This window comes from Ictidomys tridecemlineatus, chromosome 5, assembly GCF_052094955.1.
Source record: "Ictidomys tridecemlineatus isolate mIctTri1 chromosome 5, mIctTri1.hap1, whole genome shotgun sequence".
NCBI classification, from domain to species: Eukaryota; Metazoa; Chordata; class Mammalia; order Rodentia; family Sciuridae; genus Ictidomys; species Ictidomys tridecemlineatus.
Window position 1 is genome coordinate 22,734,818 of NC_135481.1, and position 138,542 is coordinate 22,873,359.

Consider the following 138,542-nt stretch of genomic DNA (forward strand, 5'->3'; position numbering starts at 1 on the left):
TTTCATTTCAGCACTGAGGCAAAACCATAAGTGGCAGGCTTATAAACCAAACTTTTAAAGAACTCTCCATTTTCAAAATGGAGGCATTCTGAATGTCAATCAAGGCAAAGGCTGAGACTGAGATAGCTGTCTTCTTTTACTGCTTCTGTTTTCCAGAGTGCGTGTTGGGGAGGTAGATCAACAGATTCAGTGGTCAGATCGGAATTCTAAAGTAAATTTGTTGATTGTGAGCTCAGGACTCCGCAGACTATGTTTTGCAAAACTACAAACGGTAAATGTCAGTATCTATGAAAAATATTCAGATTCTCTATAGTAGCTTCCCTATTATATGAAATGATGGGTGGAATTATGTTTGTGTTTTAATTGTTACATTGTTTATGAAATTTTTTTTTTAAAAAGATGGACTACAAATGTGAAATTATCAGATGTTTGTACTTAAACATCTATATAACATTCAATGAACTCCTAAAACGTAAGGATATGAAGATCACAGCTTCAGACAAAATGCTAAATTAGGTAAAATGAATCAATGATATCTCATAAATTACTGATAAGGAAAAGGAAGTCAGGGGAAAGAAGTTAGGTAACTTGCCCAAGGCCACAGAGATTGTAGCAAAATAGCCAGCACATCTTCCATTTTAGCATAATGTGTATGTGTTAAGCCCTTCTATAAAATATAATTGCATTTAACATGGATCAGTATCATAAGCTAATTAAAGAAAAACTAACAATATAATTTCAGGCATTAGTTATATTATTGATTCAAATCTTTCCCCTTCCTCTCCATACTCCAAACTGCACACACACAAGGCATATTAGATACAATTTTTGTGAATGCTGCCTGGTAAGATCATTGTTAAATGAAACGGCATCTCACTCTATACATATATACCTATTAAAAGTATATGTATATGTTCTCTTATATTAATGGGTAGTCTGCTAAAGAGTAAGTGTTCCTTTCCAAAAAAAAAAAACACCTAAATTTTATAATTTAAAAGTCTTTTGAAAATTCATATGAACCTTCTGTCATTTCATCCGTTCCTATGACATGCATATCTGAAATTGCAAAGCTTTCTTCTTTTTTCTCATTATTCAGTGCTTTAGCAGTGTTTCCTCTTTCTTTACCACAAGGGCAAAGAAATGAAAATGAAAACTAATGTTACAATTTCAGTATTTTCTTTTCAGTTGTACTGAAAATTATTTGAAAAGAACACTAGTACATTTTATTTATTTACAGACGTCCCATGATTTAAAATACTAATAATCACTTAGATTCTCTCAATTGACTGAATTACTTTTAGAACAAAGAATATTTTGGGAATACATTTTTTATCCATTTCAATAGTGAACTAGATAATGTTGCCTTTGAGTTTTTATATTTGTGTTAAATAAAAATGCATTTGCCTTACAGAATGTCATGTTTTGCTTTGTTTTGTTAAATATAATAAAATTCCCAATTGACCTGGCAATCGCTTGTAAATTTTGAAATGCACTTGTTTTTTTTCAAAACAAGTAAGATTGTGCTTGAAGATGTGGAACAAATTATTAAGGCAGTGAATGACTAATTGCTGAATGAAAGTCTTGTATCTAACTCTATGCTATTCTGGATGAGGAGCCTATAATTGACTATAGAACTGGTCACTTCAGTTGATCAATTCTTACTTTTACTTAACCCAGCTCAGAAAGAATTTAAAAAGCCCTATCACTGGTAAAATCATCATTTCCACCCTCATCAATCAATCAATCAAACTTTGCTTTTTTCTAATTTGAAACTATTTCTAACCTATTTCTAAGCATAGTTGGTCACAGTGCTGCTAATATTCCATACCTTTAAGATCATGTGCTACTTTTCAAATTACTCTTTATTTTAATTATAAACCAATCATAGTGATAGCATGTCTCAATGCAGGAGCATTAGTTACTAAGTAAAATGATTTTTTTTTTTTTGTAGTGAGCCCTGTTTGAGACAGAAGATCTTATACACTATGCAGTATAGAGGATTTGTGTAGATAGTAACCATGTTAGCAACCAAATAGCTGATTTTTGATATTTTATAAAATAGTTTTAAACTCACATCTGTCATTTCTTTTATGACTCACAAAAACATTCTTACAGAGGACTTAAATATGGATTCCAAGATTTGTTCACACCATTGGTTTCAGCGAGTAATCTAAACTACTATTAGTCTTTCCTCACTTCTCTTAGATAAAAGGCATATCTCTCTTATCCTCAACAAAATGACTATTGCAGTCTGAACTCTCACTCTTGCATAAATTCAAACCATAATCTAGCTATTTTCCTGAGTCGAATCTTTAAAGTCCTGTGCACTAAAATCCTCTAACAAATAAGCTTAGTTTTCCCCTGTAATAGCTACAGAGGAAAACTAACTTTGCACAGGGAAATGTTTCTTAGAAATATGTGCTGTTTCTTCCCTCCAGTACTCTCTGGGATATGGAAGCATAACACAAGGGTGATGTGTAATATATGTGTGCAGTCCAATTTGACTTTCTGAAATAGGAAAGCACAAATTCTCTCTGGAACAATTTTTGACTAGTTCATTGTAGAAACTTGTTACCATGCTAAAGACAAAACTGCTGCTGGGTTTAGTTTTGAATTTTATAAAGTGAATAAGTGAAAAATATATACACATTCATTTCAGGCTCAAGTTATGAATAATTAAATGAATATATAATTGTATCCAGTTTTACCCTCGAGCTTAACTAGCAAAGACATCTTCACTCCATGTAAAAAGGATATGTGGTGCTTTTTCAAAAATTATTAGTGAGCTGCCAAACACTACTGAATTTATATGCTTGTAAGCAAGAATAATGGTGGGTAAATTCTTAGAGAGAAAGCAGCATGCAAGAGGTTTTACTTAATGCATCTTATGCCTTCTGAAATTTGAACTTACACAAGTGTTTTCTTAGTATTATCTCAAATGTCTTATTCTTCAGCATCTCTCATTTATCTCAGGTCAAGGATGAGAAGAAAGCTCTGTGAGCAATTATTAAGTACCATGTATGAATGTATCCAGAAACTGCATTTCATGTTCAGAACAAATCCTCAAAAAAATGCTTTATTAACAGAATAAAGGAGCTCTTTTGTAAAAGAATTACATTCAATTCCAAGATATTAGTGGACCAGTCTGTTTAAGTGATCAGGTTGTAAGCAGGTGAGCAGCATTCAACTGAAGAACCATTCCATTTCTCGAGCTGCATGTTCTGGAGCAAGGCTCTATCTGCCCTGAAGTAAAGACTATATTTTGAAAATTTATGCAAAGGTGTATATGTGAGAATTAGAAAAGGCAGCATTCAGATCACCAACCATGCCCCAAGGTGCTTCATCTAGACAGAAGGGACTCTGATGATTATTTTGCATAAAATTGTACCATAGGCTAGTAATAACCCTGATAAGAATTTTCTCCTCTTACTAGTTACCTTGATTGTGTCATCTGTCAGGCAGGACTTAAAGTAGAACACCAGACAAAGCCACGGAAGGAGATGCTCTTTTAATTATTTACCAAAACAATTTGTAGGAGTACAACATGGCCTCTTAGTACAGAATAGCACATCAAAATTTCTTAATGTTGAAGAGATGCAGGGAGACTGATTTGATGAAGGAGGAAGGATTAGCAATGGGAATAACAAAGCACAAAGAAGCAGAAAGAGCTATCCAAGAATCTGTGTGTTGCACAGAAGGTAGAACAAGATTCTCATACTTTCAAGGAAGAGTGGGCCTGGTGGAGAATGGAAATAGGTTATAAAATATATACCCAGTCCATGGCTTCCATGTGGAAAAGTTGCCAACACATCATCATCATCATCAAAAAAGAAAAGAAAATGTATGTAGTAATTAATACCTCCCAGGCTACCAGTGGTTCTTCCCTGTGGAAAACATGTATATAGGGCTGGGGTTATGGATCAGTGGTAGAGCACTCACCTAGCACATGTGAGGCACTGGGTTCGATCCTCAGCATCACATAAAAATGAAATAAAGATATTACGTGTCCACCTACAACTAAAAGATAAATTTTTTTTTAAAAAAAGAAAACATGTGTATAATAGCAGACAGTTTCCCAGAGAAATGACACTCCACCAGTCACCCTGAGACACTGTTGTCATTCTAACTTTTAAAAAGGTGGCAAAGGACCTATTCTCCCCAGAGTCTGATAACGTCATTCTCTGCTAGCATAGGTTATATGATACCTTTTACCATTTGTCACGTCCCATAATTCTTGGCACAGACTCAATACCTCTTTAAGTTGATGTTGGCTGAGTGCTTTTATTTCTATGTATGGAGTATGACAAGAAATCATGAACAATCTTAACACACATACTAGAGCACGTAGTCAAATGACTATTGCTCCCCTCAAAGCTGTTCTCTTAGGAGAACTATGTCATTACACAGAAACATCCTTCAATCTCTTCTTGCTGAGTGTAATTATACAGTAATGATTGATTGCTTTTGCATGTTGCTCACTATATTGGCTCTGAATTAAATCCTTACCATTAAAAATTTTCTTTTTAATTTGGTCTTTGACAACCCATTTTCATCATGGTCTATTCACAACTACTCACTCTCCCACTGCTTGTGCTATAACTGAACAATGTACAGTCTCTAGAAATCTCTGCATAGGCCATTCCTTCTGAAACGGGAATTTCTATTGTCACTAAGCTCAAGATCTCTTCCCTCAGAAAGGCTCACTTTACTCTTCTCTTCTCCTTCCCATCTGTTTAACTCCATTCATTTAGGTGTACCTTAGAAGTACCAAGGTCACCTCAGTCCACCAAGTGTTTATTATCTTCATTTGCTCCTCTTTCAAAGTAGTCTGTTGAGGTCTTTGAAGGTAGACACTGGGTCTTATTTTCCTGCATCCTGAGGGTCCAACAGCACTGACTTATAATATTGTTCAATAAAAATCTATCAAATGACTAGCTACTTTAAAGAAGTGAATAACCTAAAATGACATCTCAGAAAGTAAATATTCATTTGGCTGAATCCTAGTTGAGTTCAAGAATTATTGGATGCTTTGATAAATGTTGGTAGGCAAACCAGTCAGTTTAATAAAGTCAGATTCCATTTTTCATATTACAAGAATATTCATAAAATTCCAATTGAATTTAATATTCTTATGTAAAAAATAGAAACTATAATACCACCAGAAGAAAACAACAGTAACTATTTGTATAATTTTTGGGTGGGGAATGCCTATTTAAACATAAGACCAAAGCTAGAAACCACAAAGGAAAAGGTTGATGGCGGCTCTAAGCTAAGGTACCACTTTCTAAGTGATACCTTCTACCTAAGGTCTGGAAGCCATACTTTTTTTCCTGAATCTTTTTTTTTTCCCATTTTTTTAAGAATCTAGGGAGGGGAGGGAGGATAGTAGAGGATAGGAAAGGTAGTAGAATACAAAGTTACTAATAGGGCATTATGTAAAAATGTGGATGTGTAACCGATGTGATTCTGCAATCTGTATTTGGTGTAAAAATGGGAGTTCATAACCCACTTGAATCTAATGTATGAAATATGATATGTCAAGAGCTATGTAATGTTTTGAACAACCAATAAAAAAAAAGAAAAAAAAGAATCTAAATATTTAAGAAGGCATATAGAAACAATAAGTAATCTTAAAAATACATTCAACATTGTTCCAAAAGTCTAAAAATGCAGGGAAAATAGTATATTTTTAATAACTTTCTTTTTTTTTTCAGATGAACAACTGGATCCATTGCATTAGACTCTTGTAAGAAGTGGAAGAAAAGTATATTGAGCATATTATTTCAAAGTATAATTATTATTTGAATATAAGGTAATCCTATGTTTCCAACTTTTGGAACACACCAAGAAATGTTTTTTAACTGTAAAAAATTGTTCCATAAAAGATTGCTAATAAATAAGTTATAATAAATATTATGATGTTGAAATATAATTATTGACCTGAAAAGAAGTTAATGATATATTTTTATATGAAAAGGAAAATAGGTGAATTGGACATTACTTTCCTATGTTCATATATGAATATATCACCAGTGACACTCCACATTATGTACAACCACAAGAATGGGATCCTAATTAGAATAAGTTATACTTCATGTATGTATAATATGTCCAGATATACTCTACTGTCATGTATATCTAAAAAGAACAAATTAAAAAATTAAAAAGGAAAAAATATGGATAATGTACTAATATATGAAATATATTATTATGAAAGCATATGTAGTTTATAGTTATATGTATACAAAATGTGAAAAGATATATAAATGTATTAATAGTGATTATTATTTTGGTTTCCCTATGGTTTCTAATGTTTCAACAATACATGTGGATAATTCATCAAGATGGGGGAAAAGACAAATAGGATAATGGCTTACTCAAAACCAAACACTGATCAAAGCTTAAATGCTTAAGTTACTAAAATGAAGAAGAAACGAAAGATCACAAAAACAGGTAATTCTACATGGTTTCAAATAATTTTCTGCCACCCTGTGGGGAATTCTGCACATTACAAAACAAAGTAAAATTTGGAATTATGAAAAATCTGCAACAAAGAATGAAATTTCTTAAATGCCCAACTTGTTTAGTTAAAGCTCTGTTGATTAGTTTGTTTTCTCTACCAGCTATTTAGGGAAATTACTAGGAGGATGATAATGATGCCTAATGCTTATATGTGATTACAACATGCCAACCACTATTCTTACAAATCACTTTATCTCACAAAACCCTACGAAGTAGGCATTATTTCCCCCCATTTGTAGATGAAGCACAGAAGAGTTAATTAACTGCCAACAGCGAGTAAATGTTGCCAAAGCAACATGAATCTAGTCAACAACATTTTGAGTCAATTATTTGAATTTTTACTTTTCTATTCCTCTCAGGCCTTCTCATTTCCTAATAGAATTGCCCAAATAGTTGACCGCTGGACTTTTGTGTAGATTTAGTAGATGAAACTTCTGAGAGGGATTATGAAGTTCTCCAAAGTAATCTCATTTCCTTGAAACCATAAATCAGGCCAGCGTCCCAGCTGACATTTGATTCTGAGTGTGGTACACAGACCTCACCTCTTTTGAGAATTGTTCTTTATTGGTCCACAGGAAAAAAAAAAAAAAGTATAGAAATTGAGATCCTTTACGGCATTTTTACAAGTAACTTTATGTCCCGTGCTCTACTAATAAAATGTTTTTACTTGGATTTTGTGCAGGTCTTTTTTTTTTTTTTTTTTTTTTTTTTTACTTTTCTGTTCTGTTTTATCAAAATCTGATCCACAACTAACTAGGAAAAAAAAAAAAGATTAATCGCTCCCCACACGTAGGGGAGGTGGGGGTCCACCGTGATTGAACCCAGGGGCACTTAACCACTGAGCCACATTACCAGTCGCATTCTTCTTCTTCTTCTTCTTCTTCTTCTTCTTCTTCTTATTATTATTATTATTATTATTATTATTATTATTATTATATCATCATCATCTTTTTAGACATGGGGTTCTCGCTGAGTAGCTTAGGGCCTCGCTAAGTAGTTAAGGCTGGCTTCGCTCCCTACATTTTGGGAAGCACTGCTGTCAAGCGGTTCACACTGGGGAATATTACCAAACTCTAAGGATTCCTCTAATGTCCAGCTCTCCAAAATGAAGCATCGGAAATTTTTCCTCCCTTTATCCATTTTGTAATGCACAGTTATTGTGACGATCAATAGAGACAAGCAGAAAAAAAAAAATGCCTCGTCGCAACTGCAGGCCAGCATCCCAGCTAACAGCAAAAGCCGAGGAAGCACCGAGAGTCCAGTGGTGCGTCCTAGCCACCAGCCCCACCAGCTGGAACGCAGAGCGAGCGTGCGCGCACATGCTAATTTAAGCCTGCGACCGCCCAGGAGGCGGGGCGACGCCGTGGGTTTCAAAAATGACACCACGCCTCCGCTTCCGCCTGCTGCCGCGCCTAGAGAAGGCCAGGAGGTAGTCACTTCCGCTGGGGCATCTCACTGCGTCCGGGTCAGCTTCTGTCGCCTCTTCTACAGCTGCGGCCGGGAAACGGGGCTGGGTTTTCTACCGCTGACTGAGGGGAGCGGGCTCCGCTCTTTGCCGCCTTCTGCGACCTGGCCGTCAGCCCCACGTCGCCGGCCTGGAGGGGCGAAGAGGACGAGGGGGCCAAGGCTTCCTCCGGGGTTAGTGCGGCCTGGGAGGACCCGGCACTGCGAGTCCGGGCTGGGAACAAGCCTGGGGGCGGACGCCTGTGGGGCGTGTGCCCACCGCCCCCCGGGGAGGGGAAACCCAGTGGGGTGTGCGTTGTAGGGGGCGCCTCGGAACCTGCTCCGGAGGTGCTTTCCGGATCCCCGCCCAGCCTAGGTCCCCGCCCTGGGTTCTGCTCGCGCTGGCCAACACCCGCTCCCTGCCCCCACCCGCCTCCTGCTTTTCCGTTTAATGGTTGTCCCTGAGATGGAATCGTCCCTCTTCTCTACTCCCGCCCCCTCCGCCACCCCAGCCTTGGTGCGCTGACGGACAACTTTGGTTCCTTATTTATGACCAGCGTCAGCCCAGGTGCAGAACAAAGAAACTTGGACTTCTGGTGTGCCTCACACCCTCGGGGGATAGACACGGAAACAGCATAAGTAACCAGGGCTTTAATAGATCTTCTGGGAAGCTAAAACAAATATAGGTGTGTACATGAAAAGCTGAGTCCTGCGTGTTTTCACCACCCCTTTCTTGTTAAAATATCTAGGAAAAAATGGTTTGGATTTTCTCGAAGTATAATTACTAGACCAGGTCATATTAAGTCAGAAACATATTTGGGTCTTTATTAGGTTTCTTTGAAACTTCTTTTGTCTGTCCTGGCAACTCTGAGGGCACTGCTTTTGTAGTGCTCCATCAAGGTAGTCATGGTGCCTCCCATTAGTTGAATGAAGTGTGTCTTTGCATTTTAGTGTTGCTTTTTTCATCCTCAACTTTGTTTGAATTAGGCTCTCTTTTTCCAAATGTTTGATTTTGTATTTACAGTTAAATGTATCTTTCCAAATGTTTTATAAAAATTTCTGCAATTGTAAAAGAAATTATGTAATTTGTGAATGTGTAAGCTTTCGGAAGTCATAGCCAAAATCACCAATTAAGTTCCTGCAAACTAGTAGTTTTTTGGTTATATTGTACATTTTCTCCTTAGATCTTGTCATTTACATTCTCTCTTAACTCTTATTCTAGTCTTCATAATAGTTTCTAGTGCAGCCTAATATCTTGGGCATGTACAGGAACTATTACAGACCCACCCTCTGTACATGAAAGTTAAACTAGCTTATCACAAAACAAAAAAACTATTATGGTTGTTAGGCATTACAGGACTTTTGAAGCCAAGTGTAACCAAATCTGGCATTACAGATTTATTCTGTATAAAGTTGCCAGTGAACTGGAGACAGTGTACTATAATAGAAATAGTTCTGGTCCATATCTGGGAAGGAGGGTGTGTTGTCATTTGACTCATATAAATAAGATAAAATGAAAATGATAATACCAATGTTTTATACCTTACAAAGTTGTTGATTGAAACATATGAGATGAAAAAACAAAAGTGGTTAGTAAATGTGAAAAACACTCTTTGGGACAGTTGTTCTATCCATTGTATCCATTGTAGGCTGATGGAGTGATAAGGGGGGAAGGCATCCAGAAAGTAAGAGTGTGTGTGTGTGTATGTGTATACACACATGCGTACATCTGATAAATTCTCTTTGACAGGATAAAAAGGTATCTCATTAACCTTACATCTTATGAAGCAGAATAGTAATATTTCAAAATTATAGTTTTATATTATAACCAAAATTATAACTCTGTTACAGGTGTTAGATTTTAATGTTTTTAGAAGTATCAGAGCGTCTCTAGCATATTCTGCACACTGAAAATTTAGTAAATGTAGGTGGCATAACTATTCTGCACTTTATTTCCACACTTATATGAAATGTCAACACCACTCCACAGTTTTTCTTTAAATTTTGTGTTAACATTTCTGATAGAGATCTCATTGCATTCTTAGAAACCTACCTGATCCCAAGGGGAGCAATGGCAGGCATGTCTTAATGATCTTCATAAATATGCAGGCTGTTCATTAAAAAGTGAATACCAATATTTTAGAATGAAATATTTTCTTTTAAATGGGTAAGTAAAAGACTTATCTGGGTTTTCTTTCTGCAAGCTGTAATTGATTTCAGCAGAGATGGTCATTACTTGCACCTATTCTAGAAGCAGTGTTAAACTACGTAATAGTAAAGTTGCTGAGTACAATTATAAGTTATAGTCTATACAGTTCTAAATATGATCTTAATTTTTAATTTTTGCTTGTTCAGCTATGCGTGGAAATTCCCTTCTGAAGCTATTAGAAGGAAATCCATTCTCTCCTTGATTTTTAATCTCACTGATGTCAAAGACTGAAATTCATTATTATGACCTCCACAGATACCTATCATAAATAAGGATATGCTATCACTACCACCAATCTATTGAGAAATCAGATTATTTCTATTGTATTAGGTTATTTTCACAAGTAACATAGTAAAGTATTATTTCCCCATTCTCCTTTAAAAAAGAGAAATCTTTGAACAAAAAATGGGAAACAACCACAGTTAACTTGTGAGTCAGCAATATCCTGATTTCCTTCAAAGTGGTTGTGCTTACATTAACTCCTTTCTTGTTTGTTTCCTGCTCTTACAGCTGCTTGGTGATAAAGTGCTTCCAAGAACAGTTCTCTGAATTGTTGAAATTGTTTTTATCTACCTAATGTACTGTTCTCCTAAAGTTCTTGTTGAAAGGTGGAGTTAATCATGTTTCTCACTCTCATATTCTGTTGAATTAGCTTAATTAATTAACCATCAAACTAAATGTCCATAACAGCATAACTGAGATGTATTAACATTACATCATTCAATATTTTAGAGTAAAAGTTGAATACGTAGGTTGAAATAACTGAAAGACTTGGCTTTCTGTGTTTAAAGGAGCGTTTTGCAAGTGATAAGCTTGTTCAAGTGGTAAATTAGCTACAAGACTTGGTTTTTCTTCTAGATTTTCACAGTAGAAATATTTCTTCTTACAAATAAGGAGTAATTTTGCCAACAGAAATTTATATTGCACATATGTGGGTTCCTACAAAGTATTTTCACTACATTTTTGAAGGGTAAAACATAACAAGAATCTTATTTAACAAGCAAAATAATCCTAAGGCTGAACAACAGTTTTCTATCCAGTGTCATACCTTACAATTAAGTATTTTTCCCACTTAATATTTGTAGGCCTGAAATGTGCCAAGCAGTGTTCTAGGAGTTGGGAATATATTGATTGCAACTTTCAGTAATTGAGTTATTTTGTAAATATTAAATATTTTCTGATTATTTGAACTATTTGAGAAAGATAAACTAGCTTATCCTAATATTTTTTTCCAATTATAGAAAAGTGAGACAAGATAATGGGAAGCATCTCTGATTATATTGAATTTAGAGAAATATATTTGTTCACTGTAGAGCAAGTACCAAAGACTTGAGAAAACATTAAGAAATACAGCAAATTAACCATCTAGAAGAAACTAGTCTTTTTTTCAATTCATTATATAAACAGAAGGGGTTGTTTGGTAAGTCAGTTGTGTCCCCACTCCCATTGATTCTCATCCTCTTTACAGAATAAGATTATTGTCAGAACGAAATCTATAAAGTCATCATTGAAAATGGATGTTAATACAGTATAGATTATGTATTAGAAACAGAAACTGCTAAATAAATCAAGATCATTGTATTTTAAGTCTTTTTTTTTCCCCATTAATTTTTCCAAATTGCCTGGCTCATTGTTTTCTCAGAATTAAAAATTCCTTATTCCTGTACATAATAAACTAATTTTTCCAAGCAAATATTTTTGTGAGGAAAAGTCAGCATCTGCCATTTTTTTCTGTGCCAGTGAGTAGGTCTTCAAAAACGTAAAACCTTTTGAGAATGTTTGAAACCTTCCTCTGGATGTGTACTGGAAGACCCTCTCAGTCTTGACTGACAACAGAATTTAGTTTAACATGTGAAGTTTAAAACATTTAAGAAATCTCCATTGTAATTTTGTTGTCCTGGAACATATGCTGTTTTTGGTATGACTTACTATATTCTTTGAGTATTGTAATGACATAAGGTGAACATAAAACAAGACCGCATCTTTTAGAAGAACAACTGGTATAACTGGTATCATTTATTTTATTTGAAAAGTACTTTTTTAAATTATACCACATAGTTTTAAAAAAATCAAGTAGTGTAGAAAGGCTTATTATGAAAACAGTAAAGACCTGCTATGTTATGAATCTTTCTCCCCATACCACCCTCTTTCCTCTTCTGTTGGCATCAGCTACTTGTTAACTTTGTTTTTAGTACTTCTAGTCATGTTCCATGGGTCTTAAGAAATATGTTACTGCTGTTTTTTAAATAACTTCATCTACTGATTCACTTTAATGTAAATGAACTAAATACTTACATATACCTCATTGCCTGTATTTGTCACTGTTTTTGTTGCACTCTTTACCAGCCACTTTTCATGACTTCTATATCTATCAACTTACTCCATCAACCAAAGGGAGGATCTCTAGACTCACTGTAAAATGAGGATGGGTGGGGGGAGCATTCATGCCCTTTGTTAAAAAACTAAAATAAAAGTCTATAACACAAGTTAAAATATATAATTGCTTACAGTAAAATACCACTAAGTTCAGTCTGAAAAGTTACACTGTGTGAAAAAACATGGTATACATAGGAAGCAGATCAAAAGTTAGTCTAATTCTGTTTACTGGACAAGTTACTAAATAGACTGATTCAAGAATTGTGGCATCAAAACTATAAAGAAAATATAAATGGTAGCATACTACTTGACTCTGCTGAATCTTTTGAGTATAAATATTGTTTACTAGTGTTCAATTTCTAGAATCAAGCTCTATCTTCAATACTAGGGATTGAACCCAGGGCATACTAGACAAGTACTCTACCACTGAACTATACCCAGTCCTGTATTTAACTATAATTTCTTATCTTACCTCAATTTTTTAATGCAATTTAAATCACAGCTTGAGACACAATTTGCATATATGCAACTGAAAATTATATTAAGGTATTAGATTGCACCTTTACAGCCAATAAATATGTGAAGTGGAAATTAAGTTATTGTCAATTTTTTTTTCACAGGACATTGGCTCTCTGGATTATCAGGAGTCAATAGTTGACATTGAATCCAGGCTGAGAATGGAAGGTGTAGAACTGAAAGAAGAATGGCAAGATGAAGATTTTCCAATGTGAGCATTGCTTTTTGATGAAAACAAATGTAGAACAAAACTTCAGAATTTTTTTTTGAGATGTTACTTAATGAATATTAGGTTTTTTTTTTAAAAAAATAGTATTAACAAGGTGGTTATTAAATACTGGGAATTGAAAGTTCCTTTGCAGTAGTTGGGAATGATTCTCTTCTTCCATCTCAACATATATGTAATTTTTATTTTTCTTAACTGTTTTGATCATTTAAGTTTCAAAATATTTCTCTAATGAACAATATTTTAATGTGGGATTTTTAGAACTCGAATATGAGAGGCTTCTAGGAGAAGGGAGTTTTAAGTTGTTTGTAAGAAAAAAACTTAGTAAATAAATAAACAAGGATCTTCTGAATCATCTGACTAGCCCCTTTGACACTTTGCAAAGAAAGGCCTTCTATTTAAATGATGCTTTTTGTGCCATCATGATCAGAAAACATACTACCCAGTAAGGTACCTTAGCAATTGGCATATGGACATCAGGAGCAGGTGGGAGAACTGAGTCATTTTAGCACATGATGATGATAGTAATTTGGAAATGCCAAACTCGAACAAATTGTAGCCAGCATTACCATATTCTCATTGTGAATAAGCAAGTAGCTTTGTTATGTGATGATCATGCACCACATCATATTTATCCATTTGGATCGTTTTATGATTTCTTTAATAATTTTTATGTCTTATAATTGGATAAGAGCTGTTGAATAAAGAATTTATATATACTTTTATGTGTCACAGACATATAAGTAACCCCAACAGAATTTTCTAAAAAATTGATTTGTAAATTACCAAATCTTAAGAAACAGCATTGTTCTGTTTTCCATGTAATTGTTCCTATAAGCTTTATTTTTAACAGATCTTTAAGCTTCAAAAAATTTTAATTTCTGCATTAAAGAGTATGTTTGTGTCTTCCAGACCTTTACCAGAAGATGATAGTATTGAAGCAGATATACTAGATGTAACTGGACCAGAGAGCCAGCCTGGTAAGAATTTGATACCTGTACTGCCAATGGACTTGGTGTTATTTTTAACATATTTCTTTATCAACACAAAAACAAACAAACAAAAAAAACGCCACAATGAGCTTTTACTCCATCCTAAGGAGCCAAAGGATAAATTGAACATTGAGGAAAACACTTTTGAAGTGCATGGGGAATTTAACCCTCAAAAACATAATCCTCAGGGCTGGGGATGTGGCTCAAGCGGTAGCACGCTTACCTGGCGTGTGCGGGGTGCTGGGTTCGATCCTCAGCACCACATAAAAATAAAATAAAGATGTTGTGTCCATCGAAAACTAAAAAATAAATATTAAAAAATTTTTCTCTCAAAAAAAAAAAGACAATCCTCAGTTTTTAGAAGTTTTTGCAAGTAGGAGGAAATAGGTTTTTAGTGGTAAAGGTGACTGCGAAGTCTGTCTGTTACTTAAAAAGACATATATACCCCACTGTTTTCTTGCCAATGATATAAAAGCAATAGTGATGAAATTGGGTAGGTTGGCCCATGCCTGTTATCCCAGCTACTTGGGAAGCTGACGCCAAAATATTGCAAATTCCATAACAGACCAGACAACTTACTGAGACCCTTTCTCAAAAAATAAAAATAATCTCATTGGTAGAACACCCCTGAGTTCAATCCCTAGTACCACCAAAAATTCCAGGTTTGGGGCTGGGGTTGTAGCTCAGTGGTTAAAGCACTTGCCTATCACATGTGAGGCACTGGATTCAGAATTCTCAGCACAACATATAAATAAAAAATACATAAAGGTCCGTCGACAGTTTAAAAAAATTTTTTTCAAGTTTCATAAATCAGTGCTTGGGGATTTTGTTTAATATTGTTTTTCTCAAGAATAAAGTGGCTGAAGTGTTTCTCTTTTAACTTTATCATCTGAGCATTCCTTCTACTATTGTTGTGTGTGTGTGTTTTCCACTTTCAGGCTTACTAGAAGTTAATGGAAATAAAGTAAGAAAGAAACTAATGGCTCCAGAGATTAGCTTGACACTGGATCCCGGTGATGGCTCTGTGTTGTCAGATGATTTGGATGAAAGTGGGGAGATTGACTTGGATGGTTTAGACACACCATCAGAGAACAGTAACGAGTTTGAGTGGGAAGGTAATTGTTTTACTGCTTAGCTGATCTTTTTATTAATGAATGTTTATCTTTACATATATATAAGCACATAGACACACGTTTTTGCAGTTGTATTCTCTTTAGGAAATACTTGATAAGCCTTAAAATTTTGTTCATGAAGCCTACTAAAACCCATGTATTAGAGGATTTTGTTCAAAATATGTTATTCTTTTCAGTGTTTGTATATTTAAGTTAAAATTTCTGCAAACATCTGAATATTTTATAGTGTTTAAAACTCTTTGTAGTAGATTATATATGTAGCTGTATTTTCTTCATAATGCTCAATTTTTGTTTCTTTTTATCAGCATAAAAAAATATTGCTGGATAGTTAGGTCTTTTTCAGTTGACCAAGTAAGGAAAAAAATCCTTCCAAGAGACATAAAATAAGGAATGTGCTAAAAGTGTGGAGAGGAAGTTCTGAAGGGAGACTTAGGAGGGTGATTTTAAAGTAGGTTGCCTGGGTAGTGCTCTACTTTATGAAATTACCAACTTGAATTAATATATACTCTTAGCCCCCAAACCTGATATTTATCATTTTAATTATTTAGAATTCAAAGGAATTGGCATGTGTTTTGTTTTGCATGCTTTCTTGAGTTAAATAATTGTTTTTTTATTTATATATAACAGCGGAATACATTATAATTCTTATTACATATTTTTATATAGTTAATAATTTTTATATCTATTTATCTTTAAAGTGATTTTTTTTTCAAAGCAGTGTTTAGCAGTAGGTATTTTATCTGCAGTGAAGGTGATATGCTGTGTCTTTTGTTCTTCTTCCCTGTTTTACTGGTTCAATAAGCAGTCCAGTAACAAGCAATATTTTATAAGATACTGAAATAGTTTTCTGCCTATGTGTTTTGTCTCTTCTTTCTTTAATGCTGCTGTAGTCATTTCCTGGAAGGATATTTTCGTTAACAGCTTTGTCTTGGAAACAAACAACTAACATGCAGTAGGTTTCCCCTCCCCCCATCTTTTGGTAAGGACTATGATACTAAAATTTTGAAAATCATTATTTCATTAAAAATCAGCTACTGCAATCTTGAAATATAAATTACATCTAATCGTTGATGCTTATGCTTTTGCTAATGGTAATTTAAATAGACTTTTGCATGTATTCTTCTTAATATTATAAATACTTTTCTGCTTCATAAAACTGATCAAATGAGAAATGATTATTGAGTAGTTAACCACTTTCTATCTGGTATTACAATTTGGAGGAAATAATTTATGTGTTAAAAAAGAAATCAACTCTCAGTTACTTGAAGTAACCTGTGGTAGTAACTGTCTTGGACAGTGCTATCCGTAAGAGAGATCTGGAAATGCCTGAAGGGTCAATGTATTAAAGACTCATATGGCTCTATGAATTGTCTTTCCTGAACTTGTTGATAGACATTGCACTGTGATTAACTGTCCTTGTTGAATTGGGCAATAAAAAGTTTTATAAAACTGTGATTCCCAAAGGAATAAATGGCCTTAAATTAAAAGCAAGCCTTTTCCTGTATTATGGAAGGGATATTTCAAATTCCACAGACAGTGTAGCAAAAATTCTCTGCATGGTGGCATCCACCTTTAGTCCCAGTTGCCCAGGAGAGGATTATTTGAGCCCAGGAGTTTGAGGCCAGCCTGGACAATAAAGACCACATCTCAAAAGAAAAAAGAAATCTCTAACTAATCTAGATAGTGAAGTGGTTAACTTATAACTTGATTTTTATTATAGAAATAACAATTTGTGATTCAAAACCCTTTTATTTTGACAGATGATCTTCCAAAACCCAAAACAACAGAAGTAATTAGGAAAGGCTCAATCACTGAATATTCAGCAGCAGAAGAAAAAGAAGATGGACGACGCTGGCGTATGTTCAGGATTGGAGAACAGGACCACAGGGTTGATATGAAGGCAATTGAGCCCTATAAAAAAGTTATCAGTCATGGAGGTAAAAGTTACTGAAGTTTGTTCAGATTTTTTTAATGCAACATCAGAACTCTGTATGCTTTCAGAAAATATCCCCAGAGATCTTGCATAACTTTGAAAACATAATAAATATTTCTCATATTGTTTTAGGAACATAACAGGTTTGAAGTAAAAGGATAAAACCTACATTTAAAAATTGTTAACCAAAAAACCAAATGCCAAATGTTTTCTCTGATATAGGGAGGCTGAGTCATAGTGGGGTTGAGAGGGGGAGCATGGGAGAAATAGACAAATTCTAGAGAGGGCAGAGGGGTGGGAGGGAAAGAGAGGAGGCATGAGGGTAAAAAAGATGGTGGAATGAGATGGATATCATTACCCTAACTACATGTATGAAGACACAAATGGTGTGAATATATTTTATATGCAACCAGAGAGATAAAAAATTGTGCTCTATATGTGTAATATGAACTATAATTTATAGCATTATGCTGTCATGTGTAACAAAATGAATTAATTAATTTTTAAAAATTATTAATATATGCATATAGTAAGTTCAAAATACCAAAATAAGTGCAGTGAGAACTATTTCCCATCTGCCCCTATCTCTATACCACCTAAAACAGGGAGTTTATTAATTCTCCCCTTTGTATGCATTTATAATTTATATAGAATAAAATGCTGTGATCTTAAGTATATATGGTTCAATGAGTTTTGACAAATACTTACATAATCACATATGCCCACTCCTGAATATATAGAACATTTTCATTGCCCCATAAAATTCTCTTAATAACCCTTTCCAATGAATTCCCCCTCTCTGGTAACCACTACTCTAATGTCTACCCCTGTGATTAGTTTTGCCTATTCTAGAATTTTATGCAAAATCATAGTATGCATTCTTGTTTACCACTCTTCTTCAGCATGTTTTTAAGATTCCTTCATGTTCTTGCACACATCTTTTTTACCCCCACTGCCAGGTATTGAATACAGGGATGTTATACCACTGAATTACATCCCTAGCCCTTTTTATTTTTTATTTTGAGACACTCTTACAATTTCACTAAATTGCCCAGTATGGCCTGGAATTGAAATCCTCCTTTTCAGTCTTCCTCGTAGCTAAGAATACAGGCATTCACCACCATGCCTGGCTATAATTTATTCTTTTATATGGCCAAATACTAGCCCATTGCATAAATGAATTACATTTATTTATCCATTTTCATTTTGATAGTCATGTGTATCACTTCCAGTTTGGACTATGAATAAGACTACTTATGAATATGACTGTTGATGAACATTCTTATACAAATTTTTTCTTGGATATTAGTAAAACTTGGATTGATATTAGTAAACTGTAACTCTTAATTTACCTTAAAGCCCTTAACAAACCATTTAGCTTTACTGGAGAACTAGCTCATTCTATAATTTTGTAGAGCATCCATGTTGCATATTTATGGGGTATTCAAAAATAATAAAGTTTAGTTCCTTCCCTTAGGAAATTTTCTAGTCAAATGGGACAGCTAGGAAAGTACAAGATCCTGTCAGTCTGACTGTACCACATACAGAAGTTAACCTGGGTACTGTGTAAATAGTGCCAGAAAGTCAGAATGCAAATCATTCTATAGAGCACATCTTGTTTCTTTAAATCCTCCTAACACTGGACAGAGGCATACAAGCTGATTTTATTTTCTACATAGAATCATTTCTGCTTGATTTACTTTCTGCCAAATGCTTTCCCCTGCTTATTTCTACAGTCTTCATTCATCTGAAAGCAAATCACTTGAATATTTGCAGTAATATTCTTCTGCCTAATTTAATCTTATTCAGATGAAGGAAACAGGATAATCTGAATCAGGAAGTCCAACATGCATTAATTCAGCTCATTGGTAGAAATAAAGTTGTGAGACCTGCCTTATGATTTAAACCTAATATCTTTCAAAAATAGCACTTTATTTTTTATACAGAAAAATAATTATATTGGACAATTACACTTAATGTGTTTTGTAATTAAGGAATTAGGAAAGTTAGTGAAGATTCTAATGTTCTTGAAATGTTCAGTCTTTTCAGTTCATATTAAGAAACAATAGAAATGATGGTTAAAGCAAAAATATTGTTACTGAATACAGCTTAATATCTAAATATTGCAGTTGAAACACATTAGTACCTTTTTTTTCCACTGGGAATTATGTCAGAGATATAATTCTTTCTTGGTTCTGATCTCCTCAATTCTACAAAACATTAGGCATTGTTTTGTGTAAAGTGGGTGTTTTCTAAAACTCACTTTTAGAAAACACCCACTTTACCTGTTAAGTTGCATAAAATGTTTATTTCAGATGTTGTCTTTTGGGATTATATCATGTTATTTGCCTACTTGCTAAAATATGGCTCTTTAACTGTGCTAATTGATTATTTTCTATCAATCATACTGATGTCCTATAAAAAAAATCTTAAGAGTAAAATCATGCTAGTGATTTTGTCTTTGATTTCTTTTTCAGGATATTATGGAGATGGATTAAATGCCATTGTTGTGTTTGCTGTCTGTTTTATGCCTGAAAGTGGTCAACCTAACTATAGATACCTGATGGACAATCTCTTTAAGTAAGTATATCTTAAAATGTTTAGACAGAATTCTGACTCTTTTAAGTCATTGCTCTTTGGAATTATGAAACTATAGTTTTCCAACTCAACAAAAAGATTGGCATTTTTTAAATTAGAAGGTATATCTCATATCTCTTCCAACTTCTTTATATACATCTGAGGATAAATAAATATAAAAAAGTGACTTTCCTCTTAGAATCATATGGCTAAATTACATTTACCCATAGAAGCCTAATGTAATGAGCTGACTCACTTCTTACATTTCCAAAGAGTTGTTCTATTTCTGAGATTATTCTGGGTGCAGTTTTTAAAATGTATTTGTGAAAAATTTTAAATCATATACAGAAAAGTATATCAGATCTTCATATATAAGTCACCCACTTCAGCAATTACCAATTTAGACTTCATTCCTAATTCTTTCCCCACTGTTCAATTTTGAAACAAATCCCAAACATCATGTCATTTAATCTATAAATATTTCAATATTTATATCTAAAAAATAACTTGGTTTTAAGTAATTATAATGCCAGCTAATGCATCAAGTGGGAGAGAAGGGAATTGTATAATTTGTAGAACCTAGTTCAGTTTTACACAGTGATATTTAAGAGTTAAACTTAATTTATTTTTGCAGGTATGTTATTGGCACTTTGGAGCTATTAGTAGCAGAAAACTACATGATAGTTTATTTAAATGGTGCAACAACTCGAAGAAAAATGCCCAGTCTGGGATGGCTCAGAAAATGTTATCAGCAAATTGATAGAAGGTAACAAAAACTGAATAATTTTTACAGATGGCTTTTATTCAGTTAAGTTTTATATTTGATTCCCACTTAAAAATACTCTGTTTCTTGCTGGGTGCAGTGGCACATGCCTGTAATCCCAGCAGTTTAGAAGGCTGATGCAGGAGGATTACAAGTTCAAAGCTAGCCTCAGCAAACTTAGTGAGGTCCTGTCTCAAAATAAAAAAAATAAAAGTGGCTAGATGTGGCTCTGTGGTTAAGCACCTCTGGGTTCAATCCTTGGTATCAGAGTTTAAAAAAAAAAAAAAATACTATAGCCACTTATTAAGTGTTAATTTCATAATATGTCTCTATTTTCTAAAGACAGTATTTCCCAATGTCATGTAGTAAACTAATTTTGATCTGTGCCATAAAGAATAATTCTTTAAACAAACTGCTAAGATTGCACTTTATTATCCCTCATACCATTTAAAACACTTTACTACAATTTACGTCTTGGGAAAAGATGGAGAACCTAGTTCTTTTCCTTTTAAATTTTGAGTGTTTCCTTATTTATACTTCTTAGTATGTTTTATGTTCCTTAAAGGTACTAGTTTTGCTCTAATTTTTCTTTGGAACAAATTCCAAAATATACGTAGAGTATATTATCTCAGGAATTAGTTGTCTGTGCTAATGAAGGAACTTGAATCTTCCAATTGGTTTAACTTGCTATGGTTAATTCAACTCAGATCCATTAATAGGTACCTAAATTTGGCATTGGTTCACACTGGTAATTAAATAAATATATATGTATTTGATGATCACTTTGTGTGAAATATGCATGATAAATAAACATTTTTTTAATTAAATATTTATTTTTTTAGGTGTAGATGGACACAGTACAATGCCTTTATTTTTATGTGGGGCTGAGGATCAAACCTGGGTCCCACCTGTGCAAGGCGAGCACTCTACCACTGAGCCACAATCCCAGCCCGATAAATAAACATTTTTAATTTGGTTGTTTAAAGAGGTCTTGTATAATGTCTTTAATTTTTAGTCACAATAAGTATACACATTAGATGTGATTCGTGGTTCTCCTCCCACTTCTGCCTGCACAGAGTCTTTCATGGTATTGAAGAAATTAGTACCAATTTCTCCCTAGTCTTGAAAAAGAAAAATAGTTTGCTTTTTATGTTCTATATTAGTCTTTCCCTGTTTGACAAGTTCTGAAGACCAGTGAATGAATGCTAGGAGACACTTAATAACATTTTATAATATATATATATATATATACACACACACACACACACACACACACATATATTTGGCCAAATGAAATAATTTTTTTTTCATAGCAGTAGAAGGGAGCCATCATAGTTCAAGAATGTTTTGTCTTTAAAAGTATTAATACATAAATGAGAACTTTTGGGGTGATATTTTTCAGTTATTTTGTATAAACTGGCACATGTCTTTAAAAGCATTATAATTTGTAGAAAATTTATAATTTTTTTTTCCTTTTTTCTAGGTTACGGAAAAACCTAAAATCCCTAATTATTGTGCATCCCTCTTGGTTTATCAGAACACTCCTGGCTGTTACAAGACCATTTATTAGGTAGTTTTATTCATGTAGAAAAAAATTCCTTATTTAAATTTCTTGTCAGTACTCATAGTCAGAAATATTGAGGTAATTGTTTTTATTTTTTTTCATAGCTCGAAATTCAGCCAAAAAATTAGATACGTCTTTAATTTGGCAGAACTAGCGGAACTTGTTCCCATGGAATATGTTGGCATACCAGAATGCATAAAACAGTATGTTTTGTTTTATTCCTTTAATTGTATTGGATCTTTATATTTTGATGTGTAAGATAATATTTTTCAATATTTCTTACTACACATATTTTATAACAGCTTTTTAAAGACTGGTTACAATCTAAGAGATGATTTCCTGATAGGTTAGTACTAAAGAACATTCCCTGTACTTAAACATGTTGCTCTCCAAATTTGAGTAAACTCATCATAGCATTTGAAAAATCACATTGCTAAATAAAAAATAAATTATTAATTAAATCAGCCTAACCCTAATACTTATCAGTGAGTGGAATTTGTTCTGTTTACCAGATTCACTTATTTCCATCTAGCTTCTAAAAAGAATTGGTATAAGTCTAATCTGAGGTTTGGTCTTTTTAATATGTCTATGCCAGATTTATTAAGTTAATTTTTACCTACTACATAATATGTTCAGTTTTTTTGGTCTTTCCTAGAGACTTAATATGATTTCATTTTTAGTCTGTTTTGTTTGTTTAAGTTTTTGTTAATCTCATAATGTGTATTTACTGAAGTAACTCTTCCTTACTAAGGTATGAAGAAGAAAAGTTTAAAAAGAAACACAAAAGGTATATGCACACCTTGACTGGGTTGCATCTAGACTAGTCCATTTGCATTGCACAGACTAACTCTTCTTTATTGGTTGGTTAGCTTGTAGAGAAAGATAATAGCACTTGTAAATATAAATACATCCCAACATCCAAATATAGAAAATCCAGAGTCCTAAAATTGAATGATTGGATTCACCCTGTTTTAATACCAAATATAATGCCAGTTAGTAATTAAAGCCCTTCTTCTTTTGTTACTGATCTGAACACTATTGGTGAAACCACAGAAATTACTGAGAATGCTATTTAAAATAACCAATACTTTTAAGATTATCTGTTTCATTCCTTTCTTTAAATCTTAGTGCTTTGAAATATGTATGCAAACTTCCTTAAGTAATCAAATTTGTTTCTTGGGGTTGATTATATTTGCAATGCAAATACTCTTTAGCTAACCAACATTGATTTCCTTGTATGCTTAAATTAAATAGCCTGCTAACCAGTCAAATTGTACATGTGGTAAAGTACCTAAAAGTTCAATGTACCATTTAACAGTTAAACACTCTGCTTTCCATTTTAAATTAAATTTTGAATACTTTTGCTTTGAGCATAACAAACTGTTATCTGTTAATATCTTGGCATAGAAGATGAAAAGGCAAGGTATAAAATAGTTACCACTTTATAAAGTAGTTTAGAAAAGTAGATTTTGGATCTAATTTGTTAGATCTAATTAGATCTAATTTGGATCTAATTTGTTTATAGATTCTTAAAAAAATATTTACATTAGCAAAACATGGTTTAATAAATCTTCAGAATTAAGATGAAAGGTTATCATATATGTATTAATCATTTTGACAAGCTAAACTGGATCCACCTATAAGTAACGTACTGGAACATTCTTAATTTTGAATATATTTTCAATTCTTTTGTTGAGAATTCAGTTGACCATGTGATATAGGTTTATATTTCTCTATGACACTTTGCAAGAGTGTGGTCAGTGTTTATATATCATGCTGATTTCTCATTCCTTTCTTAAGCATTGCTTTGCATTTGCCGGACAAGTGGCTGGAATTTAAAATAAAATCTATAATCGTAGAATGTTTTGAAGCCAGCTACTTCCTGGATTTTAAAATGAATTGCTTTTGTTGAAGAAATGTGCTGTATGATATCTTTTTTAAAGTTTTTAGTGTTTAATCAACTATCACATAGTTTCAGTAGCAGAAAAAAAATGGGACTCATACTTTTTTATTTAAATGCATTATTTGAAATCTATTGCTATTATTTTGATTTTGTTTTTCACCTTTGTTTGTGTCTAACCTTAAATAATAATATTACATATATCTTAAGTAACTTAATTTTTATACAGAGTTTCTTTAGCCTTAAAAAATAATAAATCATTATCAGTTTGAGAATAATAAAATTCAATTTTAATACAGAAAATTGTTCTTAAAGTCAAAATAATGGCTAGGTATGAGACCTTATGTAAGACAATATCTCCATGTAAAGTATTGGTGTTTAAAAGGGTATTGAGTATTGTGAATATTGAAGTACAGCAGTTTTAAATGTCTCAGATGTTTCTTTCAAATAACTCCATGCCAGTGTGGCCAGGTAGCTAGGGATTGTAAAACTGTTTCAACAGCTTAAAAATAAAATAATTATGATTATCAGATCTTTCAAATATTTATAAAGAATATTTTTAAATGTTAATCCAGTTTTACAACAGACCACAGCTTTTTATTTGTTTGGTACTGGTACAGAGCTACACCCCCAGCCCATTTTTATTTCTGAGACAGGATCTGGCTAAGTTGCAGAGGCTGGCTTCAAACTTGGGATCCTCCTGCTTCAGACTCCCAAGTCTGTAAGTGTATAGGCATATACCACCAAACCCAGCCAGGCCAGAGCTTTTAGATCTGATTCACTAATATTCAGGTGATCATAGTAATGGTCCTAATGATCATAGTACTGGAAACAAGTATGATAATCTCTTCCTGCATCATACCAGATTATTTTAAATGTCCCCACATAAGTTATTCAAATTACTACATATATGAGAGTAATAGACTGTTGTATATTGTCTTTAAAGGGTTGTCTAAAATTATGCAATAATTATGTAATCCTTCAAATTTCCATGTGCCTAAATATTTATACTGCCTCTGTTCAACAACCACTCATCTCTAATTTAGAGATTTTTTTTAATGTACATTTAGGTATTTCTTGGTTTTAAATTCTTAACAGTTTCTTATTATCAACATAAGTGAAAGACATTCACAGTGTACCAATAAATTTTGGAGAATGATTAGGTTTCAATAAGCATGCATTTTTTGCTGAACTTAAGATCATATAATCATTTAATGATGATTTAGTGGCTTTAGTGACACTTTAATATTTCTTTGTGAATCCATGACGTCAGGCATGCTAGGCAAGCACTCTACCACTGAGCTAAACCCCCATCTCCCTTCATATTTCAGTAAATAAAATCTTTTTTGAGGGAGTTATTTTTCATGTTGCCAGTCTCTTAGCCCTTGAATCCCTGCTGCAGCCACACTATGTCATGAACTTTTAAGGAAGTTTATGAGTTTGTATGTAAAGTATTTTATAGTCTTTGAAGAAACTGTAGTCATGTTTCTTGCCAGTGTCCTGTCTTTTAAAAATTCTCTTTTCTGGTTGGGGAAATAATGTTTGGTAATCTTTTTCTGTGTCTGCTTCTTTGCACAGCTTTGTTGTTGTTGTTTTTTTAACAGAATAATATTCTATGTTAAAAGTAGTTACTGTTTTTAGAAAGGTTTGTTTAGTTACTGGTACCTCATTTTCTGTATATTTTGTTGAACAGAGTTGATCAAGAACTTAATGGAAAACAAGATGAACCGAAACGTGAACAGTAAGTTTGGCATCTAGTTCAAACAAGACTGAAGAATGTGCTGATGAAGCAATGCTCTCTTTTGCATTTATAATGCATTTATTGGCTTACATTTTTATGTAATCTGTTACAAAATTGACTTTTTCTTAATGGACTTTTGTACAAGGGGCTATTCACTGCTGTATTGGTTTGCAAATCTCTCGAATTTAGCTCTTTAATGGTTAATTATATTGTAATCATTTTGTATTTTATATTGCTAATTAGCAGAGAACTACACTTTATAAAGCAGTTTTTGCATTTGTTTATTGAGTGATGATGCATCTTTAGTAAAATATTTATGTACCTAAATGTCAAAGAAATAATATATATTTTTATGTTTTTGAGCAAAATTTTTTAATGTATACCTATCTTGTAGAAGAATAGGCAGGTAAATAAGATCATGATTTTATAAAGTACACTTTAGATGTTTTGATTTTGTAAATGGTTGAATACATTTCCTGGGTAACTTTAGAAAATTAAGTTGCTCTAAGGCAAGGGTCAGTTAAACTGATTCTCTCAAATATCCAAAGATCATGTACATAATTTAAGTAGATAGTACCATCCCAAGCTTTTTTTTTTTTTCCACTTAATGTATATTGTTCCTTAATTCAGAAGCACAAATACAAGTGCATTGTACACTTTTTCCTCTGAAAACAAGTCAAAAAGCCATTTTTAGAACTAATAGGTTAGAAGTTAGGGTTTGTACATATGTAAATATGGGATATTTTATCTTCTGGCCCAAAGTCAGAATTGTTATAAAAATTTTTGGATTTGTTCACTAATGTGAAATAAGCTGTGTGTCCAGGGTATCACTCCCCAGAATTCGTGTGAGTGCTTTGTAATATTGCAGAGAATGTGATGAGTAGTCACTGTCACAATTTCTGTAGAAACGGGCTGCTTTTTAAACTGCTCTCACTGTTGGCACTTTTCCAAAATACTTCCATATCAATTATTTGAACTCAGTAGTAGTTTGACCTAGTCAAGTATGATGTACTTTCAAGTTTCTGTTGAATCGAGTTTGACAATAATAGACAATAATACTGTAAGTTAAGTTAATTTTGTATGTCTTAGAGCATCATTATATTGCACTGTTTGGGATGAAATATTTGATAAGTATGTAAACTCCTTGTTTCATTTGGTAAGTACTATTATATTGAAATAAATTGTATTTGTGCCTCCAAACAGAGCTTAATTAACCACAGAATCATTCTAAAACAAGTTTGTCCAGAATTTTCATAAACTTGAGTGACATATACTTAGTAAATTTAATATTCTCCATATTTAAAGGTCATGCTGTCCACCATGTCCTGTAAGCTATTTTACAAAAAGAGAAGGGTAGAGTAGCAAAATTGAAGATTTGTGCTTAGCTTTTTAAGATTTATTCTCTTTTGTACTGATCATACAATCATGGCTTTACCATTGTCATTTTTTTAATATAAAGTTTCTGCTATAAAAGGGGATTTTCCTTTACTTTTTGTCCTCATCAGTCCTAAACTTGGCATGCTGACTTAAGTCCAGTTATGGGAGATGCTGGAGGATTCCTTGGATGAAGCATTCTTCAACAGCCTTTTGACTGGGATCCAGCAGCTCTAGACAGATCCTTTATTAATGTCATTACAATGAATTAAGCCAAAACATTATTCTTGCTGAAATCTTAGAAACACTTTGTATTGAAGAAATAAACTGACAATAATCTATTCAGGCATTCCTTCAGAATTTGGGGATTATGAATAAAGATGTTGGATTTAATTGTGGTTAGATAACACTTGTAGACAATTTTAAATAGTCTTTCATCTGTGTGTCTCAAAGTGGACTGGGCTTTTTAATAGATGGTTTTGCACCACATTAAATATTTGGCTCTTCAGTTTCAAAAATACATAATAATTTTCACTCAATTCTTTTATTGTGTTTATTAACTTATTTTTGCAGAAATTGTTCCTAAATATATATATTGTTGCAAAATGGTCTGTTTCAATTTTTTTTAACAACAGAAGTAGCCTATTTGCTGTCAGAATATTAAAATTCAGAAAGAACAATGACATTTTTCCATATTTGATTTTAATTTCCATTGCTGATTGATGTGAAAGTACTTATAATTTATTAACTTTCTGCCAAGGTCATGGAACTAACTTAACTGGTTTGAATATTCTGTCACTGGCTTTGGCTCTAAGTACACCTTTTTAACCAAAAGTTTCTCTTAAAAAAGTATGAGGTAATTTGATCCTCTATTCTGCTTTGATTATAGTACTAAGCAAGCACCAAGGAGAGACATGATACCAACCCTACATTTAAGCTTTTAATAGTCTAACTCAAGGGGTTAGGAGGAGAAATGAAATAGGATTCTAATGGAGACAACCAGTGTTATTGAAAAGAAGGGAAACCTTTATAAAGGAATAAAGATTTAGCTGTTATCGGAGATGCCATTGAATGTGTCTCTCCTAAGGAAAGTACTATATATATGGCAGCTGATTATTTGTATCCAGCAGAAAACCTATGAGCTATGCACAATGTATGAACAAGACTGGATTGAAGGAGGATAAAGCCGGTAAAACCTACAAATAGAATCCATATTTTCCTCTGCTTTTTCCTTTTCATATAGAAGCAAGTTTGAATCCTGGCTTAGTAAGTAGAGTGCTCAAATTAAAGTTTAGAACCATTATTTCTGGTTTTAAATTTGATAAACCTTAGTTTTCCATAAGGGACATCACACTGCACTGAATACTGAAATCTGATTAACAAATAAATATAGCTAGAATTTCATCGACTGCAATTCTAGAATTAAAAAAGGTAAAGAGTTTGTCTCTTAATAGACTTCTTTATTAAACAGTATTAGCTGTTTTTATGAGTGCTCAAGAGAATTTGGAAATGTGTTTGATTTAATGTAAAAGTGGCTTTTTAAATTTCTTCATTTGATAGTTAAATTAGCATTAGAACTTAACTAGTACAACAAGCCAGTTTCTTGATGAGGTTAGTAATATTGTACGTAAGATGACACAGTACCTTCAGCCTTCATTTTTCTGTATGCTAAATAGAAAATTGTTAACATTGCTCAATCAGATTGCAGGCCGAGATAGGATGACACTAGAGATTGGCTACACCATTCCATTTTGTTTTCATGCCTTTTTCCCCATGTACTTGAAAAATGGATTACAAATAAATCTCAGGAATGAAGTAAATGAATTAATGTACTTAAAAGGCCTGTTTTGCAGTAGGAGAGGTTTTTTTCCTAATTTTTTAAACTTTATTTCATTTATTTATCTATTTTACGTGGTGCTGAGGATCGAACCCGGTGCCTCAGACGTTAGGCAAACGCTCTACCCACTGAGCCACAGTTCTATCCCGGAAGAGTTTATCTTGTCATAGGGAATGGGAATGGTGCAGTTTGAGTTGCTAGGAGAAAGTGTGGAGAACTTAGTTGCATGAGAAGGCTAACTGGGGAGAAAAGTGAGGTACTATCTACTGGATATTCTAAATTAGTACAAAAGAATTACCTGGGGGAACTCCCCTTCCTGAGATTCTGAATGAATTTAAAATCAGATCACTGGGGAGGCCTAGTAATGTAACTTCTTTAAAGTCCTAAATGGTAATTGAAAATAGTTTGTTGAATAGTAAGGAGTGACTAAAATTTGAAAGGACAGCTTTGTTTCAATTATATATTTTTTTGAGAACTAAATGAAAAATGAACAACAAATTAAGCACCAGGTGAAAATCAAAAGAGTTAATTGCTTTCACATAACTAAAGTGTGACATGCCTTTATGCTTCAGATAACTATCTTACAAGACATTGTACAAATGATTAAAATGTTTGCATCAGTATTTTTCTACATTTTCACAGTTTGACAAAGAAGAAACTTGAAAAATAATTACCAGCTGCTACTCCACACTTTTTGAATATCAATGTAACAGTTGCTTAATTGTTTACATAAATTTAGCTAGTAAGTAATGGTGTTTCAGAGTCACTGATTGCAAAGTCCTTGGGGCACTCATTATATTCATTGGAATGATTCAGTTTGTTAGATACTAATTGACTTTTTGATATAGTTCAAAATATTTTTAATTACCACAAGTTCACAATTTAATGTGACCTTTTCACTATTAAGATCATGATCTCATTATCTTTTTTTTTTTTTTTTTTTTTTTTTGTGGTGGTGCTGGGGTTTGAACCCAGGGCTTGTGCATGCTGGAAGAGCACACTACCAATGAGCTTATCCCCAGCCCAGGATGATGTTGACTAGTTTAGTACTGTCATTTCACAGTGTGAGAAATTCAGTTCTGAGGTGTATGTGCAAATTGGTGATGTGTTTCAGGTGAGAAATAACTCAGTTGGTCGTGATTTGCTAAGAAGATGTAATATTTTTTTTTCCTTTGACTTGTTAGGAGTACAACAACTTGTGTCCTGATCTGTTGCACATATTTTTGCAACATGCATGAATTTAAATAAATTAATTAGAATGATTGCATTTGTTTTTCATTATGCTACCATTTTTTTTCACTTAAATATCTAATTTTCAGATACTCTTCTTTATGTAGTCTGGTACTTCCTATTCTTTTGGGAGTGAAAAATTCAACCAGCTTTAACATTTAAACTATAATTAAATTTTGCGTTTGATCATTTAGAATTACTTTAATTAATAGGGAATACAAAGATGAGACAGAACAGCTTTGTTCTGGGAATGAAAATGGCATAAATAAAAATAATAATAAACCTGTTCAGAGTTTCCAGTTTGTCGCGCTTGTTTTTGAACTTTATCTCCTTCATCAACTCAGCCACTTAGTGGCAATTTGCTGTGCACATAACTGCTAAGCTTAATGCAATTAGGATTTGATACGCCCTGATGGACACCTAAAGGAATTTGGTATTATTACGCGGACTTGAAATTTTGGAGTATTTGACATGCATATTAGTCACAAATTTTAAATAGTGTCTCCCAAATTAAAACTCTTAATCACAAACTAAAATCTTGCCGGTTTAGATTAATTGCCGCCCTATATTGAATGGTTAAAAGACGCCCTGATATAATCTTCAGAGTTAGTCTCCAACTTAGTATTTCAAAGTCTTTAACAGTATTACACTGAACATAACCCAGACATAAAATGGAAGTGCCCTACATTTTTTAAATATCGCATCTAATAGTGGAGATTCTTCTTTAAAAATTATCTTATGAACGAATTAGTACACCTGGTGAACTGCTCAAATGGTAGATTGACCGCCGCTGCAGGGTTTGAAAGCCCAGCCCTAATCTCAGTACTCCCATCATTTCACAAAGTTTGAGCGGCGCGCTGAGCCGGGGTGGGCGGTCCCTAGCGCCCGATGTCACTTCCGGTTCCGCGAACGCTTCCGGGTCGTCGGCCCAGCTCTGCGGTTTCTGCGGCGTCTGAAGAGGTGGTCAGCGCGGTGGGCACCTCCAGCCAGGCTTCTGGCGGCGCCGCTTCTGTGCGTTCCCCAGCTGGAAGCGCCTTGCCCGCAGGTAGTGGGTGGGCTGGGTTGGGTTAGCGCGGGAAGCCTGAGCCGCGCCCTCTGTCGCCCCCACAACAGGCTACGGTTGGTTGGGTGTTCTCCAAGGGTCACTTGGAGGGTTCGTGGTTCCCGGGGCCCGGAGAGGCTCCTTACTAACTCCGCGGCTGGTGCCAGAGAAGAGGGAGAGGCGGCGGCACGCCACCCCACCTTGATGCCAGCTAAACGGACCTGGGGTAGTGGTCAGCTCAGCACCCTGTTTTTAGCCGACTGAGTTAAGTCTTAAAGCCTCCAGGTCAGCGGCGTGTGGGTTTTGCCGAACTTCGAGAAGCATTCTTTAAGAGTCTCCTTACTGTGTTTCGTCGCGTGAGGTCTGCCTTCCAACTTTCCTCTTGCGAACTGTGACAAAGGAACCAATTTTAACTGGATGGTTTAGTCAAGAAGGTCTCAAACTGATTGCTCAAATTTGAAGACTTCTAATTTTCTAAACTACAAAATGAGAAGGGAGTACTAAATTTCTGTAGCTCATACCACATTTCAAGGATTTGAACACTAGGAATTTTTAGAATCTAAGATCATTAAAACAAATAATGTAACAAATGCTTAAACACGATAATTGTTTTCTAGTTAATTCTCAGCCATAAAATGGGGTGTGACACAAATTCTGTACTCATAGTTTGTAAATTTTTATCTCCTTTTGGGACTTTTTCCCTTCACACGTTATATTTACTGAAGTTTACTTTTTTTTATTTATTGAACATATATTTTATTTGGCTCCCATAATATGTGAGATACTGTTCAAGATGCCCAGTTTACTTCAGTGAACAAAACAATCTGTGCCCTGATGAAATTTACATACCGTTGGATGCAGAAAGTGAATATGCATTGAGTAATATTAATTTAAACTTTCAGAAGGTCATGAAAATTGAGCAAGAAAGGCCTGGGGGAAGTTCTAGAATGCCTGTGGGAATTAGTCTTTTAAGTATGATGGTCAGTTTCGGCCTTATTGAGTAGGTGCTTTTTGAGAAAAGTCAAGGGGTTTGGAGAGAATTGGCCAAGTGTCTATGTGGGGAAGAGTATTCTAGGCAGAAAGAACAGCCATCAAAGATGCTTTCAGGAACATACCTGTCATGCTCAAGGAATTGAAATGAAGCTATTGTTTGGAGAGGGATGAACAAGGTGAAGATGAATAGTTGATAAAGACAGGGAGATAATAGATAACCAAATTATTGTAAGGGCCCTTGGAAGCTGTGGGAGGTCTTTAATAGAAAAGAGACATTGTGGGGCTGGGGTTGTGGATCAGTGGTAGAGCACTTGCCTAGCATGTGTGAGGCCCTGGGTTCGAGTTTATTTATTTCACATATAAATAAAATAAAGGTCCATTTACAACTAAAATAAATATATATGTAAAAAAAAAAAAGAGACATTCTAACTGGTATTTTTAAAACATCACCTACCTATGAGTTAGGAATAGAGTGCAGGGAATCAGAGATCCAAATGACTATAATAGTGGCTCAGATCAGGGTGATAATAGTGGAGATGGTAAGAAATGGTTTGATTTTTTTTTTAATGCATTTTTAAGATAAAGCTTCGTGGATTTTTGAGGATTTGGATATGGAACATTTCACAGGTTTTGTCTAAGACCATAAAAGTAAGGAGTTATGAGATGGGAAAGACAAATAGATGTGTTGAGTATGCACCTAAATCCACTTGTGAGAAGTTTTTATGCTGGTAGGTATGTTTGGGAATGATCAGAAGTGGTATTTAAAACCATAAAAACAAAAGGTATTACTAAGGAATAGGTGTAGATAGTAAGCAGAAATGGAAAGTTGTGTCTTGTCACATTAAAAATTCAAAGAGAAGAGGATCAACCAACAAACAAGAAGGGTAAACCAGTGAGTTAACATGACAATCCATAAACTGGTGTCCCAGAAGCCAAACAAAGGTCCTTTAATATCAAGGAGGGAGTAATCAGCTGTGTCAAATGCTCTAATTCTGTGAGGATTGAGGATTAGCAATGCCAGTGATAACCTTCACCATCTGTTTCATTAGAGTGCCAGAGGCAAAAGCCTACTGGCTGTGAACTGAGGAGAAAAGGAGAATAAAAGAAATGGGAGTTAGTGAGTACAGACAACTCTAAGGAGTTTTCCAGTAAAGGGGAAGTAGAGAAATAGAGTAACTGGCAGGGGAAGTAAGTTAGGTTTGTTTGGTTGGGGTTTTTTTATTTTCCCCCAAGACAGTTTATTTGCTGATAGAAATGAACATAGAAAGAATGTTGGTGGTGAGGGAAACAAAGAACAACTGAATTATTAGAACAATATTCTCAAGTGTATTAAAAGGATAGGAACTGATGCAAAAGTAAAAGGGTTGAATTTAGGTAACTAATGACAGACCAGACAGGGACACAAAGAATATAAGTGCAGATGTTGGTAGATAGGAAGATGTGGATGTAAGAGTGTCAAAATTTTCACCGCTTTAGTTTCCTTAGTAGCATGTGTGAGGCCCTTAGATAAATTTCTGATATTTGATATTAGTACTTTGGATAAATTTCTGATATTTGATATTAGTACTTTGACATGCCACCATTATTCACTCAAATACTTTTTAGTACATACTAAATACATTGTTCTAAGTGGTAAATATATAAAGTCCCTACCTTCGTGGATCATCCAGTATACTAAATGGAGACAGAATAAGTGTATGTATGTCAGCTTCAGTTATTGACATTATTACAAATAAAGCAGCATAAGAAGGAAGGTAATTCCTTGATCACAGAAGGCCTTTCTAATTAGGTAACATTGGAACACCAATCTGAATAAGTTGTAGGAGTGAACTACATAGATATCTGGGAAGAAAATTCACAACCAAAAGAACAGCCAGGGCAAAGGCCTTCAAGCAAGAACTGCTTGCCTTGTCAAAGAACAGCAGGGACCAGTATGACCAGAGCAGAGTGAGAGGGGATGAGTAGAAAAAGATAAGGGCAGGAGGGTAGTGAAGGGGGCATATCACATAGACCATGCAAACTATAGGAAGGACATGATGGTTTTTACTGCTATTGGTGGTTTTGAATAGATGAGTGATTTAATTTGCCACGTTTTAAAGTTTCAGTGTGGCTGCTATGGACTTGATGATGATGCCATAGGCGGGGAGAGAAACAAAGAGACCACATATTGGACTATTGCATTAATTTTTTTTGACAGTATTGTGACTTAGGGTGATAGCATTAAAGATGATAAAAGAGAGAAAGAAGTTGACTGTAAGGTTTTTTAATTATCTTACTGGAAGACTAGGTTTACCAATTGCTGAGATGGGCAACACTACAAACAGCCAGTTTAGAAGGATAGTATTAGGGATTTGGTTTTTGGAAAATTTAATTTGAGCCATCTACTTGACTTTTTTATTCAATTTCAAGTAGATAGTTTTATATGTGAGTTCAAGAGGAGAAATTAGCTGGAGATAGAAATGTGGGGATCATCAACAAATAGATAAATTAAAAAGCATATAGAGAACCAAGGAGTCTAGGGCAGTTAAGTAGGTGGAATAGGGAGCTGAGGAATCTGCAAAAGGAAACAAGAATTGTAGTAACCAGTGAAGTGGGTAGGAGAAATGAACTCAGAGTGGTGTGCCAAAAGTCAAAGAATGTCTCAAGAAAACATAAATATCCATTATATCAAATGCTGAAAAAATATGTGACTGAAGGCTGACTATTAGTTTTGCTGAGTTTTATCTGATAACTCCTTGAATACATATCTCCTGTCCATTTGTAAACTGCAAGTGCTGTGAGGTCAGGGATCTTACACCTGACATTTAGTAGAAATTCAGTACTTATTGAGTCTGTACTACTGCCACCCTTTTTGAGTCCCCATCCCTCATCTGTTTCTAATCTCACCTTGAGCCAACTTATCTGATCTCTCCTACCTAAAATGCTTCTGGGATTCTCACTGCCTGTACCACTTTTGCAAAGAAAGTCCTTGTGCCCTCTGTTTTAGCCTCATCTCCTCCTACTTGATGTTCGTGTTTATGCACTAATAATATGGGAAGGTTTATAGTTCACCACAAACCTTACTGTTTTATACTTCTGTGGCTTTTCTGTCATCTCATTATATGATGATTTTCCTCCTTTGTTCTGCTAAAGTCTGGCTTGAAGGGGAAATTTCTGAGTCAACTCAGTCAACAGGCAACCTCCATAGTATGCTGTGTATATCTCTATCAGGGTTCTTATTTTATACTGGATTTAACCTTTTTGTATGCCTGTTACCCTCTCTAAGAGTGTTTGTTACCCTCTCTAGGGTTTAAGATTTGAGGAGTGGGAGTATGTCTTTATTCATCTTTCTGTCCCTGGTTTCTATCACAGTACCATTCTCTTGGTAGGCACTCTATAATTATTGAATTTTAAGAAAGCAGGAAAATAAAGAGGCAGGCATGCAAAGGTGCACTGAAGAATGTCTAGATCAATAACTTGATTACAAGTAGAATGGATGGTACATGAAAAAGTCTAGATTTAGAAGGCAAAGATTTGAACGAAACCATAAAGACACATTTTAATAAATGAATATATCAATACTGTATTCAAAGGATGTAAATGTCATTTCAAAATCATAGAAAAGTAACTAGGAAAAAAACTACTTAAAATTCTAAAATTATAATTTGTAATTATGAGTTCTGTGGTTTTATATTAGAATATATGAAGTAGACTATTGAATAAGTAATTTATAATGTTACAGTATGATCTTTTTAAGTGATTTTATATTAAACTTTTAGGACATCAATGCAAACCTGAAGAAAAAGCAGTTTCTTCTTCATAAGCCATGGCATATCAGTTATACAGAAATACCACTTTGGGAAACAGTCTTCAGGAGAGCCTAGATGAGCTCATACAGGTGGGAAACAGAAAAGTCAATTCAGTTTCATTTAGAGCTGTAATAATTTTTGTCATATCCCTTATCCCAGGCAAAGAAATATGAGGTAAAACTTGGACTATTTAGCATGTCACTGACAGATGAACAACCTTAAATTCCTGTTTGTTATACTGACAGTAGAACAGAAATACAGTGATGAAATGGTGTGGTTGAACATATTTCAGAATATTTTGTTAAAAATTAAAATTGATGATTTTACTCCTTTTTTATTTAGAATAAAGGCTTATTCTCTCTGGTTTTAATTTTTTATGTAATTATCTTTTGAGATTTAAATTGGAATTTTGAATTTATATTTCAATTTTAGAAGTTTTCTTATTTAAACAACCCAACTAAAAACATATCAAATATTTCCATTGTTTAGATATTAAATGGTCTTCAGTAAGATTTAATACAGATTAAATGTGTGTGTGTGTGTGTGTGTGTGTGTGTGTGTGTGTGTCACAGTTCTATTCTGGCTTTGTAAAATTACTGCATGTTTCCTTTTCAAAATTATTTTGTCAAGATAGTTTAAAAGGCTTTGCTTCTTCATTGTCAATTATGGTAAATGAGAATAAAGGATTCAGTTCAGAAGCTCTGGATAGCCTTAATTAAATTTTAGGTGATAATTTGTATGTTATTTTGTCTTTAATGTTCTTCCCTACAAGGATTTATGACCTTTATTTTCTCTCAGTCTCAACAGATCACCCCGCAACTTGCCCTTCAAGTTCTTCTTCAGTTTGATAAGGCTATAAATTCAGCATTGGCTCAGAGGGTCAGGAACAGAGTCAATTTCAGGGTAAGGATATTTTCCTAAATCTAGAAGCCTGATCAAGGGATATTTTGAGACCCCCTACATGATAATTAATCATAAGAGGAAGAGATGACTAATCAAGTTTTAGAACTTGTTTTGTTATAACTAAATTATTTTAAATCAGCTCTATACTAAGTTTATCCACTTAATGTAAGAGAGAGTTGTCTTTAGATTTTTTACCATTGTTGCACAAGTCAGCTGGATATTTGGTACCTGCCCTGAAGAATTACTGAGATTTCAAATGCCTACAAAAATTAAATTAAAAATGAAGGTAAGTAGTGTAATAATCCCTACGATTCAGTTGTTTCTCAAACTCTGGGCTTCACCTATTTTAGGAAATTGTACAGTTATTCCTAGTAACTTTGTGTTGCCTCCCACCTACTCTTAGATGACTCGGTTTATAAAAACCTGAAATAATGGTAGATAACCATTTATTCTGGTAGCTTGGTCTCATCATTTATACTTGCAAGAGTCATGCAAAGCAGAACAAATTCTCTATTTTGTGATGATTTTATAATAAAATCCTGCCCCATTGGAAGGCATGGTAGAACAGAAATAGTCTTACCACATTAGGATATTAGTGGAGTCCTAAAATATTATAATGTATAATGTTTGGTTGTTATCCTGTTAAAGTTAACATATGTATATGCTTGTATTGTGTTACAGGACATAATGCTAATATAGAATTAGAATATATGAAAAGAATTTACGGGCTACCTTACATTTAAGAGAACCCCAAAGATTTGGGGGTATTTTGTCTTTGTTGATGATAGAAAAAAAAATTTGAGTTCCGATCCAGGCATTGTTCTAGATACTGGTAATACAGAGATAAATAAGACAGACAAGACCCATTTAACTTAAATTTTGGTAAAGAGATGAAATCTGTATTTACTTTTCATCAATTTTACATGCCTAAAAACTAACTGGAATAAAAGACATATATAAAAGCATCTATGGGTCATTTTTATGTCTTTGAGACTATAAAATATATTTAACAGTAATAATTCTGGCAAAGTTAGTTTTTGTTTATAGAACCACATGTAGAAATCTGCCTAGTTTGCCATTTGAAACCTGACCCTGTATTTCTGAGTTGATCCATGTTAATCTATAAACTTTTGTCCATGTAGAAAATATGGTAGAAAACTTATCAGAGACCGTAGGATTCACAAGGACTAAATGGTTTTTTAGCTGCATTAGAGTAGATTTCTAGTTTAGATCTCTTTAGATAAATTTACAGGTATTATGATACTTATATTCCTCTTTCATGGAATTTTGTAAATTTCTCAATTTCTAAAAGATTTAACTATTCAGTCTTTATCAGGACTTAATTTTCCTTCCTGCCTGCCTTCCTTTCCTTCTCCCGCCCCCCCACTGCTACTGTTGTAACTCAAGTTTCATCATCCTACCCTTTACCCCTGCCTCCTTCCTCAGATACAACAGAATTAATCTCTTTTTTTAAGTCCAGAATATTCGCAAATAACATTCTGTTTAGCTTGGTGTAGTATATAACAAAGAGAATAGGGATAATGTATTAGTAATATCTAATTTTCAAAAACACATTGCTTGATTACATTTAAATTTTTTTATTTATGATTTTATTGCTAGCCCAGCAAGAAGATTAGGAACCGATTAAAAGAATAATCTTATGTAGCATGTTAATTTTTTTTGTTATAAATCCTGTATGAATTCCACATAAGTGAGATCACTGTGTAGGATGTTATAGGAAAAATAACCCTTGAATGTGTAGTAAAAACATCAAAATATATGAACTTGAATTGGATTATTCATAGAGAAAATTCACATTGATCTAGTATATATAACTAGGATTTTTAAAAAGTCATTGTGTGCATGTGAGGATTGTATGACCACAGATACAGGTAGTGGTCACTTAAACATAGTACTGAGCTTCAAACAGCAATGAAGAGCTGGGGATAGGACTTGGGAGGCCTGGGTTCAATCCCTCAGCACTGGAAGAAAAAAAATAATCAGCAATTATGCAAAATTAAAAGATTTAATGGTCAAGAAAAGTAATCTTTTAACACTGACAGTTTCCTTTTCCCTGTTTTTTGATGTTTCTCTAATGATAGGTAACTTTTAAAATGTTATTTTAATTTGTGTGTATGTGTGTGTGTGTGTGTGTGTGTGTCTGCGCTTGCGCATGTTTACATATGTAAAACATACACATTTGTGTATGCGTGTCTTTGTGGTTTTTAAAATGTATTTATTAGAGATGCATTGAGGGTACAATTTGGCTGAATGACTGCTAAAATTATTTGACCAAAGCCAAATATTATTTTATAGATGTAATATTTTTAATATAAAGAATGAATTTAATATTTTAGTTTTTATACTATACTTGAGATACTAAATAGATTGATTCTCAAAAACAATGAAAAAGAAAAATATTTAAAATTCTATACAGTAAAGGTTATTTCATGTTAGGGAATCTAGTTCACCAAATTATTCTTAAAAAAATTACATTTTGTTACCTAATCTTATGGGTTTGTTTTTTGTTGTTGTGTTTTTTTGTTTTGTTTTGTTTTGGCACTGGGGATTGAACACAGGAGGTGTTTAACCACTGAGCCACATCCTCAGTATTTTTTATTTTTTATTTTGAGACAAAGTCTCACTGAGTTACTGAAGGCCCTGCTGAGTTGCTGAAGATGGCTTGAACTTGGCAATCCTCCTGCCCCAGCTTTCTGAGTTGTTGGGATTACAGGCATGCATCACCATACCTGGCTTATGTTTTAAATTTTGGGGGCTTTTGTTTGGTTTGTTTTGGTTTTATTTGGTTGGTACCAATGATTGAACTTAGGGATGATTGATTAACCACTGAACTACATCCCAAGACCCTTTTTTATTTTTTGAGTCAGGGTCTCGCTAAGTTGCTTAGAGTCACTAAGTTGCTGAGGTAGGCTTTGAACTTATGATTCTTTTGCCTCAGTCTCCTGAGCTGCTGGGATTATAGCCATGCAGCACCACTCCTGGCTGTTGAAGTTTTCTAAAACAGTTATTGGTTCAAAGGTTATCTAGTTAATATGCTAGCTTAATTGTGTTATTTTAATCTAATTATAGGAGAGCACGTAATAAAATTGTTTCACCATCAAGTTTTATAACATTTTACTTTATTAAACCAAAGGAAGTATGTGTATTTATATTACAACTAATAGAAATTTCAACATATAATTATCTAAGTTTTTCATTCTACACTACATTTAAAATTCTGTTTATATTTGAAAATGAGTATTCATATATTAATTTTAAATCCTAGTAATATACTTTGTTCAAGTTATTGACACAGCCAACTTAGATATATTTTGTCACATTTACTTTTTTTTTTTTTTTTTGTACTGGGGATCAAACCCAGGGGCTCTTTACCACTGAGCTATATCCCCAGCCCTCCCTTTTATTTTTTATTTTGAGACAGGATCTCACTAAGTTGCTTAAGGCTAACCTGGAACTCACAATGCTCCTGTCTCAACCTCCTAAGTTGCTAGGATTATAGGTATGCACTGCCATACCCATCGATGACTTTTACCTTATATTATGTCATAAATGATTTTCCATCCATTTTTTACCACCCCACTGAAACTGCTCTTGATGAGTTTTTTTTCCCTAATTTTAATAACATACTTTGTGATAACCATTGATTATTTTGTTTTGTTTTTGTTTTTTTGAAACCTATACTTCCTAGAATTTTTACTTTCTTACACTTTCTTCTATTCCCTACCCTCTTTCTTTCAGATTTCTTTGTAGTTTTCTTCCGGTTGTCACAATAATAGGTATTCCTATTATACGACCTCCAAATACTGTCCTTGAATGATCTCATCTAGTCATGTGGTCTTAGTAAAATTGATATGCTCATGCTTCTTTACTGTCTCTTGCTGCCCCTTAATGTTCCCTTGCTGAACATCAATAAGTTAGTTTCAAACTCAGTAAGTTCCAAATTTAACTTTCCTACCAAACTGGCTTTTTTTGTGAAATTGCTCAAGGCAGAAACTCGGGAATTACCATAGATTTATGTCCCTCCATCATATCCATAGTTGTTGAGTTCTGTCAGTTCTACCTTTCAAAATTTCTCCATTTCTTTTGGTCCCACCTGATACTACTATAGTAATGCTACTTTTACCTCTCTGATTCAGCTGCCTCTAAGAGGCATTGGCTTCTAGTCTTCTGGCCTCCAGCTATATTCCCCTCAACCCATTCTTGTCATGGCCAGAAAGATTTAATCATATGATTCCTCTTCAAGTCCTTCATTGACCTCAAAGCAATGAGAAAGCAAAATTGGAATCAAGCAAAGGCTTTATTTAAGTGATCTTCATGGTCTCCTTTCCCTTAGTACCTCCTAAACTATTGTTTTCTGGAATCTCCCACCTTATTCCAAGTGTCAATCTTCTTTCCATTTCCCCACCTCTCCTCAGTAGCTCTTACTCATTCAAGATTCAACTTACCCTCTACTTTGTGAGAAACTTTATCCGCCCTGTGCCTTCCATACTCTTGAGCATCTCTGCTTTGCTCCCATCATACCCAGTAACTTACTCTTTCATAGCACTGTTACACTATATATTTGTTTTAATGCTCTCCCTGCTAAACTCACTGATGGCAGGGACCAATGCTTATCATTATAATCTCAGAGCTCCAGCAGAGTGTAGTAACAGTGATTATTCAGATTTATTTAATTTCTTAACTAGTTCACTCACAGCCATCACTGTTTCATTGACCATTTTCACTTCATACATAACATATTTTAAATTGAATCCAGCTATTAAAAATAATACCTCAAAGAACATTTTTTATGTTTAATACTTTTCCTGAACTAAAGATTTTAGGAATTTGTCTTGTTTCATACTAAATTTTAATGGGTGTGTATGTCTGTATACATCAGGGTTGGGTGGGGGTGATTTTTGTTTTGTTTTGTTTATGGTACTGAGCATTGAACTCAGGGGTACTTGACTACTGAACCATATCCCCAGCCTTGTTTTGTATTTTATTTAGAGACAGTTGATTAGCTTCTGGCCTTTGCTGAGGCTTGCTTTGAACTCATGATTCTCCTGCCTTAGCCTCCCTAGCTGCTGGGATTATAGGCATGTTTGATGTCTATTGCAGCTTGACCACACTCTATAAGAAATGTTTTTTTTTTTTGTTTGTTTGTTTTTTTTTAATATTCAGGTATACCTTTACGAGACAAAAAAACTTTGTAGAGTTATCAGTTGCATAAGACAATGTTGAATTAATAGTGGCTAATACAGTGATACATATATGAGCTAAGTCACAGGATTAAAATTTATTTAGTGTCTCTAAGAAATCCTTGCTTTTGTACAAATTAGAAGAATTAATATACACAGTAAAATAGGTTTTAAAAAATGTTTACCAAAAAATTCACATGGACTTTCATAATTTAGCCACATGAGGGCAGTAGAAATATAAATTTAGATTTTCATACCACTTATTTACTTTCAGGTAATTTGCAGACCTTTTTATAGTGCCAGAAATAGTCCAATTAAAATGATTTTTAACTCTTAGCAAATTTATCTAGGTTTTCCTTTCATTTACTTGTTTTTTAGATAGATAGGTTTAAAATTAAGGAAAATCTTAAGCAGCTAAGCATTAAACATATTATGTTCTTAGTAGCTAAGTTCTCTTAAATTGCTTTGGAGAAAAATATGAAGGGAAAAAAAATGACACTTCCCTGTGTGTTTTGTTTTAAAGGGCTCTCTAAATACATACAGATTCTGCGATAATGTGTGGACTTTTGTATTGAATGATGTTGAATTCAGAGAGGTGACAGAACTTATTAAAGTGGATAAAGTGAAAATTGTAGCCTGTGATGGTAAAAGTAAGTGTTTAACTAATTGCTATTTGAAATCTTTTTTTTATGAGTCTTTAGACAATCTTCATATACTCAAAAAGTTTATAAGGGAAAACAGCAAACTAATCAACTCCCAGTTAAAAGACCTGGCTTCTGTCTCAGTTAGGTTCTGGATTCCAAATCTCAGTCCTCTTACTGATTTTAGGTGTGTGTATACATTTCACATGACACAAGACTACTTACACAGATTAAGGAAAAAGAAATTATTAAGTTTTTCTTCTTCACTTCAGTTGCAAGTTTTAAGTAATTATCAGGTTTTCAAAACCACCTTTCTCTTTAAGGATGTGTTATTTAATGTTGACAATTTGTCCTAGGGTTTCTATGTTGCTAGATACCCATACACTTTGTATTTTAGAAGTTCGTTATTTAAAGCACATTAAGAACCTTGCGGCTATAATGATAAATCCATTCCTCTTATCTGTTTGTCTATGCAAGTAAATGTTCCACTGCAGACCTATATTCTTGTTCTGATTCTTAAATATTTCAGAAGCTGTATATCTCTGCTCTCTGTTCTATGATTACATATTTCCTTTTTGCTAATTGTATTTTAAATATGTACATACTTATAATCATTTGTGTTTAAAGCACTTAGCTGCTCAATGTATATATGTCAAGATATACTACTGTCATGTATATCTAAAAAGAACAAATTTTAAAAATGAAAAAAAATTGCATAAACAAGTATGCAAATTTTTAGAAGAATAATGTTTACATAATCAAGGTAGGGTGTAGACTGACTAGTAAATTATATTGTCTTCAATGAATTCTCAGTCTATCAAGGAAAACTTTTGTCCATGAAATGGACATACATTTTATGATGTTTGTTAACATGTGCTTAATGTTAATCAAAAATAGGTTTTGGGGTTTTTTTGGTAATATTTTTTGTTATGTCAGTGCCCCCCAACAATTAATAAATCTCAACACTCAAAAAATAAAAAATAAAGCAACTAACTGTTCCTGAAATTAAATAGAAAAGACTAGCACTCTCCAAAAATGGGGGCGTTTTTATTTTTTTTATATATGTATTTGTTTTTATTTTGGTACTAGGGATATAACCCAGGAGTTTTTAACCACTGATTCACATACCCAACCCTTTTTATTTTTTTGAGACAGGGTCTTGCTCAATTGCTTAGAGCCTCACTAAGTTGCTGAGACTAGACTCAAACTTGGAATCCTCATGTCTCAGCCTCCCAAGTCACTGGTATTATAGGCATGTGCCACCACACTCAGTACAAGACAGGTAGTTGAGAAGCAAAAAACCAGAAATGTAGAAAGTAATAGCCTTATTTCTTGGGTTATGGGTTGGGATTTTCATTTTACATACTTTAGATTTCAAAAGAAGTACCTAATCACTGAAAAGAATTATAGAGAATCCACATAAGCACATCAAAGAAAAACATCAATAACATCACCTCCTTTTATAATTCATGTATGCACTATAGATACATTTGTAAATTTAACATTTTCCACACACGTTTAACTGTTCTCTTCAACCCGATATCTGATGGCTGCATAAAATTATACCTTCAGCCCTGTTTTTTAAAAATAGCCTCTGGATGTCAGGAAATCTCTGAAACTAGCAATGTTACATTGACTTGTACTGTTCAGGTTAACTAGGAATAATCATTCTAAGAACGAAGGACGTAGTTGACCTCTTAATACAGTCATTAGATAATTAACATCTTTTGTTTTGAGGAGCAGTGTTATTGTATATTTGATATTATATATTTTATTTTTTTTATTTTTCTGGTTTATTATCTTCTGGATCACAAGATAAATATGTTTCTACATTTCAGATAATGTGTATTTTTTCATATTTTACTTGACTATGGAATTTGGCAATTAATTTTGTAATCCTAGGCCTTTGTCAAAAGGAGTTGATGTACACCAGCACTGCTCAGTAGAACTAATGATGAAGATGTTCTATGTCTCCATTTTCTAATAGCCCCGCTTGGCTGTTGAGCATTTAAAATGTAATTGGCACAAATAAGCAGCTTCATATTTTAATTTTATTAGCTAACTTGAGTTAATTTACATGTAAATAGTCATATATAGCTAGCCAGTGGCTATCCTATTGAACAACATGAAGGTAGACTTATAGAGTAACAACATAGTAAGTAATACCATAGCTTAGAACCAAAAAAGTAAAAAAGGCATCTGAGAAGAATTAATATCAAAGAATCCATGTATATAGGTATGTGTTTTGTTCACAGGCATTTCTGTCTGGTGGTCCTAAGAATGTGTTAGTCTTGCTTAAAAATGCAAGATTATTTGTTTCTCCAAACTTCAATGGATAAAAAGTAGCAAATCGCCCTCATTTTATCACAGTGACTTCTGAGGAGCTTCCCTCACAGCAAAGTGTAGTAATTATCTTCAACAACAATAAAAAAGAGAGCACTTATGAGAAGCTTAGATTGTATTCCCTTTGCTGTATATCAGCAGAAAAGAAATATTTTTTTTTACCCAAATTAAAATATAGTTTGGCATTTACAGGTAACTCTGTACATTTAAATAATTAAGAAAATGCTGTTCTTCAGTAATGCCAGATAAATAAGGTGCTACTATAAAGTAAGTCCATTTTATTCTTAAAGTTAGCTTTCTGAAATAAAGTTGAGTTTCTAATACAGAAACAGAGGAAAAAAAAATAGCTAGTTTTTGATCTGCTGCTCACTGGGAAGACAGAGGACCTGAAAAACATGTGGTTATGTAACAGCTATGTGAACCAAATATAGTACAGCTTGCCTTTCTCTCTAGCATAAACATGGAGAGCAAAGTGTTGTCTTTTTCTCTGTCTTAAAAGAAAATTGTTGACATTTTCAAGGCACTTCCGTTGTCAGCTTCCCTCTTCAGCTTAGCCTCCTTCTCTTTGCCCCCAAAGTACCACCACCATTAGTTCTCTTTTTTTTTTAAATCAGTATTCTTAAAATATTTAGATTTAAAAGTAAGTTCTTTCTTGAATTTACTCTTTCTCTCTGTTTCCTAGATACTGGCTCCAATACTACAGAATGAATAGAAAAAAAAATGACTTTTTCAGGCCATCTTCTGTTATTATTCATCACTTTTTGAAGAGAAGCAAAGAAGAGACTTTTTTTAATTTATTCTAGCATTGCATAAATGACTACACTGTACTGTACTATCAGAGAATTCCAGCAAAAAGAAGCTTATAACTATATTCTCTTACATTACCTTTATTATACAGCATGAAGAAACGTACCTTTTTTTTAATGACAAATCAAAAATTGTTGCCTTCTTAAGAACATTCTTTAATAAACTCATTTTAAAACTCAATGTGAATAATTAGTGGTGGAGCTGTTTCAAATAGACATTGTGAAGTTATTAGACAAACATTTTTAAAAAGCACCATATTCCTTACAAATAACTTAGAAAATATAGTCATTTCAATAAAGTCATATTAGTTTTGCAGTTGTAACTTTATCTGATGCATCAGCGGGGCAAAACTAAAATCTGAATGGAATTTTACTAAGAAAATCCCCTTTTTTTTTTGTCTTTTCCTTTTGGTACTTGGGATTGAATCCAGGGGTATCTACCACTGATAGCTTTTCTTTTTTAGTTTGAGACAGGGTCTCACTAAGTTGCTCAATGCCTCACCAAGTTGCTGAGTTGGCCTCAAATCTGAGTTTCTCCTTTCTCATCCACCTGAGTTGCAGGGATTACAGATGTGCATCATGGCACCCAGCCGAAACTTCCTTTTTTTTCTTTTTTCTTTTTTTTAAAATATTTTTTAGTTGTACATGGACACAATACCTTTATTTTGTTTATTTTTATGTGGTACTGAGGATCGAACCCAGTACCTCACCCATGGAAGGCAAGCACTCTACTACTAAAGCCACGTCCCCAGCCTGAAACTTCCCTTTTTTAAAAGTATAAAACTAATCATTGATGAGAGAAACTTAAATACAATTAGATTTGGAAAAGTTAAATGATCTCAAAAACCTATTCCAAACAACATAAATTAGTTTCTAAATTATTTCTTGGAACTGGCCAAATTGATCAAGTTTCATACATTTTTAAATGAACTACATCTGACCAACTATTAGACTTCAAATAAAAAGTCCTACTAAAATGTGTGGCATTTTTTTTTTTTTATATATCTTTGTTTATGTGAAGGAACGAAGTTTCCCTTGTTAGTCAAAGTAGGAAAATACAATGAAGAATGAGGTATTTATTTCTTAAAAAATCAGGCTCCAGGTAATTGAGTGACTAGAATTTAGCAGCTGACTATAGATGAATCGAGACCAATTATTTTAAATTTTAAAAGAGTTGGCTCTCTATTATTTTGTAAGAATAGGATTTTGATGTTCTCTATTCTGTGGTTGACCCCATTTCATCTGTAATTAAACATTTGTTTAACCAACTGCAAAGGAATGAAAAGTCACCTTTTGAGAAGAGTTGGTAGTAATATTTGGCAAAATAGTTTCTTTTACCTATTTAAATGTTAAACAGTTCTTTATTCTACACATAGTTCCCTTTTTTCAGATGGGGGGAAAAGTAGGTTATTTATAATGTCATTCTTAAATACCCAAAGCTAACATTTGGCTGCACAGAAATGGGACTTCTTTATAAAATAATAGCCAGCATTACTGTTCTATAAGAGACTAAGTGCTATATGTATTTCATATATTCTTCTGAGTAGTCTTGACTATTACTTTGGAAAAAAGTTTGTTCCATTTTTACAGATAAAGAATAAAGTTATCCTCTCATGACCCCAGTGATGTGGAAGACAGGAGGATCATTCAAGGCCAGCCTCAGCAATTTAGCAAGACCCTATTGCCAAAAAAAAGGAATGGGCATGTAGCTCCTTGATAAGTGCCCTGTGTTCAGTCCTCAGTACCAAAACCAAAAGACAGGTAAAAGACACTTTTAATTACAGAAACAAAGATAATGGATCTTACAGACTTGTTAAAAATTACACAGCCCGGGACAATAACACCATCTTTAATAAGAGTTTTTACCTCCACCTCACTCCCATTACGATAGCTACTATCAAAAAAGAAGAAAAGTAAAAATGCTGGTGAGAATGTAGAGCAGTAGAACTCTTGTTCACTATTTCAGGTGATGTAAAATGCAACTTCCACCACAGAAGGGGCACCTTGGGTGCTGGTGCTGTTCTCTAGGGGACTGGTTACGCTGCTGTGTTCATAAAACATTGTGCCATACGTTTGGGATTTTGTACTTTTTTACATGTATATTTATATCAGATAACATGTTAATTGAAAAAGGTGGGCATAGTGGCATGCACACACCTGTAATCCCAGGGACAGGGACTGGGATGTGGGGGCTGAGGCAGGTAGATCACAAGTTCAAAGTCAATCTCAGCAACTTGTTCAAAATCAAAGCAACTTAGGCTCTATCTCAAAAAGTAGTGGGATGTGGCTCAATTCAAACCCTAGTACCAAAAAAGTTCCTTTAGTAAAAAAGCAAAAGAACTAAATTTCACTGCCACATCCACACCACCACATACAACTGATCTCATTCACTCTGCTTTCCATCCTATTAATGTGGGCCAACTCTGTGCTTCCATCGAAGAAAAGGCTTTCTTCCTGTGCATTGATCATCCCTGTCTTCTTTATAAAGGTGTTAACATGGCAAGCCTCTCATCTCATCCCCCATCTTTTCCTCCAACTATATCTTTCCCATCAACATACAGACATGTTACCGCTTTTCTAATTGTCAAGACAACTTTTGTCTTAACCTTCTGTTATGGTACTTTTTTTTTTTCTCTTTTTCTTCCCTGAAAGTAATACTCCTCAAATGATTTATCTGTACTCACTGAATCCAGTTTTATTCCAACATTCTCTTTGACTCACCTCCAATCAGGTGATGTTATCAAGGTCACCTCCACATTGTTCAAAATAATAATCGTTTCATCCTTACCTTAAGTGATTCCCAGCATGTTCTGTTTTTAGTCATCACTCCCTTTTCTCTGAAATGCTGTCTCCTCTTAACCCAGAATGCCACCCTCAATAGATTTCCATATAACACACTAGCTGGTCCTTTTCAACTTTCTTTTGTTGGTTTCTCATCTCTCTGACCTCTGCATTTTGGAAAGTGCCAGAATTCATCTGAGGGCCTCTTCTATGTTGACTCCTTTGTGGCTCAGCTATGGTTTGGATACAGTTTGAGTGTGTCCTCTAAGTGTTCGCATGTTGGAAGCTTGATCCCTATTGCGGTGGGTGGTAGAATCTTTAAGAAGTGGAGCATAATGGGAGGTCACTGGGCACTCCCCCCAGAATTAATGTGGTTCTTGTGACACCCTCTGTTAGTTCCTACTAGAGGGTTGTTTTAAAAGTATAAGATTAGGCCCTCCCCTCTCTGGCCTTCCTGTCTTACTGTGTGACCTCTCATTCTCACTTGTGTTCCCAGCATGATGCCATCCACGATGATGTGATATAGCCAAGGGGACCCTCATCAGAGGCTGCATTTATGGGGCCATCTAATTTTGTTCTTTATAACTCTAAAACTGTGAGCTAAATTAACCCCTTTATAAAGTATCCAGTCTCAGATATTTTATTATAGCAATAGAGAATGGACTAATACAGGCACTCATCCAGTTTCATGACTTCATGTGATCTGTAAGCTGATAAATATCACATAAGCACTACAAACCAGACTTTCCTGAATTGATATTCCTCTATACATCTCTACTTGAATGTCTGATGGACATCTCCAATTTCACATGTTCAAAATCAAAATCCTTATCTTCCCCTAAAAAGCTACTCTTTCTTCACAAAATTCTCGTCTTAGTTAATGGCAACTTGAAACAAGACAAAACCCTTTGAGTTATTTTTGACTCCTCCATCTCTCATAAACAAACTCAATCTGCCAGCAAATCCTCAAACTAAATCTTCAAAAATATTTTCAAAATCTGACCGCTTCCATAATTTCTGCTACTACTTTGGTCTAGGACACTTGTATAATTCCTGTATTATGGCCACAAACTCCAGATTGTCTCCTTGCTTCCACTCTTCACTCCCAACCAGATTATTAGTGCAGCAGCTAGTCAGTCATCCCCTTAAAATGTTAATTAGATCCTCTGATCAAAACCCTCCATTGGGTCCTGTTTCACTTGGAGAAGATAAAAAGTCCACATGATTTACAGAGGCCTTCACAGTGTCCCTCCACTGTATCACCCTCTTAACTCTTCCTTCACTCTGTTCCATTTACATTAGCTTTCTTGCTGTTCCTGAAACATGGCAGGTCTGTTCCTGCTTTAGGGCCTTATAAATCTTTCCTCTTGGCCAAGAGTGCTCTTCCCTCCTTTATCCTCACGGATCATTCCTTTCATCTCTTTCAGAACTTTGCTCGAATGTCACTTTTTTATTGAGGTCCCCTTTAACCACCTTATTTAAAATTTTAAGCATCCTTTCTCCCCACCTCAACTTCCCAAAGTCCCTAACACTTCTTTAATTTCTCTCTACACTTCTCTTCTAATAATTATTTATACTCGGTTTACTGCTCATATGTGAATAACATGAGTGTGGGAATTTTCATGTTTTGTTGACTGCTGTATCCCCTGTGTCAAAAACTAGGTGTGGTATATAGTAAGAGTTCAATTCATATCTGTGGAAAGAATGTATGAATAAATTATTTCATTGCTTGTCAGTACACTAAGCTTCATAAAGGCAAAACCCGTATCTTATTCATCTTCATGGTAAATGACTGCCTAAATGGAAGAATAAGAATAGATCTTTGGGTCAATTAAGATAAGTGGGCAAGGTGTTTATTATTCTCTCCATTTTTAATCAAAATGGTTTGACTTCTCCAACTATGTCTTGTGGCCCAAAGTTATCAACTGTCTTTTCTTCCTGTTAAAAATTTTTTACTTCACAAAGAGAGCAAAGATTACAATGATCAGTGTGTGCAACAAAAATAAGAGTTATTAAAAGAAGACTTTAGTTATTAAAACTAGATGTGGTGGCACACACTTGTAACCCCAGTAACTTAGAGGCTGAGGCAGGAGAATTCTACATTTCAGTCCAGCCTAGGCTACTTAGCAAGACCCTGTCTCAAAATAAAAAAGGACTGGGGATGTGGCAAAGTGTTAAAATGCCGCCTGGGTTTAATCCCCAGTCTCTAGTACCAACAAAAAAAAAAAGGAAAGGAAGAAAGGTATAAATCAATTTAAACCTTTAACGATGATACAAACCCACTTGCTCAATTCATTACAATATTTGTCCTTTCAGAGAAAGATTGAAAGAAGCAGGTATGATTCCACAGGAAGGAAAAAAAATCAACATATGTGCTGGTTTAACTGTAGGAATTCCAAAATACACTAAGCAAACAGAGAAATGTAAGTCTTATGATATGAAGAACTTATATTATTAAATGAAGAGCACTTTCTATTCACCTGAATATATTTTTAGAGAAAATTTCAGTGCTTGGAAAATTGCTGCAACTCCCTGTATCCTGCGTACCCCCTCCCCGCCCCACCACACACACACACACAATCCAAATGACAAGTTCACATGTTGATTTTTTAAATTTATTTATATGAGGAATTATAACATTTCACATGAAAGTTTTAAGTTGACTATGTGGCCAAAGACCTGAGTTCTTTTTCTCAGAATAAGTGTACTTAAGGATGCTTTTCTGTCCACTTCCCACAGTGGTACTTCCATCCACCTCAGAGGAGAGCTGAGGAACATCATACACGTCAGTAGTTACCACTGCTGGCAACAGACCTCACAGGGCACAAACACTGCACTTGTAACTATCCTTCAGCATCTCCACAGTGGGACTGGGAACAGGTAAAGAGGACTCAGTATTGCAAAGCAGGTAAGTTGGGGATGATGATGCCCACTACCAATGGAGAAACCACCTTACAAAAAGGAATCATTAACATACATCAAAATTTCAGAGTCACACACAGGAACTACGTGAGAGGTACATGGGCTACAGACGAAGCTGACTGCTGATTAAGAGAAACCTTATTTAAATCACAATCAGAAGTGTAGAAACACATTGATGACGTTATGACATATTAATGGGAGTATTCAAATTACACAAATTAACTTGAATATAAAAAGCCTTTTTGGAACATACTATATGCAGATCAGCTGTGCTATCTTCAAAGGCCACTGTCTTTTTTATAGTATCACTATATTTTTGTAGTACCCCTTGCCCATTACAATGACACATAGCCAGCAATTATCTCCAGAGTTTCAGAAAGGAAACTGTTTCCCTAAGTAACATTTTCACACATCATTGTTATCTCCCCACAATAAAATATATATATACACACTCTGCAATATCACAAAAAGAACACTTCCATTCACATAGTTAAAAAAAGGGAGTTTTGACTGAAGAGGCTTACACGTGGAATAGTCAGATATCCTTGTTTAGCTTGATTGTCCTTATTTATTTTTGCTTCCCATTATAATTAACAGCACAGTGCCCTCCCTACTAAAAATGTGTAACAATATATTATATGCAACTTTATCTAAATGACTATTACCTGTTATGAAACATTCTTTGACTGTGAAGCTGGCAAAATTAGTGCCATGATTTTCTCATAAGGACATGAGTGGTCAAACCATTTAAAAATTGCCCCACCTTTTCCCTGGTAGAGAAGTTATGAATTTGGTAATGTAAACAAAACAAGTGGTCTCAATAATGAAAGAATAGCTCTGTTCCTCTATTTTTTTTCTTTCTCCACATTATTTTGAATATGCTATTCAAACAGCTTGTTGCCAAGACCGTTTTGGGATAATTAATGGAGGCTCTCTTGCCAGCCACTACAAATTTTAAATGACACCAACAGTTATGAGAAAATTCTTACACATTTTATCTATTTACATTACTTCTGGCTTCTTAGACAAAAAATAGAGGAAATTCTCTGAATCAGGAGCTATTCATTTTTAAATTAACAGTACTAAAGGGAAAGTTATCTTTCCATTAACACCCCCCAAGCCTAGACTTATTAGGAACAGCCTTTCCTTAAAGTTCAAAACCTGACACCAGGTATTCAGCTGAAATCCACAGTCCCCTGACACACTCCTCCTTTATCTCCAAATAACACTGGTTCTTATCCTCCCTGTGTTAGAATCAGTATAGGAACTGTTGGAGAAGAGTCAGCTTTCGCCTAAGGCAGCAATTTGCAAGGGAACAGGTCTACATACCCACACTCTAACAGTAGTCCCCTTATCCTAAGGGATGCCATAGATTCCCAAGCCCTGGACTCCCACCCTTCATTGTCCCAGCAATTATAGCATGTTTGCACATGTTCCAGCCTCACAGGTAGCACAACAGTGTATCTTACAGTTCCGTCCCATAAATGGCCTTAAAACGTAGATATTCTTCTAAACACTGAAGAGCATTATCGTCTACCTTTGGGTCAAACTTGTTGGCCAACAGGTGATGGTTTTGAAGCATCCAATGCAGATCCCCAGCACCATAAATACAGATAGTCCGCTGGTGGATTCCAGAGCAAGGTTCATAAGATGCCCCCTTATTGATATCTCCCTCATGTGCCTGCCACTTGATTAGCCTGGCAATGGAAATCATGTCAGAAATGTCATACTTGTGGTTTAAGGGAACAGAGCCAGGCATCCATGAGGCCCGCTGAAGGGTAGCCCAGAGGTGTTCATCAGGGCTATAGGTGTCTTTTACCCATTCGATCAGTTGTTGGGATTTAGGGTTCGTTAAGACATGCTGAATGAAGTCTCTAGAAGCCACAATATAAGCATTCCCAGTGAACATGGTTAAATTATTAGGGGGAGGATCCTTTTTCTCATTAGTTATATACAATATGTCTTTCACCACATAGTGATATTTCCAGCGTCTTTTTTTAAACTCAGTAGGTATCTCTGACTCCATACTGTTCTTCCCATTCAACATCTTGAGGGCCTGGACCATCTCAGCATTGGTCTTTATAGGAAAGTCTGTCCCACATGTATTTAGGAAGTATTTCCATGGCACTGGGCTCTGGAGCAAATCTTCCATACAGTTCAGGTCAGCCTGAACCCTGGACCATGAGGCATAAACCACCCGAACCAGCTTACTGGCTACAAAGACATTTGGGAAGCATGAAGTAATCGCATGGATTGCCTCTTTGAACGTTTCTGGGGACTTCTGATCCACATGGACACAGTATATATTCTGAGGGGCATACACAGCCCGCAGCAGCCTTTCAAAGTTTTCAATCTTCTCATGAACTACCATAGAGTATGCAATAGGGAAATCTAACTCTTCTTTGCTCAGTGGGAACTGTATGAACTTCCTTGTAGCCTTAAAGTGCTCACAGTCTCTGGTCAGGCGAAGGTAGTCAATATCATTGAAAGGCTCCCGTTTCTTCTTGATCTCCAGATTATTCAGAATGGCCTGGATCACTGCTTCCCGGTCCCCTCGGGTGATCCCAGAACAGTTGATGGACCTCCTTGCTGGGAGCTTTAGGGACTTGTACAACTTATCCCTACAGTATTGGCTTTGAAATTCTTTGGAGTCCAGATCACACTTCAATCTGAAAGAAAGTCTCAGAGCAACAACGGCCAGCAGCATATAACCACCAAGGGCCCATAAGTGATAATGCCGGAAGAGTTTCCTCCATGAAATCATTTTCACAGGATGAGAGACAGAGTTTGTGTACAATGGAGGAGGAGGTGGAGGAGAGAGGACTCCTTGGACAAAACAAAATGTCTCCAATTATAAATGAATCATGAACATGTTCCCAGCAATGTCAAGTGCAACTCCAAACTGATGGCAAAAATATATTTCTTCTCTGGTCAAATATCCTCATTACACACATGCCTAGGAGCCTCTTACAGCTGGCTTCTTGTGGAGACCTATATCCTGATCCCACAACTAGCTGACCACACCAGGATCAGGATCCAGCTCCACCTCCACTTCAGGAGAGAGAAAAGGAAAGAGAACTAAGCATTCTATGACATAAAGGTATAATTAGTAGGAGGAAGTCCCATCTTTCATTCCTTATTCTTCCTCCCACCCCTGACTACCCTAGAATGTACCTCTTATCTGAGGTCTAGAATTTCCAGTAAGTCTGGAGACAAAAATCCATGAAATTCAGACTCATAGCCTGCCCCAGTTCTAGATATCTAAAAGTCCTCTTAAAAGTAAAAACTACATTTCTTGTTTCTATTTGGCAATTTGTATATTAAGATACTTTTCACCATATGTACTTCATTGGCCACATATTGAACCTAGGCAACCTTTTTAAAAATGTGCTTAAAGTAATACAATTTGATATTATCCCAAAAATGGTATGTAATCTTTCAGGTAATCCATCAAATTTAAAATATATCTATACACAGGGACAAACAGCTGTGTATATACAATATTTAATGAATGTCCTCAATGAACCAGAAATCTCTTTACATTGTCCTATTTAATCTTCACAACTAACCTGAAAATGTAATATTAATAGGCCTCTTTTTAAATGGAAAAACAGAAAATAAATAGCATACATGCTATAAGAAGCAAATATGGGACTTCCTTAGTATTTTTTGCTGCAAGTCTAATATTTTCTCAACCAAATCACAGCTACCTTTTTAATATAATATAGGGCACTGAGTACCACTAAAGAAAACCAGATATTGCAGGGGGAAAATCTCTAAAAGGACAGAAACAAAATGTAATGCAATCTTTTTTCTTTGTTGCATCTCTAAGCACAAGATTTTACCCTGTTTAGAAGTAACTTTTATGGGAAGCTAAAGAAAGGAAAAATTAAAAGAAAAGCTCACCTTTAATAGCTTCTTTCCTGCTTAAGGAAGGATGTGATCCTGTTTTCAAGTGAAGACAGGTTGGATTCCATGGAAGCAAATGTAGACACCATATTCCCTGGTCTTTTTCTAACCTCCAAAATATGTTTTCTGATATTCACAAGATGTCCAAGACTGATGCAAATTCTTCTAGGATCTCTGCAAAGTAGAGCAGCAGGTGACTCTATCACTCACCTTTTGGCTTCCTACTCTCAGATAAGGAAAGAAGCTTACATAAATCAGTCAAGAGCAAATTCTCAATCAGGAGTCATCTAGGCATGTGAGTAAGGCAGGAAAAATATGTTAGTAATATCTGAGAAAGCAGATGTTTGATCAGAACAACCCAGTTTTTACCTGTGCTCTCCTGTCATGAAACTATTCCAAAGAACCTATCACTGCTCATACAAGAACTTAAAAGCATTTCCCTCCTCACCCAACAAGGAACCATAGAAACACACAGGTGTGCCCCAGCCTTCTTTTGTTAGGGAGTGTCACTCCTCATGTTAGGAGTGCATGATTGAGACACTAAAAAAAAAAAAAAAAACCTTCAAGGACTTTTTTCTATTGTTATTTTACTAAAAATTTTTTTAAAAATCAATGAAAACCAGAGTCCTTCAAAATTGCTTCATTAAGAAAAAAATCCCATTTACCTAAGATGACTATTAATAATCTGCATGTTGTAGACATACCTACAGAGTCCAGAATGTGCTTCTCCCTCACTAATTTCTGAGGTCTGGGGGCCTGAGGTTCTTGGCCATTTAAAGAATGGATTACACTATGGGTTGCTGGATTCAGTGAGAACCCTATGGGGCAGTTTTGGCAACAGATGTGGAAAATACTTTCTTCAAAGCTGTTGATATTGTTCCCCCACCACCACCTGCCCCATTTCCCCCAACTACCACTCCACAAAAGCTGCATCCTTGGCCAAGATATTTGAATTGAAGAAGTTAAAGAACCTGACCAGGTATAAAGTAGATAACTGCAAAAGTAGGAAGAGGTGACAACATTCAATTATTTGGGCAATAGCAACTGTTGGAAGCAGCTACCACTCAGATTGGAATTAGGGACAAGTTGGAAATTACCAAATTTAAAATTTGAGGAGGGTCCCCAAAAGCAGAAACTCAGACATCTGAGGAAAATACTCTGCTCAACTAGTGCTGAGGGCCCCTGAACTGAGATCCAGGCCTCTGGGAGGTCGCTGGTGTCGTTACTATAAACCGACTTTGGAGCAGATACAAACTAAACAAGAGCACCGTTGACAAGGCTGCTCAGAGACACCGGAAGTAGCTGGGGCCGGAAGTCCCTCCTCCAGCCTGGCAGTCTCCCTCGCAGCGCCCCCTGTAGACTGACTTGTTAAGGCGCCATTGGCAAAGTTTTCAGGTTCTCCTGGAAATAGAACCCAGAGAGACACGCTTCAGCGCTTCGTCTGAAGACAAGACTGCAGTAATGGAGGTGAGAATTCCTTCTTCCTAAGTGACTTGTTCACACCACCCCTGGAACTCTCCAAGTAGGAACCTCCGTTGGTCTGTTTTGTTTTGTGTCCTTTGCCCGTTCCTAATTGTAGATGAACCACGGCGAGGACAAGGGAGTCATGTAGGGTCATGGACGCCTCTATTCTTCATTGGCTCCAGCCAGCAGCCAATATTCAGATCCTCCGTCACTCTCCATGACTGAACCACAAAATCCCTGGGCAAGCTTGATTAAAGGTAAGAACCGTCTCCAGAATTCAGGTCTAGGAAGATCCCTCCAGTATCTTTGGATCTGACTTTTCTTTGATGGTCCCCTCTAATTCCACCTTCTTTCCTATAAAAACTGCACCACAGAGTCCTTCAATAAAAAGAGAATGCTCTTTGATTATTTTATTTTTAAGATAACCAAAATAGGAATTCACTCTTATTTGTAAAATACATGGTAGTATAACTAACAATTTGTGGGAATATTTTTTAAAACTAAACTAAAACCAAATGTTAGTAACACCAGGTGCATGTTAGTAGAGATAAGTGTGGGTTTGGCAGAATAAAGGTGGATCTGAATCCTGGCTCTGTGTTTTTTTGTTTTTCCTAAATGTGTGATCTTGAGCATATTCTTAGGTCAATCTGTGACTAAATCACGAGCTAATAATTAGGAGCTAAACTAATACCTATTCTGGAGTATTGTTATGAAGAGTAAAGAAGATAATACATAGGAGGGACTTGGCAGATGTTCTGGGAAGACTAGAATTCTAGTGCCTATGACTGTATGTGCTGAGAGGGAACAAGGATAAAGAACACGACCTGGAAGCTGACCTCACAAAGTTAAAGACTATATAACAAAATAAGTAAAAAGGTACATTTAGTAAATTCAGCTTAAAATGATTAGATCTTTGCTGCCTGGCTCCTCCTCTGACCCTTTTGGGACTATTGGGTCCTCTGAATCTCTTAAGGTTGACACCAGCTTCATGCTGGCTTCCCTTGGATTCATCCTGATGACCCCGGCTTGGTTTCTCTTTTCCTTACAATTGAAACTCGTAGACCTGCCCTCAGATGTACACAGATATATAATTTAAAGTTATCTGCCCAACAGATAGGCAGAACCCAGGACCAGTAGACAAGGACTTAGAAGTCTGGGCAGGAAGAATTTGCTATTGCCAAACCAGCATCATAGTAGAAGACATTGTGAGAAGACTCGCTTCCTTACACTCCCTGTCTGGTTTCATGTTGCCTTTACTTTGGACAATTGAGGGAGGCGAATGCTGTCATCTTTTCAGTGCTTGGGCATTTAAATATCTTCATGTAGTTCCTGAACTCTTGGGGAAGTTTGCCTCCAGATTCATCTAGCTCTGCCTTTGGTCCTCAGCAGGGATAAAGGAACTGGAACAAAAAAGAACTGCTTGTGGGTCAGGTCATGGTTATCAAGGGTCATGCGTAACAAAGGCAGTAACCATTAGAGAAGAGACCATGACTCAGAGGCAGTAAGTGAGAATAAATAAGCAGGAAAACCAAGTTAATGTATTGCTGGTTAAGCCGGAACTGAGCTTGGGAGAGACTGAAGGTACTAAGGGAGATGAGGGAGGAGGTATTTTGAACTTTGCCCTTACTTAATTTTCTAAAATAGGGCTCTTGGCAAAGATGGAACTGTTAACTTTGGACACAGTGATTAACAGACCCAAGATGATCAACTTCGTTCCTAAGCTTGGTTATAAAATGAAGAGTATGGTCTATTCCTATTTACTAAAAAACAGGGGTCCTCCGTAGTTCTTCCTTAGAGTTCTACCTGCTTCTATGCATCCAAAGCTCCCCTCATCCCATCCTGGACACACTCTACCAGAAAGGAAAAAAGAAAAGAAAAAATTCTACAGAACTCAATAGTTTCTGTTGTTATTGTTGCTTGGTACCAGGAAACCAGGGATTGAACCCAAGGATGCTTAACCACAGCCATAGCCCCATCCCTTTTCATTTTTTATTTTGAGGCAAGGTCTTACCAGGTTGCTTACAGCCTCACTAAATTACTGAGGCTGCCTTTGAACTTTTGATCCTCCTACCTCAGCCTCCCAAGTGATGAGGATAATAGGCGTGAACCATCATGCTCAGCACTCAATAGATTCTTATTCACGAGTGCTGAGGAAACTTGTGAAGATAAGAAAGAAGATGATCTCTAATAACACAATCCAACTTACTCTCTCTGCTCACCTTCCCAAGCAAGATCAGTCATTTGCCGACTCGTAAAGGGAGCCTTATTCCTCTCACTCCGCACCATCATGGATGGTGCTCCACTTTCTGCCAAGGCTGGCTGCCAGAGTCTCAGCTTCCCCTGCTGCTCCTGGGTGCCACAATCAAGCAGGCAGCCAGGTCATGCCATTTCCATCTTCCTACCCCCACACTCATCAAAATAGACTCCTCCTTATGGTGGTGCCATGGGCTCCCTGAGGGTGGGATCTGTGTCTGGCCTGCCTTTGCCTTATCCAGTGATCAAGCAAAAGAAAATGCAGGTGGCAGATCCACCATGAACAGTTCCTGAATGAGCAGCCACCTCAGTGGCCCTGTGAGGGTCCTCTAAGCACTGGAGTCTTGGAAATATGGTTTGTAGTTAGTCATAGAAAGAGGCTTTCTGAAGTAAACTACACACAAAAAAAATGTGATCCACAGAGCTGAAGCTAATTAAAATCCAAATAGCATTAAAAGGATTAATTTTGCTTAACAAACATTCTAGGAAGTAGCCTGAGATGGAATTTGGAGGTAATGATAAGATTAAAGTGCATCCTATTGTATTACTGGGAAGGAAACTTCTAAATGGAAGGAATAGCCAGGCATGATGGTGCATGCCCATAATCCCAGTGACTTGGGAGGCTATGGTAGGAGAACAGCAAATTCAAGGCCAGCCTGGGCAAACTAGTGAGACCCTAAGCAATTTATCAAGACTCTGTCCCAAAATAAAAAGGGCTGTGGATGTAGTTCAGTGGTAGAGCAACCCTGTATTCAATCCCAGTATGAGGGTGAGAGGACCTACATGGAAGGAATAACAGGGGGCTAGGCTTTATTCACTTCTTCATCCAAGGGCTATGGAGGAAGCTGCAAAACTGTGCTAGAGATACAAAGTTGATAGGCAGCCCCCAATCTCAAGGTGAGATGTGGATTTAGGATAAGGAGAGAGAAATGCACAATCTTAAGGGAAACACCCTCAAGCCATTGAGATGCAGAGAACACAGCTGTAAACCTTGGCCCATACCCTTGTAAAATGAGGTAAATACACAAGTGCAGGGAAAACTGGCTCATACTGCAGCTCCACCCTGGATCCACCTCCAGTCTGGCCCCTGATACAGCCCTTCAATAAATACTGGACCCTCAGCCCAAGTCAGGACTGCTTCTACCACTCAAGACAGCCCACATTCTACCCTAAAGGTATATCTACCTTCCTAAATACACCTCCGTCTATGCCTTTGTCTGGTTTGTGCTAAAATTCTTTTCTGTCACAAATGCCAGGGACCTTGCTTGTCTTGAGTTGAGTTTTCCTTCTCCTCTGGGAACTCTTTGGACCCTTCTCTGTGTTTTCTAGGGAAGAGTCCCAGCTAGTGGCTGTAAGAGGTTAAAAACATTCCCCTAGGGCAGTCACTTGGAAAAACAAGTTTAGACTCCTCCCTCATGCTATAGGCATGAGTAAGAAAAGATAATTCTAAATTTTCCAGAAGATATATGAAAATATTTTTATAATACCTAGTTGGTAAGATTTATTTAATATCGTACCTAGATCAGAAAGTAATAAACAAAAAGAGGTTTGACTAGTTAAAAACTATAAAGCAAAAATATAACTAAAAGTGTAAATGGGACTTCTGGGAAGGGTCCTTAAAAGAGAGAGGCTAAGCCATTTCCTTGCTTCTTTGTCATGACTGCAGATGAAATGGCCTGGAGCTCCAGGAGCTACATAGGACCCATGAGGTAACATTATGAATGGAAGCCATGAGCTAAAAGATAGTGATACCATGGAGCCACTTCACAAATACAGGACTGCCTAATTCTAGACTTCATTTATATAGAGAAAAATCATTTGTATCATTACTTTTTCAGATATCTGACATGAGCAATAGTCCTAACTCATATGGAAGTTATTTCCTAATGCAGGGAAATTTAGAACAATAGATATGAAAAAAGTATATCTTTCAGAGGAGTAAAGAAACTAGTGTGAAGCCTGCAGAACACCATACAGAGGCATTAATTCCCATTCTCTCTATGCCACAACCATCATCTTTTCTTCTCTACAAACACATTTCAGGGAAGAGTGTTCAAAGAAACATGTCAAATCATTAATCACCATCCTCTGGGTCGAGTGGTTACTGCTAGCTTCCAGTTTCCTCTTTTTGTTTCATCAGTTTTTAACGTATCTACAATGCACATTATTTTCTAAAAGTTCACTTAAAATCAAAAGGGACAAAACAGTTCTTTTTATTCGTTCTAATTAGTTATACATGAAGGTAGAATACATTTTGACACATCATACAGAAGAGAAGTATAACCTCTTATTCTTTGGGTACGTGATGTAGAATCACACCAGTTGTGTAATCATATATGTATATGGAGTAATAATGTCTGATTCATTTTACTATCCTACTTACCTCCCTACCTCCTCCCCTACCTTCAGTCCCCTCTGCCTAATTCAAAGTACCTCTGATTTTCCCTAGTTTCCCGCCTTATTGTGAATTAGCAACTGCATATCAAAAACATCTGGCCTTTAATTTTCTGGGATTGACTTTTTTCACTTAGCATGATATTCTCTAGTTCCATCCGTTTACCTGCAAATGCCATAATTTCATTCCTTTGTGTATATATACCAAATTTTTTAAGCCATTCATCTGTTGAAGGGCATCCAGGTTGGTTCCATAGTTTAGCTGTTGTTAATTGAGCTGCTGTAAACATTGATGTGGTTGTGTCCCATAGTATGCTGATTTTGAATCCTTTGGATATAAACTGAGGAGTGGGATAGCTGAATCAAATGGTGGTTCTATTCCAAGTTTTCTGAGGAATCTCCATACTGCTTTCCAGAGTGGTTGCATCAATTTGCAGTCCCACACATGTATGGGACTTTTCCCTTTTCTCTCACATCCTTGTCAACATTTATTATTGTAGTATTCTTGATAATTGCCATTCTGATTCAAGTGAGATGAAATCGCAGAGTAGTGATTTTAGAAAGAAATTAAAGAAGACCTTAGAAGATGAAAGGATCTCCCATGCCTTTGGATGGGTAGAATTAATATTGTCAAAATGGCCATACTATCAAAAGTGTTATATAGATTTAATGCAATTCCTATTAAAATACCAATTTTCTATTCCTACATAGAAATAGAAAAATCAATCATGAAATTCATTTGGGAAAATAAGAAACAGAATAAACAAAGCAATCCTTAGCAAGAAAATTAAGCAGGAGGCATCACAATACCAGGATTTTATTGAGAATTTTTGCATCTATGTTCATCAGGGATAATGGTCTGAAGTTTTCTTTCCTTGATGTATTTTTGTCTGGTTTTAAAATCAGGGTGATACTAGTCTCATAGAATGAATTTGGAATCTTTCTCTTCTTTTCTAGTTCATGGAATAATTTGAGGAATATTGATGATAGTTCTTCTTTGAAGGTCTTGAAGAACTTGGCGGAGAATATCTTGGTTGATGCACTGCCTTCATGGTATCCCAGAGATTTTGATATGTTGTATCAGTGTTCTCATTTACCTCTAAGTATTTTTTATTTCATCTCTCATTTCTTTTGTTATCCATTCTTCATTCAATAGCATATTATTTACTCTCCAGTTGTTGGAGTAGCTTCTATTTTTATTTTATTATTGATTTTATTAATGGAATTTTATTCCATTATGATCTGATAGAATGCAGGGTAGTTTCTCTATTATTTTGTATTTGCTAAGAGTTGCTTTGTGGTATAAGATGCCATCTATTTTAGAGAAGGATCTCATGTGTTGCTGAGAAGAAAGCGTATTCACTCATTGTGGATGAAATATTCTATGTATGTCCATTAAGTCCAAATTATTGATTGTATTATTTAGTTCTATGGTTTGTTTAGTTTTTGTTTGTAAGATCTATCCAATAGTAAGAAACATGAGTTAAAGTCACCTAATATTATTGTGTTGTGGTCTATTTGATTCTTGAAATTGAGAAGGGTATGTTTGATGTACATAGATGCTCCATCATTTGGGGCATAAATATTTATGATTGTTATTGTATAATTCCCTTAAGCAGTGTGTAATGTTCTTCATTGTCCCTTCTAACTGACTTGGGCTTAAAGTCCACTTATCTGATATGAGGATGGAAACCCCTGTTTGTTTATACAGTCCATGTGAGTGATATGTTTTTTTTCCCACCCTTTCATCTTCAGTCTGTGGATGTCCTTGCCTATTACTTGAGTCTCTTAGAGACAGCATATTGTTGTTGGGTTTTGTTCTTTAATCCAAAATGCCAATCTGTGTCTTTTGATTGATTCATTTAGGCTATCAACATTCAGGGATATTATTGAGATATGATTTATATCCCCATTCATTTTAATTTATTTCTGGATTGTAATTTAAGTTAGTTTCTCCTTTGATTGTCTTTTCCTTTGGTTTAGTTCCTTCCTTTGCTGTTTTTCACTTTTTTTTTCATTTCTTCATGGAATATTTTGCTAAGAATGTTCTATAGTACAGGCTTTCTAGTTGAGATTTTTTTTAACTTTTATTTATCATGGAGAGTTTTTATTTTATCTTCGAATCTGAAGATTAATTTTGCTGAATATAAAATTCTTGGTTGGCATCATTTTTTTTCAGAGATTGGTATGTGTTTTTCAGGACCTCCTGGTGTTGAAGGTCTTAGTTGAGAAATCAGCTGAAATCCAAATTATTTCCCCCAATATGTAATACAATACTTTTCTCTTGCAGTCTTCAAAATTCTGTCCTTATTCTGTATGTTGGGCATTTTCATAATGATGTGCCTTGGTGCGGGTCTGTTCTAATTTTGTACATTTGGGGTTCTATAAGCCTCTTGTATTTGATTTTCCATTACATTCTTCAGGTTTGGGGAATCTTATGATATTATTTCATTGGAAAGATTGTGCATTTCTTTGTATCTCTGTGCCATTTTCTATCCCAGCAAATCTTAAATTTGGTCTTTTCATGTTATCCAATAATTCATGGAAGTTCTGTTCATGGTTTCTTACCATCTTCTCTGTGTGGTCAACTTTATTTTTAAGATTATGTATTTTGTCTTTATTGCGTAAGGTTCTGTTTTCCAAGTGGTCTAATCTGTTGGTGATGCTTTCCGTTGATTTTTAATTTGGTTTATTATTTCTTCATTTTGAAGATTTCTGCTTGATTTCATAATCTCTATCTCTTTATTGAAGTGATCTTTCACCTACTGAAATATATCTGATTTCACTTTTTATGTAGTCCTTTATGTTGTGGATCAGTCATCCTGAACTCCTTCCCTGACACTTCTTCTACTGTGTTGTCAATGGATTCTATTACTGGAGCATCTTGATTGGTTTAGGGGGCTTTGTTCTCTTGTTTTTTCATGTTGTTCATGTGTCCTGCCATCTAGCAGTGTGGATCTGAGGCAGTACAGTTTCTACCCTATAGATATACAATGTCTGAAGGTTTCCTATACCTGACATTTAAGGGGGAAAATCGATATTGTTTTTTAGTTGTCAATGCACCTTTATCTTATTTATTTATAATGTGGTACTGAGAAGCAAACCCAGTGCCTCACACATGCTAGGCAGGTGCTTCTTCCACTGAGCCACCATCCCAGCCCTGGGGAGATCAATATTATCAGCACCAAATACAAACAATATACAGCCTTAACCTAGTAACTCCTATTAAGACATCAGGCACTACTCTCCCAGATGGTCCTAAAGGCCGAGCGCTGGGACCTTTGCACCTGTCATGGAGACTGTTCTGTATTGGGAGGATCAGGCCACATAGCTGTGAACGCTGGGCCAGGTTGGTGTCTAGGGAGGGGTTGGGAGACTGGGGATTAGAGAGCCAGAGGACCCTGTTGGGTGCCATACTGATGCCGAACCTGGGGAAAGGTGGATGCCAGACTGAGTCAGAGACCCGGCTGGTACCAGGACCCAGCAAGTCCCAGCCTGAGTGAGCCCTAGGAACCCAGTGAGTACCAGACTAGGTGACTGGGTTAACTGAGAGCAAGATGCCCTCACACCCTCCTCCAACCTTCTAACCCGCTGTAAACAGCCCCATCCATCCCCACATGCTTCAGGACTTACAGAGCTAGGGAGAGCCCAGCTCTCTCCCACCTCTGCAGCAAGATGGTGGCCACCAGCATACCCAGCAGGAAGACCTTAGGTGTAACCCAAACCTCAGGCACCTTGATAATGAACTTCCAGGCCCTGGCCAGTGTCCCTAGTTGGAGGCAACCGCATTAGGAGACAGAGCAGTGGCCAAAATAGTTCTCTTTTGACTGCAGAAGTCAATGGTTTTGTTTTTTTTTTCCTTATTTTGCCTCTTTGCAGGCCTGTGTGAACAGACCTAGTCTTTGTTTTATGGGGAGGAGGAAAGAATGTGTGTACGTGTGTACATTTAGGTGTAACCAGATACTAGTAGAAATACGCCTTTTTAAGCATGTACTATTGAATGTTTTTGAAGTGATAAAAACTTAAGTTTCATATTCCAAACATTTGCATCATTTAACATGAAGAAACTGCCACTTCACTTACGTATATTGCCTCTTTAAAAGAATATAATATTTTTTAAAGGAAAATGACCACCATGCCATCTGTTATATGGAAAGATAAAAATGCATTCAATGAAACTCTATACACAATATACTTTAGTTCTATTTTCTTGACTTTAAAATACCAAACCAAAAAAACAAAAACACAAACAATAAAAAGCATGCTGGCTGTCCATGCCATCCTTTTTGGTAGCAAATGAGGAAAGTATTTCTAGCACCTTCTCTACGCATCCTAGCCTGTAAGGTGCCGTCAGCTGTATACTCAAATCCCTAGGAGTCTGTGCATTCCTGGGTGAGGAACAGAAGGCGAGGTAATGAGGTGAGTGCAGACCTGTAGGAGCCAGGAGTGAGCCTCTGACTCCTCTGCCACACACATCCATGGGTCAGGGAGGTGCAGGTGGAGGCCTGCACAGGTGGAGGTGCAACAGACAGATCTTGGTGCTCATTGCCTTCCAGCCCATGACAGCTGCAGCCACAGCTCATGGGAGATGAGCTCTGTCTGGTCCAGAATTGCAGCTGTCATGTAGGTTTCTGGGAAGTAAAGCCTGTATTGGAATGATTGTGGGAAAGCCTGGCTCCCTGTGCCCTCGGGAATCTCCAGGATCCTCTCCCTGCCTCTGTTGTCTTACCTATAAGTGGGACATACTAATTGATGTATGTTGTTAAACTGTCATGCAGCTATGACTGCAGCAGTTCAGTGTCAAGGAGGAAGAGCCACAAACAAATAATAATGAGATATTGCCAAGACACTAATGGCTCCTGCGGCAAGTAGGCCTAACATGCTGGGACAGGTGGGATCCTCAAAGACATCCTGGAGGAAGCAGCATTGAAGAATTACCTGATGGGCAACATCCTGCAGGAAGTGGCATTTAGGTAATGCCTGATCAGCCAGGCAATTGGTAGGGAAAGAAGGAGCTGCCAGCCTGGGGGCCCAGCACCAGCCTCATCCTCAAGACCCTGACACCTGTCCTTACCCCAGGACGTGCTTGGGCATCCCTACTGCCTTTCTCTGATTATTTCCTGGAAATGACTAGTCTTTCTCATCTCTTCACTTGGACTTCAGCTGTTCCCTTTATCCAGAGGGAAGGCCCACTCCTGATTCCTCTAGGTCTCAGCAAGGCTGTGGCTTCCTCTAGGCAGCCTCCCCTGCCCCTGTCCTGGGTTAGAGGCTCCCTTCCTTCCTCCCATAATGTCCTTGATGTTTCCTCTTTAGTCTTTTCCACACTCTATTCTGCACTATGTTGTGAACAAAGACAACTCTAGGACCAAGACTGTGTGTTCTTGTCTACTTTTGCATCCCAGTGCCTGGGAATGAGCATAACTAAATCATACCAAGGCTTATTGTGTGCCAGGCACTGGTCTAAGCACTTTGCTTTAATCCTCACGAGTCCTATAAGGCACAGTGACATTGAATGACAACTGGTAGGTAGCAGGGCCAGAATTTGCACCCTGGCAGTCTGGTCCTAGGCCTACCACCTCATCTACACCCTGCTGTTCTAGCTGCCCATATAACTAGTATTCCTCCTGGTTGGGCCAGTCACTTCTAGTATGTTTTCTAGATGAAGCTGTGCTACTCTCTAGAAACCCCCAGGCCTTCTCTTCCCTGGGCCTCCAGTTCTCTACCCACAAAGGGAGACAGAATGGGTTAAGTAAGGAAAGAAAATAACTTGCCCAAGATAACAAAACTCCATGTGATGGGTTCACCTCAGGCAAACACTCACCCTGATCACCCAGTGCTGGGGATGGAACCCAGGACCTCACGCATGCTAGGCAAGCTCTCTATACCTGACCCAGACCCTGAACCCACAATCCACCTTCCAAGTCAATTTAACTAGCCCCACTCATTGCTTCAGGTGCTTGAGTGTGTGTTGAATGTGTAAATGGTTAAGCGAATGAGACACTTTGTGGTTTTCTTTAATATTTTTTTAGTTTTGAAGGACCTTTATTTTATTCATTTATTTGTGTTATTGGATTCTTTCTTCAGTATAACACTTGATATATAGAAGTTTCCATTTATTTTAGGTACTTTTCTTTTGGCTTTTGAGGTTCATTTGATGATTTGAAAGCCCATTTCTACTCCAGTCATTCAAAAACTCATTTTCTTCTAACAATTTCTATGGTATTTTGACACTGAAATTTTAGATCATCTGGAATATATTCTGAAATATGAAATGAAGTAGGAAAGGCAATGATTATGCTAAGATCAGACAATTACATGCTGGAATAAAGCTTCTGACCTTTGCAATTCTGAAAAATGTTAATACCAGGGTATGGGGAGAGGAGGTTGGAAGCCCAAGGAAGTAGAGCTGCCTTAAGGTCTTACTAAGTTCCAAAATGTATTTAATTTGGGGGTAGGTAAACAATACTCATGCTTTTGAAAACTACATGCTGTCAGTGATTTTGTGAAAGAAAATAATAATCCAATTCATAAAAAAGAAAGCAAATACATCAATCTTAATTGGCTAAACAAATAGGACTTTATTACCACTCTTAGGAAGCATCTAACTTTGGCCACATTTGAATAGGACTTTATGTGCTATTTAAATAAGATACTTTTGTGGATTCTAATCAAGTTCCTGCTCACGAACAAGCCAATACAATACTTATTGTTGTCTGTGCAATCAGACAAAAATAAATGGCATCACACCAAGCTGATCTAACTATTCAAGTGGGGTGAACTTTTTAATTTTGGACCTAACTCACTTGTTGGTTTTCTGTGGGAAAACAAGCAACAGCAACAACAAAAAAGAAGTTAGAAGATAGTGTTCGCCAAGAAAGGCGGAAACACAACTGGGAGACTGGAACCCTGAAAGAAACAGAAGCACACAGTGAAAAGCAAACAGAATTAGTTATGGGAGTATCAGGAAAAACCGACTATAGGATCAAATGAGTGGCAGAACAAGGAAGTCAGACCTTTCTGGGGTCATAGCAAGCAGGATTGCTCTGGAGGGTGTGGATTGAAGCCAGGAAAGCCTGAATTTGTTGGTGCCCCAGTTTCCACACCTATTATTTCCTGCAAATGAGAATAACTAATTTATATTTTCTGGCCTGTACTTTGCAATGAAAATGAACAGGGAACCGAATAATAGCTGGGATTTGTGCCCAAAGTCACTTTCCAGGGGCCTATCTAAGGCACATTCAGTCTGATTATGAACCTCTCTGAAACTATTCCCATCCCTCACTATGTGATTTAAATAAGCTACTTGGATTTTCTTATTTATTTATTTTTCCTTTTTTATTTTTTGAGACAGGGTCTCATTAAGTTGCTTAGAGCCTCACCTAAATTGCTGAGACTGGCCTCACATTTGCAATCCTCCCACCTCAGCTTCCCAAGCTGCTGGAATACAGGCATGCACCACTGCACCTGGCTTTTCTGGTTCTCAGTTTCCTCAGTGTGTAGCAACCGCAACCTTAATTCTGAATCTAAAAGACCAGAAGTGTCAGTTTAGATGTTCGATGGTCCTGTACCTGCCTCTTGGTCCAGAATCAACATGTTAGAACCATAGATCAAGAGTCCTTACTTATTTGGCAGCAGAGTTCACCAGGGATGGAAGGAAGAAGCCAAAGACTGGCAGCAAGGAAGCAGCTGCAAGACACTGCCCTGGTCCATGTGGAGATGCTGGAGCCAAATAAATCAATGATGCTGGGGATAAGAAGAGGAAGAGCTGTGAGAGATGAGAAAGATGTAAAAACAGCACAGAGAGAGATCTAGGAAGACTTGGAAGCCAAATGTGAAAGCTAAAAGGCTTCTCTCCCAGAGTTCACATTGGTGACCCTTCAGTCATATCAGACTAGAAAGGAAAAGTCACTGGAGCTAAACTGTAACTTTCCCCAAAATTAGAAACATGACTCCGCAAATACCATGTCAAAAATTTACTCAACTCACTAATTAATGAGAGAGGCAGTAAGATGGTAAGGCCGGTTCAAAGACCATGCTGAGAAACTAAATAATTATAGATATTTATAAAGGAATGTTAGAATAAAGTTCCTGGGTCAGGTACAAAACTGTTTAATGCCCTTTGGGGTGATACAAAACCATAAGGTTTGTGGATCTCTCTTCTACTGGACAGAAATTATTTGCATCTCTACCAAATGAGATCTGCAAGTTAACAAGCAACTTGATTGCATATGAGCTCTTTATTATTAAAGAGCCAACAGGGAAGTCCAACAGGTACACACTTCTAGAGTGGTGTTTCTCAGCCAGGGGTGATTTGGCCTCTCTGAAGTACTCTGGTATTGTATGGACATATGTTAGGTCACAAAATGAGATTGGAGGGGCATCTACTGGCACATAGGGGATGTAGGCCCTGAGTGCTGTTAAACATCTTGTGATACCCAGGACAGTCCCATGACAAAGAATTATCTGGCCCAACTGTCACCAGTAAGGAGGTTGAGAAGCTCTGTCGGCCCTAAACAGTTGAGTGACCCTTAAGTGGCTGTTAAAGAATGTCCTCTTATGGTACTACACATGCTGCCCACTGTTTTTATTATTTCTTTTAGGTAATTTTTCTTAATAGACACACACATACATATGTATCATACTTTAAATATGTGCAGTTTACTAAATAACAATTATACTTCATTAAAGATATTTTTAAAAAAAGAATTATGAGTCATTAACAGAACTGGAGAAAGAAAAAGTGGTATACAATGGGACAGAATTCAGCCTTAAAAAGGAAGGAAATTCTGAAACATGCTGCAACACACATGGGTCGTGAGGGATTATATTAGATGAAATTAATCAGTGATAAAGGACAAATATTGTGTGATTCCACTCTGGAAATCTAAATAGTGAAGTTCATAGAGAAAGTGGAATGGTGGCTACCAGGATGAGAGGGAAGAAAGAACAGGGGTTAGTTACTGTTTAAAGACATAGAGATCTAGTTTGAGAGAATGGCAAAGTGTGGAGATGGATAGAGGTGACAGTCACCTAACAGTGCAAATGTATTTAAATGTTTGTACTGAACTATACACTTAAAATGGTTAAAATGGTAAATTTATTCAACTGTATAGGTCTGATCCCTAAAATGCATGTGACTCAGTTGATGGGATAATCTGAACAGTGATGTTGTCCATGGTCACAGTATAGATAAGCAGTAATGGCTGCATCAGGACAGCAGCAAGGACTATGGGGATCACCAGATGCCATCGGTGCTAAGAGGCCTCAAACTGGATAGATGTGCATCTTAGAACCATCATTTGTGATTCTTTTTTTTTTAAAAGAGAGAGTGAGAGAGGAGAGAGAGAGAGAGAGAGAGAGAGAGAGAGAGAGATTTTTTTAATTTTTATTTTTTTAGTTCTTGGCGGACACAACATCTTTGTTGGTATATGGTGCTGAGGATTGAACCCGGGCCGCACGCATGCCAGGTGAGCGCGCTACCGCTGAGCCACATCCCCAGCCCCCATTTGTGATTCTTAAAGGTGTAATGGCTGATATATCTGGTTTGAAAGGACAGTTGACCTCCAACTACTTCAAGTCCTCCTTCAGGACCTGGACCAGCCTTTTGCATTTAGTCTGTATTTAATTCATTTGGGACAAATAAATAATTAAAACCTGTTCACATTGTCAGAATAAAATCTTATGCTAAGAGTTTCTTTTTACCTGAAATGTTGAACAGTTTCCCAGTTCAGTACCACAACCAGTTATTGGCAACTTCAGGACATACAAAAAAGGTCACATGCTTCTGCCCTTGATGCTGATGATTAGCACTAGAAAAGTATGATGTATATTCTATTGCTTTTCCACAAAGATCCCAAATTAATAAAGATAATTCTTTGTTGTTTTCTTGCTACTCACACTTATGCTTGTCTAGGAACCATAGAAATATAAGGAGATGTTGGAGCTGCTACCAGGGAGGAAGAAACCAGACCTTCTAAATTTGCATAGTTGTTAGAGTCCTTAAGAGTAGTGAGTAGTGCGAAAGATGTCAGAATCAAAATGGAATTGCCTATGTCACTTCTAATAAAACAACGTCAAGAGATGATGAAAGAAGAGTTCTTAATGCATGATTGCCTGGTAGTAACTGTTTCAAAAGTTGGAACCACAACCTTGCACAAAGGTCACTGCAACCTTGTCCAAAAGTGCTTCTAGGAGGATGACAACCTAAGACTGCCATCACCCTTACTATTAATCTTTATAACCAAAGATTGTTGTTTCAAGATATCTTGTACAATGTCTCTCATTTTTGCCTTTAAAAATTTCCCTTTGCCTTAATCTCTTTTACTACTACACCTACGGTTTACATAGCATGTGCATTCTTATCATCATGTTCTGTGTTCCAATTGCAATGTGATTCCCAAATGAAATTCAGTTCTGCTTTGATTTTAACCTCTGTGTTTCTTTCCATGGACAGCAAGTAGAAGAAGCAATACAAACTCTTTTGAGCATAATAGATCTTCAATGATTTGGCTTAATGATCGATCCTTAATTGTTTGGTTAGCCCTGGAATCTTTCAAATTCATGTTGATTGTTTTTTTTTTCAAAGAGTTCTTCTGAAGATTACCAATTTAGAATTACAGCATTCACCTTTCTCTTCCTGACTATATGACAATGTCATTTGCCTCACCTTAAATGCCATGAAGAAAATTCTTTGCTGACTGAATTTTAGAAAATAACTTAGATCATAATGATGAATAAAATAAGTGCTATAATTTTGATATGGTAAGAAACTGATCTATGGTGGTTGCCCAACTATCCAGTCCTGCCATGCCATTTTTTCTGTGATACAATTCTTATCATTTTAGAATACTATAACATCCTAAATCCAGGGTCTTTTTCTCCTCATGCAAAGCCTGGTGCACACAGAACTAGTTTTTGTCATCTCATAATTGTGCAGAGTAATAGCCAATTGTTCCTTCCTTTCACTCAGAACAGCTCATGTGGCTTATGTGGCATTTCTCACATAACAGCATTACTGGAGCTGGGGTTGTGGCTCAGTGGTAGAGCGCTTGCCTAGCGCATGCGAAGCCCTGGTTTCGATCCTCAACACCACATATAAATAAAATAAAGGTATTGTTCCAACTACAGCTAAAAAATAAATTTTTTTAAAAAAGAGCATTACTGATGTCCTTCAGACTAGGTTCTCTTCTTTACTGTAAATATGAGAAAATCAACATCCTTCTTGTATCATTCAGGAGCAGCTTACTTGTGTTTCCTCAGCTCTCTCTTGTAAAAGAAACCTAAAGAGACTATCTTTGCTAAAAGTAGTTAAAACAAGTCGGCCTGCAGAGGCCCAGTGGATAACTGAAAGCAGGATAAAGCCTGGCATCTCTGCTTTCATTTTGTATCTGTCTCCTTTATTACCTTAAGAGCAATCATTTAATGAAAGTTCATCTAAAAACTAGTAATACAAGACTTACCAGCCCTAAATTGACCTAACTTATTTTATCCCCCTTTAAGACAGATATTTTCAGAGACTTTCAATTGTCAGTTTTTACAACATTCCTGACTTCTTTCAGAGCTCAGACTAGCAACTAAAAATCTTCTTTGTCTTACGCCTTCTAGGAAATCAACCTATGATGAGACTGTTCCCTAAGCAGGAATTTTCCCTTTCCAGGATCACAGGTCTGAATAGCAAAAAGAAATTGCCCCTCCCTCAAGCAATAAGAACTTCTCCTAAGCCACCTCTCAGAAACAGAACCGAGAGAATGGTCTGCCAGACCACAGTTTGACCAAGGCTGCTTAATTCTGTATAGCTCTTGGCCCCTCCACCCCAATTCCCCCTGTATTTAAAACTAAAACTCCTGTTAGCATCCTAAGACAGGGCTGAGATGCTGGATCTCACTTTGCCTTCCCAATATAGCCATATTGGTTAGTTTCCTTTTCTACTTTTCATCATTAACTTTTCTGTTTAGACCAGTATAAAGCCAGAAGGGTGCACAAGATCAGGAGCCATGGAACAAGAATGAGGCACCAAAAGGTGGTTAATTGGGGGCCTCCTGGGTGAGGTTCACCCGTGTCGGTGAAAGCGTGAGGGCCGGGAAGTAAGGGGCAGAAAAGGCGAGAACAATACTAATGAAGGAAGCTGGAGGTAGGAGGGCCCAGGCCATCTAAATTGCAGCTACCGACAGCAGGTTGGCTGAGCTGAATTTAGGGGTATTCTGTGGGTCGGTCACAGGTTGGTCAGGGCTGATGTGAGTTGACAGGCCAATGACTTCAGCTGGCAGGACCCCGTGGTGGTTGGGATCCTTTGTCATGTCAGCTTCTGATTGGCCATTCGGGTCTCAATCAGGTGGAAATTCCCCGCCCACAGCTCTTTGAAAGAGGTGGGGGAAGGGAAGCCTGCTGACCCAATAACCAGTTATCGTTTTTCAGACCCCTAGAGTCAAGTAGTAACACTCCCAGCTCTGCTGCTGGCATCCCTCCTTCTGCATTCGCCATTGCCTACCACTCGGCTTCCTGTGAGAAGTTGGCACTTACTCTCCTGGGTGTTAGGGGGAAGGTTGATCTTCTTGTCCTCTAAGAAAGTACCCCATAACATTGTCTACATGTGTCAGACTTTATTGAAGGGGTTAGGGGAATCCCAAGGGAATTTAATATAGAGAGGATAGAACTAAGACTGTGTGAAGAAATTCAGCCCCTCACAAATGCCCCCTGATAACTTGCCTGATTCTCCCACCCACCTTATATTCCCTCTGCCCTGTCTCCAAAATACCCAGGCCCCTACCCATAGGGACTGATCTGGCCTCAGTATGTCTTGCCCTCTGGTTGAGAGCCACAGCCCAAGGGGCCCCAGCAAACTTTCAGACTGCCAGCTGATGATTGGCTCACAGCGCCCCAGCAACTTCTAGCTGATTGGCTCCTGAGGTGATGTTCATTGGGCTGTCCGTGCCCTTTCAGACCACGAAGCTGCTCATTGGGGGACTTTTTGGCTCCGCCCACATGACCCAGCCAATCAGCCTCAAGAGCAGGAGGAGTGGGGGAGGTAGAGAGGCTTGTGGGAAGCCGGTGGTGGCAGTTGGGCTCTGAAGGTTTTCCTAAGGAGCTGTTTTGTTTAGCCTGTGTGGTTCTAAAAATAAAGTTCATTTCTTTTGACAGGTGGCTCCTGAATTGTGCCCAGCCAGACTGCTGCACCCTCTGCTTGCTGATTTTCCGGGATCAGAATCTGGAACCCCCAACTCAGTGTGTGTGAGGAGGAGAATGCAGGAGGCATGGCTGAGCAGGACTTTGAGTGATACCCATCACTATCCCCAGTCCTTCACTGTGGACTCCACAGCTAGGATTTTCAGATACTCTGATCTTAATGGTCCGACACCAAATAGTTGAACCAGCATACACACAGACACACACACACACACACACATATGCACATTAATATTTCTCAAGGGAAAATACTAGTTCTCAGAGATAACATATCATAAATCCCAAAGGAGGAAGAGAATCAGTCTCCCAGTTGTCTCATACATCCCCTTCATGGTATAGACAACAGGAGCTTAGTTTTTTATTTTGTTTCATGCTTTCAAAAAAGAGCACAGTTCAAATAAGATAATGTCCTAGCTCTTGCAAATACAGAGTGAAAATTTTTAGCCTCAAGAATGTGATTACAATTTTAACCCAGTATCTTTATTCACTATATTTTTCCCTGGGTGAGTTTTGGAGAAGGGGTTTAAAAAGACCATTTTATTATTAATGTTATTGCACTTTTAATTTAAAATGTACATACTATTTGTTAGTCAAGGTACCAGTACTTTTTAAAAATGCCTGAGATAAGCAACTTTTAAAAAGGAAAGGTTTGTTTTGGCTCACAATTTTGGAGGTTTCAGTCATTGCTTTGAGCCTGTGGCAGCACATCATGACAGATGTGGCAGGGGAGGCCGGTTCACATCAATGCCAGATGTGAAAGAGAGAAAGACAGACAGGTGTCCACAATCCCCTTTGAGATCACACCCACAAGGCCTAAAACCTCCCACAAGGCCCCACCTCTTAAAGTTTAACCACCTCCCAAAAGCACCAAGCTTAGGACCAAGCCTTGGCCAAAAAATGGACCTTTAGGGAACATTCCAGTTCTAAACTATAACATTGCCCTGTTAAAATGTGAACAGAGAAAAGAGAAGTTTGTAAAACTTCTATAAATATATTCTATACTGTATAGTTACAGGATATATATTTTCTATGCAACATGTAAATTACACATATATGAATCACATGTACACATTTACATATATAGTAGTACTATACAATATCTAATGTATATATGTATGTGTGTATATGTTTGTGTGTGTGTATACTTGTGTATATATAATTGTGTAGCTGCTCAAGAATGTAAGTCTTTTGTGAAGCTGGAGCCCAGGCCAGCAGGGCCAGTGTGACATGGAGTCGCCCTACCAACAAACATAAAAAACAAAATCCAAGCAAGCGTAGATCAGACATGCAGCCATTTAGAATAGCTGGAGTTTTTTTCCAGCAAGAAACTCCCTAACAAAAGACAGAATGCCAAACATCAAGTCAACCAGTTAAAGTATAATGTCCATCACCTGCAGAATGCTCTCAGAAACTTCCAACATGGGCACTATGCTAGGGAGCAGCAGAAAAGACAGAGGAGTCTATCTCGAACACACCTTTACAACTAATGACTCTGACACCACCATACCAATGGACAGATCCCTGCAGTTTAACTCCTCCCTCCACACGTTCACCCCAGCATGGATGACTTCATTGGAGGTGGGCACAGGATTCTAGAGGGACCAAGGACCAAAAACTGACCTTGAAGGACTCATAGAAATCCTTGACATCGCCAACATGCGGGGCTTATCTACACAGTGACCCCACAGCTCCTTGAGAAGAAGGCTTTCCAAGACAAGTACTTCATGATGCATGGGATGCTGCTCACCTGGGGGTCATGGTCCTCGTGGTGTCATACTTGACACAAGCCAGCCACACCCAGTGGATGGACAGTGTTCCCATGGCACCAAAGTGTGCGTGTGTGTGTGTGTGTGTGTGTGTGTGTGTGTGTGTGTGCAGTGAAACGGATGGGACTAGAGGCCTCCTTTTGAAACATATGCCTGCCTTAACTGTGAAGACCACTTGGGAGTCATTGTGATCAAACCTGCTCTGCTTTCTGTGACACCTTGGAGGGGAAACTAGTACCATGAGGCATAGTACTTAGGAAAAGAAAGAAGTCCTGGTTCTCTTACCCTCCCTCTCTCTGGGGGAGGGAAGGGATGGCTTTAGTGGCTTTGTCCACATGGCTGGTACACTACTAGAGAAGGCTTCTGCAATGAGCCTCGCACACAGAGCTGTCCACACTGTTCACACCTTGTCATCAGTGGCCTTTGCAGCTCCTGATGGATAGGCTGGGGCAAAAATAGAAAGAGAGGGAAGAGGTTTTTCCTGTCCCCATTGTACCAATTCAGGTCAATTCATATGCTCTTACTCCTGCCCTCCCCCCAACAAATTACAAGTAGATGATCAACTGCTCACATTCCTCATCTTTTCCTGGAAGCAGCTACCTAGGAAAGCAGAGATGCTAAAGCTGTTGCTGATAAGGGTAAGCTTAAGGTAGGTAAGCTTAAGCTTAAGGGTACGGGTTGCTGAGCATTTGTCCTTACTGAAGTTAGGCCAGTATTTTTCCTGAAAGTGTTCAATCTGGAGACTAGAGACCCAAATCACCAATTTTTTCAAGGTATTTATAGAATGATTAGCTCTTTAAAATTCAGAGACACATCTGGACACCTATGCCCAGGTTTGGGTGGACCTTTGCCCTTAAGAAGGTAGCAGTGAGCAAAGGTTAATGATTTGTTAGTTACAGTTTCATATCTGGTTCTGACATCTCTTAATTCTTTGGCTTCTTCACTTCATTGCAATCTGTTGGCAACCACGTAATCAGGGTATTCACCCTGGAAATGTTCCTGATATATAAATCCTTGTGAGACTTCAGGAACCAGAAACTGTCTTCTCTTCCCAGTCCTGGATGAAGAATGTACCAACACCTAGAGTGCTGTGGAATTTATTATAAAGCCAGTCTGTCTTGAAGTCCATCTAATGGGATTAATTGCTGAAAGTACCAGAAAGACGTGGTTAGCAAAATTGTTCATCTGTTGCAGGCTCTGCCTGCCCTACCAACTCTAGGTTTCGTAGCCTCATGGCAAGACAACATAGCACTCAGAATTCCCCAGAAAAACTAGAAACCTGGTAAATATTAACCCCACCTTTGCTTGTCCCACTTATCTTCCAATCTTTGTTCCTTGTGGCTTGAATTATCTTCTGTCTTATTTCCCCTCTACTGAATGTGTTCTGTTCCCCTCCCTTACCTCTTCAGGCACAGGTATGGCACAACTTCCCCTTTGGAGAATTTTCTTAGTTGTCACAGACTTTTTTTTTAGCTCTGGGCATTGAACCCAGGAGTGCTTAACCGCTGAGCCACATCCTCAATCCCGCCCTTCCCCCCCCCCTTTTTTTTTTTTTTGAGACAAGGTCTCACTAAGTTGCTGAGGCTGGCCTTGAACTCAACGATCCTCCTCCTTCAGCCTCCTGAGTGACACGGATCACAGGTACACACCACCATGCCTGGCTTTAACATGAATTTTAATTTCATACTTTTGGTCAGATGAGATATCTGTTGCTCCTACTCCTCTGGGCTAAACAGGGTCCCTAGATTTCCAGGAAGGAGTAATCTGTGACCTCTTCTTAAGTACATGTGATAGATGGGGTTGTGGCATCTTCAGACTTTGACTTTCCTTTAGGGAGGCACAGTTTGAAATCTTTACCATACTCAACACAGAGCTTTTGGCAGGCCATAAAATGGATTATTAGGCTTCACAGATCTGGCCATCCTGTCTCCTGGGAATCTGAGGACCCTGTCAGACAATAGTTTGGAGGAAGCAGCTGAGCCATTTAGACTTGAACTCTGGGAGGCAGAATTCCATCCCCCACCGCCAGCCCTTAGCCCTCTATTGACTGGAAGGGCATCTTTGTGTAGTGTATACCAGAGTGTTTCCATATTTGCCTTTATAGTGATCTCTGGCCTTGACAAACCTTTATGGAACACACACACACACACAAAGTACATAAGCCCTTTGTAAATCAAATATCAATGTGGAGTAAACTCCTAAAACTGTTGATTGCACTGATTCCTGAAAGAATAATGTGTGAACCCTAATTTCTAGGAAACCAAACTTCTCTGACAATAGCAGGAGGCTTCTGCTCATTAAGTCTCCTCAGATAAGATTTCCATGAATAGTGCTACATGATGTCTTGGTTTGCAGTTTCAGTGTGAGCGAGCAGTGTGCTCACTCTGGAATGCTAACCCATCTGTGCTTATCTAAACGGTAGGTTCTAATGATCAGTGTGGAGTCTGATGGCATCAGCCCATTTAATAAATTGCTTCTTTTAATTGTATATACACTCTGTTGGTTTTGTTCCTCTGGAGAACCCCAATATGGAAATTTACAAGCACTTGCCTACTCCCCATCAATACCCCCTCTTCCTTTTTGGTTTCTCCTACTTATTCCTGGGACTTTTCACTGCCACAGCTACGCAAAAATGGTAGCCTTTTATAGCAACAGCAAAACATGAAAATAACCTACATATGTGTATCAGAGGAAGAGCTTAATAAAGCAGGCTACATCATTATTAAATAGTTAAACAACTTAGAATAAGCATTGTGGAAACTAACTGCATTCAAAGGGGAGTACATTAAATTAGAAAATAAACACCAACTATAGAGAAAAAACATTCTACAAAATTGTGCACAGAGTAGGATGATGAACATGTAAATTGCATACAGCTGGGCAAGGTCTGGAGGGATTTATGAATATTTACAAATGTGCCAGGCCCTATTCTGAGGGCTTAATCCTCATAAGAACTTTGTAAGGTCAATATTATTGTTTTCCCTGTTTTGTGGTTGAGAGTCATTGAAGGCTGCACAGTGCTTAGTGGTAGAACCAGGGTGGGACCCTTGGAATCCAGTTTAAGATTTCATGTCCTTTTGTTACCATAGTTCATCTATTAAGCTAAGGAACAACACATAATTACCTCTTTTTATTTTGTTTTTCCTAGCTAGTATCTTTATTCTTTATCATCTAAATACTTAAAACAAATAAAAAATTAAAGTCAGTATGACCATTTTTTATTAGGTTGCATATATATATATATATATATATATATATATATATAGTTTTACTGCCAGACCTGCCAATTAGTGTATTTTTGCTAGAAAATGTTTTCTAGTGATTATGAAAGAGCAATATTTTCATGTCCTAAAAAGCTAGACATTTATCTTTGAGAAAACTTACTCAGCATGTGATTATTGACAAGACAATTTCAATAGATTTAGCCTGAACTGTGATTCAAGTGAGAACTCACTCTTACGTATCCTGATTTCAGAAGACATTTACAGATAAAATGACTTGATGCCTGTGAATGCTTCACATAACTGGTACATGCAGATGTGGATGGGGTAGGATTGGCAATGGGCTGATAATTATAGAAGCTGTGTAATGGGCTCATGGAGGTTCTACTATTTTGTTCACTTTTATGCATGCTCAAAATCTTTCATGGTGAAATTTTCTAAAATATATTTATGATGAAAAATGGTAACATCCAATGTTATTGATGCAATATTAACATGATTGCAATCTCAAAGACTATTTCTTGGGAACCTATAATTTCACGCACCATCAAAGAGACTAGTAATAGACAAAGCTGATTATTTTGTATGGTTGCATTTTTCAAAACCTGAAATATAACTTATTCCAAGTGAAATTTTAATAATACAGGTTTAAACTATCAAAATATAAATTTCAAAAAGTTTAAAACCTGACACATAAGATCACAGTGAACATTGATCAAAGGTATATTTAATTCATTAATAAGGGAACCACCATCAGGATATGAAAGCTGATTTCAAAGAAGATGGAAGAGGTTGATAAATATATAGTTTTTTTTAAAGACTGCTAAATAAAACTGCTGGCTAATGGTATAATGGTAAATAAACTAAGATTTCAAGTTATTTTTTTAACAGAAATCATTTACATCTATTTGGTACAAAAAATTCTCCAGTTAACATTAGCTTTGTGGAGTCTGGAACCTAATCAATCATAAATAGTAAGTTAAATAAAATTATATTTCTTAGAATCAAATGACTTAGCAAGTATATTGAACAATATTTTTATGCCTAAAACGGTTTTTGAAGTGGCACATAGCAATTTATAGCTTGCTTCCCAAGATTTGTATGCTTTTTTCTTAGCAGAGACTTGCTCCCCAACAACCATGAAACACGAGGGGTTTTTTTTGTATTTTAAGTCTCAACCAAAATATTATATGTTGAATCCTATGTTTTAATAGGTACAATTGGCAAGGATCTATCAAATGCTTCTTTGTACACTGGGTTCTAGGTTACAAGAATACAGAAAGCATTTCCCTGACCAGCCTGAAGGCCAGAACACAGACACATCCCACCTGCAGAGTTCCAGCATGCAGGCCAGTTGATGTCTTTAGCATTGGTTTCTTCATCTATAATGTGAGGATAATTTCTATCTTTCCTTCCTTGTAGGTTTGTTCTCTTGCTCATTTAAGTCAAAATGCATGAAAACACTTTGAAACAACACTGACATATTAGTAAAAATTCATGTCATTACTACCATCATTCAATATCAGTATGGCCTAGAGTCTAGTCAGTCTAGATTTATCCCCATAGCAAATATCAAGATTGGACTTAGGGTTCCCTTTTTCCAAAAAGTCTTACTTCAGTTGCAGAATTTGGTGGAGAGGTTTTTTATTGTTACCTTCACTTCTCATATGTAACCTGTTTCTGAGGCTGTACAATTCATAAAGTAAAAACGAAGTCATAGTAACAGAATACTTTAGAAATCTACCTCTGACTCCAGTCCCCACATACATGTGGAGCAGGACCTACCTCTCTCTGTCCTGTAAAGCTATCCTATAAGTTTCTCCTGGGTTCCCTGAGGTACCTTATTCTCTTGACCTCAATGGCTCTTTTTACCTCTTCACTGGCTGAAGAGCTACCTAAGATAATCTTCCAGCTACTATGGTGACTGGTATCTGCCCTTGAGGACACTGATGCTCAATGCCAAGACCCTGTTGCCCACTGCTTCTAGAGCTACTTGTGCCCATTAAATCCATAGATGCCTGGTGGTGAGCTGGGATTCTGCTTCACTAACATTGCTCAGGCCTCCAGGTGACCCTGTGGTGATGTCTGGAGCTTAAAGACTCCAGTGTTCCACCAAGATAGTTCATTTTAGGAACTATGGGCAAATGGAGTAAAAACATTGCTGGCACCATTTCTTAAGGACTAGCTACTTAATTTGGAAGGTTCAGTATAAAGTGAAAACATGATGTCCCTTTTCTAAAAGTTGTAAAGAATTTCAAGATGGTGGTAGCAGAGCTTAAAGCAAGCACAGGACCCTCCTGAGTATGAGGCCTGGCACAATTACACCAGTTACCTGCCCACAAAGCTGGTTTCATTGATGCTCTGAGTCTATCTTGAATATATTTCCCAGAGGACAGAGTCCTTCCTTTACTTTTGTGTCCCATGCTGTTAGGCTGGGTGTAACACATGGCCAACCTCTTAGAGATGGCATCTCTAACCAAGAAAGTAGCTCTTTTGACTTGGTTCTTGTCACTGCTGCTGCTAATGTTGCTGTTTATGTCCATCCTCATCTCTGCTGGACCCAGGTTCAATGTCTCAGTGGTGTTGGACTCAGAATTCATAGCCTCAACTCCATATCCTAATCTGGGCATGGCCCTGCCCTGAACTTCTCTTTCCTTGAAATGAGTTCTTATCAGGGAAGTCTCTCAGCCTTGTGCAATTGGACTGTGACTGCCTCCAACTCCTCCAAATAGACTTCCAGGGTGCCCACACAATGATTGATGCACCTAGTAATTCTGAAAGCTTGACAATTAGAAGCTGGGGAAACCACTCTGTCAAAATTGCTGAAAGTTTTGTGTTTAAAGAAGCAGTATTCAACTTTGGTGTTAAAGATCATCTTCTATTTTAGAATACTTTATGGCCGTTTGGGAGTTGAAAAGAAAGGGTCAGATCCTGTCCTGTGGTGGGAAGGTTGAGTCTGAAGGGGTGTCTTTCCTGGGAGGGGGCTATATGAGGGGAGGGGAGATTTCTTCCTTCAGAGGCAAAGGAGAGGTGAGAAACCCGACCAAAGGAAGCAGGACAGGTAGTAGAAACAAGGCAGAGTGTGAGCCTTCAGGTGACCCTCCCATTAACCCCAAGACTTTATTAGGAAAAGAGAATGTACCCTCATGTGAGACAGGGTTGGCAACCACTTGGGAAGGCCAAAATAATGGCCACTAAAGCAACCTTCCCTTGTATATCTGTAGCAAGAAGGCTCGCAGAGGTCAGCACAGTCAGGATAGGCAAGAGAAGCAGGTCTACACTATCTGGGCAGTCTCTGAAATACCCAGGGAAAACTCAGCATACTCTGTATTTGCCGTATACAGTCACAGGTAACTGGGTAAAAAAGGAAGAATGATCCCTGCCAGCTGGAGAAGCTGGGGACATTGAGTGGCATGCCTTTTAGCCATTTTTGATCCATTTTTTGCCTGTCTTTTCAGGTTGTACCAAGAACCCATCCCAAGATTTCTGGCCCTGGTGCCCTGCAATTCCCATTACATGATGTCTGCCCATCAGAGTTAGGAGAGATCACCATAGAAATGGTAAGTGAGTGAAAGTTTCAGATGACTCTTCTTTCAATTTCCTTTTAAATTTTTCATGTATGTTTTCTAAGATGAAAAAAAATCTGCCCACAGCACTTGAAAGTAATGAAAAAGGAGTAACACATGTCACTGAATCTGGTCAGAGTTTGTGCAAGGGTTCAGCTTGAGAGAGCAGGATTGAGGTAGCACCAATAGCTGATCTGAGCTCGGAGTGGGAAACAACAATAAAACTGTGTTTGCCCTCCCTCTGCTACTCTTTTTAAAAAGAAATGGCATATTTAGGAGCATTATCAATAACTAGTTATTTCTGCTAAGTCTACTAAGGAACATATAGCCAAACATTGAATATTCAACCCTAAAGGACTATCCAGCACTATAATCAATGAAGACACTATTCTGCAAACCAGTTATATTTTAGATACTTGACTGAGGACAAGGATGGCAGTGGGAAGGGTAGAGAGTAAAGTTGGGCCCTAACTCTGGATGCTTCTCCTGCCTTCTCTAAGAACTATCTGCAGTGCTTCTAGATGCCAGTCTGAACCTTGGTGAGTGCTGGCCAACCCCTAGGAGGATGGATGAGGCCTACGCTTTGTGTGTTAGCAGATCCATGCTGTCTTTATTCTCTGCAATGGCCAGAGGTATTGCCAATGCTGCCTGTGTGCCTTGCCTTGCCCTGTCCACCAATGCCTAATTCAGGTACTGAACACCAGCTGCCAGACACATGGTTCTGGGATACCCAAACAAACAGAATGGCATGGTCCGCATTCCAGTTCATGGCCTTGGTATATAGTTAGCTGCTCTGGTTTAGTTTCTTCCTGCCCGACTTCCATCAGCTAATCTATTGGACACAATATCTAGGGAAGGAGACAGGAATCTGCAACAGAGGAGCAGATCTGTACCTATGCTTGGAAGGGCTAGATGAGGCCAGTCCTGAAACCAAGGTGAGTGTGGGCTCGAGAAACTGACCAAAGAAAGAGCCATCCCCAAGCTATCTGAGTTCCAGCCCCAGATTTGACCAGCTGGCTGGCTAGTGAATGGACCTTCAGTAGTACTACTTAAACGAGTGCCAGTGTCTATCTAGAAGGAAGCCTCAGTCAGCCTTCCACAAGACAGCATGTCCACAAGGAGTGTCCAGTTAATCACAGAGAAATAGCATGGTCCCACTAAGAAGTTTTATTGGAGAAGAAAAAAAACAAAGGAAGTATAAAAGTCAAAACTATTCCTAAAGTAGCTCTCCTCCCAGGACATACCGGCTCTGTCTTTACCTTACAGGTGAAACATGGACTGGGGATGAGAAAATGGTATTTTCCAGAACAGACAAGGAATTTTGCCCAGTTGGTAGGCAAACTAGTTTTTGTTTAGAAGAATAGTGGTTAGGAGAGGGGAGGTCTGGGAATTCTTCCCAGGGGAAGTGTCCTAAACTGAGACCTAAAGGAGTCTTTGGCCAGGTAAAGGCAGAAAGGCATTGACAAGCAAAGGAGAGATGAAGATACCTCTGGACAGAGGGATAGCACATGGAAAGCTTTGCAGGGAAAGGAGAGAGGGGAGTTTAAATAGGACGGACAGCAGGAAACTGAAGACTTCAAGTTGTGACAAGAGCAAGGGATAAGTATAGCTTATGAAGAACCTTTTTTTATATGTTCTTTTCAGATATACATAACAGTAGATTATGTATATAATTATAATTAGTAGTACCTAATTCGGGTACTTAGCACCAGCTGCCAGACACATGGTTCTGGGATACCCAGACAAACAGAAAGGCATGGTCCACATTCCAGCTCAAGGCCTTGATATATAGTTAGCTGCTCTGGTTTAGGGTCTCCCTGCCCGACTTCCATCAACTAATCTATTGGACACAATATCTACATAACAATAGAGTGTATTTTGACATATCGTACATACATACATAGAATATAACTTCCCATTCTTGCAGTTGTACATGTTGTGGAGTTACACTGATTATGTATTTATATATGAACATAGGAAAGTTATGTCCAACTCATTTCACTGTCTTTCGTATTCCCATCCCCTCTCCCTTCCCTTCATTTTCCCTTTGTCTAATCCAATGAACTTCTATTCTTCCCTCCCCTACCCTTATGTGTTATCATCCACATAGCAGAGTGAACGTTCAGTCTTTGGTTTGGAGGGATTGGCTTATTTCACTTAGCATGATAGTCTCAAGTTCCATCCATTTACCAGCAAAATGAAGAACCTTAATAAGCCAAGGAGTTTGGACCCGAGTATAATTAGCAGGGAAGGGCCCAATACAAGCTTTAGAACTATCTTCTGGTTTGCCAGGTGGAGAATAGATTTGGGTAAGACGAGAAACAGAGAGACCAGGCAGAGTGTCTTGGACATCTTATGTGAAATGAAAGCACCTGTGGCAGCAACACCCCCAGGAACCCTTGCAGAGGTGAGCACAGTCCTAAGTACCCTGCATGTACTCATCACTCCCGCTCAGGACAGCCTACAGGAAGGTACCATCACAGTTTACATTTGAGGCAGACAGGAACTGAACAATTTGCCAAAGGCCACAGCCTTGTGGCCAGGACAGATCCATATCTGTGCTCTTAACCATTATATGTCCTCTCCCAAAGGGCATGAACCACAGATTCTGGAGACAGTTTGGAAGCAAAATCAATAGGACTTTGTGACTGGATATGAGAGAGGGAAGAGTAAAAAATGCCTGCTGAATGTTTCTCCTGGTACATGGAATGGGTGGCCTTGCCTTTCATAGAGCAAAGCTGCATGGAGGATGGTGAGCAGTTTTGGACATGCTGACATTGGATGACTGTGGGAAATCCAAGTGGAGATGTTCAGCCAAGCACTGGACAAATCATTTTGGAGTCCAGGAGACAGACCTGGAAAGGGTTGTAGAAGTAAGAACCAATTGATGAGATTACCCAGGGAGAGGGTAAGTACAAAGAAAGCAGCATTAGATGGACCCTAAGTCAAAACAACACTTGAGGAAAAACAAGAGAAAGAAGACTCCAAAAAGATCACTAGAAGTTTGTGAAGACTATGATGTCATGGAAGCCCAGAGAAGGCATTTCAAGAAGGTGGGATAGTTGAGAGTAGCCATTGCTGCTGAAAGGTCAGAGGAAAAAAACCTAAATTTAAGAGTTATGGTGTGGGTCATTTACCTAGCATGTATGAAGCTCTGGACATGATTCCCTGCATCACAAAAAAAAATAAAATAAAGCTAAATTTGATCACTCAAGGATTACAACTTCTTTATCTATTCTATTTCTAGGTCCTGAAACAATAATTATAAACAAGTCCTTATAAACCATGGACTTGGCCTGGTCTGAGTTTCATTCAGACTAAGTGTTGCACTTCATAGCCTTAAACAACTACTTCATATACTTCAATAGGTTTCATGGTCTCCTGTTGATCAACAGGGAAGAAGAATAAGACAGAGAGGGCATCTCCGGTCAAATGATGAATTATAAAAACACCCACTTGGTTACCACCTCAAGTGTGGCAGGTATTCTTCCTCATTCCTGTCACAGATAAAAAGACACATTGTGTCACCCTGAATCACTCGGCTGGTGATCTGAGCACCAGGCCTTGGACATGCCAGCTGCCTTCCTCTCCTGCTGCCTCCCACACCACACCCTTCAAGTCCAGTGTGAGACACTTCCAGTACAATCTCCCCAGTCAAAAATTCTTTTTTATTTTATCAACTGCTGTGGAATGATTTATTAGACCTTTAACATCTTAATTTGTAAAGCGGGAAGAAGATTTAGTCATTTGGTTATAGGGATCTCTAAAATAATGCAAGAAGGTTTAGATAAAGCCATTGAGTCAATAAGAAGCCATTCCTCCTTACCTAAATGGGGTTCTGGAGTGACTAAACCCAATAACAAAGGAAGCCCCTTGAGTATTTCAGAGTCTTGGTCACAAGGGGACACTGCAGGGCATACTCTGTTTGCTCAGTACAGGCACAGGTGCAGAGGCCAGGGACTGGGCTCAGATCCCAATCTTGCAACTGCTAAGTAGTAGAACTTCATTGGATGAGTTACTGAACTTCTCTGTGCCTTGGTTTACTCAACAAGAATGAGTTTCCACCTCCCAGAGTTGTAAAATCAAAATCAATGTTTAGAGCTGTATAACCAATACCTGGATAAAAGCAAAGCCCTATAAATGTTTATTACTATTAATTAGTAATAGCTAATAAACAGAATCTGCTATTCTAGCTAACTAAACCTACTGCATATTTTATATGTGCTAGATATTACTGCTAAGTGTTTTTCTCATTTAGTTCCATAGCAATCCTGTGAAGTTTTTGCTGTTTTTATTTTTATTCCCATTTTACAGATGTGACAACAGTCATATTTTAGTGTATATGTAATGTACACATAATAAATAAATTCTATTTAGATTATTAAACAATTTAATAAGTTAATTCTACTTAAATTCCTTTAGTAATAACTGAGACTTGCAGGGTGCTTCATATACATGCTGTGCTTGACCTGAACTATAGGCCTTACCATCCCCATTTCTGCTATATCTCCAACGATACTCTTCCTCATTCTGCTCTTCACTTATTAGTCTCCTTGCTATTTGTGTTAGTCCATTTTGTGCTATTATAACAAAATGCCTGAGACTTGGGAATTAATAAAGAAAAGAGGTTGATTTTGGCTACTGGGAAGCTGAAAAGTCCAAGTCTGGGAGGCCACATCTGGCGAGGGTCTCATGCTGCATCATAACATGGAGTGTTGCAAGTGGTGCATGGAGAAGAGATGAGGAATCTCCACTTTAGGGGGGAGGGGGGAGCTGGTTGATTGCGTTGTGCTGTGGGTAGTTAGCAGCTGAGTGACCTGCATGGGAGCAGAGCAAAGTCTTGGCGATCTGCAGATGTATTGAAAGGTGATTCTGCTAAGGCGGTCCTCAAGTCTTGCGTGGGGTAGAACTTTGGGCACTGGGTCCTGCACCAATGACAGGTGTTGGACTCTAATGCCGAGGCCTGGAGTTCCTCGGGGTCACAGCACTGGTGATTTCTGTGGAGAGCAGCTGTGTAGGGGTCCTCTAACACTCTCAGAGATGGAGTAATCCAACTAGGTGAGATCTAGGGGACGGCGGCCCAGGGCACTGGCTGGCTCACTCCCTTCCCACCACCATGTTTTTCCAAGGTATCTCCACTTTACAACAACATACTGTCCAGATAATTTATCCAATGTTGAGAGACATAACCCATTCCCATGAGACAGACATCCCTTCTGAGAATGGTGACCGCATGACCTCATTACCTCTCACTAGACCCACCTCTTAAAAGACTCCACCACCTTTCCAAACCATTCCATTGGGGACAAAGCTTCCAGTACAGGAACCTATGGAGGACAAACCACTTTCAAACCATAGCACTGTGCTTCAAACGCTGCATCTCCTGCCTCCAGAGCTTTTCGCATGCAGCATGCTCTTGCCCCCACCCACACGCTCAAGTTTGATCCTTATTGTTCCTCAAATTTCCCCTCCTCAGTCAGGCTTTTCTGAACAAAGGGCAAGAACTCTGTTTTGCCTCTGTTGTGTCTCCAGTACTCAGAGCTGTACTATGCCAGTAATAAGAACACAAATAAAAATCTGTTGAATCATAGAATTAACACATTACACCTTATTTAACTTGATCTTCACAATAAAAAGACCTGACCATCCAGAATGTTTTCATTTTTCAGATTGGATGCAATACACCCCTTGCTGTATTTTCTTATATCCCCCCAGCTCAGCATATCTACCTCCCTGAAGCATTTAAATGTTCATCCTGGGGATGGGGATATAGTTGAGTACCAAACAGAGTGCATGGTCCTGGGTTCAATCTAGCAACAAAAATGAGAAATAAATAAATGTTCATCCTTCTCCAGTGTGCTAATGTGAATTATTCTCACCACAGAGATTCATCTGCCTAAATAGCCCTCTGGGCTAGGGATGTAGCTCAGTGGTACAGTGTTTCCCTGAGTTAAATTCCCAGACAAGGGGGAAAAAAGAAAGAATAAATAGCCCTTGTGAAGTGAACACCTGCAAGTAATACTACTAATATAATATAACTCATTCAACTTTCCTTGTTGAGGATGAAAAGTAGTCAGTATAGAAACCAATTAGCAATTTTAGCAACTTGAAAATTGTTAGCAAGTCACTTCTTGGCATTCCTGTCCTTTGATGTCCTGTGGTGATTCTAGCTTAAAATGGCATTTCACTGCAGTTTTCTGCAATAATTTCCACCAAAATATAGATCTGTCCTGCTCCACTCCCTGTGCCTCCTTTTGTCTCACAATGGGCAGGTCTCAAGACAAATCTCAGCAGATTCCAGCAGGGCACAGTAACTTCTGGTTATTTTACACCAGGGCCCCACACTCAGGGGTTGGTGCTTCATGAATAAATATAAATGCTATTCCCATGATCTAGTCTGGGGTGGGGGTAGAGAAAATATACAAAATTGATAAACATCCTTGTAGTCAAGAAGTTAAAAGATAATAAAGTATTCCGGTCCTGAATCCAGGTTATTATAATGCTACAGTTTGAATCTGGAATGTCCCCCAGAGGCTGTGTGTTAAAGCTTGGTTTGCAGGGTGGCACTATTAGGAGGTGGAAACTTCAAGAATACATTTAAGGTCATTGGTCTTGGAGGAGATGTGGAGCTTAGGTCTCTTCCTCTCTCCTTTGTTTCTTTTCTCCCTAGCCATAAGGTAAATAGCTTTGATCCACCACATACTCTCCACCATGATTTGGTGCCTTGCCACAGGCCCCAAAACAAGGAGGTTACTCAATCACAGACTAAAACCTCTTAAAACTCTAAGACAAAATAAACCTCTTCTCTTTTTTTAATATTTATTTTTTAGTTGTAGTTGGATTACAGTTTCTTTATTCCGTTCATTTATTTTTATGTGGTATTGAGGATCAAACCCAGGGCCCCATGTGTGCCAGGTGAGTGTTCTACTGCTGAGCCACAATCCCAGCCCTAAACCCCTTCTCTTTATGGATTTATCTATCTCAGTATTTATTAAAATAACAGAAAACTGACTGACACAAATGTTAGAATAAAATAGATAGTAAATTGAAGTCCATACAATGTGCTATGGAAAGGCACATGAGAAGAAAAGAGAAGTTTTGTTTATTTATGCTTAAAGATAGTGATGCTTAGGTTAAATTTTGGTATAGCTAAAGATATGGGGTGGAATTTAATGTGTGGCAGAAAAGAAATTATTATTGGTAACAAGGATCATGGCAAGTGCTTGGGTAGACAGGATAGCCTTGGGCAAGAGGAAAGATTTTTTTCTCCTTTGAGATACAAAGGCAATTGAAGAAAATGTATTACAAGGATGCTGTAACATCTTATTGTAAGACAGGAAAGTTTATGCCACAATCTTCTCAGGAAGTAGAAAGTTGGGTCACTAAACAAGAGTACTAGAAAGAGGAAGAATTGGGTTAGAATACGATTTTTTAAATGAAGATGAAAATGAAAATGATTCCAACAGTTGAGGAGAATAATGTAGAGAGTAACAAGGTACAAATTAAAGAAGCATGTAGGTATATCAGGCAGCATGTAGAATCCAACCAAAGGGTGATCACAATGACCTTTAGGCTCTGTGGCTGCACATACACAAGACATTTGCAGTTAAGTTTACCTGAGGGTGGATACTGACTAGGCTCCTGAAAAGAAATCAAGAGTGAGAGAATAAGAAAAAATATATGAGAATAGAGAAATGGCTGGATATGAGGTCCAGGTGGGACAGATAAACAGATGCTCTCCACCATGATTTGGTGCCTTGCCATAGGCCCCTTTTCTTCTCTGTCCCCACCAGAGAGACTGAGCCCTGAGGAGAATAAGGATGGGTTAGAACCAGAGCATGAGATACTATTGTTACAGAAGCACAAGAGGAAGGGGGAGTAGAAGAGGTCATTGCTGGAGAGAGGAACCTCATGTTTATAATTTCAGATTCTGCACAGGGACCTCTGTAAGCCAAATACTCAAGTGGAGGGGAAGTTATTGACTGAGTCCCTCTCCAGTCACTGGAGATGCCCAGGTAACCACTAGGGCATAAGTGCTGGGCAAGCCTGAGACCCAGGGTCTAAGGTTCTTAGGGCATCTGGAAGAAGTCTGGAGGTGGTGGCAACAAGTGCAGAGAGTGGGCGATATGCCTGGCTGGTGGAGACGAGATGATCAAATCATCATCAGAAGCAGAAACGTGTACACAGAGGGTGCTGTCCTCCAGGCTCCAGCATGTAGGGTCTATGAGCATGTAGGAAAGGAGAGGAGAGGGGAGGGGAGGGGACAGGAGGGAAAGAAGAGAAAAAGAAAACACTGAGTCTACAGAGGACGGTGGAGATGATGACAATAGTGAGGGCTTCCTGGTACAGAGGAGGGTGATATACCTAGCCTAGTTCTCTCATTAGATCAGAAGCCAGCTTGTCACAAGTTATGAAGGATTCATTTTCGTTTTCTGTAAAAATATTAGGATGTCTGTAGGGCCTGGCCATTAGTTGATGTGGTAAAGCTGATTGGAATGCCTGTCCGTGCCCTGAACTCACCCTTGTCCGGTTTTCCCTGACCAGATAACAACCCTTTCCTAAACCTTGGTGACGCCTCATAAATTCTGGCCTTCCCTGGCCGGATAACGACCCTCTCTGAGTCTCTAAGATCTCCATAAATTCTGATGCTGGGGCCAGCAAAAATGTAAACTTGTGTTATTCTCCTCAGAATGTTGTTATCTGTAACTCCCCTTTGTGTAACTTTTTGGACTATAAAATTGGGCTGCAAAGAAGCCTCACCACTGTCCTTGGCTCCCACGATTTTGATGGGCAGGGCAGCCCAGGTGGTCGAAATAATAAGCTTGCTTTAATTTGATTTTAATTGGAGTCAGTGGTCTTTTCTTGCATCGTGGTCTAACAGAGGGTCAAGTTGGGAGAGGCAGCCAGGCCACTTCAGAGAAGGCCCTTGTCCTCAACACCTCCAGGCCTCACAGCACCTCCCTGCCCCACACCAGCCCTCAGCTAGTCACGGAAACCTTGGCTGTTTGTGGAATTTCTTCCTCAAGTTTTCCTCAAGTTAGGGGCTTTGGGAAATGCCATTATGCTCTTTGCCCAAAGATCCTCCAGTACTCAATTTCTGGGCCAAAATAACAGATTTGGACTCCAAAAGAAGTACAGACTTTCCAATAATAGCAGCTGTTACGAAGGAATAGACTTCCTCCTAAGTAATAATCAGAGGTATTTGGGTTGCTATGTGGACCAGCAGCTTCTCTGTTGGACAAAACTTCTTTATATATTAACCATAAAGAAAATAAAATAATCAGAACCATGAACAAGGAAATTGTTGATAGGGAAACACTAGGCAGGAGAGAATCCAGGAACCAGCCATCCTAGAGACCCAGATCATTATCCTTCCTTTTGCTTCCCCTTTTCTTCTCTGTCCCCACCCTGTCCTTCCATGCCCCTATAACCAAGGGCTAGTGTCTCTTGTGGTTAGGGTGCTAACACACCACAGGGGACCATGTGGAATAGGGTATTAATCTTTATTTGGGTGTTTGTTGGGTAGTATTTACAAGCACCAGATTTGATCTCAGACACAATTGTGCTCTGGCCCTGTCCCCACCACTCCCCAGCTCTTGAACAAATTATATGGTTTCCAGAGCTTCAGTATCTGTACCTGTACAATGGGATGATGACACCATTCACCTCCTAGAGGGGTTTTGTGACTATTAAGTGAGGAGCAGGTCCACAGCCTGGCGGAAATTAAGTGTTCAATATGTGTTACGCATCGTTACTGGAACTAACCCATGCTAACATTGTTATTGTTAATACCTTACTCATGTTAATGTGTATGAATCTATTATTCATATATCTGTATATGTTTACAAATACAGTATATATATATATCATATAGCAGATCCCCAGGGAATGTCTGTTGAATGTGCAAGTGAGTGAATGAATGAATACCCATGCACATCTCCAAGGATACATGAATCTGGTTATAGACATTACAGACACCAAGAAATTTGGTTTCGTCTTTGTGGCATATGAAAATTAAAAGGTACTATATCTGTAGACACTGTATTTCTGCAATGGATGGAAGAGTCAAATAGATCACCCCTATTTGCCTTCATAATTGAGATTTAGGAGTCTACCACAGTACCTGGTGTCTGATTTCATGGCCTTTAAACAAGCCACTATTCAGCTTATCCTCCAGACAGAATATGGACTTCTTCTGAAAGGGCAGTGGTCTTGAATATTTCTCTCCTCATGTTTCCCCTTCATTTAGGCTTCATAGCCCTCTGGCCATATCTATTCTTTCTTTCTTCACCAAACTTAATTTCATGTTTTCTGCATTCATTGTCTCCTTTCCTCCACCTTGCCTTCCTTCTGGACTTCATGAAATCTGGCGCCTAAGTCCACCCGTTTTATCAGCATTGTTCCTTTTCACAGGAGCCGTGATTAATGAAGCTATTTCTGGAGCTGGACTTCCAATAGCACTGATCTCGGGCCTTCCTATTCCGTTCCTCTTGGGATCACTTGCTGCTAGAGTACAGCTATCATCAATATGGCTCTCATACACTTTTTCCTGCAGCCAATGTGTGTTTAGGTGACAAAGGAATAAACTGAGAACCTACTTTAGTGATCCATTTCTATAAAACAACCCCAACACTTAATGGCTTGAAACAATAATTATTATCTCTCAGTTTTTCTGAGTCAGAAATTCAGAGAGGTTTGTTACTTATCTTTGTTCCATGAGGACTAGATCCTTAATTGGAAGACTTAAGGCTGAGGAACTGGAATTATCTAAAGGCTCATTCACTCATGTACTTAGTAATTGTTGCTGGTATCAACAGAAGCTCTAGGATAATTGGTCACATATGTCCTCTCTTTGCAGCCTGATTTTTACCCCAGGGGGGCTGGATTTCAAGAAGTGTCCCAAGACAGACAAAGGGAGAGAAACTGGTTGAAGTCCTATTTCCTTTTATAACTTAGCTTTGGAAATCACATAGCACCACTCACAACAACTTCTGCAGATTGAGGTATTTACAGAGTTCTGCTCAAGTTCAAGTGGAAGGAATATAGACCCAGCTATTAATAGAAAGGTGTCAATTTCCCTTGGTAATAGGGCATGTGAAATTGATTGAACACACACTGGTGCATGGGGTACCAACCTCCAAAATGGTCCCAATGATCCTTCCTTTCTGATATTCCTTCCCTTCCAAAGTACCCTCCACTGCTGCCCTGATTGGTAGATTCTGATGGAAGTGACAGTGTATGCCTTCTGAGGATGGGTCTCAAAAGAATTGCAGCTGCCTTACTCTCTAGGATCACTCTCTCTGGAGGATGCAAAGCAGCTCTGTGGAGAGGCCCATGTGATGAGGATGAAGGCCCTACCTCAGCCCACTCAGCACCAACTCACGGACCTGAGACCAAACCACCTTGGAAGTGGCTCCTCTGATCCCCATCAAGACTTAAGATGGAGCAACTCCAGACTCTGTGACTTCAATGCCATGAAAATCTCTGATAGGAGTTTTATACAGTGAAGAGAAGAAAAAGGCATGTCTTTCCTGCTCTACTGCCTCCAGGACCATAGGCCACCATAGATCTGCTTTTTATCACTACATGTTAGTTTGCATTTTCTAGAATTTTATGAAAATGGAATCATACAGCACATATTCTTTCTTGCCTGGCTTTTATCCTCTAGCATCATTATTCGTAAATTCATCTGCATTGTATCAACAGTCCATTCCTTTTTATTGCTAAGTGGCATTCCATTGTATGGCTGTGCCCCTTTTAAACAAAATGCCCAAATATTTTTTAAAGTGGTCATACCAGCAGTGTATGAAATTTTTAGTTGCTTCAAATCCTTATCAATGTTTGCTATGATTCATCTAATTTTATATTAACATTCAAATCGGGCTGGGGATGTGGCTCAAGCGGTAGCGCGCTCGCCTAGCATGCGTGCGGCCCGGGTTCGATCCTCAGCAGCACCACATACCAACAAAGATGTTGTGTCCGCCGAGAACTAAGAAAAAATAAATAAATGTTAAAATTCTCTCTCTCTCTCTGTCCCCCTCTCTCTCTCACTCTCTCTTTAAAAAAAAAAAAAAAAAAAAAAAAAAAAAAAAAAAACATTCAAATAGCTGTGTGTATGATCTCATAGTGCTTCTAATTTGCATTTTCTTAGTGACTAATATTGAGCATTTTTGAATGTGTCAATTAGTCATCTCTATATATTCTTCACTGAAACTAAAGTCTATTTGTTTTGTTCATTTTTGGTTCTTTTTAGTTATACATAACAGTAGGATTCATTTTGACATAATTATAAAAGCATGGAGTCGAGCACAGTGGCTCATGCCTGTAATCCCAGCAGTTTAGGAGACTGAGCAGGAGGATTACAAGTTCAAAGCCAGCCTCAGCAATTTAGTGAAGTCCTAAGCAACTCAGTGAGAACCTGTCTCTAAATAAAATATTAAAAAGCTGGGGATGTAGCTCAGTGATTAAGCACCCATAGTTTCAATCCCTGATAGCAAATATATATATATAAAATCATGGAATATAATTTGCTCTAATTAAGAAAGATCTACAGAACTGATCTGCTATTATACTTTTTAAAAATATTTCTTGTCTTCTGGATGGATATACATAATGGTAAAATTTTCTGTGACATATTTATATATGTACACAGGAAAGTCAGGTCAGATTCATTCAACTGTTCTTTCCTTAACCCATCCCTCTTCCCTCCTCCTTGATCCCTTTCATCTAGTCCAAGGATTTTTCTCCTATTTTAATGGAATATGCTCCCGTTTTTCCTTCCCTCATTTACTATCTTATTTTTTATTAGCTTCCACATATCAGAGAAAACATTCATCTTTTGTCCATTTTTAAGGGTTTTTCATACTATTGATTTTTGAGATCTTTAAAAATATATATTCTGGATACACCTCAGTTATGTAAATATTACATGTGTGACTGCACATACGGTGTGACTCTACATGGTGTACAACCAGATAAATGAAAAGTTGTGCTCCATTTGTGTACAATGAATCCAAATGCATTCTGCTGTCATGTAGAACTAATTAGAACAAAAAAAAAAAAAAAAGAGCAGTTCTTAGACGGGCATCGTGGCCCATGCCTGTTAAGTAATCCCAAGAGGCAGGAGGATCGAGAGTTCAAATCTAGCCTCAAATTTAGGGAGGCCCTAAGCAACTCAGTGAGACCCTGTCTCTAAATAAAATACAAAAAAAGAGCTGGAGATATGGCTCAGTGCTTGAGTGCTCCTGGGTCCAATCCCTGGTATCAAAAAACAAAACAAGCAAAAACAAAAACAAACCACAGTTCTTAAATTTAGTGAGGTTCAACTTATCAATCTTTTGTGAATTGCATTTTTGGGACAGCACCTAAGAAATCTTTGCCTAACCAGAGGCACAAAGACTTTCCATTATGTGTTCTCTAGAAGATTTATAGCTTCAGGTTTTGCATTTATATCTATGGATTTTGAATGAATATTAGCATGTAGTACAAAAATAATAGGTTGAGACTCTTTTTCTGGTAATCACCATTCTACTTTCTTTCTCTGAATTTGACTGCTCTATAAGTGCCTCCTATAAATGAAATCATACAAGTGGTGCTGAGTCAATTGTTCTAGTACCATTTGTTAAAAAAAAAAATCCTTTCTCCACTAAATTGCCTTCTTTTTGTGAAAAATCAGTTAACCATGTATGCAGGGGTCTATGCTGTTCCATTATTCTATTTGTTCTATTTGTCTGTCTTTATGCCAGTAGAGCATTGTTATCCTTTTGTTCTTCTTTTTCATAGTGGTTTCAGCTACTCTTAAGTCCTTTGTAGTTTCAGATGAATTTTAGATGCAACTTGCCAATTTGCAAATAAAGATATTTTTCTTTTGATTGAAATGCTTTCTATTTCATTTTCATGCTTTAGTTACAATGGCTTACATTTTTAGCCATACTAGTAGATACTCTTTTTCCTAACCTTAGAAGAAAGCATTCAATCTTTCATTATTGAGTAAGATGTTAGCTATAGGTTTTTGGGTGCTAGGACTATAGATGTGTCACCACCCTGAGCCAAATTAGATTGTTTATTTTTCTGCCACTAAAACAGAAAAAAAAAAAAAGCTATTTTTTGTTTTTAGTCAGTGCTAAGATTTAAACCTCATGTATTTTTTGTTTGTAGGCTGTGGGAAGCCATTCTAACACGTGATTGGGTGACTCCCGTTAAGGGCCTGAGGCGCTTTGGTAGTGTCGAAGCTTTCCCAACCCTTTCTTGATGAGAGAGCCCATCCGAGTGGGGGTGTGCCTGACCACTGACCCCGGAGACCCAATCACTGACCCTGACCTTGGAGTGCAGCCCCCCCTCAACCTTCATTGGATGGAATTCTCCCCTGAATCTCTTGTTCCCCAATAAAAGGCTGGTCCCCGGCGTGTTCTCTCTCTCTCTCCTGCTAGCCCTGAGTAATCCCTGCTGCCCTGCTGGGCAGCTAGAGGAGCGAACCAGAGAGGGGAGCCATCTCGGACCTGGCAATAGAAATAAGGTAACTGAGTCTGTGTATTTTATTTTGATCTCTTCTAACTAACTTTATGCCTAGAACCTCATTAATGCAACCATTGCGCAGGCCGCGTGGTAGAGTAGGCAGTGCTGAGATTTAAACCTCATGCATGCTAGGCAAGCACTCTACCTCTGAGCACTATACTCCCAGCCCTGGATTAGGTTTTTCATCCATTCTGCCAACCTGTCTTTTCATGAGGGAGTTTAGTCTATTTACACTTAAAGAAATTACTGATAAGAACTTTTGCAATTTGTTAATTGTTTTCAATATACCTTAAAGTTTTTCACTGTTGTTGTTCTTCATTTCCTGTACTAGAGCCTTCTTTTGTGTTTAGTTGACTTTTTGTAGTGAGACATTTAAATTTTTTTTCTCATTTCCTTTTATATGTTCTATGGATATTTTCTATGTGGTTACCATAGGTATTACATTTGTCATACTAAAGTTATAACACTCTATCTTAAATTTATGCCAGCTTATCTTTAGTAATCTATAACACTCTACTTCTTTTTTTAATATTTTATTTATTTTTCGGCGGACACAACATCTTTGTTTGTATGTGATGGTGAGGATCGAACCCAGGCCACACGCATGCTAGGCAAGCGCACTACCAATTGAGCCACATCCCCAACCCAACACTCTACTTCTTTAAAAGCTCCATCCACACCCTTTTAGTTGCTGATATCACAAAATTATATCTTTATACATAAGCTATTCATTCTTTGAAATGCACTAGACTCTTACATTATGTTGAAGGAAAAAAAACATGAAGTTACAAGCCAAAGCTAAAATAATATCTGCTTTAAGTTAAAATGGAGATTACAAGCCAAAGTTAAAATAATATCCACTTTTTAAAGCCAGAAGTGGTGGCATACACATGTAGTCTCAGCTATTCAGGAGCTCAAGATCAGCCTGGATAACATAGCAAGAGCCTAAAAAATATATTAGGGCTGGGGCTATAGCTAAGTGGCAGAATGTTTGCCTAGCATGTGTGAGGCCCTGGGTTCAATCCTTTTTTTTTTTTTTTTTTTAAGAATTAGTCTCTTGGATCATAGAAAATTAAAAGGACTGAAGATATAGCTCAGTGGTAGACCACCTCTGGGTTCAATCCCCAGTATGGAAAAAAGTACACACACACACACACACACACACACACACACACACACAAACATATATATATATATATATATATATATATATATATATATATACACACACATACATATATATGTATGTAAGTATATATATATATATTTTAGTTTATTTTACTTGGAGTTTATTGAATGAAACAAATTGTTTATATTCATGTCTTTTATCAAATTTGGGAGCTTTCTGTTATTATTTTAAATATCTTTTCTTCCCCTTTTTCTTCTCCTACTAATATTACTATAATGTGTCAGTCAGTCTGTTGGTGGTATCCCACCAGTTCCTTAAGTTCTTTTCACTTTTCCTGAATTTTTTTTTCTTTTTGTTCCTTATACTTAATAATTTCCATTGTCCTACCTTTGGGTTCACTGATTCTGTCTTCTGCCTACTCAAATCTGCCTTTGAGCCCCTGAAGTGAAATTTTCATTTCAGTTTTTTTTTTTCCAGTGCCAGTATTTCTTTGGGGTTTCTTTTAGATTTGCTATCTCTTTATTGATAGAAAAACATTTTAGTTAGACTTTATTTTCTGGACATGCTTCAATCTTCTCAAAATTTTTTAGTATCTTTAACACAATTATTTTAAAGCTTTAACAAGTAGACCTGATATCAAGTTCTTTTTTAAGGACTGAAAGTAAAGTGACCACAACACTCAGAGTGACCAAGAAAGCTTTATTGCAGCAGTGCAAAAGAGAAGAGAGAGAGAGAGAGAGAGAGAGAGAGAGAGAGAGAGAGAGAGAAAAGAAGAGAGATGGAGAGGGAGAGAGCAAGAGAGAGAGAGAAAGAGTGAGCGTAAGAGAGACAAAGAGAGCGAGAGAGAGAGGGGCCCCCTCGCAGGAGGGAGTTTTTATAGCCAAATTCTTTTTTTTTTTTTTTTTTGGTTTTAAAATTTATTTTATTTATTTATTTTTTATTGTTGGTTGTTCAAAACATTACATAGTTCTTGATATATCATATTTCACACTTTGACTCAAGTGGGTTATGAACTCCCATTTTTACCCCGTATACAGATTGCAGAATCACATCGGTTACACATCCACTGATTTACATATTGCCATACTAGTGTCTGTTGTATTCTGCTGCCTTTCCTATCCTCTACTATCCCCCCTCCCCTCCCCTCCCCTCCCCTCTTCTCTCTCTACCCCCCCTACTGTAATTCATTTCTCCCCCTTGTATTATTTTTCCCTTTCCCCTCACTTCCTCTTGTATGTAATTGTGTATAATCCTGAGGGTCTCCTTCCATTTCCATGCAATTTCCCTTCTCTCTCCCTTTCCCTCCCACCTCTCATCCCTATTTATGTTAATCTTCTTCTCATGCTCTTCGTCCCTACTCTGTTCTTACTCTCCTTATATCAAAGAAGACATTTGGCATTTGTTTTTTAGGGATTGGCTAGCTTCACTTAGCATAATCTGCTCTAATGCCATTCATAGCAGCACAATTCACAATAGCAAGACTGTAGAAGCAACCTAGATGCCCTTCAATAGACAATGGATTAAAAAAATGTGGCATTTATACACAATGGAGTATTACTCTGCATTAAAAAATGACAAAATCATAGAATTTGGAGGGAAATGGATGGCAATATAGCCAAATTCTAATGGGGTCTCTGGGTCCGCAAGCTGCCTTGTTGGCACAAGGCGGGGTAAGTGTTGGCCTTGATCAGGGGGTTGAGTGTTCAACCTTGAGCAGGGAGGGAAATGTTCAGCCTTGAGCAGGGGCTTGGGCTTTGGGCTTGAAACAAACAGATGATAAAGAACCAGACAGAGGGTTTGAGTGGCCAGGTCACCCTGCAGCTAACTTTGTCATGCCCTGCAGACAACTTACTCAGCCTGTCCTGCACCTAAGCTTTGATTGGTTAGTTTTTCCTCTTTTATTGTTCTATGTTGTCCTCTATATGGCTTTCTTTGGTTTGTTTGTTTGTTTTTGTAGAAATCTAAACATTTGAATGTGGCAATCCTGGAAATCAGATACTCCCCCTTCCCTGGGGTTTTTTTGTTTCTTATTATTTATTTTGCTAATTTTTTGTTTTTGATTGTTAAAAGTTGTTTCTGTGTCAAGGGTCAACCTGAGATGGAAACTTATGTATCTTTTAAGCCTAAGATTTTCTTTAGGCATGCTGAGTCACTTTCCAGTTTTCCCCATAAATACAGTTGTCTTTTAAGGTCCTAGACTTTAGTGCCTGGGTCTCAAAGGACAAAAAGAAGAAAAATGAAGTCACTGCGGCTAGAGGAGAAGGTTGTAACAACAGAGAAGGTGCAGCAACAACATCTACCATTATTTGCTTACCTCTGTGATTAGAAAGTGCAATCAACAATTCAAGTCCAGATGCCAGTAACTGTAACTAGAGAGCAAAGTGCTTTTTGCCCACTCTGGATCCTACAAACTGCCACAGGAATATGCATGTGCACAGTTGCCTGCCACAGGGCCTAGCTTGGGGGTGGGGGGAATGAACATTTGTCATAGTGCTAAGAACTGAAATTCACCAAAATCAACCACAACTTACCATCCGCAGCTTCTCCTGGAACTTGCAAGCCTTCAGTAGACAGATTCCACCAATAGAATTTTCTCTAAGGAGACAGATTGTTGTTGATTCTTACTCTGCCATCTTTTCAGAATCTTCTCTATTTCATTGATTTTTGTTCTTAGCTATATTATTTTCCATCTTCTACATACTATGGGGTCAAATTCTTCATTTTTTTTTCTAGTTTCTCAAGGCAGAAGCTGAAGACATTTGAGATCTTTATTCTTTTCTAATAAAGACATCTAGTGCTACAGATTTCCCACTAAGTACTACTTTAGCTATATCCCAGAAGTGCTGTACCTTCATTTTTGTTTACTTCAAAGGACTTTCTAATTTCATTCTTCTTTTTTGATGCAAGGATTATTTAGAAGAGTGTTAGTTTCTAAATATTTGCAATTTTCCCAGTTATTTTTCTATTATTGATTTCTAATTTAATTACATGGTGGACAGAAAACATAACTAGTATGTCATAAAATCTTTAAAATTTATTGAGAAGTCAGAGCATGGTGGTGCCTCCTGTAATCCCAGCTACTTGGGAGACTGAGGCAGGAAAGTCACAAATTCAATCCCAGCCTGAACAATTTAGTAAGACCCTGTCTCAAAATAAAAAATAAAAAGGGCTGAGGATGTAGCTCAGTGGAATGCCCCGGGGTTCAATCCCCCATACCACAATCAAAAAATGTTTGAGAATTGTTTTATGACCCAGAATATGGTCTATCACTTGGTAGGTGTTCCATGTACACTATAAAAGGATGTTTATTACACTTTAGTTGGAAAGAGTATTCTACAATCATCTGTTAGATTGAGATGGTTGATAGTTTTGTGGCAGGGAAGGAAATGCCATAAGGGTCTCATTTCACTTCTTGGATAATTCAACCATTATTTGAATTGACCCTACCTAACAGGAACTGGGAACTATGGCAGAGCAAGTAGAGATAGCACAACAGCCTTGCCTGACTCATAATGAGGCAAAAATAACCTCTCTAAATAGCCCAGTCCCAGGAGAAGAGATCTGGAATCATAATGCCAAATGCAGGATCTTCTGAAACCTTTCTCAGAGTAAAAGTGACCCTTAGTTTGCTATAAGCTCTGGTTCCTGCCCCATTCATTTCTTCTTTCTTTTCTATTTTCTTTTTTGGTACCAAGGATTGAACCTAGGAGTGCTTTACCACTGAGCTACATCCCCAGTCCTTCATATTCTTTTTTTATTTTGATATGGAGTCTTGCTAAGTTGCTTAGGGCCTCACTGAATTGCTAAGGTTGACTTTTAATGTGCAATCCTCTCGCAGCAGCTTCCCAAATTGCTGGAATTATAAACATGCATACCATACCCAGCTCTCACTCATTTCTTGTTGTGTGATCTTCAATCCTGATTGAGTAAAATATTTTAGTATTTCATTTCCTAGATTGGACTTGTGTGTGCGTGTGTGCACATATACACATACATGCATGTTTGCATATATTTTAGAGTCCTCTCCCCAGAAAATTACAAGAACTAATAGTCAAAAATGTTGACTCTGAGTTAACCAAGAATGAAGGACAAGAGCACATATCATTTTCATTTACTGGTTTACCTTAGAATTAGGATTAGAATTTCTAATCTTTTGAGAGGCCTTTATAACCCTTTCTAGTAAATCCTTCAACATAGTTGCATGTGCTCAATTTGACAAGAAATAGTGATCTGACTGCCTCATACAGACCAAGATCCTGTTATCTCTGACTGATAACCTTAGCAATCCCATCAATCAAGTTGCAGAGCTACTGCTAGGAACCTACTGAGCAATAAACTTTGCTCCTATGATTGACTCCCTTCAAGCCTCCTTATAGGGGACTTAAGCCTTGTAAAGAGCCAAGGTAAGGAACAAGGCTGACCCCCAGAACTTCAGTTGTAGTACTGAATCTCCCAAAAGTCCATCTAAAGTGAAACAGTGGACATTTATTAGGGTTTCCCTCTCCCCTTAGATATCCCAAAGAGCTGGGCATGGTAGCACACATCTGTAATCCCCATGATTTGGGAGGCTGAGGCAGGAAAATCTCAAGTTCAAGGTCAGCCTGGACAACTTAGGGAGACCCTGTCTCTAATTAAAATAAAGAAGGGCTAGGAATGCAGCTCAATGCCCTTGGATTAAGTCCCCGGTACCATAAAAAAATGTAGATATCCTATAGACACATTTTAAATGTTTCATCTCTTGATAGCTCCACCATTAACCAGCTCCCTAACTAATCAGTTCAACTTCTCTTCCAAGTCTCCCTTCAGGAAATAGTACTAGTGGCTTTAACTAAACCCATAGAGGTGGTTCTTGACATTGACTTTTTCCTCATGCCAGTATCACTAGGTTCTATAAATTCTATCAATCTCAATACCATATTGTATTAATTCTACAACACAGGTTTCCCCTAAGCAGAAGGTTTTTGTTAGGATTAAATTAAATCTTGTAGAGAAACTGCTTAAAACAAAGTAGATGCTTAATAACTACTAACATTATCTTCATGCCATCTTTATCAAATGGCTATGAGGCAAAGGGAAGGAAGAGTGGAGGTCCAGCTGGCTATCACTGCTCTGTATGTATAAACTGGGCCAAGCAGCATGAGTTTGTCTATATCTGTTATCACATTTGTGGGACCCATATTGTGGAATTTTAACTTTAATTTGGATTTTTCATTTCTTTCTAAAATATCTTCAAAAGGATTAAATCACAATGCAATATTTTCTTTTGACTTACTATCTTGTCATAATTTCATACTTACACAAAAGTTGCAAAATTCTAAGATTCTAAGATTTCCCCAGATTTTAATATTTTATTTGCTTTTCAAACCATGTGAAAGTCAGTTATAGATATGGTATCCCAATTCTGCTAATGCTTCAGTTTATATTTCCTAAAAGCAAGATGCTTCTCTTAAATCACCACAGTAAAGTTGCCAAAATCTGAAGATTAACATTGATTCTTTATTAATCTTTGGAATTTCACATTTTGCCAATTGTCCTAATTAATTCATCAACAAAAGAAAACCCAGATCATATACTGAGTTCAGTTGCCGGGACTGTTTCACACCCTTTAGCTTTGAACATTTCCTCAATCTTTGTATTTAATGACATTAATTACAAAAAAGAAAACAAGTCAGTTATTTTGTAGACTCTCTGTCACAATGGATTTGTCTGATACTTCCTCATGAACACATTCAAATTATGTACCCAGGGTAGGAATGACACAGACATGAGATTATCTTATTCTCAGTGATGAAACCATTTTAAGACAAAATTATATTGGACATATAGAAGATTTCTAATATTTAGGTAGTAGAATTTGCCTATTCATCCTGAAGGAGTTGGAAGAATTACATATAGGTCTCGAAAGAATGTCACTCAGAGCTGATCATCCCTTTAAAGGATCCAGGTGACTCTCAAAGAAGCCATTTGATTTCCAGCATTATATAATTCAACTGTGGATAAAAACTACACCTAAGAGTAAATCAAATAGAAAATGCAAGTGGTATTCCTCGTATTCTTCACTCTCCCTTGACTTTATACTTTTAATACATAAAGATGCTAAAAATATCAAGATTACAAGCACAGTTATGGGCCAGGGATTCAGATGTGAACAGCCTGTTGCTACTTAAGTGATTCAAAAGCATCTTTAGTCTCTGTTTCAAAATCTTAGACTCCAACTTTGTGATACTTATGGAAGAAAATAATTATAATCTTATGAATAAGTTTATGCTAATGTGAATTAGTTTATAACTGGTATATTTAGTGAGAACACTTAAGATTACACAAAGATACTGGTATGCTTTGTTTAATGTGCATTTTGTATACACATATACCTAAATATCAAAAATTTTAAATAGAATTCAAAAGCAGGGACTGGGAATACATCCCAGTGGCAGAATGTGTACTTAGCATGCTTTAGGCCCCAAGTTAAATGCTCAGCACCATTAAAACAAAACAAAACAAAAATTGAAAACTATACATAACATGGCATATAACTTTTGAGTGCTTTCTATGCTTTATTAACAAATACTGGGGCTAGGTTTGTAGATCAGTGGTAAAGCACGTGCCCAGCATGTATGAGGCACTGGTTTGATCCTCAGCACCACATAAAACTATATAAATAAAACAAAGGTATTGTGTCTATCTATAACATATATATATATAATTAAAAAACAAATTTATATATATATTATATATAATTTAAAAACAAATTTATATATAAAATTATATATAATAATTATATATATAATTTAAAAACAAATTTATATATATATATATATATAATTTAAAAACAAATACTAAGAACGTTAGATAAGCTTTGCACATTTTCCTAAATTCAATTGACAGAGTCCTTAGAGAACAGAGGAAATAAGTGATAGAAAAAAGTTCCATACTTGGTTTTTTTTAATATTTATTTTTTAATTGTAGTTGGACACAATACCTTAATGTTATTTACTTATTTTTTGTGGTGCTGAGGATCGAACCCAGGGCCTCACAGGTGCTAGGCAAGCACTCTACCACTGAGCCACAACCCCAGCCCCTCCATACTTGTTTTAGCTGAAATATGAAAAATAAGCTAAGAAACTATTAAAGTGTTTCCAAGTTAGACAACAATGGCTTATTTTTTCACTTTTAGGTAATTGCTGAGTTCAAAGCCTGTCATGAAATCCGGAGTTAATATAAATGATGTCAGCAGTATGGATTTTATTGTCCTGACATCCTTGTCCTTATCAGCAGTAAAAGTTATATTGATTTTTTTTTTTGCACTGCTGGGAATTGAACACAGTGTCCCTAACGTGCTAAGCAAGCACTCTATCACTGAGCTACAGCCCCCAGCCCAGCAATATTGATTTTTAAGTTGACACATGTTCACATATCTGGAATGAAATAAAAGGTAACATAACCAAACTATATGCTTTATCCTATCTTTTAAGACCCAATAAATGTAAAGGTAATATTGGTGGGTTTTTTTTCATGAATTAAATAAAGAAACAAAAGCAGGCATCACCAGCCAGTCTCCTACACCACTCCCACGACACCAGTAGATGTTAATCAACAGTATAACACATAACCAAACTCAAAGAAAGTTTAATAAGGTGCCAGTTAATTTTAACTTAATGCTGTTCTCTATTTATGGGTTAATTGTATAAAAATAAATTACCATTATATTGTAATAGGAAATCTTCATTAAATAGAATATTCAGAAACCCAGAGCTTATCTGGTTTCCTAACCTTCCTGGATGAACTGATCAGAGTATTAGCAATGATTATGAACCATGCAGGAGTGAATAGATTACCCAAAAGTCATTTGTAGAGGAAAGAGGGGAAACGAACAATACTGGAATGCCAACTAATTCCTTTAAAATTTCTAGACTTAGAAGAGCATTAACACAAACAAGGGCTTTTGCTGGACACCCATAAATCAGACATACAACTAAATTTAGAAAATTAGTTTTTTTAAAAAAAATAAGTTTTAATTTTTAAAATAGTTAATTCACATTGTTCAAAACTTTTAATCATACAAAAACTCTCATTTCCAGTAATGGAAAATTTGGCCTATCATACTAACTCTTCCATTCAGTACAATTAGAAATGCTGAACAAAATACTTTTGAAAATCTGTTTAAAACATCTAAGAGCTAATAAGAGTGAAGAATTACTGGGCCATGATTCAGGATATGATGAATACCCAGTAAGATAAGCCTATCATTTGGGACAGCTTCTACCCAAACGGCATTTGTAGATTGCTGAAGAGACACTTGAGATGAGCTTTGAAGATTAGGAAGCAGTATGTGACATAAGTGTAATATCTGATCATCACAGCTTAGAGGATTTGGGTTGTAAGAGTCAATGCAGGTACATTGCTGGTGGGACTGCAAATTAGTGAAACCAATCTGGAAAACAGTATGGAGATTCCTTAGAAAACTGGGAATGGAACTACCATTTGACCCAGCTATCCCACTCCTCGGGTCTATACCCAAAGGACTTAAAAACAGCATACCCCCTTTTCTGATTATTGATTTACAAAAGAAAGTAAGCTGCTCAGAAGGCTCTGGAAGTGAGGAAGACGGAGGAAGAAGACTAGAAGTTAGAAGGGGTAGGGGTCTTTACCCAAAAGCCTGGGTAGAGTGGTCTGGATCATCTGGAACCCCCCCACCAATGGAAACATTGGAGTATGTATTGTGTGGAAGATTTCCTGGATTCTCCCCAACCCCACCCTCTCCTTCAGCCATGTTGATGGCAGAGGCAGAGAACATAAGAACTTACAGCCCGATTCTCACTGGAGAGGAAAACTTGTCATCTGGCTTTGCAGAAAAGGTTCCACCTTACACTTATAGTACATTATCTTTACCATGGGCAAGGATATCACATTTAAAAGGACAAAAAAAAAGAGAAAATGCTTGAATGAGCTTATAACTTTAATATTATTGAGAGTATCTGCTTTTCAGGCTGAAGGGATTCATTCGTTATTCTAGTCCTACTTGAGTCCTTTATAATTTGTGGCAATTATGCTTTTCCTTTTAATATAAAAAAGTATAAAAATAAAAATTTGAAAAGGGGAAAAAAACAGCATACAACAGTGATATAGCCACTTCAATGTTTATAGCAGCACAATTCACAATTGCTAAACTGTGGAACCAAATTAGATGCCCTTCAACAGATGTATGGATAAAGAAACTGTGGTACATATACACAATGGAACATTACTCAGCATTAAAAGAGAATAAAATTATGCATTTCAGATAAATGGATGGAGTTGGAGAACATCATGCTAAAAGAAATAAGCCAATCCCCCAAAAACAGGGGCCAAATGTTTTCTCTGATAAGTGGATGCTAATCCATAATTGGGGGGCAACCTGGGATGAGTAGAGGAACTTTGGATGGGGCAAAAGGGAGGGGGTGAGGGAGAAAGGGGGCAAGAAATGTGGTGGAATGAGGTGGATATCACTACCCTAGGTACATGTATGATTGCCTGAATGGTGTGAGTCTACTTCATGTGCAACCAGAGAAGCAAAAAATTCTGCTCCATTCATGTACAATGAATCGAAGAGCTTCCTATTGTCATGTATAACTGATTAGAACTAATTTAAAAAATAATAATTTACTAAAAATCAAGGAATCTGCCCAAGATACTATTAAGGGATGGAGAAGTATGCCCTGATAGTGCATGGTTGAAGGCAGGAGTGGGAGAAATAGAAAACTCTGTCACAAATTTATGCCCCTCAAAATTCAGACTGTTCATTAAATCTGTAATGCAAATCTCAGTTTTTTGTAGTGGTGGCCCTTTTGAACTGGAGTGAATTGGATCAAATACAGTTATAGATCAACAGTTCTCAAACTTTGGTGCAAGCCTTGAATCACTCAGAAGACTTGTTAAAACAGTCCGTTGGGTCCCACATCTGTACTTCCTGATTCAGTAGGTCTGGGGTGAGATGGAGAATTTGCATTTCAGTAAGCTCCCCTAGGGATCACAATTTGGGAACCACTGAGGAATAGACTAAAGCATTATTGAAGTGTGTATTTAACACAGAGAGTCTTAAAAGTAGACCTCTGAACATCCTAGGAGGCCAATAAAAATGCTGGTTTTATGTATTTCACCCATCTGCTTTCTTTGAAAGGAACAGTGCTTGTAAGTTGCCTTGGTCCTCTTATGTGTTACAGAAGAAACTGAGAATCCCAGTGTCCTCAAATGGCTGAGCATGTGATGTCATCCAGGAGCCCCCCCATGAAGCCAGCCCTGCCCAGGTAGATCTGCTACTACAGGACACCTTTGAGCAGGGGACCAGTGTGCATGGTTAGGGATGTGTGAGCAGGGACAGGTAAGCCAGTGTTGTCCCTGTGGGAGAGGAGCATCCTTGCATCCCTGCTCGTCCTCATGCCTCACAGCCAGTCCTCTGTGCCCCTCCCTCTCCTGGATCCTGCTCAGTCTTATTTGGGTAAAGCAGATCCCACCAAATAAGACTGAGCAGGCATTGTTCCCAAACCAGGTTCCATCAAAGGTTCCATCCTCCTACCCATGATAATCTATCTGGGGGTGAGCACCTGGCCACAGTCTTCTCTGGAACATCTATCAGAGGGTATATGATAAGGCACAGTCTCTCTGGAGTTTTAGGTTCTGGAATCAAGGAAATCTGGGATTCTCCAGTGCTATCACAGAGGGAGGGAGAGAAGAGGAGGTGGGGAGGAGAAAGGAGGAAATGGATCAAGGGGGTAAAGAGAAATTGGAGGGACATGATGACTTTTTAAGATTCACAAATCTAGCTAAATCTGAAACTTATATTTTGGACATCACTGTTATATAAGGAAATAACTCCCTTTTTTGCTTTAAAAAAAAATCAATGCAGGCAGGCTAGCTTTAAGCCATCTGAGTGTCCCAGAAGATCATAGTCTCAGGACTGGATAAAACTAAAGCCCCAAGCAGCTGACCAAGGCAAATAAAAATTGTCTGGAGAAAATAATATTTTGCTAAGGTTCAAATTATTTTAATAAATATATTTTAAAATACATCCCAGCAAAAAAATTAAAATATAAAAATAAATAAAATGAAATACATCCCAGAAATACAAAGATGACCAGGCACACAAGGAGACACGAACTCATACACAAAAATGAGCGTAAGCTACACATAATTAAAAAGAAACTCACAACAGACTGCAGATATTGGACTACTGGATACAGACTCTGAAATCACTTTGCTTTCCATGACAAGGGAGATTAAAAATAGCATTGAACTTATTGACAAAGAACTAGAAACTTAAGCAGATAAACAAAAACTAAGCCTCTTGAAATGTTAGAATTAGAAATTGGAATTGAATTCCAGTCAGTTCATTCCAACTAGGATGGACTGATTGGGCTACAGCTCTCACAGTCCAATCATTTCACCATTTCTGAATTACCACAAGGGCCTTGGGAGGACACCTCATACTCAAAACATAACGAGCTTCTTTATGTGTAAGGTGGAGCCCCACCTTCTCATATGCTTAAGAGCCATTTTGATTCCCTTTTCTGTGAACTGCTTGTTCAGTCTTAGTATATCTTTCTTTTGAGCTTCACTCCTTTTCTTCAGGTTCCCGTTCTTTCTATTCTTGAGAAGTCAGCCCTTCTCCTGACTCTGTTGTTATGAGTTGCAGCTGTTTTCCTCAAGCTTGCCATTTGTTTTTACCTTTTCATATGACCCTATGTTTTATTTTGCCAGTTGGAAGCACTTAGTGGGTTGGTTGTTTTGTTTGTTTTAATGTCATCCAAATTTATATACCTTCTCTTTTGGGATTCTTTGACTCATGGCTAGGGAGTTCATCCCTACTCTAAGCACATAAAGGCATTCTCCCTTCTCTTCTTCTAGTACTTTTATTACTTTAGTTTTTATACTTAAATCTTTAATCCCTTTGGAAATTATAATGGTCAACAATGTGAGATGTGGATCCAATTTAACACTTTTCCCAATCATAAACCACTGTTTCCTGATCATTTATCGAATAATCCATTGTTTCCTGTTTTCCTTAGTATTTTAATTAGAATCTACTAGCAAAAAGATTAATAAGTTATTGCAAAGAAGAGATTATTTCAAGGTGATCTAATTCTGTGCTTTGTCTTCAAAATCCAAAGATACTGTGCTGGGGTTGTGGCTCAGGGGTGGAGTGCTCGCCTGGCATGTCTGGGGACCTGGGTTCGATCCTGAGCACCACATAAAAATAAATAAAGGTATTGTGTCCATCTACAACCAAAGAATAAATATTTTTTAAAAATCCAAAGATATTACTGAAATGTCACACTACTGTATCAATTAAAAATTTTTAAAAATATATTTTTAAAATGTCAAAGATACAAGCAATATCTGAGTTATCCGTAAATCTTGCTGTAAGTGACATGAAGGAGAACCACACTGATTCCTTTGTTAAAGATTGCTGAGTAACAAATGGGTCTCCAAAGCCCAAAAGGTCCACTTCAGTAGTGTTTCTGACTTCAAGTTGGTCAATTGAGGTTGCATTTTCCCAATGCACTCAGAATATGATGTCCCAAAGTGTAGCACTTTGACATGCTGAGCTAAAGAAGACCTCAGAACTCTCTGACCTCACCATCCTCCTGTCTCTTGGTCATCTTTGATCCTTTTTCTATCCTGAAGCACAGGGAGAGGCCCTATGTTACGTTCCTTTATCTACTTAAAGACTGGATCTGCCAAAGAGGGATACAATTAACTTCACCCCTTTTTGCTTAAATGTCATTAACCAAGAAATATTAAATTTATATTATGGAGGAAGAAACACTCCTAGAGTCTAGAAGAACTTTGTCCCTGGCCATTGTCTGTTCCTGGGCTTGTTCATTTCCCTTAAAAATTATTTACTACCCTTACAATATTGCTCCCTACTTCCCTCTCCCGTAAGAAGAGAGTATTAAGCCTCAACCATCTGGATGTTCTTTGAATTTCATCTTCTGCATGACCCCTGTGCATATTTGCATGTTAATAAATTTGTATGCTTTTTCTCATTTTAGTCTGTCCATAATTGTAGTTGTTTCAGCAGACTCAGTTGCTGAAGCTTCTGAGGAAGTTTCAACTTCCATGTATTCCTTTCACTAAAAAAGTCCTGGTTGTAAAGCTCTGAGAGTACATTGAACCAAGAAACTGGTTGACAAGTAATATCAAAGGGTACTTTCAATTTATTTTTGCATTGCAACCCCTCTCATATTGAATTACTTGTTCCCATAATAAAATGGCAATAAATTTCAACTTAGGATCTGTAATTAAACAAGGTTAGGATGACATTTATGAAAATATTTCTTCATTGAATTTAAATGGACAAAACCAGAGTAACAAAGACACATAAATAGGGTCAGGTTTGGAGACTGGAAAGGCGTACAACAAGATCATAAATCATGAAGCCAGAGAGCCAGGTGCTTATTTTCTCCAAAAAGTACTCCTTTTTTCACATATCAATCTCTCTTTTATTTCACCCACATTATTGTGTACTTTCTATGGGTCAAACCCATGCTAACCCCTACTTGGATGTGAGTGGATCATAACTACAGAAAATATGAGTTAATAAACAGGTATCCAAAGAGAAATTATTTTTCTTTCAGCAGTATGAAGGAGTAGAAAGGACACTGGAAGAGGAATTCAAGAATTGGATTCTGCTTTTTACTCATTGAATAACCCCAAACAAGTCACTTGATCCTTCTTCTTCCCTCACAACCAATATTGCTTCAATTTGCTCATAATTGGGTTAAGGATTGAATGAGTTAATATATACAAGAAGACTTTACAAAATTCCACAAAAATATAATTCAAATAATCAGGGTGAGTGGTAACCCAATGTCTTCATTTTATCATATGGATACTGCTAGTCTGAGAAGGTTTGGAGCCTGATCCAGGGTCAGAGTTAGAATTAAAATCCTGACTTCCCAGTGCCATGTTGCCATGTCACAGGCTAAAAGCAAATTGACAGTTGAGCTAAAACATCGCTCAGTCACTGGTGTGGCATGGGCCCAGCCTCATACAGGATCAAACCAGGGGTCTTGTCCATAGTTGTATAGGTCACTGATGGTATGCCCCGGGGCAAGCCCTCTCCTCCCACGTCCCTGGTTCCCTTACAAACACAAGAGCATTGGGCTAGATAGGCTCTACATGCCCTTACAAACAGTTATATTCTAAATGCTATCTGAAGTCAAATTCACAAATATACACACATAGACCTGTTACCACAGATCATAGGAAGACATACTTTGGTTATATAAATCCCTGACCCCATTCTTACCTTCTATAGCTCCTTGTCATCTTTGGGTCAAGACCTGTATTTTTTATCTTGACTCTCAAGATCGGACAACTCACCAACCAATGTCACTGCCCTGAGGCTGAGCCACCATGTAACTGTACTCCCTGCTTTTGACATGGTCTCTGACCATTCTGCACAAAGCAGCTAGAGGGAACAAGATAAAATAAAAATCAGATCATATCACCTCTTTTTATAAAGTTCTAAGGGCTCCCATCTCAGGCAAAGCCAAATTCTTTGCAAGGCCCTACATAATCTGCACTTGACTCCTTCTTCTTCCTCTCTTAACCATCCACTCCAACCATAAGTCTCTTGGTAATTTCTGGCTCATCAGCTCCCTCCTTTGTGAACTTCCCTGTGTTCTAGATACCAGAACACTCTTCCCCAGTTACCCAAATGGCCCACTCCTTCACGTCATTCCTAAAGTGTCACCTTCACAGAATCTTCATTGGTCGACCAACCATTTTAGAATTACACCCCTCCACCTTTTCCCCCTCTCCTGGTTCATTTGCCTTACCACCATATATTTTACTTATTTATTTTGCTTGTCACCTGTCTCCTGGCTGTTTCATGTGGTCAGGGATAGTCCCTCTCTTTCACTGCTATAGCCCTAGTGCCTGGAACAGTATAGGGCACATAGTAGATGCTCTATAAATATTTTTTTGACTGAATTCTGGCCAAGAGGGGAATGGGATCACATGTTGAACTAGTTCACTTAGCTACCTGCCAAAAGAAAATAAAAACTTGAGTAGGTAAGTGAGTCATGCCCCCTCTGGGGGAGAGAGGAGTGGTATGTGGGTGTGCACACACATGTATATTTAGTGAAAGCAGGAAGAGAACCAGCAGGAAAAGAATGATAGACTCATTCACCTAAACTGACAAACGTTTATGGGAAGGTATGTGTCATGCAGCTGCCACTATTATCATAAAAGGCATCCCCCTGGTGAGGTCACAACCTCAGTGTCAGCCCTCAGGAGGGAGATGGAGGAACAGTCACATCACCAGTGAACACAGAATCAATACAGGTATTAGAATAAATACAGATAGAAAGAGGATAAAAGAGGCAAGCTTAACTATTTACTCTTACTTACAATAAATTCATTAGCAGAACACAGAGATTGAGAAGACACTCAACATTCTGCTGTGTACATGGAGTTGGGTTGGAAATGTTACAGCTCCCTCTGATAATGCCACTGGGCTCTCTCTCTCTCTCTCTCTAGCTTCAGGGTGGCTTTCAGGCTCACAACTGCATTCACCCAGCTCTTGACTGGGCATGAGGTTAAATTTGTCCTGACCAAAAAAAAAAAATGTTTTTTTTTTTTTTGTTTGGCACTGGGGTTGAACCTAGGGACACTCATCCACTGAGCTACATCCCTAGCCCTTTTCTATATTTTATTTAGAGACAGAGTCTCACTAAATTGCTGAGGCTGGCTTTGAACTCCTGATCCTCCTTCCTCCACCTCCCAAGAAGCTGGGATTACAGGTATGTGCCACCATGCTCCGCTTTTACCAAGGATTTGAAGTCCCTAACATATGAACAATGGAAGTTACTGAGGTTTTATAGGAGTCATTAATAAGTGTCTTCTTATTGCTGCCTTACAATTATACATAATGGTGAGATTAATTGTCACATATTTGTACATGAACACAATATTACAGTATAGTTTTATCAATTTTGTTCCCCTAAGGAGTGCCTTTCTTACTAGGATAGTAGTGTCAATAGGTCAGTGCTGGGCAGGACCCCCACACACCCATGTGAATCATAAGAAAAGGAACCATTAAACACCCTCAACCAACCAAATAGGACAAGCTTTTCACTTTACCTCACTGTGTACACAGCACCTGTGGTCAGAGAGATCTCTGTGGTAAAGTTTTTTTGTACTAGTTGGGATCTGATCTTCTCTAAAGAGGAATGGAATTGACTCTTGGAGAGGAGATATTTCACTGTGCTTTGGGAAAAGACAGGTCATGCCCTTTCACCTTCTCATCATTTAATTCCTTCCACTTCGGCCTCTTCTATCATCTCTCCTTCTCCTGCTCCTGCAGATCTCAGATGTACTTCTCACCCATTTCTATTTTTATTTCAGTTTGCACTATCACAACACAGGACATCTGTAAGTTAAGTTAAGAGGTGTTAGTTAAAATAGAGTGTGAGTGAGAAAGAGGAAAGAAAAGAAAGGGAAAGAAAGATTTCTATTTCTTCTAGATGTTTCCCATTCTTGGGGTCCCTGGGCAAGTTAGTAGTCATTCATTTCATTTATTTATTTACTCTCATACCAGCTTATCTTAAAATGGGGATTTAATTGGAATACTCATAAAATATACTGAGGTAACAAAAATTAGAAGACAGATGAGACAAAGGAACAAAAGACAAAAATAGAATCAGGAATGTGGCAAATAAAAAATGCATGCCAAGTCTTATACCCTCAAGAAAGAAGGCCACAGGGGCTGGGGATGTGGCTCAAGCGGTAGCGTGCTCATCTGGCATGCGTGCGGCCCGGGTTCGATCCTCAGCACCACATACAAAAACAAAAGATGTTATGTCTGCCAAGAACTGGAAAATAAATATTAAAAAATTCTCTCTCTCTCTCTCTCTCTCTCTCTCTCTCTCTCTCTCTCTCTCTCTCTCTCTCTCCCCTCTTTCTTAAAAAAAAAAAAAAAGAAGAAGAAGGCCAAAATTCAGCTCTGAAGTTTCTAGTGAAGCAAAACTATAAGCACCATGAGTGTCTCCAATTCAAATAAATAAATTAAAAAAAAAACTGTTTGGGAAACACATTCTTGACCTGATATCTACATGAGAAAGAAATCTCTTCTTCAGGTGGAATGCAATGAACGATGTCTCAGTGATGTCTGTAGAATGGCAAAGTGACAGGTTTCTCAGAACTACTTCTATAAGATCCCTCAAGGACACCATGAGCGTTTCTCCATAGAGCCATTTATTGTTGGCAATTCCAGGGAAGTGCGGACCCCAGATACTGTCATCTGGCCTGCTACCCACCCACACACACTGGCAGCCCACAAACGGACTTTGTTTAACTGGACTGTTCTGTGATTGTTATTACTGTTGTTTTAAAGGAGTGCTCTTAGGAGACACACGTATGCCTCAGCTCCCCACCTTCTACTGATTTTAGTCCAAGCACTTCATACATGTATATTGTGTAACTAGTCCCTAAAGGCATCGCCTTGCTGAACACGTGGGCTGTTCACCTACTTATTAAACAGATTTTCTTGAGAACTTTTATTGCCTGATACTGTTCTTCACAAAGGAACAAATAGCATCTTACTTTGAGATACTTAAATTCTAGTGGAAAGGAACAGCAATAGATAATTAAATAAAATTGCAAGGTATATCTGATGGTTAAGTATTACAGAAAATTAATCCAGAAAGTATAAGGAAGTGCCAAAAGGAGGAAATGTTAGAGTTTTAGTAGAAGGTGATGTTTGAGAAATGACCTGACCAAACGTGAGGAAACTGTGGATATCTGAGAAACAGCAAGTACAAAGTCCCTAAGGTAGAGAGTGGCCTCCCTTGTTGGAAGAAAAGCACACGAGATAATGTGGCCAGAGCAAAGAGCAATGGGAGTCCATTAGAATGGCAAACATCAAGAATATAAATAACAATAATTACTGGCAAGGATGTAGGGGACACTGTTGATGGGACTGCAAATTAATACAACCACCCTGGAAAGCAGTATGGAGATTCCTCAAAAGACAAGAAATGGAACCATCATGTGACCCACCTATTCCACTCCTTGGTATTTTATGCAAAATCAGCAAACGATATTGATAGAGGTGCATCAATGTTTATAGCAGTGCAATTCACAATAGCCAAATTACAGAATCAACCTAGGTGCCCATCAATAAATGAATGGATAAGGAAAACGTGGTAAATATGCACAATGGAATTCTACTCAGCCACAAAGAAGAATGAAATCATGGCACTTGCTGGTAAATGGGTAGAACTAGAGAACATCATGCCAAGTGAAATAAACCAGACTCAGAAAGTCAAGGGTCCAGTGTTTTCTCTCATATATGGAAGCTAAACACTTCCCCCCCAAAAAAAGGAATTAAAAAGGGGAATCTCACAAAAATAGAAGGGAGATCTTTACAGCAGAAGTAGAGGATCAAGGGGAAGGGAGGAAGGAGAAGAGAGGGCAAAACTGAGGAATGAAATTGACCAAATTATACTAGTTGCATGTATGAATATACCACAGTATTCCAATTTCATATATAATTATAATACTGCAATTTTAAAAATACATAAATACAAGGAAGACCAATAGAGTAGAGGAAAGGGGTCAGGGGGAGGAAGGAAGAGAGGGAGGGAGTAGTACTGGGGATTGAAATGGAGAAAACTTTGTTATATACATATATGAATGTATCCAAAATGGATCCACCTATTACAAATAACTATAATGTGCTAAAAAAAAGAAAAAGTACCTCTTTCAGAAGGTAAATATAAAACAAATACAAACTTGGGAGGTTTATAAAATTTTACTGGGAGAGGATACATGTAGTTGAAGAGAGCCAAAGGGACACACATGTGACTCTTCAATCTTTAATCACAGTGCTTCTTATTCTTGCTTTCTAAACTCGGTCTTATTTATTTCTTTTGGAATCTGTTTCAAAGTTTATTTTATTGTAATGACTATTAATATATTTTGTTTTTAAAGAAGCAATTAAAGGAATAACCTAAGTTGTTTTTTAAAAAAACTAAAAAGCAGTGGGAGTGGGCTGGGGATGTGGCTCAAGTGGTAGTGTGCTCGCCTGGCATGCGCGGGGCGCTGGGTTCGATCCTCAGCACCATATACAAATAAAATAAAGATGTTGTGTCCACCGAAAACTAAAAAATAAATATTAAAAACTTCTCTCTCTCTCTCTCTCTCTCTCTTAAAAAAATATTTAAAAAACAAAGCAGTGGGAGTAAAGAAGCGCCACGGGACAAAAAAAAAAAAAAAATGGTAGAAGGCGGAGCAGATCACACTGGACCTGGTAGATTGTTTCAGGTACTGCAGAGGACACATTGGAGGGTTTTGAGTGGAGAAATGGCCTCACTTATTTTAGGTATTAAAAGGACTGCTCTGGCTGCTGGGTGTAGTGTGAGGTCTGCTAAGAGACTGTGGCCATCATCTACTAATTTAGGATGATGGCCACAGTACCTAAATATTCTTTTTTTTTTCCTTTGGTACTGGGCATTGAATCCAGGGTGCTTTGCCACTGAGCTATATCCCCAGTGTTTTTTATTTTGAGACAGGGTCGTGCTGTTGTTAAATCGCTGAGGCTGTCCTCAAACTTGTGATCCTCCTGCTTTAACCTCCCAAGTCCTGGGATTACAAGCATGCACCATCAGGCCTGGCTGAAGTCACTGATTTTTTTTTTTTTTTGATACCAGATATTGAATCCAGGGGTGCTTAACCACTGGGCCATATCCTCAGCCCCTTTTAAAAAAATATATATTTTATTTAGAGATAGTTGTTTAGGGCCTCACTAAGTTGCTAAGTGGCTTTGAACTTGCGATTCTACTGCCTCAGCTTCCAGAGCTATGCCACCACACCCATCTTGACTACTCTTTAAGAAGTTCTCTATAATCATGTTTTCTTGCAGACTTTGTATTGGTGCTACTAGAAAATAGCAGTTGTGGAGGCAGCTCAGAGAGTGTTCTAGAGTTGAATTGTCCACAGAGCTGAGAGGATGAGCTGAGGGAGCTACCGAGACCAGAGACCATGGAAACAACACACCCCCACTAGGCAGAGTGGAGCAGAGAAATCAGGTTCATACTGCTCTAAAACATGGAAGGAGGGTGAAGAACATCTCCGGGGTGGGGTTGCAATGCCTGTTGCTGAGGGTATGCACATAGCAAATATAAAAAAAACTTTTATCTCAGTTTTTCCATCTCAGTTACTCATGGAACACATGGTTCTGAGCAAAGTTTATTTCCTCATGAGCCCTCCAAGACAAACTAGCACCTGAAATCAAAAACTGGTTTCCTGAGATTATGGTAATCAGTTTAAAAGAGATTAAAGGACAAGGAACTGTGAACGTGGTAAGGGCTTGGAGAATAATAGCTCTTTTCTTCTGTCCTGAAGCCAAATGTCTCCAAGTGTGCCAGCTGTTAAGGCAGCTGTATAGGAAGTTCCCCCCACAGGTGACAGGTAACCCAAGTTTCTGGACACAGTGTGGAATGGAAGAGAGCCCCAACTCTGCTGTTCCCTGGGTAGCTAACCTGACACAAGTCACTCCTCCTCCAAGGGACATACTCATCTCTAAAATGGGAGTTTTCTGAGGATTTGAGGAGATTAATAATGTAAGAAACACAACCAAGTTTACCATCGGAACTCCCTTATTCATAGTGGTTACTTTGGCTTTGGTGCACAGAGATTAACTGGGACAAGGCCACATCAAGTCCCTCTCCATCTCCAGCACAATTAACTTCTTTGTTTTCTGACTTCTCTCTCCCCAGGGCTGGTTATGAAAGTCTGAATCACTTCTGAGAGTAAGGCCCATGAATCCCACTCCATGACTTAATCAGTTTGTGTCTAAGGCAGGTCAGGTGGGTCTCTGGCCCATTCCTCTTCTGACCAACACTCCTCCATGCACTGCCATTTCCCACATATACCCCAACCAAGAAGAAAGCAGGCAGGCAGATAAAGCTCCCAAGAGAGGTGTGGCCCCTCTGAATTCTCAGGAAAACCCAGATGCCTGGAAACTTGATAAAAATAATTGAGTTTTTCTGTCTGCCAAATTGAAAAAAAAAAGTGCATGTTGCATGAAAAATTTCATGTTTCAAGCAAAATAGAAAATGGAAAATTCCTTTGTGGAAGAAAAGGACTTTCCTGGGTATTTAATACACAAAATGAAGCATTTTACCCTGAAAGAATGTGACTTGCCTAAGATCTAGGAGCAAGGGGAATGGGGTCACCTCCTCCAGTGCAAAGAGACTCTCTACATGCTGGCCTCACTGTGCCAGCTGCCAAGAGGCTGCAGAAGCACAGAGAGGATCTGAGTCACAAGATGGACCCAAGAAGAAAGATGTGTTCATCATCTCTAGCAATCAGAAAAATGCAAATCAAAACTACTCTAAGATTTCATCTCACTCTAGTCAGAGTGGCAGTTCCAAGGATACAAATAATAATAAGTGTTGGTGAGGATGTGTGGGTAAAAGTTACACTCATGCATTGCTGGTGGGACTGCAAATTGGTGCAACCACTCTGGAAAGCCATATGGAGATTCCTCAGAAAACTTGGAATGGAACCACCATTTGACCCAGCTATCCCACTCCCCAGTTTATACCCAAAGACTTAAAAATCAGCATGCTGCAGTGACGTAGCCATATCAATGTTTATAGCAGTTCAATTCACAATAGCTAAACTGTGGAACCAACCTAGATGCCCTTCAACAGATGAATGGATAAAGAAAATGTGGTACATATACACAATGTTATATTACTTATCCTTAAAGAAGAATGAAATTATGGCATTTGTAGATAAATAGATGAAACTGGAGAATATCTAAGCTAAGCTAACTGAAATAAGTCAATCCCAAAAAATCAAAGGCCCAGTGCTTCCTCTGATAAGTGGATACTGATCCATAGTGAGGGAGTGAGTAGGGAAAAGTGAACGAACTTTGGATTGTGCAGAGAGGAGTGAGGGGAGGTGTGTGGCTGTAGGAACGGGAAGGACAGTGGAATGCGATGGACATTATTACCCTATACATATGTATGATTACACTACTGAAGTGACTCAGCACCATGTACAGCCGAGGATTGAGAAGTTATGCTCCATTTGTGTACAATATGTCAAAATGCATTCTATCATCATGTATAACTAATTAGATCAAATTTAAAAAAAAAAAAAAGTCATGCTATTGACACGTGTGAGCCCAGATCTCTCCTTGGAAGTCTCGTCACAATGAACCTGTATTGCTTGAAATACTTTACTCTAATCCTTCCACCCCAGGAAGTCATGGTACTTCTGCTCACCCTCTCTATTCAGGTTTCTGTTCAAGGCATCATCACAGGCCACAGAACCAGAGCCCTCTGTTTGGTGCAGAAGAAAAGCTCTACCGCAGTTCTTGGCCTCCTGTCTCCTCCCTTGTCATTCATTACCTAAGATTCAGAATGCAGCAGGACAGGTAAGGGCCTTTGGGGTCACTTCTGCTAGATCTAGGGGTGTGCAGTCTCCTCCCACATACCTTTGAGTAAGGCACTTCGCTCTCCTCCTTGAACATCTCCTCCCATGAGGTTGGTTTTCGCTGTTTCAGTCCTAAACACTGTGCTTTCCGTGACCTCACACCCAATTCAAGCACATCTTACCTCATCTCCAATAGCACAGGCTGCATCTCCAGGTGACCTTCCAGCCTGTGCTTGAGAATTCAGAATAAGAAGGTAGCATAAAAGCCATGCAATCCTTGCAACGCAATCAGCAAATTCTGTCCTTTTGTACGAGTATATGTCCCACAGCATTAGGGAAGCCATCGCCACCACTGTGGGTGGGGTATGACAAGAAATCCTCCTGCCCTCTGGTTCCCCCCTGGGGTTGTTTGGACCTTAAGTGTCCCTCAAAGGTGCTGTGTTAAAGGCTTGGACCTTAGCTGATGGGGCTATTGGGAGGTGGTGGAACCTCTAGGAGGTGGGACCTGGTGAGAGACAGCTAGGTCACTGCCGTGCACCCTTGAGGGATATTAGAACCTTGGCCTCCCCTCTCTTTTGGCTTCCCAGCCGCCATGTGGTGACTAGTTTCCTCTGCCATGTGTTCCCCACCATGATGTACTCCCTTGCCATAGGCAATCGTGCCAAGTGAGCACAGGTGGAAATCTCTGAAACTGGGAGCCAAAAGAAACCTTTCCTTCTTTAGGTTGATTTCTCAGAAATGTTATCACAGTGACGGAAAGCTGATGGACACCTTAGAAGCTACAAAGTCAGTCCCTCTTCCTTCCCCTCCCAGGGCTGAGGAACATTTGCATGCCTCCCTTTGCTCTTTCTTCCCTCTGCTGAGCTGACCATCTTCAATTTCTCCCATCCAGGCTCAGATGCTTCATTTTCAAGTCCTCTTACCGTCCTACTCCCTCTTCCCTAAAGGTGCCCTAAGCTCACAGTGCTTCTCACACTTCAAGGGGCACAAAGCCACCCAGTCTCTCGTTAGTGTTCATTTCTGGATCCCACAGGTCTGGGCTGGAGCCTATGCTCCAGGGGATGTTGATGCCACTGGTCCACCACTCAAAGTAGTGCCTTTCACTGGGGTCGCCTTTCCATCTGGAACCACTTGGAGTTTATATTAGAAACAGGACTGTTGCACCCTAAAGCATATCTCCTGCATCAAATCTTGAAATTTGTTTTAGTTGTAGGTGGATACAATATCTTTATTTTAATTATTTTTATGTGGTGCTGAGGATTGAACTCAGTGTCTCACACATGCTAGGCAAGCGCTCTACCACTGAGCCACAACCCAGCCCCAATCTTGAATTTTAATAAGATCCTCAGATGCATAGGATGCCCCTTGAAGTTGGAAAAACTGGAGCAGAGGGTGGCAACAGGGACTGCCCATTAGAATAACCTAGGACTCTAGGCATGCTGGTGCACCCCCATAATCCCAGTGGCTCAGGAGGCTGAGGCAGGAGAATTGCAAGTTCAAAGCCAGTCTCAGCAATTTAGCAAGGCCCTAAGCAACTCAGCAAGACTCTGTCTCTAAATACAGAATGGGACTGGGGATGTAGCTCAGTAGTTAAGTGCCCCTAGGTTTCATCCCCAGTGCCAAAAAATAAAATAAAATAAAATAAAACCCTCAGGAAACTGGAAAACAATTTCAATGTCCAGCAGCACCCCAGACACATGACATCAGGACGTATGAGAAAGGCATCAACAGTTTTTAAAACCCCCTCCCCCAGTGATTTCAATGAGCTGAGTCTTAGCATGCAGGCTTTACATTTGAGGGCACTGCCTTAAAGACAGTGACCTCTGACAGGCAGCTCTATGACCCTGAACTTCAGGAGTCATGGTCACAAGTCCTTTTCACTCTGGCATTGACCCACACTGCTGGCTCCTCAGGTAGGTCAGAATAGTAGTTGGGAGCTCTCTTCTGGAGTTCAGCAGAGCTGGATTTGAATCCTAATTCCTACATCTATTAGCTGTACCCTCTCAGAAAACATACCTGATTTCTCTATGCCTCAGTTCCCTGTGTGTAAAATGGAGACAATGTATCTATCTCTCCAAGTCTTCGGGAGGGTTGAATTAAATGAGGAGAAACACAAGCAGTGCTTAGAATAGCGCCAGCCCTATGGAAGTGCTCAATGATGGTTAGTTACCGTTCATTAATATTGATGCTAAAGCTCCATGGGGTGTGGGTGGCTGCTGTCTGTGCTCTTGCTGAGCCACAAGGTCTCACTATCAGCTAAGGTTTACAAGCAATTCTTGTATAACCAGTCCTGGCTGATGATTCTAATACAATCTACAAGGTGGCCAAGTCACAGAAGGACCACTGAGAGTGAATGTTGTGATAATAACTAGTGTTCTATATAGTTTAATGTCACTTGCTGATTCACTAATGATTCAAATAGAAACAATATCATCATCCGTTCCTGTTTCAGTGTATTTTCAGTAAAACAACCCCACCCTCATCCAAGGTTTTGTTTTCCCTGTCAGTTACTCAAGGTCAACCAGGTCTGAAAATATTAAGTGGAAAATTCCAGAAATAAACAAGTCTTAAGTTTGAAATCAATTTTATTCCAGTATGTTGTTGTAGCTGTTCCATTTTATTATTAGTTATTGCTGGTGATCTCTTACCATGTCTAACTTATAAATTAAACTTTATCGTATATTTGCACAGGAAAAACAACCTAGTGTATGTGGGGCTCAGGCATTCTGTTGGGAGTCTTGGAATGAGTTAATAATCATCTATTTAGCAATGCTCATTAATTATCTATCTATCTCTTCTAGGTATTAGAATAGGATTTGTATTCTGAGAGGAATTCAGGGTATAGACAGGGAACTTCTTACCATCAAGGAACATTTTCAATGAGGGAAACCCAAGAATAAAGAACTGCCTGGCCGGGTGCAGTGGCACAAGCCTATAATCCCAGCGGCTAGGGAGGCTGAGGCAGGAGGATTGCGAGTACAAAGCCAGCCTCAGAAATGGCGAGGTGCTTAGCAACTCAGTAAGACCTGTGTCTAAATAAAATACAAATAGGACTGGGGATGGGGCTCAGTGGTTGAGTGCCTCCGAGTTCAATCCCTGGTACCAAAAAAAAAAAAAAAAAAGAAAGAAAGAAAGAAAAAAGAACAGCCTGGAGGCTTTCTTCAAAGAGCCAGCCACCTAATTCCTTGCAGTGGACTCAGAGAACAACAAGGCAATCTGAGGAAGGCATCTCAGGAGCAGGGCAGAGGACAGTGAGGTAAGAGGAATTTCTCAGGCTGGAACGAGTGAGTGTCACTCAAGGATGCTCTTTTCTCATCCTCCCTCTTACTTTCTGCAGCTCTCAAACTTGGGAAAGGCAGACTTAAGAGGACCTGGCCACATGGCAAGGTTCCCACACAGGCCTTCCCTCCTGGGAGCTTTGAGAATATCACAGGTATAGTAGGAAACCTGGCAGGCCTGGGATCAAAGGAGCTGGGTACCCAACCTTGGTTTACCCATTCAATGGCCTGAACTAGATTTCCTTGAGATTTCTTTTTCCTATTTGTGAAGTGGGAATGATAATATCTTACTCACTTGGCTGTTATCCAAATTAAATGAGATGAATACTTGAGAGTGTCTGACACATAGAAGACGTCCCTCTAAAATTAGTAACTTTGCTTTCTTCCTCTGAGAATGAGGTTAAAAAATACTATCACAGTGTTATAAAAGCTATTTATTTTAGGTAGAAGTGTTTTGTGAATTACAAAGTTCTGCACACATATCAGATCATCCTTATTTAAGATATTTAAAGGAGGGGCAGTGGACAGTAGGTTCTTAAAACTTTAGCTGATTGCTCCCTCTAGTGACAGATTCTGGGTGCATTTTAGAAAAAGCTGAGATGAAGTTCAACTGAAATGATTTCTGTTTATTGAGTCTTACAAACTAGATAAGTCTACACTCTCTAGCTTTCAGAACACATGCATATGGGAGGGACATGGGGGCATTTCACCACCTGCATATGGTGGAATGAGATGGACATCATTCTCTTGGTACATGCATGACTGCACATATGGTGCTCCTCTACATCTTGTACAACCAGAGAAAGGAAAAGTTGTGCTGCAGTTGTGAACAATAATCAAAATGCATTCTGATGTCATATATACCTAGTTAAAGTAAATCAATTAATTTTTAAAAAGAACACATGCATAAAAGAGACCTGTGAGAAAATTTATTTTTCATATCGCCCAGAAATAACATGTAGATTGAGTGCAGTGGCACACACCTGTAATCCCAGCAGCTTAGAAGGCTGAGGCTGGAGGAGCATGAGTTCAAGGAGAGCCTCAGCAACTTAGTGAGGCTGTAAATAACTCAGTAAGATGCTGTCTCTAAATAAAATATTTAAAAGGGGGCTGGGGATGTGGCTCAGTGGTTAAGCGCCCCTGGGTTCAATTCCTGGTACCAAAAAAAAAAAAAAAAAAGAAAAAAAAGAAAGAAAGAAAGAAAGAAAAGAAAAGAAAAGAAAAGAAAAAGAAAGAAAAGAGGCAACGTGGATGTACACAAAAGCATTTGCATGGATAAGTGCTCACTGAGGGATTTAGTGGTCCTCAAGATTTTTACCTTATTTTTTAGAAGATTTGTTAGTAAATTGTCTAGGTTAATTCATTTTATTTTATTCAAAGACCTTAACCCATTAATCAAAGATTTTAATCCATCTGGAACTACTGATGGTAGCTTCTAATGAGTATGGGACAAAAAGTTTCAACATAAAGAGCCATCACGTGAGACGTTTAGGACACGCGAGATCTTAGTTGAGCTTCAAGTCTTTCAGTGGTGTATGTCTGTCTTCTGTTAGACATTTCAAGATATTTGGGGAAATGTGGCCTCACCTTCAAGTAGATCAGTGTAGGGAGAGGCCACGCGCACGCACACTCGTGTGTGTGTGTGTGTGTATGTGTGTGTGTGTGTGAAAAACAAGGAAAAACAAGGATGATAGTTTTGAAATATATCGATTTGCTTGTGTTATTTGCCTTTTCTTTCCCTATTCAGTGAACACATTTGTTTGCCCAAAAGGAAACTAGGATTGCTATGGCAGGAATGCAAGGAGGAGACAGTTCACATTCAGTTGTGAAACCAGAACAGATATCCTGAAAGCACAGAAATCTATCAGGCTGAAACACCAGGCTTCATGGGGGGGCGGGGCAGGGGGAGGGCGGAGGCTCAGTGGTGGAGCACTTGCCTAGCAACTGAGTCGCTCAGTTCTGTCCCCAGCCCTACAATAAAACAAAACAAAAATCAGGCTTTGTCATGAGAGAATTTTCTAAATTCCTTCATTTGTCAAGAACACAAACTCAGAGTTTAAACCAGTGCATACTCCCATGCCCATGAAAGAACACGCTCCCAGTGTGAAGGGGCCCAGGTCATCCTCACCCCAGGAAGGAGGAGGAGCAGAAGGCCATTCCAGAAAGGAAGCACAAACAGAATCCCAACTCTCTTCCACCACAGGAGAAGTGGAGAGGAGAGAGGATAATGGAAGAACATGTCCCCCCTCTCCTTTCTCTTGAGGGGACTGAGGTAGAGAAACAGGCCCAAATACCCAGATAGGCCTGAGGTAGTGAGGTGGGATGTGAGGAGTGGAAAGGCTGCAGATGTATTGGGTGTGCATTTGATAATCTGTGCATGGAGCTGTGATGTGGAAATCATCTCCCCTCAGGATTTTTGAGGCCTCATTTTATTATTTTTATGTGTGTGTGTGTGTGTGTGTGTGTGTGTGTTTATGTTTTAGTTGTAGATGGACACAATACCTTTACTTGGTTTTTATGTGGTGCCAGGGATTGAGTCCAGTGCCTCAAGCGCTCTACCACTGAGCCACAACCCCGGCCCCTTCATTCAGTTTTCCACTTCCAGGGTCACTGTTGAGAAGTCTGGCCCCCTCGGGAATCCTGGTCCTTTGTACATGATCTGTTTGTTTCTCACTAGAAACTGTTAGCATTTTCTGTTTATCCCTCCTGTGTGAAATATCAAAATGGTGTGCTTTCACGTGAAGTTATTTCACTGGGTATTAGGTGGGCTGTTTCAATCTGGAGACTAGTCTTTCAATTCTGAGGAAATATCTTAAAATAACATAAGAGAATTTTTTTTTTCCTCCTCAAATCTCTCTTCTGGAATGTTCACCCTCCTTGACTGATCCTTATTCCCCTGTTTCAACCTCTCTACTTTTTTATTCTAACTTCAGAGAGCCTCCTTAACTTCATCTTTCAATCCTTATCCTGAATTGTTTAATTTGGGCCTTTCCTTTCATGCAAGAATTTTTCCTCCAGAGCCTGGCAATTCACAGCTGTCTACTTTTTGAAGAGCAGGACACTGAAAGAATGGTCTTAGTTGATAAAACTGCTATTCTGGACAGAAGAATACAGCTGATAGAGAAATAAATGATGAAATGATAGTGTTTCTATCATTTCATCATTTATTATTATGATGTTTCCAGATAGGATGAACAAAAGTAACCGTTGAATACCAGACGGAATCAATGGTACAAGAAATCACCCCTGGACCTTTGCTGATAGACAACAAGGGAACAGCTGTAACTTCACAACCGCTAGACCAGGCTACCGCCTCCTTAACCTAGAGGTCGGGGTACATATCATCACTAAGGGTGAGATTCCAGACATGGTGTATTTCCCCATCTGATGCAAACTGATGAGAATACTTAGTGCAGCCATTAGATGCAATTCTAGCTTGCAGGAGGATCGAATTGCAAGATAACACAGGAAAGCAATCACACAAAGCCAGAAGGTGGGACACCAAGAGGACAAGTGCTCAAGGTCTTTAACACTCCAGATCAGGGGGAAGAAGTGACAGACTTTTCTAGATCAAAAAAGACTTAAGAAACATAGTCACCAGATGCAACATCTGGCCCTTGATCATATCCTGGATGCAACAAACCAGCTCTGTAGGACATTAGGGATGCCTGGCAGCATTAGACAATAATTTGTGAGAGACGTAAAGAGAAAAATTTTGAGATGAAATGTCATAATAATTACAATTTACTTTAAAATATTTCAGCAAAATAAAAATATATCAAAATAATGATAAAGGTTAAATCTAGGTGAGGGATATATTGGTATTTATTGTACTAATCTCTTTAGGTTGTCTGTTTGACATGATCATATAAACAACAGTTGTTTTAAAGGACTGAGAAGGATGGAGCAGTATGCCCTGTAAGGGACAGAATGTATCCATCTTGTCTGTCACAGAAAACAGCTCCTAGCACAGAGCCTGGCATACAAGAAGTTGCTCAACAACTATTGCTTAAGTGGTACATGGTGATTTGACCACAGGGAGATAGGGGGATGTTGGCAAGAACAATTTCACTGGAGTCGTGAGAGTGGAAAGCAGGTTGAGGTGGCTTGATGGATTAGTGAGAAAGGAGGAGGGAGAATAAACAAGATTGAGCAACGGCAAAAAGAAAGACCCATGTCCATGTGCAGACATTGACATTAACTCTTTTTTTTTTTTTTTGCATTGTGCTAAATTTTTAATTTTTTTATTGTTGGTTGTTCAAAACATTACATAATTCTTGACATATCATATTTCACACTTTGATTCAAGTGGGTTATGAACTCCCATTTTTACCCCGTATACAGATTGCAGAATCACATCAGTTATACTTCCATTGATTTACATATTGCCATACTAGTGTCTGTTGTATTCTGTTGCCTTTCCTATCCTCTACTATCCCCCCTCCCCTCCCCTCCCCTCCCCTCTTCTCTCTCTACCCCCTCTACTGTAATTCATTTCTCCCCCTTGTATTATTTTTCCCTTTCCCCTCACTTCCTCTTGTATGTAATTTTGTATAACCCTGAGGGTCTCCTTCCATTTCCATGCAATTTCCCTTCTCTCTCCCTTTCCCTCCCACCTCTCATCCCTGTTTAATGTTAATCTTCTTCTCATGCTCTTCGTCCCTACTCTGTTCTTAGTTACTCTCCTTATATCAAAGAAGACATTTGGCATTTGTTTTTTAGGGATTGGCTGGCTTCACTTAGCATAATTTGCTCTGATGCCATCCATTTCCCTTCAAATTCTATGATTTTGTCATTTTTTAATGCAGAGTAATACTCCATTGTGTATAAATGCCACATTTTTTTTATCCATTTGTCTATTGAAGGGCATCTAGGTTGGTTCCACAGTCTTGCTATTGTGAAATGTGCTGCTATGAACATCGATGTAGCAGTGTCCCTGTAGCATGCTCTTTTTAGGTCTTTAGGGAATAGCCCGAGAAGGGGAATAGCTGGGTCAAATGGTGGTTCCATTCCCAGCTTTCCAAGAAATCTCCATACTGCTTTCCAAATTGGCTGCACCAATTTGCAGTCCCACCAACAATGAACAAGTGTACCCTTTTCCCCACATCCTCGCCAGCACTTGTTGTTGTTTGATTTCATAATGGCTGCCAATCTTACTGGAGTGAGATGGTATCTTAGGGTGGTTTTGATTTGCATTTCTCTGACTGCTAGCGATGGTTAGCATTTTTCATGTACTTGTTGATTGATTGTATGTCCTCCTCTGAGAAGTGTCTGTTCAGGTCCTTGGCCCATTTGTTGATTGGGTTATTTGTTATCTTATTGTCTAATTTTTTGAGTTCTTTGTATACTCTGGATATTAGGGCTCTATCTGAAGTATGAGGAGTAAAGATTTGCTCCCAGGATGTAGGCTCCCTATTTACCTCTCTTATTGTTTCTTTTGCTGAGAAAAAAACTTTTTAGTTTGAGTAAGTCCCATTTGTTGATTCTAGATATTAACTCTTGTGCTATGAGTGTCCTATTGAGGAATTTGGAGCCCAACCCCACAGTATGTAGATCATAGCCAACTTTTTCTTCTATCAGACGTCGTGTCTCTGATTTGATATCAAGCTCCTTGATCCATTTTGAGTTAACTTTTGTGCATGGTGAGAGAAAGGGATTCAGTTTCATTTTGATGCATATGGATTTCCAGTTTTCCCAGCACCATTTGTTGAAGATGCTATCCTTCCTCCATTGCATGCTTTTTTAGCCCCTTTATCAAATATAAGATAGTTGTAGTTTTGTGGATTGGTTTCTGTGTCCTCTATTCTTTTTTTTTTATTGGTTGTTCAAAACATTACAAAGCTCATAACATATCATCTTCCATACATTTGATTCAAGTGGGTTATGAACTCCCATTTTTTACCCCAAATACAAGTTGCAGAATCACATTGGTTTGTGTCCTCTATTCTGTACCATTGGTCCACCCGCCTGTTTTGGTACCAGTACCATGCTGTTTTTGTTACTATTGCTCTGTAGAATAGTTTGAAGTCTGGTATCGCTATACCGCCTGATTCACACTTCCTGCTTAGCATTGTTTTTGCTATTCTGGGTCTTTTATTTTTCCATATGAATTTCATGATTGCTTTCTCTATTTCTACAAGAAATGCCGTTGGGATTTTGATTGGTATTGCATTAAACCTACAGAGAACTTTTGGTAATATTGCCATTTTGATGATGTTAGTTCTGCCTATCCATGAACAGGGTATATTTTTCCATCTTCTAAGATCTTCTTCTATTTCTCTCTTTAGGGTTCTGTAGTTTTCATTGTATAAGTCTTTCACCTCTTTTGTTAGGTTGATTCCCAAGTATTTTTTTTTTTTTGAGGATATTGTGAATGGAGTGGTTGTCCTCATTTCCATTTCAGAGGATTTGTCGCTGATATACAGGAATGCCTTTGATTTATGCGTGTTGATTTTATATCCTGCCACTTTGCTGAATTCATTTATTAGCTCTAATAGTTTCTTTGTAGACCCTTTTGGGTCTGCTAGGTATAGAATCATGTCATCTGCAAATAGTGATAATTTAAGTTTTCCTTTTCCTATTTTTATGCCTTTAATTTCTTTCGTCTGTCTAATTGCTCTGGCCAGTGTTTCGAGAACTATGTTGAACAGAAGTGGTGAGAGAGGGCATCCCTGTCTTGTTCCAGATTTTAGACGGAATGCCTTCAATTTTTCTCCATTCAGAATGATGCTAGCCTGAGGCTTAGCATAGATTGCTTTTACAATGTTGAGGTATGTTCCTGTTATCCCTAGTTTTTCTAGAGTTTTGAACATAAAGGGATGCTGTACTTTGTCGAATGCTTTTTCGGCATCTATCGAGATGATCATATGGTTCTTATTTTTAAGTCTATTGATGTGGTGAATAACATTTATTGATTTCCGTATGTTGAACCAGCCTTGCATCCCAGGGATGAATCCTACTTGATCATGGTGCACAATTTTTTTGATATGTTTTTGAATCCGATTCACCAGAATTTTATTGAGGATTTTTGCATCTAGGTTCATTAGAGATATTGGTCTGTAGTTTTCTTTCTTTGAAGTGTCTTTGTCTGGTTTAGGAATCAGGGTGATGTTGGCCTCGTAGAATGAATTTGGAAGTTCTCCCTCTTTTTCTATTTCCTGAAATAGCTTGAAAAGTATTGGTATTAGTTCCTCTTTAAAGGTTTTGTAAAACTCTGCTCTACACCCATCCAGTCCTGGGCTTTTCTTAGTTGGTAATCTTTTGATGGTTTCTTCTATTTCCTCAATTGATATTTGTCTGTTTAGGTTGTCTATATCCTCCTGACTCAATCTGGGCAGATCATATGACTTAAGAGATTTATCGATGCCTTCACAATCTTCTATTTTATTGGAGTATAAGGATTCAAAATAATTTCTGATTATCTTCTGTATTTCTGAAGTTTCTGTTGTGATGTTGCCTTTTTCATCCCGTATGCTAGTAATTTGAGTTCTCTCTCTTCTTCTCTTCGTTAGCATGGCTAAGGGTCTGTGGATTTTATTTATTTTTTCAAAGAACCAACTTTTAGTTTTGTCAATTTTTTCAATTGTTTCTTTTGTTTCGATTTCATTAATTTCAGCTCTGATTTTAATTATTTCTTGCCTTCTACTTCTTTTTTTTATTGGTTGTTCACAACATTACAAAGCTCTTGACATATCATATTTCATACATTAGATTGAAGTGGGTTATGAACTCCCAATTTTACCCCAAATGCAGATTGCAGAATCACGTCGGTTACACATCCACAATTTTACATAATGCCCTATTAGTAATTGTTGTGTTCTGCTACCTTTCCTATCCCCTACTATGCCCCCTCCCCTTCCCTCACATCTTCTCTCTCTACCCCATCTACTGTAATTCATTTCTCTCCTTGTTTATTTTCCCATTCCCCTCACAACCTCTTATATGTAATTTTGTATAGCAATGAGGGTCTCCCTTCATATCCATGCAATTTCCCTTTTCTCTCCCTTTCCCTCCCATCTCATGTCTCTGTTTAATGTTAATCTTTTCTTCCTGCTCTTCCTCCCTGCTCTGTTCATAGCTGCTCTCATTATATCAAAGAAGACATTTGGTATTTGTTTTTTAGGGATTGGCTAGCTTCACTAAGCATAATCTGCTCTAGTGCCATCCATTTCCCTGCAAATTCCATGATTTTGTCATTTTTCAGTGCTGCATATATTCCATGGTGTATAAATGCCACATTTTTTTTATCCATTCATCTATTGAAGGGCATCTGAGTTGGTTCCACAGTCTAGCTATTGTGAATTGTGCTGCTATGAACCCTTCTACTTCTTTTGCTGTTGTTTTACTCTTCTTTTTCTAGGATTTTGAGATGAAGTATGAGATCATTTATTTGTTGGTTTTTTCTTTTTTTAAGGAATAAACTCCAAGCAATGAATTTTCCTCTTAGAACTGCTTTCAATGTGTCCCATAGATTCCAATATGTTGTGTCTGTGTTTTCATTTATCTCTAAGATTTTTTTAATGTCCTCCTTGATGTCTTCTATAACCCATTGATCATTCAGTAACCTATTGTTCATTCTCCAAATGATGCATGATTTTTCCTTCCTTCTTTTATTGTTAATTTTCAGTTTCATTCCATTATGATCAGATAAGATGCATGGTATTATCTCTACTCCTTTATATTGTCTAAGAGTTGCCCTGTGACATAATATATGATCTATTTTTGAGAAGGATCCATGTGCTGCTGAGAAAAAAGTGTAACTGCTTGATGTTGGGTGGTATATTCTATATATGTCAATTAAGTTCTAGGTTATTAATTGTGTTATTGAGTTCTTTGGTTTCCTTATTCAACTTTTGTTTGGAAGATCTGTCCAGTGGTGAGAGAGGTGTGTTGAAGTCTCCCATGATTATTGTATGGTGGTCTATTAGACTCTTGAACTTGAGAAGAGTTTGCTTGATGAACATAGCTGCACCATTGTTTGGGGCATATATATTTATGATTGTTATGTCTTGTTGGTGTTTGGTTCCCTTGAGCAGTTTGTAGTGTCCCTCTTTATCCCTTTTGATTAACTTTGGCTTGAAATCTATTTTATATGATATGAGTATGGACACTCCTGCTTGTTTCTGAAGTCCATATGAGTGATATGATTTTTCCCAACCTTTCATCTTCAGTCTATGTATATCTTTTCCTATCAAATGCGTCTCCTGTAGGCACATATTGTTGGGTCTTGTTTTGTGATCTATTCTACTAGCCTGTGTCTCTTAATTGGTGAGTTTAAGCCGTTAACATTTAGGGTTATTATTGAGATATGGTTTGTTCTTCCAGCCATATTTGTTTATTTATGTTACTAAACATGGTTTGTTTTCCTCTTTGATTATTTCCCCCTTTTACTGTCCTACCTCCCACTGTTAGTTTTCATTGTTATTTTCCATTTCCCCTTCCTGTAATGTTTTGCCAAGGATGTTTTGAAGAGATGGTTTTGTAGCTGCAAATTCTTTTAACTTTTGTTTATCATGGAAGGTTTTAATTTCATCTTCCATCCTGAAGCTTAATTTCGCTGGATACACAATTCTTGGTTGGAACACATTTTCTTTCAGTGTTTGAAATGTTATTCCAGGATCTTCTATCTTTCAGAGTCTGTGTTGAGAGATCAGCTGTTATCCTGATTGGTTTACCCCTAAATGTAATCTGCTTCCTTTCTCTTGTAGCTTTTAAAATTCTCTCCTTCTTCTGTATGTTGGGCATCTTCATTATAATGTGTCTAGGTGTGGATCTCTTATGATTTTGCACATTCGGCATCCTGTAGGCTTCTAGGATTTGGGATTCTATCTCATTCTTCAAGTCTGGGAGGTTTTCTTGTATTATTTCATTGAATAGATTGCTCATTCCTTTGGTTTGGACCTCTATGCCTTCCTGTATCCCAATGACTCTTAAGTTTGGTCTCTTTATGTTATCCCATATTTCTTGTATGTTCTGCTCATGGTTCCTTAACAGTCTTGCTGAGCTGTCTATGTTCTTTTCAAGTTGAAATACTTTGTCTTCATTGTCTGATGTTCTATCTTCTAAGTGTTCTACTCTGCTGGTAGTATTCTCAATTGAGTTTTTAAGTTGGTTTATTGCTTCCTGCATTTCTAGGAATTCTGTTTGTTTGTTTTTTATAACCTCTATCTCCCTGTATAGTTGATCTTTTGCTTCTTGGATTTGTTTATGTAATTCATTGTCAAAGTGATCTTTCATTGTCTGATTTTGCTGTCTAATGTCTTCCTTGAGACTCCACATCATCTGAAGCATGTATATCCTGAATTCTTTATCTGACATTCCATCTGCTGCAGATATTACCTCTTCTAAATTTGAGTCGACCTGCATTGCTTGTGGTCCTTTCTTTCCTTGTGTTTTCATACTGCTCACATTTCTTTCTGCTTGGTGAAACTGTTGTGTTTTTGAAATTTTCCCCCTATATATTTATATTGCTCTTGTATAGTTGAAAAGTCTCCCTTGCAGGGGGAGCAGCGGCTGTGCTCCTCCTCCAATTGGGGTGATCTCTCTACCATGCTGGCGGGCTGCTGGGCCTGTTCTGCTGGTCGGTCGCAGGTCTGCCTACCTTGCAGGCGCGGGCGGCATCTCTGCTCTGCCCTTACTCCAATTGGTGTGACGTGTCTACCACGCCGGTGGATTGCTGGGCCTGTTCCGGGCGCAGAAGGCGGCTCTGCTCTGCCCCTACTCCAATTGGGGTGATGTGACTACCACGCCGGCGGGCCGCTGGGCCTGTTCCTCCGATCGGTCGCAGGTCTGCCTACCTTGTGGGCACGAGCAGCGGCTCTGCTCTGCCCCTACTCCAAATGGGGTGACGTGTCTGCCGCGCCAGCAGGCCACTGGGCCTGTTCCGCCGGCCGGTCACAGTCCTGCCTACCTTGCGGGCGCAAGTGGCGGCTCTGCTCGGCCCCTACTCCAAATGGGGTGACGTGACTGCCAAGCCGGTAGGTCGCTGGGCCTGTTCCGGGCGCGGACGGCGGCTCTGCTCTGACATTAACTCTTAAGGGTATGAAAAAGGAGGAAAACTGGTTGGTTGCCAGGTTCAGGCACCATCCTTCCCTCATTCTTCTTTGTGTATTTCTTTCATGGGGGGATTTGTGGCTTTATATGCCTATGTCTCTACCTAGAAAGGCAGTTCCTTAAGGATTTATCATTGTGCTCAGCACGTATCACAGTGTCCAGTAGGTGTACAGTAAGTTTAAGGCAAGCTGAGGATGACCCAGAGGGAGAATATGGGTTAGCAGGCATGAGGCACTGGGTTTGATCCCCAGCACATGAACACAAACATACACTTCCAAAATAAGTTTGTGGCACAAATGAAGGAACAAGGTGAATAGTGACTACTTCATTTCTAAAGGAATTTGCTGGAATGCAGAGACTCTTTTAGATTTTAGAGGCTGTAAAACACCAAAACTGGACACAGTTCCTGGAGGTGAATAAAGAAAGCTGGTACAGTGCCTGGTGGAGAAGTGACATGCAGAACAGATCCTCTACACCTCACTGCCCCAAAGAGAGGAGAAAGCGAAGGAAAATTGGGTCCACACTTATCGCCAAAAACATCCTTTCACAGGCAGCCCAGCTCCAACTTCCTGCTTATCCTTCTCTCTCTATTGTATAATTCTGAAGGGGGTAAAAATTGATCTGCAGACCGATTCACTCTTCCCATTAGCTTCCATCAGAGACAACTCCTTCAGAAACTCTTCCACCCATTATCACATAGAAAGCACCCTTCAGAATATATTTATGGAAACTTTGGAGGCAGCCCAGTGGTGTGGCAGGAATATGGGTGCTGGGCCAGGCCTCCTCTCAGGGAAGTAAATAAGTAAAATCCTCCTCTGAGGAAGTAAATCCCTTCAGCTCCTCATCTGTAAAATGTAATTAATCAACCTTGCTCAGTTTTGTTGTTGTTGTTGTTTGGTTGTTAAATGAAATCATACTTTTCCCAGGGCCTTTGTCTTGTTCCTGCTGTCTGGAAGTATTTTCCAACAGATTCCTGCCTGGCTCCCCTTCCATCTTCACAGGTCTTTGCTTCCATGTCCCCTTCTCAGCAAGGACTTCCTGACCATCCTGCCCTGACTTCCACCTCCTCTCCTGGAACTCCTACTCTGCTTTGCTTTCCTCCAAAAGAGTGACCATCACCCACCACACCTGGGCTTCACTACCCCTTTGTTTTCTCTCCTGCCCCCACTTCTGCCCAGGTGAAAACCCCATAAGGGCAGATTTTTTTGTCATTTGGTTCAAATTTGTCTGTTTTGCTCAGATTTGTGTTTTGCAGATTTGGTACTGAGTCGGTATTATGGGTGCAGCCTGTTTCTCCTAGGATCGTTCAGCCTCTCTGTTTCAAATTTCTCTGATACTTAGTTTCCTGTTCTAGAAAATGAGAGCTGAGCCCACTAATCTCCAAGCGGGCCCCACTGAGGCAGTCTGGTTCTTGCTTCTCTCAGCGAAACAGATTCCTTAGTAGTTCCCATTCTGTCCATGTGGGGGCAGCAAAAGCCAGCGAACCCCAGAGAGCCTGGTGGCCCCGTGTGAGCGATGAAATGAGCAAATATCTTCGCTCTCCTTCCTCTTTCCTCCACATCTTTCAAAGAGGAGTCACACAGTTCAGAGTCAGATCTTTGCTCTATTTGTGGCCCAGCCTAATTTCAAGAAAAGTCTCGAGTTTGAAAGTTAAACAAAGCATAGCAATTAGGGATAAAAACAGACCAGAGACCATCTAAACAATCGGATAACCCCCCACCACCACCACCAATAAGCTAATTACAATAATTGAGCCCTGAATTTAGCTTCAAATTTCTAGGCATCTTGGCAGGACCAGGATTAGAGAAAGGCAAGTAACGCATTCACCTCCAATGCAGAATGTAAGGAAGGGTCAGTCAGCCCAAATCCACAGTGATTAAGTTAAATAACAGTTCATTGTAATATTACTAAAAACCAAAATCAACAACAACAAAATAATAAACAAAATGTTCAGTTTTTATATAAAATTGCATAAAAACATAATAGGGGCAGACATTTCTCTTCTGTCTCAATTCCAAAATGACACTATGCAGAATTATTGGATCTGGCCTTTAAATAAGATTTGATATTTTGCTCATGCATTTTTGGTGTTAATTTTGATCTTTAAAATATTGCATTAAAATATTAATCTTAATTATGGCATCTTTTTGGTACATCTCTCAGTTTTCAAAGATAAATGCCTCACTTAGCTTCGCTTTAATCTCAGACCTACCAGGTAACATCAGAATCACTCAAGGGTCCCCCAAAAAAACACCCTTGTCCAATACACCTAGAATGTTCTGGGGTAAAGTTGCAGACAGACTGTGAACAGGCAGGTGCCCTTCTGTCCCTCTGTGTGGCTGGCACAGCTTGGATCCTACCCTACTTTGATGCCAGCCACTAGGTCCTTCTCAATGATGTGCTCCGGGCACCTCTATCTACTGATCACAACTGACAGATGAGATTAAAAATCACTTTTTAAATTTTATTTTATTATGCTAGGAACCCAGAACATGAAATCTACCTTCTTAACAGATGTTTATGTGTACAATCCATGACTGTTGACTCTAGGTACAATGTCATATTGGAGATCTCTAGAGCTTATTCATCTTGCTTAAATATAAATCTTACACATAAAGCCCTGCAAA

General features: G+C 38.0%; 3 protein-coding genes and 1 long non-coding RNA gene across 11 annotated transcripts; 3 read left to right on the forward strand and 1 right to left on the reverse strand.

The window, feature by feature from the left end:
• The first annotated feature begins 7,939 nt into the window (after window positions 1-7,939).
• Bnip2 (BCL2 interacting protein 2) lies at window positions 7,940-30,631 on the forward strand. Of its 3 annotated transcripts, XM_013359893.4 has the most exons (13): window positions 7,940-8,160; window positions 8,523-8,651; window positions 13,171-13,277; window positions 14,205-14,272; window positions 15,223-15,399; window positions 17,178-17,354; window positions 19,828-19,930; window positions 20,562-20,693; window positions 22,174-22,260; window positions 22,359-22,457; window positions 23,006-23,041; window positions 25,848-25,895; window positions 27,401-30,631. In XM_013359893.4, exons 3-13 carry the CDS (start codon window positions 13,228-13,230, stop codon window positions 27,423-27,425), a joined length of 1,002 nt encoding a protein of 333 aa, XP_013215347.2. In that variant the 5' UTR covers window positions 7,940-8,160; window positions 8,523-8,651; window positions 13,171-13,227; the 3' UTR covers window positions 27,426-30,631. The 3 variants fall into 3 exon arrangements, with proteins under 3 accessions (XP_013215347.2, XP_013215342.2, XP_013215352.2); XM_013359888.4 differs by lacking the exon at window positions 8,523-8,651; XM_013359898.4 differs by lacking the exons at window positions 8,523-8,651; window positions 23,006-23,041 and having other exon boundaries at window positions 7,941-8,160.
• A 591-nt stretch (window positions 30,632-31,222) lies between these two features.
• Window positions 31,223-51,713, forward strand: Gtf2a2 (general transcription factor IIA subunit 2). 3 transcript variants are annotated; one of them, XM_078049536.1, is made up of 5 exons: window positions 31,223-31,381; window positions 36,130-36,248; window positions 36,958-37,062; window positions 42,787-42,913; window positions 51,574-51,713. In XM_078049536.1, the coding sequence occupies exons 2-5, from the start codon at window positions 36,177-36,179 to the stop codon at window positions 51,603-51,605; spliced, it is 336 nt and encodes a 111-aa protein (XP_077905662.1). In that variant the 5' UTR covers window positions 31,223-31,381; window positions 36,130-36,176; the 3' UTR covers window positions 51,606-51,713. The 3 variants fall into 3 exon arrangements, with proteins under 3 accessions (XP_077905662.1, XP_005316689.1, XP_021582743.1); XM_005316632.5 differs by lacking the exon at window positions 51,574-51,713 and adding an exon at window positions 45,930-46,234; XM_021727068.3 differs by lacking the exons at window positions 42,787-42,913; window positions 51,574-51,713 and adding an exon at window positions 45,930-46,234.
• Window positions 51,714-51,978: 265 nt separating this feature from the next.
• Gcnt3 (glucosaminyl (N-acetyl) transferase 3, mucin type) lies at window positions 51,979-54,520 on the reverse strand. Its single transcript, XM_021727058.3, has one exon. The coding sequence runs from the start codon at window positions 54,518-54,520 to the stop codon at window positions 53,222-53,224; it is 1,299 nt and encodes a 432-aa protein (XP_021582733.1). The 3' UTR covers window positions 51,979-53,221.
• Window positions 54,521-55,311: 791 nt separating this feature from the next.
• On the forward strand, window positions 55,312-110,204 carry LOC110598251 (uncharacterized). Of its 4 annotated transcripts, XR_013438762.1 has the most exons (6): window positions 55,312-57,386; window positions 71,174-78,006; window positions 81,210-81,294; window positions 83,404-83,505; window positions 85,804-85,918; window positions 86,103-86,728. It is a non-coding gene; the product is annotated as an uncharacterized LOC110598251 (long non-coding RNA). The 4 variants fall into 4 exon arrangements; XR_013438760.1 differs by lacking the exons at window positions 85,804-85,918; window positions 86,103-86,728 and adding an exon at window positions 109,354-110,204; XR_013438761.1 differs by lacking the exons at window positions 85,804-85,918; window positions 86,103-86,728 and adding an exon at window positions 97,669-98,025.
• Window positions 110,205-138,542: the final 28,338 nt, after the last annotated feature.

What these genes read in the sequence shown, in the direction of transcription:
- Gtf2a2 (XM_078049536.1), top strand. Translation starts at nt 36,177, where the DNA reads ATGGCATATCAGTTATACAGAAATACCACTTTGGGAAACAGTCTTCAG. An exon ending in GCCTAGATGAGCTCATACAG is followed by an intron (nt 36,249 to 36,957) that starts GTGGGAAACAGA and finishes ATTTTCTCTCAG; the next exon opens with TCTCAACAGATCACCCCGCA. An exon ending in GGAACAGAGTCAATTTCAGG is followed by an intron (nt 37,063 to 42,786) that starts GTAAGGATATTT and finishes TTTGTTTTAAAG; the next exon opens with GGCTCTCTAAATACATACAG.
- Bnip2 (XM_013359893.4), top strand. Translation starts at nt 13,228, where the DNA reads ATGGAAGGTGTAGAACTGAAAGAAGAATGGCAAGATGAAGATTTTCCA. An exon ending in CTGATGGACAATCTCTTTAA is followed by an intron (nt 19,931 to 20,561) that starts GTAAGTATATCT and finishes TTATTTTTGCAG; the next exon opens with GTATGTTATTGGCACTTTGG. An exon ending in GATGAACCGAAACGTGAACA is followed by an intron (nt 25,896 to 27,400) that starts GTAAGTTTGGCA and finishes TGTCCTCATCAG; the next exon opens with TCCTAAACTTGGCATGCTGA.
- Gcnt3 (XM_021727058.3), bottom strand. Translation starts at nt 54,520, where the DNA reads ATGATTTCATGGAGGAAACTCTTCCGGCATTATCACTTATGGGCCCTT.